General features: G+C 43.6%; 5 protein-coding genes across 11 annotated transcripts; 2 read left to right on the forward strand and 3 right to left on the reverse strand.

Moving 5' to 3' along the window:
- Positions 1-4,281: 4,281 nt before the first annotated feature.
- Positions 4,282-12,709, reverse strand: LOC147576213 (protein FAM24A-like). Its single transcript, XM_086681088.1, has 4 exons — positions 12,390-12,709; positions 6,422-6,456; positions 5,576-5,696; positions 4,282-4,593 (listed from the first exon to the last, which is right to left on the reverse strand). The coding sequence occupies exons 1-4, from the start codon at positions 12,416-12,418 to the stop codon at positions 4,446-4,448; spliced, it is 333 nt and encodes a 110-aa protein (XP_086537214.1). The 5' UTR covers positions 12,419-12,709; the 3' UTR covers positions 4,282-4,445.
- A 771-nt stretch (positions 12,710-13,480) lies between these two features.
- On the reverse strand, positions 13,481-31,112 carry LOC112854756 (ATPase PAAT). Its single transcript, XM_086681089.1, has 6 exons — positions 30,802-31,112; positions 30,004-30,210; positions 28,522-28,591; positions 26,658-26,864; positions 19,928-20,382; positions 13,481-14,589 (listed from the first exon to the last, which is right to left on the reverse strand). Exons 1-6 carry the CDS (start codon positions 30,963-30,965, stop codon positions 14,355-14,357), a joined length of 1,338 nt encoding a protein of 445 aa, XP_086537215.1. The 5' UTR covers positions 30,966-31,112; the 3' UTR covers positions 13,481-14,354.
- A 10,830-nt stretch (positions 31,113-41,942) lies between these two features.
- PSTK (phosphoseryl-tRNA kinase) lies at positions 41,943-51,030 on the forward strand. 3 transcript variants are annotated; one of them, XM_086681096.1, is made up of 6 exons: positions 41,943-42,295; positions 44,368-44,659; positions 44,893-45,091; positions 46,922-46,997; positions 47,493-47,586; positions 47,987-49,752. In XM_086681096.1, exons 1-6 carry the CDS (start codon positions 42,080-42,082, stop codon positions 48,001-48,003), a joined length of 894 nt encoding a protein of 297 aa, XP_086537222.1. In that variant the 5' UTR covers positions 41,943-42,079; the 3' UTR covers positions 48,004-49,752. The 3 variants fall into 3 exon arrangements, with proteins under 3 accessions (XP_086537222.1, XP_025773771.1, XP_086537221.1); XM_025917986.2 differs by lacking the exon at positions 47,987-49,752 and adding an exon at positions 50,762-51,030 and having other exon boundaries at positions 41,946-42,295; XM_086681095.1 differs by lacking the exons at positions 41,943-42,295; positions 47,987-49,752 and adding exons at positions 42,302-42,531; positions 50,762-51,030.
- Positions 51,031-53,113: 2,083 nt separating this feature from the next.
- On the reverse strand, positions 53,114-75,682 carry IKZF5 (IKAROS family zinc finger 5). 3 transcript variants are annotated; one of them, XM_086681092.1, is made up of 5 exons: positions 75,541-75,682; positions 73,924-74,072; positions 59,201-59,407; positions 56,992-57,174; positions 53,114-55,536 (listed from the first exon to the last, which is right to left on the reverse strand). In XM_086681092.1, the coding sequence occupies exons 3-5, from the start codon at positions 59,331-59,333 to the stop codon at positions 54,593-54,595; spliced, it is 1,260 nt and encodes a 419-aa protein (XP_086537218.1). In that variant the 5' UTR covers positions 59,334-59,407; positions 73,924-74,072; positions 75,541-75,682; the 3' UTR covers positions 53,114-54,592. The 3 variants fall into 3 exon arrangements, with proteins under 3 accessions (XP_086537218.1, XP_086537219.1, XP_025773770.2); XM_086681093.1 differs by having other exon boundaries at positions 75,278-75,668; XM_025917985.2 differs by lacking the exon at positions 73,924-74,072 and having other exon boundaries at positions 75,541-75,675.
- A 101-nt stretch (positions 75,683-75,783) lies between these two features.
- Positions 75,784-113,781, forward strand: ACADSB (acyl-CoA dehydrogenase short/branched chain). 3 transcript variants are annotated; one of them, XM_025917744.2, is made up of 11 exons: positions 75,784-75,942; positions 95,379-95,538; positions 95,753-95,853; positions 98,592-98,798; positions 99,566-99,736; positions 100,706-100,831; positions 102,517-102,609; positions 106,356-106,445; positions 110,627-110,764; positions 112,769-112,868; positions 113,614-113,781. In XM_025917744.2, the coding sequence occupies exons 1-11, from the start codon at positions 75,901-75,903 to the stop codon at positions 113,682-113,684; spliced, it is 1,299 nt and encodes a 432-aa protein (XP_025773529.2). In that variant the 5' UTR covers positions 75,784-75,900; the 3' UTR covers positions 113,685-113,781. The 3 variants fall into 3 exon arrangements, with proteins under 3 accessions (XP_025773529.2, XP_086537216.1, XP_086537217.1); XM_086681090.1 differs by lacking the exon at positions 75,784-75,942 and adding an exon at positions 87,857-88,107; XM_086681091.1 differs by lacking the exon at positions 75,784-75,942 and adding an exon at positions 87,867-88,047.
- Positions 113,782-142,316: the final 28,535 nt, after the last annotated feature.

Below are 142,316 nucleotides of genomic sequence, written 5' to 3' on the forward strand. Positions count from 1 at the left end.
CTCTCAGTATAATAAAGCAGGGCGAGGGGTTAGAGAGTGACTGCCTCAGTGGGGGTGGGGCGGGGCAATATTAGAGTGGCCAGGGAGTGCATGTTGAAGATGAAATCTGAGCAAACAGATAAGGGGGAGGCTGTCATGTGTGATCTGGGCTGGAGGGGTACATGAAGGCAAAAGAAAGGGCAAGTGCAGAGGCCCCGAGGAAGCAGCAAGTAGCTTACTTAACACGTCCACAAAATAAGGGCGGTCGGCCAGTGTGGTGGGTGTCACTGAAGGGAAGGCGATGGCAGGGGAGGTAAGGAGAGGCAGATAATGAGGAAAAGGTGAAGGACCTGTAGGTCAGATAAGGAGTTTGGATTTTATTCTCAGTTCAGTTGGAACTGGCTGAGCAGGAGAAAGATGTGACTAATTTTTACAGAATTTTCTGTGGAGGTAGGCAGAGACCGGATATTCTAGGTGGAAACCCTTTCTGGTTGCCCTCAACCCTCTGTGATATCCAGACTATCCTGCAGCCCAGAACCCATCACTGGGCTCTAGGATGTTGGGGTTCTTGGGGAGGGCACAAGCCTATACTGTGACTCAAGGGGAGCCATTCCTAGCGAGGTCCCTGGACTAAGCATTTGGCCTCACACCGGTGCCATAGTGGCAAGACCAGCACCTGTGACATGGGGAAGTGGTGCTCCCAAGGAGCTTGGACACTCAACCAGGTCCTGTCAGCTCAGAGACTTCTGGGGCCAGCCACATATCAGATGGGGAGTGGTGTCCTGGTGTGGGAGCGAGCAGGGGGCATGCCTATGTGGTGAGGACCCATCTGGTCACTAAGGGCTGCTTACCCTCAGCTGTGTCCACGGATCCTCACTCCTACCCCCACCCCTGGCCTTTCTTACCACACCGCTCTCTCTCTCTTACGGATGCGATCTCCTAGCTCCCTGAACTGCCATCATTGCGTGTGAGAGCCTTAGGGTCCCTCCTCCGGGAGGAGAGGGACACTGGCAGAGGGAAAACACACGAATTCCTTCCCCAGAAGAGGAGGCAGATATTTGAGTGATGTTGATTATTTTCCTGATATCCCGTAACTGAAATACTGTAATATAAAATTAAATACCACTTATGGAGCACCTGGGTGGCTCAGGCGGTTGAGAGCCCAACTCTTGATCTCGGCTCAGGTCATGATCCAGGGTCATGGGATCAAGCCCCGCGTCAGGCTCTGTCCTGATCATGGAGCCTGCTTCAGATTCTCTCTGCCCCTCTCCCCTGCTTGCGCTCTCTCGCTCGAAAATAAACAGTAATTAAGAAATAATAATAAAATAAAGTAGATTTTTAAAAAAGATTTTAACTACTACTTAAATACTGACTTGAAGACAATACATGTTATATGAAATGGGAATGAGAGAGGAAAGAAAACAAGGACATTTGCTCGATGTGTGTATATTATGTATATGTATACATACGTCCATAAGTGTACGTGTATACACACCAGTGTATTCATAACAGGTAAGGAGGAAATAATCATAATTACAGTCCCTGTTTCTATAATTGGTCCCAAGGTAGTAGCAGGTAGTTAGTTATAACTGCTCGTTCTGTATTACCTCTGCTTTCATCAAGAACCTCAGCTGGTTGTGATTCTTTACCCCGCAGAATGCCACAAACTTTCATTCCCGAAGGATCTAGGCCATGAGTCATCCTGGCTGGATTGGGTTGTTGTAGTTTGCCATTGGCCTTAATCACGGAGCCTCGTATTATGAAGAGGGGGCCCTGAAGGATCTCCCTCTTTTCACACATAGTCCTCACCTCCACTGTGGAGTCTGGTTTCTCCTTGGAAGTCTGGATCAGTCACCCCAGGCAGCCCCCCGTTGACTCCCTTCTTGGCCTGTTGACTCCAAGACACGAGGAGCCCGTGGTGGCAGTCCTGAGTTCCAGGTCAGGGGAATCACTGTCATGTGTCCCAGTAGAAGCACTCCTTCCTTGGAGCTAAGGCTTCCGGTTAGGCCAGCAGAGCAAAAAAGTTGTGGGAGCAGGAGACAAAATTTATTTTGCTAGGGGTAACTAACAGCGCTAGAGGGAATGGTGAGTGGCGCCACTCCCATTTCCGGCCCTTGATTCCTGAACTGGGCATCCTGACTCTACGAGAAATAGTACCACAGACTGGATGCCCAGATTCAGAGCATCCACAGCCTTCTGGAGAACCTTGCCCCAGATCTGCAAGGTACAGCCACCTGGCTGGTGCTGTAATTGAGACTTCAAAAGGCCACTCCACCAGCCCATGAAGCCAGCTGCTTCAGCGCGGCGGAAAAAATGCACCACGGAAGCCGCAGATGTGGCCTGCATGAGCGCTGTCCCTGGGAAGGAGCCAGGCCGAGGGCCTACTTCCTTTGGAACTGACCGCCTCATGTCCTGGGCCCCACAATGCCCAACGTGACTTGATTGCTCCATTTGATAAATCCTGGAGGGTGTGGTGCTCTGTGGGCTTTCTCTTTTCAGAGGTGCTTCTGAGCACCTGAGAGCGGGAGCTGTGTCTTATGTCCGGAGTAAGTGCCTAACGGAAAGGCTGGAATCTATTAGGTGTCATGGACAATGAGCCCTAGATGAATTTCGTCAATCTGGTCATAGCTTCGCTCGCCCAAACCTCTGAATTCAAACACAGCAGTAAACTCAAGACACAAGAACAAACCCTGTGTTAAATTCTTTCGATCCATTAAGAATATTTTGGGGCACCTGGGTGGCTCAGTTGGTCAGGCGACGGACTTCGGCTCAGGTCATGATCTTGCAGTTTGTGGGTTCGAGCCCCGCGTCGGGCTCTGTGTTGACAGCTCGGAGCCTGGAGCCTGCTTCGGATTCTGTGTCTCCCTCTCTCTCTGTCCCTCCCTGCTCGTGCTGTCTCAAAAACAAAGAATATTTTAACATGGCTCTTTCAATCACCCACATTCAGGTACTGACCTCACTACCATCGGTGTGTTTGGAAGTATCTTTCTGAGTTCCAGTGGAGATAGTGGCTCAAACCGCTTTGTAACTGAAGCGGAAACTACACTCAGGGAGCAGAAGTGACTTCCGTTCTCCACTGCAAGTCAGGGCAGATCAGAACCCAGGGCTTGGCTCTGTGACCTCGCTCACCTTCACCCAGACCCAAGTCCAGTTGTCTCCACCACCTAACCTCTGTGAGCCCTCAGAAAGGTTCTCATTTCCCATTCCGGTCCCTCTGGTTCTGTGAGCTAGAATGCTCTGGCTCTGTGCCGGAAAGCCTGCAAAGAAATTCAGTTGCAGGCAGTTTAGGGAGAGGCTGGGTTTTTTTGTTTTTCATTTTATGTCCTAAAAGTACCTTCCCGGCAATCCACGTTTAATGATACCTGGGAGCGTTGGCAGTGATGAAGTTTGGAGATGTAACAGAGGAACGGGGAGTGGCTTGGGTTCAGAATTAGCGAGTTGAACTTTCGTGCAGGCTACAGGGGCTTGTTTTCTCTGTAGCAAATTCTTTGTAAGGCATACCCACAAGGACTTTCACCCACATCACTTCTTTTGCCCAGTGTGCCCATCCTGTGACTAACCCCTGATGCCTGCAAGGTGGCAGAAAGCGGCCTGGAGCCCAGACTACCGGGAGTAAGCCTGTGAGCCCGCCTTGGCCCAGGTTCTATCCCTGTGCCTCATCCGTGGCTCCTGCTCTGCCCCCAGGCGTCTCACCCATCTTTACCTTCAGGGTCCTGCATTGCCGAGGACCTTGCTGTGGCCCTGGTACCTTCCAAGAGAAGCGTCTGCTGTCGCCTGTGGGAGAGAATCGCCCTACTGAAACCCTACGTCCTCGGAGCCAACATAGTGCCCAGGGGTCTGGAAGAAATCAGCGTCTGGACTGACGGCATGCCCTCAGATGTTAGCACCTGCCAGGGTTTGAAAACTGGTTCTGAGGCTTGGTTAAACCCAAAGGAGGATGTCCATTTTTTTCAGAGTCTCAAGGAGAGGGCTCCGTGTAATACGATCCAAGCAGAATTAAGCACCAGGAAAAAGTTTCTCTCATTCAGAGATGCCGTGTTTCCCGTTGAGCCTAGGGTGCTGGGAAGCTTAGTCTAAACCTAGTTTCCAGATGCTTTTATTTTTCCACCCCAAGCATCTGGCACAACATCCCTTCTTGTTCAACTGGCAACATGCCTTTTTCTCTATTACTCTTAACTCTCCTTCTTATACTGCAACAGAATATTACAAGTTTACTCGCCCCAAGTCCCCAGGTGACTACTACACAAATTTAAGTAATTTAAGTATACATGCCAACAACAAAAATGCCAGAGGCAGAGAGGATTATTTTTCTCTTGCATATTTATTCAAAAGTACATAAATATGTGGTACCTAACATGATGTAAACATGATTTGAACCTGACTTGAATAATGAATTCTACCAAGAAAGAAATACCGCGAATGAAGATTTTTGTGCCAAGTCCAGGTCTTTTGGTTACGTCACAGAATCACGGTGGCAGGGGGTTCGAGGTGGCATTCAAGTTACATTCTTCACAACACCGGATGCTGGGATAGGACCCATTGGTGGAGTCTGTGGTCATCGTGACTGTGGCCTCATTATTATTGATGGTCAGAGCCAAATATGCCTTTGAACATCTTAAGAAAAGACATACACAGAGCATGAGATTAGAATTTTTCTTCTCCATCCATTTGTCACAATTGTCAGGGGTACCTGGGAAGTTTAGGGCTGGAGCCAATCAAATGCATGCCACCAGCCCCAAACTAGAGTTCTCTGGCCCTGTCCCAAGTTCCTGTCTAACCCCCTCCTCTCTTAGGATTGTTAGAAATGTAAAATCAGGTTGCAGCAAATAAGGGAGAGTGAACTACAAGCGTGGGTCACCCAGCGGACCGCTGCAGGCCCATCAAGTGCAGAGCGTGATCGGGAAGGTGCCACAGAGGGCCACCCCCCAGGTTCTGGAATTTACCTTCTAGCTCACAGGCTTAACTTCCCTAGGATGGGAACAGCACTGCTTCTGAGGACCCATCTCTCCCCCATTGGAAGATTCCTCTCTCCCAAAGTTAGTTATCTTTAGTCTGATCTACACTCCCTTGAGTGGGTGTGCCCCAGAATCTTCATACAGCTCAGCTCCCCCACAATCCTACAGGCCCATCTCCTTGTCCCCTAGGCCAAGCACAGCGAATGAGACAACACAGTGAGAGCTCCCCCAACGCAGGTAAGAGTGAGAGAACACTGTGAGAGGTTCAGCCTATCCTCTGAGTGAGTCTAAGACCCAGACTTGTCAGAGCCTCCCCCACAGTCTGCAGTGTCTGGGACAGAGGGAGGGCCTGGCCAACGTGCTGAATAAACTGGCTGAGGGTCACACTGAGAGGGTAGGTGAAGCAAAGCAGCACCCAGCCACCCAGCCGAGAACATTCTACTTATGAGCTCACAGCCCTAAGCCAGAAGGGGAAAAAAACCAAGGTTCTACACTCACCTGCCTTTGCCTTTTCCAACCCACTTGCCCTTCCTGGCCTCACCCAGGGTGGGGCCACAGGGCAAGGAATGACCTTGCTCAAGCAGAGAGCCCCAGGTATCCTATTTGAGGGGGTATTTTTCACTCTTACCCACATCACTCACTTCAATGCGTTGGCTACTTTGTAGTAAAGACAGATGACAACAGCCATCAGCACAAATGTGACAATCAGTAAGCCGCCACCAAGGGCGATGATAATCTTGAGGTCAAGCATCTCACACACACCTGGGCAGAGAAGTGCGGGTGAGCAGCGAACGTGGCTTCCCTCCCCACACACCCACCTAGCACACACTTCCTTCGGCGGGGGAATCATGAGCCCCAAACCACAAAGCCTTACACGTGTAAAACATGCAGGAATCTTCCCGGGGAGGCCTAAGAGCACAGGCTGACCCAGAGGGGAAAGGGTTTATTTGTGGATGAAACGCAACTGAAATGCAAAGTCCAGAGAGAAGGGAATCGGGAGAGAAAATGGGAAGAATTTCTCCCTTTCACAGGCCCTCTCTTGAGCAAGTAGTTTTACTCCCAAACACCTGGGTCTCGTGAACTATATTCCCTGATAGAGTCAGGAGTGACCCCGTGCTGTTCATCAAGTTTAAAACTTGCCATTTTTGAGAATGACTAGGGAGATAGATGTCTGTTTTCTTTCTTCCCCAAATACCATGCTGTGCAATGCTGAGAATACGCAAACCCACACTGTAAATAATATGTTTTAAGGAGGAAAATGTCTTAATACTCCCACTCCGACGGTCATCTTACGGTTTAAGGAGATTCTAGGAGCCCTTGTCCCTCATTCTGTCTCTTGAGGACACCACAGGCCCTTTGGCCATTTTTTCTGCTAAATACTGCCAGGGAGAGGTGTCTGGGATCAGCAAGTTGCTTAACACTCTGAAATTGGGGAACAGGGAGGCAAGAAAGAAGCCTAAATAATATTAAGTGCTGAGCATACTTACGACAATTAACCTGTCCAGATCTGGATGAAGGCCAACTAGTAAAAAAAAAAAAAAAAAAAAAAATTTTTTTAATTTAGGGAAGACGCTATTTTATGAAACCTGTAATTTGAGAAAGAAGGATCGAATCATCCTTGCTAGGAGGAATTAAGATCCAAGGTTGAAGAACCCACTTTAGAAGCGCAGCCACCGTCCAGCCCCATGTCCTATGCCACAGGCATGTGACATCGACTCTCGGGATACCAGCTCTTCACGGAGTTCTGAATTCTGTTCCATGTGTGGGTACATGTTAGCACCCAGGAAATAGAAACACCATTTTGAGCCATTTGATTCTAAGTCTTTCCCTTTTCAGGTCTTACTTCCCTCACACTGATTTTCAGGATTTGACTGCTCCTCAAAAGTAGGTTTAAGATTTCAATTAAAAAAAAAAATAAAAAGATAGAAATAGAGAGGCTTGGGGCACCTGGGTGGTTCAGTCGGTTAGATGTCTCACTCTTGATCTTGGGTCATGATCTCACGGTTCATGGGATTGAGCCCCGAGTCAGGCTCTGTGCTGACAGTGAGGAGCCTGCTTAGGATTCTCTCTCTCCCCTCTTTCTGCCCCTCCCCTGCTCACACACAAGTGCACGTACACACAATCTCTCTCAAAATAAACAAATAAACATTTTTTAAAAAAGATATGGGGAGGCTACAAATCTTTTTACACTTCAAAGTCCAGTTACAGAAGACTGGTTGACTTTATGCTATAGCTACACAATGAAATAACATAATGCCATTTACTAGGATTCAAGTATATGCTCATTGACATTGGAAGATGTTCACACTTGATTGGTGAGATACAAGGGTCACAAAAATGAAAAGTTGAATAGGACACCTGTTTTAGTCAGCTGTGTATGACAGAGGCCCACAGCCAGCCAATCTAGTAACATTAAGAGGAGACTCTGGGTGCAGACGAGACGGCTTGGACTTGTTTCTCCCTGCCTCTCTATCTGAAGTATAACTGTAACCCCTGGAAAAAAAACAAGCGTCAAAGAAGAACTCTGCAAGTTGAAAAGAAGAAGGCCAACGGGGTAGGGACCCCGGGCCTGGAAGAGCAACACAACAGCGGAATAGAAACAGGTGATCCAGGCTGATGTCTTCCAACTCTGAATCTGGCGACAGAAGGTGGTGCCAGTGGGTGTGCTGCTGTGGGATTTAATGCAAGATAAGCGAACATCCTCAAGCTAGCGCCGCCACAGTGGTAAGGTGCGTGGTGTGGCAGCCCCAACTGACAGTAAAAGGTCAGGGGAAGTGACCTGCTTCCTCACTGGTCCCAAGGCTCCGCTCTTCTGGGGGGGACACTGGGATGGCCAGTTGACAGCCCAAAGGGGATCCACCATAAGAAGCATCTTTGTCCCTGTGGGCCAGATTTCCTTCTCCCACTTAGATCTACCAGATGGCGCTAGCCTGGGGAGTCTTCTGCCCCTTCTGGCAGCACTGTCAGGGACCTGAGGGCCCCAGTGACACTACAGAAACTGAACAGATCAAAACAGCACTGCAAAGCCTCTGGACATTAAATTGTCATTGGAACGTCGCCCCACAAAAGTAGACCAGGACCTGCATGCTAAATCTAAGCAGGGTGACTGCCTGATAAAATTAAAGATCTAAGTAGTACTTAGCCGAAACAGCCAGGATCAATGGAAAATCACCTGTAGGACCAAGAAACAGAGAAGTAACACCTGAATGAGAGAGGACCGTAAACTGATGCTATCAGCAAGATGAATCACATGTTGGAGTTATCCAAAAAGGATTTAAAGCAGATATCATAAAAAAGCTTCAACAATCAGTAACAAATCTTCTTGAAACAGTCAAAATATAGAAATCTCAGCAAAGAAATGGAAGTTATAACAAAAGAACTAGGTAGAAATTACAGAACTGAAATGTACATTAACAGAAATTAAAAAAAAAAGCAAAAAGCCTCACTGGATCGACTCACTAGCAGATGGAGATGCCAGGATCAAATCAGTGAACTTAGGACACAGCAAGAAATGTACCCGGTCTGAACAAAAATTTGACAAAACCTCAGGGACCTGTGGGGCCATGACAAAAGATCCAAAATTTATGTCATCAGGGTCTCGGAGAGGAGAAAGGATGGGGCTGGGTTTCCGAAGAAATAATAGCTAAACACTTGTCAAATCTGGCAAAAGACACAGATTCAAGAAGCTGAGAAAAGTCCAAACAGGATAAAGTCAAGAAAATCCATGGCAAGACACATTGTAATTAAACGTACAAAAACTAAAGACAGAGAAACAAACTTGAAAGCAGCGAGAGAGAAACAACACACTGCCTACAGGGGAACACACCAATTCAAACGATGGACTTCTCATCTGTAACCTCAGAAGCCAGACAGATGTAGCACATGACATTTCTCAAGCACTGAATGAGAAGAACTTCAAATTCTATACCCAGCAAAACTACCCTTAAGGAATGGACAGGGGGTAGGAGAGATGTTCTCAGATGAAGAAAAAGAATTTGTTCCAAACAGATCTACCCCTTAAAGAATGCTTAAGAGAAAAATAAAGTGAAAATCACTGAGCAAGTGATGGGGATGGAGAGGAGTAATTTAGGGAGGATCATCAAGAAAGGCCTTTCTGAGGAGGCGATATTTCAGGAGAGGCCTGGAAAAAGGGAGAGGGCAAGCTGAGGAAGTGCATTCCAGGCAAAGAAAATACTGAGGACAGACTCCTGAGACTGTAATGGGTTTGGTGTGCTCAAGGAACAAGACAAAGGCTGTTGGGGTAGAGTGGGATGCGTGCAGGGGAGTGGCAGGAGGAGACCAGTCAGAAAGATTAGCCAAGGATACAATTTGGTGGGGGTTTAAAGCCCTAGTGAAAAGCCTAGACTTTTTCTTTTGCTAGTTACAGAACATTTTTGCAGTGTGTCGGGGTTTTAGGAAAGAACATAGACCAATGGTTCTCAAAACGAGCGGGCTTCCACGCCAGCTGGAGGGCTTCAGGAAATGCAATGGGTAGCCTCACCCTCAGAGTCTCTGATTCAGTATGAAGTGGGGTCCAAGAATCTGCATTTTAGTAAGTTCCAAGGTAATGCTTGATGCTGTGGTTAGCTGAACTAGACTTGAGAACCACTGCTCAACATGATTGTGACTTCCCTTCTGCACTTAAGACATGATATAGAAGAGGGACTTCAAAATTGCTCGAATAGTAATGATTAAGAACCATATGTGTTGGGGCACCTGGGTGGTTCAGTAGGTTAAGCGTCCAACTTTGGCTTAGGTCAAGATCTCACAGTTCATGGGTTCGAGCCCCACGCTGGGCTCTGTGCTGACAGCTCAGAGCCTGGCGCCTGCTTCAGATTCTGTGTCCCCCTCTCTCTCTGCCCCTCCCCTGCTTGCACTCTCTCTTTCTCAAAATAAATAAACATTAACACACACATACACACACACACACACACACACACACACACACACACACACACGTCATTCTTACTGTTTAAGAAGACAAAAAGAGAACACGGTAGAGAAAGGGAAAGAAGAATTTAACATTTGCCATATAGCATCTTCTATATACCAGGGGCGTCATGTTCAGAATATTATAAACCTTATCCCATAGCATGAAGGAGGCTGTGAGATCTTCCCCTTTACGGAAGAGAAAACAGGTCCAAGAAAAAGGCAGAATCACTCATCCAATGTTACACAGCAGGTGAGGGACTACGGTGGAAGGAGACTTCAGATCTGCTCACCCTGGTGTATTTTCCTCTAAGCCATCTTGAAAATATGTCTTCCAAGGGCATTTGGAGAAACACTGTCAAAATGGTAGAAAACCACGTAAGAGATGCTACGTTTGCTTTACCTTGACAGAGGTGGCCATTAAAGAAGAGCTGTTCCTTTTCACAGCCTTGGATTTCAAATGTCAAAGGGAATCAACTCGAAGTAGGAAGATCCCACCCCACAATCCACATGGGCCTGGGGAACAGGAGAGGTGGATTCCAGGCCCACCTTCCTCCCATGACTTGTCAAAATTGTTGGCAAAGCCATTCAGCTCCCTGGACCCATTTCAAGACAGTGGGCGCTGTGTGGTTTGACAATGGTGGCGGTGGCGGCAGCTGCTAGTCTTTGAGACGTTTCAACGTAAACAGACACATCACACGTTGTAAATTGCAGTAACGTAAGCAGTCGGTCCCTCTGCTGGTGGCTCATCTCCAGCTACACGTGTACTCTCTTCACAGTTTTCATCCCCATGGAAAGTGTGAAAGTGAAAACATTAACATTTTTGATGGAAAGTCTACCAACAGGTCTCTGCTAGGGAAAGTCTGCAGGAAAAATAACTACGCTCCATTTGAGTCATTTCATGGTTCAGAAATTCTGACTCTCAAGAAGTCAAAGTTGCCTGAATCTTGCCCTCCTTCTCTTCTGGAACCCCTGGTTCTCATTTAAACATAAACTTTCAGGAGCATCTCCTAGACACACAAGGCTAACACAGACACCTGCCCTGGGTGTTTGAAATCATGAGTCTGTTTCTTCAGAGACAGCCATTCATTAAAGCAGGGGTTCTCTGACTCGTGTGCGTAAAAATCACCCGGAGAGCTTGTGAAATCTAATTCCTGGGCCCCACCACAGATTCTGATTCGCTGGTTCTGGCATGGAGCCCATGACTTTGCCTTTCTAACCAGCTCCCACGCGAGGCAGATGGACGGGGCTGACTGGATGGCTACGTGTTGAGGTGTACTGTGTGACAGACTGAAGCAGACTCTCCAGGTTCAGCCTGTTTCATAATAACCCTGAGACCCTTTGAAATGCCTACTCCTCCCTGCAATGCCATCTCAGCCCCTGAAATGTCTGCTCCTCCCTCCAGTCTCATTCATAAGATCTGCGTTGGGCCTGGAGAAACTTCAAGTTTGACAGCTTCCCCCAAGCGATTCTAATGAAGACTGGAGAGCAAATGATGAGAAATATGGACCTAATTTCTTTTTTTTCAACGTTTATTTATTTTTGGGACAGAGAGAGACAGAGCATGAACGGGGGAGGGGCAGAGAGAGAGGGAGACACAGAATCGGAAACAGGCTCCAGGCTCCGAGCCATCAGCCCAGAGCCCGACGCGGGGCTCGAACTCACGGACCGCGAGATCGTGACCTGGCTGAAGTCGGACGCTTAACCGACTGCGCCACCCAGGCGCCCCTGGACCTAATTTCTTAGGCAGTCAGATGTTACATGGTTCTGCATTCACAGCACCCAGATTCCACTGCAACCCAAAGCAGAATGCCAAGAAACTCTGCAAGTGGGTTCAAGAGCAAAGCTCCACTCTGGTTTGCTTTCCGAGGCCCAGAGTTGAGTATGCCACCCTCCTCTTAAACTGCTGAATCCTTGGTGTGGGCGGATCTCCAGTAGTGGAGCAGTCAAGGCTCTCCAAAGCCAGACCCGGGCCACCTTTTCGGGCCTTACCTCTAGCCACTACCTGACCTGCATCCTAGGCTTCAGCCGACCTACACCATTTTACACCCCCCTAGAAGGAACCTTCGGTGTTGGCTGTCTGTGTTTCACTTGTCTGGCTGCTTGCTTACTTACTGGGGAGGGGAGGGGAGGGACCGAGGGTGTCTTCACGAAGGCTGCATCCAAGCTGAGCTGTGAACCACAGTGTAGGGTAGGGAGAGGTGGGAAGCAGGGGAGGAGGGCTCCTGTCTGCTGGCACCAACAGTCTGAGGAGCCACGGGAGGGAAGGACAGTCGGGAACAGTAGGTCAGGCGGAGGTGGCTGATGAGGCTGGAAAGCTAGGCTGGGGCCAAATGAGGAGGGGCCTCAAACACTTGACTCTGCGGCCACACCTGAAGATGAGTGACAGGGCCGCAGCCCTGCACCGAAAAGACTGACAATCCAGTGATATGGGATGGAGACCTCAATGCACCCCCATGGGGAGGAGGGAGATAGAAAAACACTCCAAGTGGTAAAAATGTGCAAATGAAAAGACATAACCCTCACCTTGATTTAATTTCTTGATCACCACACATCCCCTGCAGCTACTTTAAACCGCAGCAGGCCTGTGAAGGTGCGTTTGCTCGTTCTGACTTCGCACATTTGGCTTTTACAGGTGGAGAAAAGTTACAAGGAGAAAAAGACTTCACAGAGACTTTGTAAATACTATGTATGGTCTCCTGCTTCTGTTGAGCAAATTCTGGCAGTAGTTTCTTAGGAAATAACAATAAAGCAATTATTACAGAAAAACATACTCATGTACAGCAATTTACAAATATAAGAAAATCAGTATCTGTGAATATCTAATATATATATATATACATACATATATATATGTATGTGTGTGTGTATATATATATATATATATATATATATATATATATATATAGTGTAGCTTAGGCCTTCATTAACATGGAAAAACTGAGAAATGGAAAATCAGGAATTAAAGCTCTTCCAAATTACTTCTAGTACCATAATCATGAATATTGTGTTATTGGAATCCTTTTATACGACATACTTGGTGTTCTAGTTGTAACTCTATTGAGATTTCCCAGCCAAAGAACAGACCGCAACTATCAGAAGCTGCCTAATTGTTAACGAAAGGGTTTGGCTTTAAGTGACACACCCTCCTCCTGAGAGCAGGAAGAAATGCTGTTTGGGGCGCCTGGGTGGCTTAGTTGGTTAAGCCTCTGACTTCAGCTCAGGTCATGATCTCGCGGTTCATGAGTTCGAGCCCCGCATTGGGCTCTGCTGACAGCTCAGAGCCTGGAGCCTGCTTCAGATTCTGTGTCTCCCTCTGTCTCTGCTCCTCCTCTGCTCTCTCTGTCTCTCAAAAATTAATAAACATTAGAAGAAATTTTTCTTCAAGAAATGCTGTTTAATGGCTATATATGTGGTGATTAAATTAGGAAAAGCTTGATAAAAGTGGTACAGAGACCTCCTGTCACTGAGGTCAGAGTGAGTCGTACATGAACACTGTATTGGTTCTCACTATTTAAACAACTAAATTCACCAAAACGTTAAACGAGTATAAAACATCTTTTTCACGTAGAACAAATATTAGATGAAATGAAACTATTTCTATTTACTCAAGACAGTTTCCAGAGTAGACGCATTTATTTTTTAGATGCAAATATACCACCCCTCAAGACATATGAGATCATTGTCATTTCTGAGAATTACGTCTGCCAGAGAGAACCGCGAGCTCCTTGATTCATAGGCCTTAATCCTTCTGTGAGAGCCTCAGTGCTTCACGCTGGAAACATATCAGAGAAGGGCTCTGGAAAGAAGAACCACTATCAGCTCAGAAAAGAAGAGTTCCTTATGCTTTCTGGGTTTAGTGAGATCCAACTCGTTTTCCACCAAACGCTAACCTGAAGTAATAATCTTAACAAAGGCCAGTTCTGATTTTTCTCTCCTACCCACATAGAGCTCCAACATGACAGAATGCAAAATTAATGGCCCCATGTAAACTAATGTTGCAGAAACATCACATCTAATTTTTTATCTGAAATAAACAATACAAAATGTAATTATGTGATTGACACTAAAGGTTGTGATTCTTAAGTACTCAGTTTTAGAAAAAGAAAAATATATCAAATACTGTATTTTTTTCACACCCTTAAAACATAAGGTTTTTGTATAAATTAAAACAGCACTTAAATCAAACACATATACAATACAGACTCATGAATTGCAATAGAAATCCTTGAAAAGTTTAAACACTTAAAAAAGTAAATAAAAGCAAACAATAAAAATACTGCAAATAATTTATAACCCTATCGTGTTGTTAAATCTTAGCGCACAGTACTGGATTCACAGTAACAAGTAGAGCTAAAACGAACACTGAGGTCACCGTACGTAAGATGGTGATCCTCAAATGCCATTAAATACTTGCCTTGAACTTGTGGGGTTTTGGCTTTCTAATAAATACATAATAAATATCTGTAGCGCACGGTCCGTGTCGAGCATTTATCTTTCTCCGTTTGAAAGTCTTTCCCCAGAGTCCCACTGTCGGAGGGCCATCCCGGCGGGTGGGGGGCAGGGACTCTGCAGCACGTCCATCAACAAAGCCATCTTTGTATCGATGTGCTTCTGCAGTTTATGTATCCGCTGATCAATGTAGTCCACAAGCTTCTTTTCCATCAGTTCCATATTTTTAGTAAGGACCTTTTCCAAGTAGGAGCACACAGGCTGCTCTTCCGTGCTACAAATAAATTAAAACACACACACACAATATAACAATGATTCCTGATGTCATCACAAAAGCAACCAAACTCTACTAAAACAAGCAGCCAACACACATTGCCGAAATCTGCCTCCATAGCTGTGCTGTCTTCGTACAACATTATTTCCAGGTTCCAAAAATACACATGGAACAGGCAACCACAACCCTGAGTGCCCAAAGTATTCTGAATCTTTAATTCTTTAACCATCTAAGCATACATTTGAAATGGGAATATAAAAATGAAGAGAATTTCTACCCTCAGAGAACAAGTCTTTACAAAGGCTCTGATTTTAAGCTCCAAATCAGAACAGATACCGTCCGATTTTTTAAGCTCTTCACATGTCTTCTAAGAACTTCCCTAAACAACCCTACAATTTAAAGTTTTGCCTTTTGTCACCATCTAAGCACCAGAAAGTTCTTTTCTAACCTAATGCGAAAACATGTAGAAATGAAATGTACTGGACTGGGCAAACAGAAATAAAAATAGTAAAAAGCACTCCAGTTCCTCGAGTTCACCACCAACCAACGAACACTTCAGAGTGTGGTCCACAAAACCCTGGGGTCGCCATGACTTCTTCAGCTTCCATGAAGTCGCAAGTATTTTTATCCTACTACTAAGATGTCATCTGAACTTTTCATCCTCAGATTCTCATGAAGGTACAGTGACATTTTCCAGAGGCCACATAAGGTGTAATGTCACTGCTCTGATAATCAGCACAAGTTGTGGTTGTGTATTCTTCTGTTTCGTAGACTTTCCTAAGGTAGTAAGCTTAGGGCATAAATATTTTTTTCAGAGATTAACTCAGTTTGCTCTTGGTACCTCTATGGTCTTACTAGCTATTGATGATATATACTATAATGCAACATACAGGAGAATGCGACCAAAAAAACTAACATTGATTTTATAAATTTAAAATAGTACCATCGTTATGAAACCTTTTTAGAAAATATATTTTTCATAAAAATTGTCATATTACTATAGAAGGGGCTTATTATTTTTAAAGAAATGAATTTTTTATATATTCTACACAAATAAAGGTTCTTCAGAGTCCTCAATATTTCAAAGCGTAAAGACCAAAAAGTTTGAGAACACCACTCTAGAATATAGGAGGGGTTTTTTTAAACTGTGTTTTGTTTTGTTTTGTTTTTTTCCAGATAACTATAGATATCACAGGAAGTTGTAAAGACACTGCCCTTCACCCACTGGTCCCAATGGTTACATCTCACCTAACAATGGCAGAAAACAAAACCAGAAAACTCATGCTGGCACAGTGCACGTGAATGCCGTTCTATCACGTGTGCACACATTCTTGTGAACACCAGCACAGTCAAGATGCACAACTATTTCTTGACTAATGATCACCGACCATCATGCTGCTCCCTATGGTCACCTCCACTCCCCTCAGCCCCTCCATCGCCGACACCTGACAACCACCAATGTGGTCTCCACGTCTAAAATCTTATTTCGGAAATGCCGTACAGATGTAATCATACAGCGTGTGGCCTCTTGAGATTCTCTTGTCACTCAGCGTAATGTCCCCAGGACCTAAGCTGTTACGTGTGTCAGTGGTTTGTTCCTTTTTATTGACTAGCAGCCTGTGATATGGATGTGTCACAGTTTAACTGTTCATCTATTTTAAGACATTTTGCTTGTTTCCAGTTTTTGGCTATTACCTAGAAATAAAGCTTCCATGAACTGTGCATAGGTTTTTGTGTGGACATAAGTTTCCATTTCTCTAGGAATAATGCTCAGGAGTAGGATTGCTGGGTCATGTAGTAACTGTTGTTTCCTTTTCAAGAAACTGCTACAGTATTTTTTATAGTGGCTGCGGCATTTTTACCCCCACTGGCAATGTAGAAGATCCAGTTTCTCCACATCCTCATCTGCATTTGGTATTGTTACCATTTACCGTGTTTATTTTAGCTTTGGATAACCGTGTAGTGGCATCTTGCTGTGGTTCTAATATTCATTTTCCTAGTAGCCACAAAGTCAATGATGATCATCTTTTCACCTGCTATTTGACATGTGTATCCTTTCTAGGAAAATGGCTCTACGTCTGTTGCCACCTTCTGATTGAAGTTTTTCTAATGTGAGTTTTGACAGCTATTTATTAAATATAAGTCATTTGTTAAACTTGTAATTTGCAAACATTTTCTCCCAGTCTGTAATTTGTATTTTATCCACTTACCTGGGTCTTTTATGGGCAGAATTTTTAAATTTTGATGGGATTCAAGAGATCAAAGTTTCCATGACTGTGATCTTGTGTCATCTAAGGAGTCTTTCCCTGGTCTTAGGTCCCCAGGCTTTTCTCTTATATATTAAGAAAGTTTTATACCTTTATGTTTAGCTGTTATGTCCACGGTAATTTTCGTATAAGGCATTTAGGTCATGGTTCACTTTTTGCCCTTTGGATATCCCATTGCTCTCGCACCACGTTAAAAAAAAAAAAAACAAAAACTATGCTTTTTCCACTGAATGGCTGTTGCACCTTTGTCAAAAAATCAGTCAGCCATAATTGTTTAGGGGTACTTCTGTGTGCTCTATTCATTTTTTTATTTGAAAGTAAGAGAGAGAGAGCGAGGGAGAGAGGGGCAGAAGGAATGAGGGAGAGGGAGAGAGAGGAGATAGGGGGTTGGGGGAGAGGGAGGGAGGGGGGAGGGAGGACGGAGAGGGGGAGGGGAGGGGGAGAGAGGGAGAGAGAGAGAATGAATCCCAAGCAGGTTCCATGCTCAGTGCAGGGTCTGACACAGGGCTCAGTCCCTCGAATGGTGAGTTCGTGACCTGAGCCAATATTAAGAGTTGGACAGGCATTTAACCAAATGAGCCGCCCAGGTGCCCTGTATTTTCACATTTTAGAATAATCTTGTCTACATTTATAAAAAACGTTTTTGAATTTTGGAAGGAATGCCATTAAACTTACAGATCAATTTGGGGAAAACGGACATTGTTACTATTTTGAGTCTTCAAATTCATGAACATGTATGTCTCTCCATTTATTCTGGTCTTCTCTCTTTCATCACCTATCTTATAATTTTCAGTCTATAGATCCTACACGTTTTGCTACATTTTTGTTTTTGCAATTATTTTTCATAGATTTATACATTTTACATTATTTACATGTATTTTTATGTATCTCATCTTCTCTGGAGCATCTAATTTTGTCTCAGAGCACACTGGCTTCATAAAATGAGTTGAGAGGTCTTCCCTTCTCTTTTTTTGGGAAGTGTTTAAATTGGGTTCTGTAAAGGTTTGGTAGAATTCTCCAGTGGAACCACTTGGGCCTAAATATTTCTTTTATGTTAGTTTTCAAACTGTGAATTCAGAACTTTCAGTGGTTATAGGACTATTCTGTTTATTTCATCTTAGTTGAGTTTGGTAGTGTGTGCTTTTTTGAGGAATTAATCCATTTCTTCCAAACTGTTAAAGTTATGAGCATTAAGTTACTTGCAATATTCCTTTCTTTAAGAAGTTTATTTATTTTGAGAGAAAGAGCGTGTGCACACACGTGTGAGGGGCAGAGGGGAGAGCGAGAATCCCATTGTGGTGCTCGACCTCATGAACTGCGAGATTACAACCTGAGCCAAGATCAAGAGTCAGATGCTCAACTGAGTCACCTAGGTGCCCCATTCCCTTTTTAAAATGGACTTAGAATGTGTAGTGACATCTCCAGTTACATTCTTTATATGGGTGATTTATATCTTCTATCTTTGCCTGTATTGCTAGCCAGTCTTACTAAAATTTTGTCAATTTCATTGAATTTCTTCATGGATTTTCTTTACTGTTTCCCTGTTTTCAATCTCATTGATTTCCATTCCTTGTCATTCATCTTCTTTCTATTTGCTTTAGGTTTATGTTGCTAGGCTTCTAAATTACAAATTCAACTTCTTGAATGGTTATGTAGGACAATTCTGATTATTTCGTGTTTGCTGAGTTGTACTTTTGTGTTATTAAGACCTCTCCTCTCTTCTAATGTAAGCATTAGTGCTATCAATATTCTACTCAACACTTCTTTAGTAGCTGCATTCCACGGTTTGATCTACTGTATTTTCATTCGTCTCCAAGTATTTTTAAAATTTCTAATGGGATTTCCTTTTTGAGCTGTAGAATATTTAGAAATGTGTTGTTGAATTTCTAAGTGTTTGGACCATTTTGCTGCTGTTGTTGTCTTTGTTATTGATTTCTAGTTGGTTTCATTTATGGTCAGAGAATATACTTTGTGTGATTTCAATGGTTTTAAAATTGGTTAGGCTTACTTTATAACTCAAGAAATAATCTTTGTGATTCTTCCATTGGTACTTGAAAAAAATGTGTATTCTGATACTGTTGGTGGAGCCTTCTATATGCCAATTAGATCTTGTTGGCTGGTATGTAATTCTTTAGTTCCAAACTATTCCAACTGCCTCACCATCAGATGAAAACTCTAAATTAAGGGAGATAAAACTGTGGCAAAGTGGGTAAGCCAAAACTATGACCTGAGTCCTGAATTCCTGAATGACAAACTACACTTATGTAAAGGATAGGGAACATACTAAATTCTTTTTTTTTTTTAATGTTTATTTTATTTTTGAGAGAGAGAGACAGAGTGTTGTGGGGGGGAGGGGAAGGGACAGAGAGAGAGGGAGACAGAATCTGAAGCAGGCTGGGCTCTGAGCTATCAGCACAGAGCCCAATGCAGGGCTTCAACTCACGGACTGTGAGATCATGACCTGAGCCAAAGTCAGATGCTTATTAACCAACTGAACCACCCACGTGCCCCAGGAACATACTAAATCCTTAACCATTGCTTAATCAAACCTGTGCTGCTAAAATATGAGACTATAAGATCAGGGGATAAGAGCCGGTATACTACAAATAATTATTATCCAAATATATATAGTTTTGATTATTCCAAGATTAGCCCAGGTCAAACATGATCTACAAAGAAAATCTATTATAATGACATGCTTAACATACCGAGCTCAAGAACAGAAAAAGCATAAATAAATAAAAACACAATGTAAAGCTTATGAGTCTACAACTCCTTGGTACTCATTCAAACAACTTTCTACTCCAACCTCTCTGAGGTTATAATCCTCCCACAAAATCCCCGAGAAGTGCTCAAAACCTCCACTTCCAGGCACTTCTTTCAAAGCAACCAATTCTACTTTGTATAATAGTTATTCCTTGTAAGTGTGTTAATGGTAAAATGTGGAAGCTCCTAAAATTATCTTTGGAAACACATTTTTAGGCAGTGTGCACGGAAAAAGTCTGTTTCCCTTCAGGCCATTCACACACCTACCTAATCTAAACCACATCTGTCTCAAAATAAATACTTACGCAACACCAGCAATGTCTCCACCAGCCTTAGGGACGGTTTCCTGCCACTTGGTGTTACGTCCCACGCGGAGATGGCTAACTTGACTACATAAACTCTGGAGAAAAGGCAGCAAGTCAGAGTTAGGTATATTCGAGTTGTCACTTGCTTTCTTTGGTAGGAGAGAAGAAACCGCATTTTTCAGGTCATTCTCAAGAAGAACATGGCTTGGTGACACAGTTTTATACTCGTGGAGGCTCGTAGCCTTTCCGCCACCGGGTGGCTGCAGACTTTGATCGGTGCAAGCTTTCAAGTCTTCAGTCACGTTTCCAGAGGTCAGGCCGGTTCTGAAAGGAAAAGGCGTGGACGGGGACTTGTCCAAGGCCCCCGAAGCAGATGATGACTGCAGGTCAATCCCACGTCTGTAGCCAGGATTTCCCAAAACCGACTGAAGCCGCTCGCCAATGGGAATATGATTCTGAGCAAGGTAAAGAAATACACGTCTCTGTTAACAGTCATGACAGCTAATTTTGGGGGTAATGACTGTGAGGCAGGCAACGTGCATTCTTTCATTTGACCCTCAAAACGTCCACACGAAGCAGGCTACGATTACTACCCCCATACTGAGTGGAGGAGACCCAGGCTAAAGGTCACTTGTCTACGGTAACACAACTAGTTAAGTGGCAGAACCGGGGCATGAACCTGGGCCACCTAACTCCACAGTCCAGGCTTTTAATGATTTCTCCGTAGTTTCTCCCTAAAGGAAATATTAAATATTACCATGCTTGGTAAAACTGCATTAACATTCACGTCTCCGCTACAAAGGCCTCCTTAATTTATGGTGATAAAATATCCTACTCAACTGAGTCACAATAATTGATAGTTTTCTTAGAATTGAGTATCATCCATCAAGTTTCACATATAATAAGCTAACCTAAGGAAATCTACTACTAGCTTATCACAAAAGACACGCCAGATAGCTTACATGCTCTAAGGTACTGATGATGTTCCATCGGTACATTTGTGACGTCTACAGTGACTAAAATGAGCAAACTTTTTGGCTATGTCTGCCTTAATGATTTGCGGCCTCAACTGAACTGGTGCTATGTTATTTCATGACAAGATCCTGGCTCACTTCTGTGATGAGGTTACATGATCTCCCATACAGGGCCTGTTTGTGCCGCACTCTTGGATTCTTCCTCAAGAGAAGAGCAGAACTACTTCTAGCGGACTTGACTCTTAAGTTTTAGGGCTCTATCCTAAATTCAAAATACAGAACTCTATTACACATTCTTATCGGGGGTATCATCTCATACTTACTGTTGCTCAATACCCAGTGAAAGAGAATGAGAAAAGTATTATTAAGGTTAGCTAAAGAAACTCAGGATATACATCTTCCAGATAATCTAAAAAAATGATTCCTGGATCATGCCAACCCCAAACTCAATTCAGTCAACAAATATTTACCAGAAATTGACTTTGTGTTTCAGGCATAGGAAATGAGACAGTGAACAAAACCAATGAAAATCACTGACATGTGGAACCTATAAGGGAGTAGGAAACAATGGAAGGAAGGAAGGGAGAAAGGAAGACAATATATCATGTGGACAGAGACAGTGATAAGTACTTAGGGATAAACAATGCAGGAAAGGGGAATAATGAAAGCCAGAGAAGATGGTGGTGTAGGAGTAGGGGAGTCTCCACAGAACTTCTGTTACTGAAGTGAAGAAATGCTCTAGAAAGAAATGTGTTCTTCTATTGAATCCAAGTTTTGAATAAGCCTTAAATTAAATTATTCCAAGAAGATGAACTGTATACAATTATGTTATATAACTACATGCATATTATATATACAAATTATGTGTAAGTTTTATATAAATTTGTATATAATTGCATGTAATTATATGCAATATAATTTTTCTATATTTTGTATAGAATTACATACATATTATATATATAGCATACAATTATACAAATGTATATATATAAATTACATATGTAATTCTATACAAAATTTTTAAAGTAAACAACTCTCCTCTGGTGGAAACGAGCTTTACTCAATCATGATGACAAAGCTAAATGATTTTTGGTAGCAGTATAACAGAGCAAAAATACCTTAATGACAGAAAATTGAAAAGTCTACATAAACAGCAGTGAAATCAACGTCAAAATTGCATATGACAATTACTTTGGCAGAAATGTTAATTATAAAAATCCAAATGTTAATAAGGTATTTGCTATGCAAGGTTTTCTTTTCTGATATATCAAATTTTGATTATAAGAAACTCACTGATTATAAAAGTTCATATTTTTTTCAAATAAAAGCTCTTTAGGTGATTTACCTTTCCTCTTTGTATTAACTATCAAGGAATTCAGAGGTAAGTCTATGTGGCAGTGCAATAAATAAACAAACTTTAAGTGCTAGTGGCTATTCTATTTCCTGTCGTTTGATTTCACTGAATTCTTAATTTTCTTGTACATTGGCCTTACAAGGTACAACGAGCCCTTTTAAAAGCAGGCAGAAGGGGGTACCTGGGTGGCTCAGTCGGTTAAGTGTCCCAACTTCAGCTCAGGTCACGATCTCATGGTTCATGAGCTTGAGCCCCGCATCGGGCTCTGTGCTGACAGCTCAGAGCCTGGAGCCTGCTTCGGATTCTGTGTCTCCCTCTCTCTCTGCCCCTCCCCTGCTCATACTCGCTCTCTCTCTCTCTCTCTCTCTCTCTCAGAAATAAACATTAAAAAAATTTTTTTAAAGCAGGCAGAGGGATATGTATGAAATAATTTCTAACAATGGATCCATGTCATGTTATATGGAAAACAATTACAGAGTAGCCTCAAAGAACATGAAAGCATTCATGTAGAATTATGTCTATACATATATATGAATATGTAAAAAACTATTGTGTATACATAACTTCATATATGCACATGTATATACCTCCAGGCTTGTGAAAAGTTGTTTATCTCTGAATATCCGGTCAGATATCTGAAAGGATTGACTAACTTTAGTTATCACCTTGAAAAAGCAAGAAAAAAAGATATTTGTATTTCAAAGGTGAAAAAAGTAAACCGTGTAAATCTTGCACACCTGAATTTGTTCTTCGAGAAAATGGGGCACACCCTTTCACTCAGATAACATTAAATGAAAACTACATGCGAGGGCACTTTGATATAGTATCCCATTCAATTTTTCCAAACGATAAAGCAAAAACAAATCAAAGCCAGCAAATTTAAACTTCAAATGTAATGAAATAAAATACGACTTTAATAAAACTTTCAAGAACACAAGCAACCCCATAGCCCAGGTGAAGCAGGGAGAGGCGTAGGACTCCTAACAAAGCTTCCCAGGTTGTTTCTTTCCCCTTCAGGACAGGCCCTGCCCAAATTAATGTAGGAAGGTGTGTGCGGTTATACAACTTCCATAGAAGGAATAGTTTTGGTCATGAAACATCCCTACTTCATTTATTTATTTTTTAAGATTTTATTTTTAAGTCATCTCTACACCTAACATGGGGCTTGAGCTTATAACCTGAGATCAAGAGTCGCATGGCTCTACCAGCTAAGCCAGCCAGGAGCCCCAAAATATCCCTACTTTATACTCAACAAATAGTTGATACATGACAATAGCTTACATGACATTTTCCCGGGAGACATTCCATAGACTCTGGTTTGTTAATAATATGCAATCCTAGAAATCCAGGTATATCATGTAAGAATCATCCCATAAATAGAGCCTCCTCACTTGGAAGAAGTCTTTTATTAGCATGTTTAAAAGAAGATTTAACTGGATCACTTTTTGTCTTCCCCAAACGTCCTCATATACAATGACTTAGTGGGGGGAGGGGGGAGGGCACAGCATGTGTGTTGGATGGAAGGACGTGCACGTATTTCTACAAGTACAGAAAACTCCAGGATACACACCAGGCAGGGAACAGAATGAGAGCTGGGAAAGCACTTTTATGATTTACTTAATGCACTTTTTGTTTAATAATATAAATTATTGTCCAATTGGCTAAAATACAGTGTGTAAAGTGTGCTGTTGGTTTTTGGGGTAGATTCACGTGGTTCATCGCTTACCTACAACACCCAGTGCTCATCCCAACAAGTGCCCTCCTCAATGCCCATCCCCCATTTTCCCCTTTCCCCCACTCCCATCCACTCTCAGTTTGTTCTCTGTATTTAAGAGTTTCTTATGGTTTGCCTTACTTAATTTACTTCTGAACAGATTGAAATTCAAGGCAAAGAAAACATGTATCTTTGGAATTAAAGAATACTTAAAAACATGGCCAAAAAAAATCTATTATCCATGTTATCCCTTTTTCCAAAGCTAAGTTTTTAAAACATAAAAATTGGTCCATGAGCTGACTTTAATTCCTTAACCCTCTCTGATGTTTCCAAAGTCTTGCACACACAAAAAAATTTCTTCTTGTTTTTACATTTTCAATCTCTGTCTCCATAGGATCCTTGTCCTCAATCATTTGTTTTTAAAATATACTATGCATAAGACTCACCAGAGGATGCCTGCTTGAAATACTGATTCCTGGAAACCACCTTCAGAGTTTCAGGTCACTGGCGACAGCCAGTAATCTGTATTTTATAAATATCACAAGGAATTCTGATACAGGCAAGTTCCTTATCTCTACCATTCTTGAAACAAACCCATATTACCCTGGGACCTCAACATTCCAACTACCCCCATTTAGTGCCTAATCCCTCAAAATCTGGTTTCCACTTCATGGTTATTCAAACTGACCCCGTGAAGATCTCTAAGGAGTACTCAGTTGATAATCCAAATCCTATATATCGTATACTTATCTGAAGCCTTAATCAAGACAGACCAGGTCCCTGTTCACATGAAGCTTACATTTTAATGAGATAGACCAATATATAAATAACAACAAAATGATCAAGAAGGCTCTGATGAAAATATGATACAGATTTGGAGGAAAAAGCTATTTTAATTATTTAGTTTTCAGTTTAATTTTTATTCATTTTGAAAGAGAGAGAGAGGGAGGGAGAGTGTACAGGCACGGGGAAGAAGTGGAGAGAGAGGGAGAGAATCCCAAGCAGGCTTCATGCTCTCAGCACGGAGCCCGATGTGGGGCTTGAACTCACGAACCATGAGGTCATGACCTGAGCCAAAATCAAGAGTCAGACGCTTAACTGACTGAGCCACCCAGGTGCCTGGAAAAGGCTATTTTATTTTATTTTTTTTATTTTTTTTTTAATTTTTTTTTTCAACGTTTATTTATTTTTGGGACAGAGAGAGACAGAGCATGAACGGGGGAGGGGCAGAGAGAGAGGGAGACACAGAATCGGAAACAGGCTCCAGGCTCTGAGCCATCAGCCCAGAGCCCGACGCGGGGCCCGAACTCACGGACCGCGAGATTGTGACGTGGCTGAAGTCGGACGCTTAACCGACTGCACCACCCAGGCGCCCCTGTACTATTTGCTTTAAACTTTCCCATGAATCCTATGATCTTAGCAGTATTATCACTTAGATTTTGAACCTGGGGAAATTTATGTCAAAAAGATGAAGCAACACCAATAGCACAAGTACAAATGTCAGCACCAGAACCTGCCATCAGGTCTCCTGACATCAGGTCTTTCCTGCTGCTACTCGGTCGCACCGCTGGTCTCCCGCTCTCCTATTCCTTTTCCCTCTCCCTGTGTCCTTCCCAAACACAGCTACTCCTCATGGACCCTTCTTCCTTGCTCTGGCTCTCCCTTCATTTCCTTCCCCACCCTCTGCTGGGGTGCCCCTCGCAAACCTCCCTTCTGCTTCCTGCCACAGGCACTGTTGGATTCACATCCATGACTCAATACTCCCCAAATCAAACTTCCTTTCTCCCAAGTAGCCTCCTCCCTTGGGTTCCATTTATACTGTTGGGAGCCCCGTCTTCAAAACCTCAATTTCACTTTTAACTCTTTTATCTTTCTCCAGCGACACCAATATCAAGTTAGCTGTCAAGCCCTGACGGCACCGTCACCTTAGCAACTCACAACCCAGCATCAGGTTATACGTCCAATTTCAGACCCTCCTTAACTCCCACCTGGATGAGGGCAGGAACAGGCAGCTGCTCCCCTTGGGGTCCCACATCCTACTGATTCACCGTACCCTCTCATTCCTCTTATGTATAACTCTGGGTTCGAATTTCCCAAAACATAGGCAAAACCACCTATGAACTTTTAAGACAGCATTCAAAGCCCCCTATGATCCGGCCCCAAGCCCAACTCCCCCTACCACTTCTTCACCCCAGAGAAGTGAACTTCTATCCATTTCCTAGCTATATCCCGTTCCTTCTAGCGCTGAAGAGTTAATCCATGTTATTTTCTCTCTCAAACTGCATCCCTCCAAATTTACTTGCCTGGTCCCCTCCTTCTTTTCTAAAGGCCTAGATAAAATGAGACTATAAAGATCCTTAAAGATAGGCTACAGACTAATCTTTGAACTTTCTAAAGTGCTCAAAACACTGCCTCATTCACTGAGAGGGTGCTTAATAAACATTTGCTGAATGAATGAGTAAATTCATGGAAAACTGTGAAGATATGTAACAAAAATATTTTGGAAGAGGGTAAGTCTATAAAATGTTATTTTACAAAAGTAAATAAAGGTACGCATTAAATCAATATCTTTTCAAAACATTAAATCAATCTTTTTCAAAGAAAAAAACCACATCAATACATGTCCTTAAAAAAGCCACCTTTTTGAAATTTTTAACGGTTATCTGGAGAGAATCCATTTCTACCTACCTGCTGCTGAAATCTAACCATATCCATCAGTTGCTGAGCTCCAGGTGACAACTTTGACCCCATGGACTCCATGATAGTTTGGACCCTCCGGAGGTCTATCCTTGATCCTACAGCAGGAGAGCTTGTTGAAGAACTGGCTGAAACCCGCCTCATGTGTACCACAACTTTACTGATGAACACACACTGCTTTTCACCAAAGGAGAGCAACTGTTACAAAACAAAGACGTTCCAGAAAATAATGATATTAAACAATAATCACTATTCAATCAATAATCACTATTCAATCACTATCCCCTCTCTCTCTCTCTTTCTGCCCCTCTCCCATTCTCTCTCTCAAAAATAAATAAACATTAAAAAAAAAAAGGTATCATTTCAAACTGAAAAAATATACAGAATAGCCAAAAGGGACTATAATAAAGTTCCATTCACTTAAATTAATGAATAAAAATAAACTATGCCAATCTGAGAATTTAACATAGCACAGCTAGCTATAATACTATTTAATACAAAAGCACTTCCAAAGTATTTACTGAAATCCTAAAAATAAGTCAGTCTCTTAGAATTTAGGATTATAAGGGAAAGTTAAAATGGTCTAACATAACCTGCTAGTTCACACACAAAAATGATGAGGTCAGGGGTGATTTTCTGACTTGTCAAAGGGCTACCCAAATTAGTAAGAGCAAGCTTGGAACACAGCCCTTCTGGCTTCTCTAGTAGTGTCCTGCTCAACACTTTATGCTGCCTCATTTCATCCATGTTTCTGAACCAAAAGACATTTTATGTGTGATATGGACAACACAGTAGCACGTGGAAAGGAAACAGAATCAGACAGAACTGGGTTCCATGATGACTCTACTAAGAGCCTGTGTGATCCTGGGAAAAGGCGAAAACCTGAATCAGGAATAAAATGAGGGAGGGTAATAACAATGATTTCACATGTTTGTTATGAAGATTAGGTGTTAAAGTTCCCAGTACCTACCACTGAGTAAGTGCTCAAAAATATGCATCAGGAACCATTAACTTTCATATGTTATTGCTCCAGAATAAGCTCTAGTAGGTGTAGGATCTCTCTAAATCAACCTAGCCTTTGCACTCCCACAGAGTTTCCAAAGAACAGTTACAAAAAGCACTTACCTTCAGAGACAAACACAAAACCACATGTAACATAAAAACACAAGTCAAACCAGACCCATGATCCAAGGGTTATCTCCTAAGGTATCCCTACTTATTTATTTTTGAGAGACAGAGAAAGAGAGAGAGAGAGAGAGGAAAGAGAGAGAGAGAGAGAACACACATGGGTGAGCAGGCAGAGGGGCAGACTGAGAAGAAGAGAAAGAATCCCAAGCAGGCTCTGTGCTGTCAGTGCAGAGTCCGGCTTGGGGCTCAATTCCACAAACCATGAGATCATGACATGAGTCAAAATCAAGTCAGACACTTAACCAACTGAGCCACCCAGGTGCCGTTTAGGTCCTCTAATTCATCCATGAGGTACTTCCAAAGAAAGAGATTTGCCGAGGGTCACTTAACTAGTCAACAAAGCAGAATTCATATCCTGGGCCTACGTACTCCGGTTTGGTACTTTTTCTAGGCTCTAGTTTTCACTTCTGTATTTTTCATACTTAAGACATCACTCCAAATCCCTGATTTTTGGATGCTCTTCTCTAAACTTCTCTAATTCCCTTCCACCTTTCTTGATATAATGAAACCAAAACTGCTTGCAGTTATCATGACACCATATTTTCATAGAAAGACAACCAGGAGCAAAGGTAGATGAAGCATATTATGAAACCAACCAGAAAAGAAGCACAAATTACACAAACCCATTTGCAGTTAGCAACTTAGCTAAAATTTAGTGATGACTTACCTTTATTTTACAAGCATGGCTGGAAGACTCCAATTTTAAATATTTTTTGTAGAAAACAATTTCGTGCTCACTAAAAATAAAATTGAAGTTACTTTTACTTTATGATTTTCAATAAACTTAAAAACAAATTGTTTCAAATGAATAAGCAAAAAAAAAAAAAAAATGAAAAAGCAGAATCAGACCTATAAACACAGAACACAAACTGATGGTTACCAGAGGAATGGGCAGAATGGATGCAAGGGCATGGGAGATACAGGATTCCAGTTACGGAATGAATCAATTATGGAAATAAAAGGTACAGCGTAGGGAATATAGTCAACGATACTGTACGGTAACAGATGGTAGTTACACTTGTGAGCACAGCATAATCTATAAAGATGACGAATCACTATGCTGTATACCTGAAACGAATGTAACATTGCACGTCAACTATACTCGAATTAAAAAAAAAATTTGTTTTAGTTGTTTCTAAGCCATTACTTAAATCCTGAGATTCAATTAGGGTAGAATCTTTGTAGAAGAACCTAGAGAAAAATCAGGGACCCTGGGGGCCAATGTTGCTTGAGCCACCAAACTTGATTTTGGCCCAGAGTCGTGGAATCAAGCCCCACATCAGGCTCCCTGCTGAGCATGAAGCCCACTTAAGATTCTCTCACTCTCTTCTCCTCTTTCTCTCCCTCTGCCCTTCTCCCCCACACACATGCTCTCTCTCTCTCACCAAACATAAAAATAAGTCTTTAAAAAAAAAAACCCTAGAGAAATAGCAAACTATAACAGGCTGAATTGTGGGTTACATAGGCTGGGGAGGCACTGTCTTGGGCCTGTCTGCTACTTACAATAGACTTCCTTCCAGAAAAATGTATGCAGTGTTCCAGACTAACTGCCCAACTATCTTTGGAAGAGACACCATTGTACATCCATGTAGAAAAAAGGCCAAGAAGAATAAGGACTACACTGTAGTCTGCACAGTTTATACAGTCTGACTACCTGCTATGACCCTCTATCTAGTCATCTCCCTCAATTAGCTCTAAATTTCCACATTTATAAAAATTGAGAAAGGTGACCTAGACTATCTATCTCCAAGATCTTTTATTTTTTTAATTTTTTTTTTAATATTTATTCACTTTTTGAGAGACAGAGACAGAGTGTGAGGACGGCAGGGGGCAGAGAGAGGAGACACAGAATCGGAAGCAGGCAGGCTCCACGCTCTGAGCTGTCAGCACAGAGCCCGAAGCGGGACTTGAACTCACGAACTGTGAGATCATGACCTGAGCTGAAATGGGACGCTCAACCGACTGAGCTACCCAGGCGTCCCAATCTCCAAGATCTCTTAAAAGGAGAAAGTTCTATTCCTGCTGGTATGTTTTTCTCTTCTCTCCCTTAGTGTCTGGCCTCAATGTCAGAGAATCAGTAAATACCACAAACGCTGGGGAAAAACAACACTGCTTGGGGGGAACACTTCTGCATGAACAAGTTACAAACCTGTTATCCAGATCACTACAAACATTCTTGCCCCTACTGGTTCCACAGTACTCCTCTCCTAAGTATACTTCCATATTTCTTGCGGAACTTAAAATGCCAATAGAAACGATCTCTTCACCTCCGTTAGGGTCACATCTCAGGTAAAGGAAGCAGGGGTTTTCATCTTGGTCACTGTTGAGGCTTCTTTTCAAAATCACCAGATCTTGGCTGAAAAGAATTGTTCAAACTCTCACACAGTGCACCTGTCTGAACGCTGCTCACGACCCTCCTATTGGGCCACCAGGACTTCTTCGAACTCCCTCCCATTTACCACGGCGGTCCCCGCACCCTCCCAAGCACCCAACAGACGCTCAAGACAGATTCACAAGGAGATGGGCACGCCACCCACCGGGGTTTTCCCCTCTACTTTCTCCTCGACTGTGGATTCAAGCCTCTGCAGTCCTTCTCCTTCAACATAAAAAGTTCCCTGGGCACCTACTGTGCGCACAAGAGGGGGAAGCAGAATGCAACAAAAGGCAAACGCGGCTCTTTCTCATAATTAAGCTGATGGGGATTCTCGACAGTTCGTTTTTCTAACGCCCCCTCGGGTCGACAACAGAGAGGCCTCCGTCGGGTCGCCTGGGGGAGGGAGGCGGACCCCGGGGGCGACCCGGCGGAGATGCTGAGCCCCCGCAGTCAGGTCCTTCCCGCACCCCGGGCCCCCCACCCTCTCTCCGCTCGGTCCCGCCTCCCTCCCGGCTCCCCCAGGAGCGCGACCATCCCGGCGCCGCGGCCCCAGTCCCCGCCGGCCCTGCTCACCCCGGGTCAGGCGGCGCCAGCAGCTGCTCCCAGTCCAAGTCCGGGGCGCCGACACCAGCCCGGGTGAGATGGAGACTCCGGGCCAGGGCTCCGCAGGCAGCATCCCAGGAAGAGGCCAGCATCGGGCGGCGAGTCACTCCCGCCTCCTCGGCCCGGGTGTCCATGCTGCAGCCGCCAGCCGAGGCCAACCCCGGAACCTCTCTTCCACCGCTTGCGTTTCCGCCAGAGCGACGGAGGTGAAAAAGCACAGTCCCTTCCGGCTCGGCAGGCTTCAATTCCAAGACCAGCCGCTCCTTGTCCAGTGGGGAAAGAACCAGGTACCGGGGACGCGCATGCGCGCGCCAGCCCGCCTCAGCAACGCGGTTCCAAACCTGCCCGGGAAGAGCTCAAGGACGGAGCATGCGCTCCGACGGCCCCTCGGCCTACGAAAGGAGCTGTGCGCAGGCGCGGGGCGAGACTGGCGGGAACGCAGGCGGATTTTTCGACGTTGGTCCGAGGAAGTAGCAGGTGGTGTGGACGACGGTTGTCTGGCCGCCCGGGAGGGTTGGTCCTTTGAGGAGAGCCCATCGTCAGGTAGGAGTGGTGCCGTCGCTGCCGGCGACCTGGAGGCCCTGCTGCCGAGCCTCGCTGTGCCTGCGGTGGACGCCGTGGCCTTCCCGCCGACCGCAGACCCTGGGCGGTGATTCGGGACGTGCAGTTGGGGTTTCTTTGACCCCCACGCGGTCCCCCAGCACGTCGTCCCCGCGGGCGGCGGGTGCGTGGATGCTGGCAGTTTGGCTTTAGCAGGCGGAGGTTTGCACGGTGTCACCGGGCTGCAGTGCAGCCGGGGTGCCGGCCGGACGTCGCCCTGTAGGTGAGCCGCTGGCGCCAGGGCGGGACGGCGGCGGGGTGACCTGGCGCCCTCCAGCCTCGGCGCTGGAGGGGAGGTGTGGAAAGCGGCCAGAGGGGCGGCGGTGGCTGTGAGCAGAAACCTGTCCCGAGCAGAAGTGGGACCCCAGTGCTGGTGGAGTGACATCTGAGCTGGGACTTGAAGGACCTTTAAGCTTTGATTCCGGGAAAAAGGAGTTGATAGAACTTTCTAGTTGCCCCATGGGATAGGAAGGTAACTAGTGCCTCCCCACCACCTCCACCCATCCTCTTCCTGGAAAGGCTTGTGCAGGTGAGTTTTTCATTTTTTGAAAGCAAAAAGGAAATTAGGTCATAGACAAATGGAGCATCAAGTTCAAAAGTGCTTAAATGTAAAGGTACTGGTTTGCAAAGATTTTTCAGTATTCCAGATTCATTCTAGGTGGTCTACATCAGTGTTTTGATTCTAAATATTTTGTTTCCTGTGGTCATACATTAACTTTCACTCATGTTAACATTTTGGGCAGTCCAAAGGAAAATACGCTTTTCTTCAAAAATCCCAATCTTGAATTTAAGGAGTGAAATGAATGTTATATACTGGATTTTGACTTCCTTAAAGAGGCTGAATGACCAGGAGCCAAAACCTGAAGACTCCCATACGTTCAGGAAATCACCAGATCTTGTTACAAAGCTGTAGTCATCCAGGCAGTAAAGTACTGTCACAAAAACAGACGCAGATCAAATGGAACAGAATAGAAAACCCAGAAATGTACCCATAATTGTATAGTCAACTAATCTTTGACAAAGGAGGAAAGAATATCCATGCAATGGAAAAAAGTCTTTTCAGCAAATGGTGTTGGGAAAACTGGACAGCAACATGCAGAAGAATGAAAATGGACTGTTTTCTTACACCATACACAAAAATGAATTCAAAATGGATGAAAGACCCTAGACGTGAGACAGAAAACCATCGGAATCCTAGAGGAAAACAATAGGCAGCACCTCTTTGACCTCAGCTGTAGCAACTTCTTACTAGGCACATCTCTAGAGGCAAGGGGAACAAAAGCAAAAGTGAACTTTTGGGACTTCATCAAGATGAAAAGCTTCTGCATAACAAAGGAAACAACGAAACTAAAAGGCAACCTATGGAATGTGAGAAGATTTGTGCAAATGACATATAAGGGGTTAGTACCCAAAATCTATAAAGAACTTATGAAACTCTACACCCCCAAAATAAATAATCCAGTTAAGAAATGGGCAGAAGGGGGCACCTGGGTGGCTCAGTTGGTTAAGCACCTGACTCTTGATCTCAGCTCAGGTCATGGTTTCGAGTTCCTGAGATCAAGCCCTGTGTGGGACTCTGCGCTGACAGCACAGAACCTGCTTGGGATTCTGTCTCTCTGTCTCTCTGTCTGTCTCTGTCTCTCTCTCTCTCTCTCTGTCTCTCTCTCTCTCTCTCTCTCTGCTCTTCCTGCACTCCAGCAAGCATGTGGGTGCTTTCTCTCTTTCTCAAAACAAATATTAAAAATAAATGAGAAGACATGAATAGATACTTTTCCAAAGAAGACATCCAGATGGCTAACAGACACATGAAAAGATGCTCAGCATCACTCATCATCAGGGAAATACAAATCAAAACCACAATGAGATACCACCTCATACCTGTCAGAATGGCTAAAATTAACACAGGAAAAAAACAGATGTTGGCAAGGATGTGGAGAAAGAGAAATCCTCTTACACTGTTGGTTGAAATGCAAACTGGTGGAGCCACTCTGGAAAACAGTATGGAAGTTCCTCAAAAAAGTAAAAATATAACTACCCTATGACCCAGCAATTGCATTACTAGGTATTTACCGAAAGGACACAAAAATACTGATTCAAAGAGGTACATGCTCCCTAGTGTTTATGGCAGCATTATCAAGAATAGCCAAAATATGGAAAGAGCCCAAATGTCCAATGTCCATCAACTGATGAATGGATAGAGATGTGTGGCGCGTACATACACACACACACACACACACACACACACACACACACACATATGTATGTGTGTGTGTGTGTGTGTGTGTGTGTGTGTGTGTATGTAATGGAATATTAACCATCAAAAAGAATGAAATCTTAACATTTGTGACAGTGGATGGAGCTAGAGTGTATTATGCTAAGTGAAATAAGTCAGAGAAAGACAAATACCATACGATTCCACTCATATATGGAATTTAAGAAACAAAACAGATGAATATAGGGGAAGGGGAAAAAAGAAAAGCAAACCATGAGACCCTTAACTATAGAGAACAAACAGGGTTGATGGAGGGAGCTGAGTATTACGGAGGACACTTGTGAGGAGCACAAGTGTTCTATGTAAGTGATGAATCACCAAATTCTACACCTGAAACTAATTTTACCATATATGTTAACTAGCTACAATTTAAATAAAAGCTTGAAATAGAAAATAAATCACCAGGTCTTGATTTTCTTAAAGGAAATCTTTCTCTCATCTTTCTTCATCTCTGCTTCTTATTTTCAAGCACTAGCTTTCATCTGAACAATTCCAGGAGTTTCTTTACTGTCATTAGTCTTCTCTGTCTTTTAAAAATGTTTTATATATTTTTGAGAGAGCACAAGCAGGGGAGGGGCAGAGGGGGGCGGGGGACAGAGTATCGGAAGTGGGCTCCACCACTGTTAGTGGTGAACTCAACTTGGGGCTTGACCTCATGAATCTCGAGATCATAACCTGAGCCAAAGTTAAGCACTCAACCAACTGAGCCACCCAGGCACCCCCTCTCTTTTTTTTTAAGTGAGCTCTATGCCCAATGTGGGACTTGAACTCGTGACCTCATGATCAAGGGTTGCATGCTCTACTGACTGACCCAGCTAGGTACCCCTAGCCATCATTCTCATACCCTCCATTTCATCCTCTACACTGCCCTCTGCCCCTTCTGATGCTTGATGTCACCATCACCTTTTCTGCTTAGCATGGCATAAAAAGCCCTTGGTACTGTGACTCTTGCCTGCCTCTTTCCACATACTGCCTCCTCCTTTTGCACATACTTTTCCCTCTACCTAGAATCCCCTTTCTTTGGGTAGTAGGGAATGTCCTCTTTATCATTCAAAACCAAGCAGATATCCACTTTGCTACAGAATTAAACTAATTTCTCTGTAGAATGCTTACCCCTTTTAAGTATGTGAAGAAAAACCACAGCTGGATGGTAAAAAACAGATTTTATTTAGAACTATTGCAGTAGGAGAAAGACCTCTATATACAACCAGGCTCAATTCTCTCTCTCTCTTTTTAAGTTTATTTATTCATTTTGAGAGAGAATGAGGGATGGGTAGAAAGAGGGAGAGAGAATCCCAAGCAGCCTTTGCACTGTCAGCACAGAGCCTGACACATAGCTCAAACGCACGAACCGTGAAATCATGACCTGAGCCAAAACCAAGAGTTGGGTGCTCAACCGACTGAGCCACCCAGGTGCCCCAAACCAGGCTCAATTCTGAATATATCATGGACAAGTGGGAATTTATAGGCAAGGAGCAGGGTGGGGAGTCTGTAGTGAAATTATGAAGAGGAAACATCAGGGGTCCGGGGAATTCTGGCTAAAACCAGCCTAATAGAACATTTGCCAATGAGAGGCCAGGATGGTCAGCACCTGGGGGATGGTGGAAGATGAGGAACCTGATTAAATATCAAGGGTGATCAGATCTGGAGGATGGGGGACTCTTGCTAAACTGACTTGGCAGCAGATCTCTTACTATAACTAGATTTTACAAGGAAGTGCACAGATGAGCCTAGGAGTAGATTTCAGGATCCTGAGTGATCAAGCAAAGAGTCTTTGTTAGATACGATAATTCTGCAGTTTCAGACTTTATCAGTTTACATAGTTGTGTTCTCTACTATCTGTAGGCTTGTCAAGATTAGCAATTATTTTATGCCTTCTAGAGGTGTTGAGCACATGTTTGTTGTATAGAATCGACAAATTGGCAAAGGTTGGGTGACAGCTTTATCACAAACTAAGACACCGAAAAAGGCAAAACTAGTAAATTCAGTCATCTGCTTTTTTCTTCAAAGCCAATGTGGTGGTTGTTCAGAACTGATCTCAATCTTAATATGAAAAATTACTTTTGTCATGAATTGCAACTAACTTTTTTCCCTGTTTTCCCCTTTGAAATAAATCATAAAATGTATGTCAGTACAATACAATTCCCACCAATATCACTAGGATGAACTATGCAATTTTTAACTCACCTATTTTAAAGTTTATTACAGCTTATTAAAATGTAAGAACTCAATGTGCTCTTTAGGAGCATTTTTCCAGTCTGTTTTCAGAATATAAGCCAAAGCATACTGAAAGGTACATTTTAGAAAAAAAAGTGAGTTGGAGTATTAATTTTCCTGAACCCATTCATTTAGTAATACAACAGTTTAAATGTTGACCATCTTAATTTTAAGTATTACTGTATATGTCCTGCCTTTTAGCCAGGAGTATACTCCCCATGAAGGTGGTTATAGGAACTTCTCTTCCTTCCCAACAAGTACCACTTGGATTGTGCCTCCTTCCATTTCTGGCTCTTGCAAGGTCCCACAATTGCCAGGAATTCCCTTCCTCTCACCCTGCCTCCATAGGGGCCTGTAGTTAAGGAAGGAGTTGGGAAAGAAACAATGACTTCCCTATCCTTACCCCCCAATTCTTGTTTATAGGTATTTCCCACCCCATCTCATTTATAACCTCTCTTCTGGTTAGCAACATTGCTGTACTCTATAAAGTTTTTAATACAGCCTGACCTCAACCTTTCTGAGGAAATGTGGAAATGATGGGGAAGCTCTTGATCTAGAGCTGAATCTGTGCTCACATCCATGATGTTGACTATGTAACATCTTCTTATACTAAAGTTGCTTTGTCCAGTAAAAGGGTTAACTTGTTCGAAACATGCACATTCCAAAAAAGACCTGGCTCTTACCCAGCTCCTGGAAATACCCTCTAAGCTGTTGGCATATCCTGCTTGATAAAATTGTCTTTTAACTAGGGGCCTTGGACCCCACCATCTTGAGGTTACGCTAACAATTGGATTTATGGTGAGGGGCCACGTTCTATCAGTTTGACCCTTGAAAGGGCTGAAGACTGAGTAACTAACGTCAGCACATGGGTGCTACATGCCTACCTGACTGACCCCCAATAAAAACCTTAGACACCAAGACTCGGAGGAGCTTCCTTGGTTGGCAACACCCTGCACATGATGTCGCACATCATTGCTGGGAGAATTAAGTGCTGTCGTTACAACTCCACTGGGAGAAGACAACTGGAAGCTTGCACCTGGTCTCACCTGGATTCTACCTTATGTGCCTTTGCTTTACTAGTTTTAATCTGCATCCTTTCATGTTTAAGAATCTGTTATAAGGCACACACAGGAACAAGACATGGTTATATCTCACAGCCATGTTAGATTCGTAACCATGGGTATAACAGCTTTTCTGAGTCCTAACAAATCATTGAGCCCGAGGATTGTCTTGGGGACTACAGCACAGTTGTGGTCATCAGTATATGTAAAGAATTGGACAGGGGCGCCTGGGTGGCTCAGTCGGTTGAGTGTCCGACTTCAGCTCAGGTCATGATCTCACAGTTCGTGAGTTCAAGCCCCGCGTCGGGCTCTGTGCTGACAGCTCAGAGCCTGGAGCCTGCTTCAGATTCTGTGTCTCCCTCTCTCTCTGCCCCATCCCCACTCATGCTCTGTCTCTCTCTGTCTTAAAAATAAATAAAATATTTTAAAAAAAAAAGAATTGGACATTCTTCCATTAGTAACAGCATTTAAATTCTAAATGGGGAAAATAGTAGTTTTATTAGGAGATAGTGTGTATGGTTTCTAAAAAGAACCCCAAACTACTGTTAAATGATATTCTTGCTTCCCTACCTCTACCCACGCATCACTATCCTAGAGTCTTAGTAAAGAGAATAATTTTAAAATAAAGTTAGGGGAAAATATTTGAAAATACAAATAGAGGTGTTAGGGGTGAGGTAGGTAGGAGTCACATAACTGTGTCTTGTTGCTGTGTGTGCCTTACAACAGATTCTTAGACACTTTGATTTAGGACCCCTTTATACCCTTAAATTATTGAAAACTGCAAAGAGGTTTTGTTTGCATGTTTTACTTTTGTAACTTAAAAAAATTAACAACTTGTTCTGCTTGTATCTACAGCCGTATACACTAATGTGAATGAATTCAGTAAAAAGAGTAGATTGAAAAGGTAACCAGCATGAGTAACATGGTATCTATGGAAAAATCTACTCCAGCTTCAGAATACCTGGCTTAAAATGAACTTTCGTAATGGACCCATTTCATGGGATTGTCTTATCCTGCATTCTTGGGAACTCGGCAGTGACCTAGGTTGTTCACCTAGAATTTTAAGATCTGGGTGAACCAACTCTTCTTTTGATAAGTTCATAATGCAGGAAAGTAGCATCCGAGCTAAATGAGTTGTAGGATGTATTTTGTGACTTTTTGTTGTGTTTTTGTGACACTTGCGCTTTCTGAAGAAGTAACCCATCAAATATTCTACGTGATATGCTCACAACCCACTTTGAATATTGTGTGCTTCCTAAAAAATTACCCATCTTTATGCATAATTACAGAATTTTGAAGTATGTTTATTAATGTCCCCCCCCCACAGGGATAAGTTATAATATTGGACTTCAGGAAAAAGGGAAACTATAAAATCCTTGTAGGATTTTTACCTTTGATAGCTGTATTTTTGTATACAATACATATGAACAGCCAAGGTACATTTTCTTAATTGGTAGTTATATTTATCTCTACATGCTGTGGACATTTTACTTTTCTCACTTTCCTCAAATATTAGCTTTTTTTTTTTTAACAGCAGGGGAGGTCTTTATTTATGTGCAGATATCTAATATTTAACACAGTATCTGATACACAAGTACCAAGTGAACATTGAGTGAATAACTTTCAGTGTTAAAATACATGGCTCACTAGACTGTTGAGTTCGTTTTAAACATCTTTGTAACTATTTTAAGCATAGAACAATGGTAGGAAGGAAACAGTAAGAAAGCCCATTAGAAATCTCTAGGAATTGTTTTCTTCCAAAAGAGTTGTTTAGAAAGTTTAAGAAACCAAGAAATTGAAATGTGTAGCATCACTGCTCCTATGAACTAGAGGTTGACAACATCCAGATCCTCCATTATCTTAGCAGAACTGCTTCTCGTACCTGTGATCTTTCCTCAGACACTTTGCTGGTTCTTAGGGTTGAGATTAATGATTTTTCTGGCACGGAGTACCCACTGTCAGCACAGTAGAATGATTGACTCTCTCACACTACCAGGGGCAGAGCAGTCTTTGAGAAATCAGAAAAACACTACATATTGTAAAATTACTTCAAGATCTGGTAACATTTCAGTATCTGGCTCACATTTTGAGATACCTTTGTTAGGATTTTTAAAAGTTCAATGAAGAGATAAGATTGGTGACTTGAAGATGATTCAACTGAAAACGATATTGATAGTGTCGGAGAGGAGCCAGTAAGCTTACAAAGTTTTGTGCCAGCCTGAAATTTACAGGAGTTTTTGAAACGGGTATGAACAAATACCTCACTGGAGAGCAAAGAAAGGGAAGTTCGTTTTCACAGGCCCATGAGGAGATGGCAGCTAACGGGACAAGCACTTACTAAATGTCTACCAGGCTACGGACTCGCTTGTCTTAATCTTCTCAGCAATGAGAAGTGAGAAATTGGAGAGGTTGTGAACAATGCCATGTTTGGGTTAAGGTAAAGATTGTAAAAAATCTGTAGGTTTAGCTCTGGGAATTAGTAAAGAAAAATGAGCAAAAGAGGTGAGGAGTGAGGTTTTATATTACTATTGCTGTGACTGAGGAAATCTGGGCTTTGGCAAGCTAGATTGTTAGCAATTTGTTAGCAGCTGAAGAACTTGAGTGCTGAGTTGGCAGAAAACAGTGTTAGTGACCAGAGGAGAAAACCTGCTTCTGAAGATACTGGGGATGTCAGAAGGTGGAATCTCGGGGCGTCTGGGTGGCTCAGTCAGTTGGGCGTCTGACTTCGGCCCAGGTCATGATCTCACAGTCCGTGAGCTCAAGCCCCGCATCGGGCTCTATGCTGACAGCTCAGAGCCTGGAGCCCATTTCAGATTCTGTGTCTCCCTCTCTCTCTGACCCTCCCCCGTTCATGCTCTGTCTCTGTCTCAAAAATAAATAAAAATGTAAAAAAAAAAAGTGGAATCTCTGATTTTGGAAGTGTCCTTTTGAGCCCTTCACTCACAATCAGGAAACTTAACCCCAGAGCTGTCACACACTGTTTTGTGTTCACTTGCTCTCAGGCGAATACAGCTTCCCCTTCAGGACAAATTAACATGTTTGCAACGGGCAGCTGAAGCAAAGTGAACTGGAAGCGCTCGTGAGAAGAATGAACAGCCTCCAACATGGAAGACTTAGCCGAGGCAAAAACCGGAATCCGGAGCTGGGCACCCCCCACGTGGTAGTCAGGAGACCTTGGCCAGGCAAGAGTCGGGGAGTGCCTGCAGCTCTGAGGGGCAGAACTGAGAGATCAGAACTAGCAAGGTTAGGTCTGTCAAGCATCCTCACTACAAGTTCAGAGCAGAGTGACTGCTCCAGCAGGAAGGGTTACTGACCCACCCCCTTGCTTCTGAGAGGATCAGAACGGACAGAAGGATGATAATTGGGGTGCACTTAGTGACAATGCCCGTGTGGCAATCAACTTAAGAGCGATTTAAGTCAATTTGAACAAATCCTAACCAAGAGTGACCTGTGCCCCTTCAGATTATGTGTTTGTATATGAGTCAAAAGGGCCACAAATGTCTCTCGAGGATGGGCTTGCTTTTTGGTCACTGTGATTACTGCAATGACACCAAAAATAGATCAGTCTGATTATGGGTACTAGAATCCAACACAGCAATGAAAGTTTGGGTCCTTTCCCTCCCCTAAGTTCTTAGCATACTCAGCTTTATCCTTTTTTTTTTTTTTTATGTTTTTTGTTTTGTTTTTAATGTTTTTACTTTTGAGAGCATGTGAGTGCGGAAAGGGAAGAGAAAGAGGGAGACACAGAATCGGAAGCAGGCTCCAGGCTCTGAGCTGTCAGCACAGACCCTGATGCAGGGCTTGAACTCACAAGCTCTCAGATCATGATCTGAGCTGAAGTCAGAGGCATAAAGGACTGAGCCACCCAGGCGCCCCTTAGCTTCATCCTTAAATCAACTGACATGGGAGGGAAGGGGAAAGGAGGTTCAAGGGGAGGGCACTAAAGGGCAGAGACACCCAATGTCACTAAGCAAGACTTTTTAAGTTCCAAGCAGCTACCTGCTTAGGCTGAATAAATGAACTTCTAAATTTCTGCTCAAAGTTCTGTATCTTCATTGCTGACAACATATATTTGAGTTTGGGGCAGTCTGCAACTCAGCAACCACTGCCATACTGCCTTTCGGTTGGGGAACTTGGGCTTGCTGCCCCACTGTCATAATATTCCTTCCTCATTCTTGCACTGGACCAATGGCAAAATGTCATGAAATTAAGAGTATGTTTAACTCGTGGCTCAGCTTCAAAAGAGAAAAGAAAATGTACATACACGTGCCGTGTCAATTTATACCAGATTTAACATTGGGTTACCGATTGTATTTTGCCCCTGTATGTGGATTCTAACCTCACTTGTTCACATTTTGAACATACCACTTTACGACTAAGAAGTAACCCCCTTTAAAATAAGGTGTAAGTTAGAATCCGAATTCAACTTCTCTACACTACATCTGCACACAGGGAGTTTGTCTTATACCTCTCCACAGCTTAGTATTTGAACACGACAATACCTACTGTCCTCTGCATGAAAGCATTGGAACTGAGGTCTAGGGATGTTCTATCCGCCCTCCACTTCCTCACACTTGCTGTAACTCAGGGCACAGTAACTATTTTGCCCTGCCACCTGTCACATTTAGGAGGGGCAGAGGAGCGCGGCCGTGGGACTGTCAGCTTCGCCTGCTATGCTGACCTCCAGCACTTGACCTTTCAAAGACCGCTGGAGAAAGACGCCGAAAGCTTCTTCCGGGATCTTCCAGGGCCGGGTACTTGGTCGTAGCAAGACCGAGTCGCAATTCCTAGTGGCTTGCAAGTTTCCAGCGGGGAGGACAAATCTAACTGAACACTGAGGCCACCTCTCTGACCCTTTGGAAAATGGCCGGAGGTTAGGAAACGCATCACCGCGGCCCGCCGAGCCCAGAGGACTCGCCTCACAAACGGGAGCCCTCGCAAACAGGCGGGCCGCGCACGGGGCCAGGATTGGAAGACCCGCCGGGTGCCCTCTCCCGGCCCCAGGCGGCGCGGCAGGGCTGTGGGAGACTGCGCGTGCGCGCTGCGCGGCCGGTTCCCGAGACGACGTCCCCAGCCGCCTCCCGTCTCCCGCGACAGCATGAAGACCGCCGAGGACGCCAGAGGAGTACATGGCGAGGGGCCGCGGAAGCTAGGCCTCTGCCTCCTCTGCGGCCTGCCCGCGGCAGGAAAATCGACCTTCGCGCGGGCCCTAAGCCCCCGGTTACGGCAGGAGCGGGGCTGGGCCGTCGCCGTGGTCGCCTATGATGACGTCATGCCGGACGCGTTCCTCGAGGAGGCGAGCGCGCGGCCGTTGGTGAGTACGGAGGGGGCGGGGCCTAGCCTGTGGTCGCAGAAGGACATAGAGGGGTTCCACCTAAATGCTGGACTGCCCCTTGTGTGGGAGGTGCGGCCCTGACGGAGCGGGGGAGACTGGAGTTCGAGAGAAGTGGAGTTGGTTTAACGTAGAATGTGTCGACTCCGTCTTAGAAGGATTCGTCGCAGAGATTTATGTGTATATTTGGGGCCTGTACGGTTTGTGTATTGCATACAGTGAGTCTTAAGACGGCGTTAGGTTTTGTCGGCGTGCAGGATGGTACCCTTCCGCTCCCCCACGCCCACCCCCATAGACAAGTATGCTTTTGAAAAGTCCTTTAGGAAGATCGTACTTAGGAGAGGGACAGAATCTCTTAAAAACCACAGCCAGTTTAACGTCCAGCCACCGGTGAATCCTTGTGGGTCTTCAAGTTTACACAGTTGGGGAGTTTTTTTTTTTTTTTTTTTAAGATAAAGGATACAAAATTATGAATAACAAAATTAGTAGGTTCCCTCCCATGACAATAGAAAGCTGTACAAATGAAGGGGCTGGTGTCTGAAGCTCTCTCTTCACTCATTTCCGGGTAAATCTGCCTCTGCCAGCATTAGGAAAAGACGGCTGTTTCTCAGGTGACCACCAGATGAAGTAATGGGCTTGTGTTTAGGCACCTACTTACATATAGGTACTTATAGATTCTCTTTAAGCCTTCAAATCACACTCTGTGCAGCGAGATGCATCCCCTTGGAGAAGCACAAGAAAAGCGCGACCTCTGGGGAAGAGTGGATTCATATCTCCCATCTCGTTCTCCCCCTAGACTAAATACTCTTTGACAGATTCTGAAAAATTGAGATAGATTTGTCGTTCAGTACCTGTGTGTAGGTGGAGGCATCTAAATAAAATACGAATATGATGTGATTCCACTCTCTCTATATATAAAATTATAGTACGTTCGGTGGCTGGCAACTGTATGTATTCTGTCCCGTTCTTGTTCTAATTGTGAGATGACTACAGTATCAAGTCCCTGGTAGCACTAGATTTAGTTGGATGATAGTATTTTCGCCACTTGAGTGAAAGCTGAAAGTTGGTGAGATGTATGGTTGTATTTACTGGGCCATTTCCTCACTTTTATTGTTACAGTTTTTCCACTCCTCCCTGTAGACGGAGACTGTGGGACTCAACTAGTCACCATGAGTAGGAAATCTCACCTTTTAGGAAGTGATCGTGTTTTCCTTCTCCGTAGGTTTAGCTGATGTATTTGTTGTATGTGCTATAATGTCAGTGATGTGGTAAGGCATGGACAGGCAGGAGAGGGACCCTTATCTCCTGTTCCTATGTTTTCTCTCCAGACTGGACCTGCTCGCCACAGTCCTTGAATGGCACAAGATTACCTATGTTCTCAAGTTACTTATTCTCTTCCCTTCAGTCTAGCTTTCCCCATCCCATTCCAACTCTGTTGTGAGCCTCAAGGCTTTTCACCCTGACCCAGGCGCCTTTCGGCAGATCTTTTCTGTCCACAGCTTTTCTCATCTCAAGGGCAAACCAGCGTTGCTTTGTCTAAGCCAATTTTATATTGTCAGGATATTGATTTTGGCTCATTTCTCTTGGATGGTAACAGCTTTTCATTCTTCCATTTATTTACTCATTCAGTCATTTTCTGTACTGGAGCACCTCTTACGTGCCTGACCGTCTGCTGGAGGCCAGTTAGACCATGGACTATTGATTGAGCAGAGAGTTAGAGATGTGCAAATGCCTAAATAGCGTAAGCCCCGTTAGGGTGGAGACCCCGTCTGTGCAAAGCAGGATGTCATGTAGGCAAGGGAGGGTCTGAGCTGCCTCCTGCGTGGATGTGTCCGTGGAGACTTCAGAGGACTATCCTCAGGGAGTAGGAGTTTCTGGGCAGAGGAAACAGGATATCGGAAGACATAGGAGGCAAGGTGAAGCAAGTTGTGCTCAGAGAATTCCACACGGTTTGGCTCTGTGAGCTGAGATGTTCACGTGGGGTGGAAGGCGATAAGCGGGAGCACCCTATTGAGCAAAGCCCAATATAAATTGTGATTTTCCCTCTTTTGTAGCCATCCCAATGGAAGTTGCTTCGACAGGAACTGTTGAAGTACCTAGAATACTTCTTGTTGGCTGTCATTAACGGGTGTCAGATGTCTACCCCACCCAACAGGACTGAAGCCATGTGGGAGGATTTTATAACCTGCTTAAAGGATCAAGATCTGATATCTTCTGCTGCACCGGAGGCCCGGTCTTGCTATCTCTTAACGAAGACTGCTGTTTCTAGACCTTTGTTTTTGATTTTAGATGACAACTTTTATTATCAAAGTATGAGATACGAAGTCTACCAACTGGCTCGGAAATGTAATTAAAACATTTTTTTTTCTTACACACAGACACTTGTTTGCATATTAAAATCACGACTGCTTTTAGTGAGAATTGAATTGGATCAGGAAGTTAGTATAGATTTACTTAATTTTCAAAGCTAGATGTTCAGTATTTTCCTGCCACAGCTGTGATAATTTGCCTGATTTGTTTATTTTGCATTTTGGAAAAAATAGTGCACCACTGATTTCATGGTTTCACATTGCTTTCAGATTCATTAGGCTTTTGCCAGCTTTTTTTAGATTGTTCTCTGGAGACCTGTTTACAGAGGAATGGCCAGAGACCCCAGGCGCTGCCTGCCGAGACCATCCACCTGATGGGAAGAAAGCTGGAAAAGCCCAACCCCGAGAAAAATGCTTGGGAACACAACAGCCTCACAATTGAGAGTTCAGAATGTTCTTCTGAAGCCAGGTATCCTACGCAAAGCTGACCTTAGCTGGGTGCCTCCCTGAGGGAGCACCGTGCCCTTGGCTTTACCCAGGTCCACTCGGTTAACCTTTACACAAACATGGAGATTGCCCTCTCTCCTCTCTAGAGAAGAGGCAACTGAGTGAGAAAGTTAGTTTGCCCAGAGTCCCCGAGCTCGTGGTAGCTCAGATGTGAACCCAAGTTTGCTGGCGCACATGTGCTCTTGTTAAGACTATGTTCTCCCAGGGGCGCCTGGGTGGCTCAGTCTGGTTAAGCATCTGACCCTTGGTTTCAGGATCTCACAGCTTGGGAGTTCCAGCCCCAACATCAGGCTCTGTGCTGACAGTGCAGAGCCTGCTTGAGATTCTCTCTCTCTCTCTCTCTCTCTCTCTCTCTCTCTCTCTCTCTCTCTCTCCCAAGATACATAAATAAACTTTAAAAAAAAAAAAAAACAAAACTATGTTCTCCCAGAGATCAGAGCAGGGAATGCAGAGTTGGACACATCTTTAAAACTCTTGCCACAGTAGCACAGTCTAAATAGGTTGCCCAGTAATTTTCTCACAGAAAGAAAGAGAGTGGAAGTGGTCTGGAGTCCTAATTTTGCCTCAGACCCCCCTGCAGTTACACCACCGCGTATATGTGATGCCTGTGGGCTGCGGTGCTAATGCTTTCGTTTGTGATAGATGTCTTGAGAGTTCTACAGCCGCACATTTCGAATGGAATTTTCGCAGATGATGGAAATGTACTACATTTGTACTGTCCAGTGTAGTAGCTGCTGGCCACATGTGACTCTTGAGCACTTGAAATATAGCCGGTGCATCTGGCGGCCTGAATTTTAAATTTTATTTTAATTACTGTAAACTTAAATAGCCTCATGTGGCTAGTGGCTATTTTCTCAGACAGCACAGTTCTAGGGCTATTTTGCCCTCATTTTCTTAGCTCCTGCCTAACTGTTGTCCACAGGGGACCAGCAGTTTTTAAATGGCTAATTTTTAAAATTCACTTTGTTTTCACTTATCCACTTGTCACTGTCTGAAATTATACATTTTTGCTGATTTAATTATCTGTCTCCTAATGGACATGATGTAACCACTGCTGGACTTAGAAAGTGTAGGGATCTTGCCGTACCCCAACTTATAGCACACAGTTTCACATACATAGTAGTAAATGAATGGATTCTACCTGAACCCTCCATGGCCCCTTGACCAGCGAGGAACTTTGCTAATCCCCATCCAGTAAATAAGAAGCCAGAAAGAAGTCCCTTCTTGAGGAAATAAAGTAGAGTTCTAGTAGCACTTAATGAGGGAAAAGAGAGAATTTCTTTTCAAAGCTTATTGAAATGAGTCTTAGAAAATTAGTATTTTTTTAAATAAGGGGATTCTTGGGGCGCCTGGGTGGCGCAGTCGGTTGAGCGTCCGACTTCAGCCAGGTCACGATCTCGCGGTCCGTGAGTTCGAGCCCCGCGTCAGGCTCTGGGCTGATGGCTCAGAGCCTGGAGCCTGTTTCCGATTCTGTGTCTCCCTCTCTCTCTGCCCCTCCCCCGTTCATGCTCTGTCTCTCTCTGTCCCAAAAATAAATAAATAAAAACGTTGAAAAAAAAAATTTAAATAAGGGGATTCTTTTGCCTTATAATTTGTTTTCAGCTTCTCCATTTGGATTTTGTAAGTAGAAGGTAGCTTCCAAATCTTTTCAATTTTTACCCCTTTGGCTTAGGATCCTTTGGATTATAGCATGTTTATTCCTCTAGAATTCAATTCAGTATTCATAAACACAGGTTCTTTTTAAAAAAGATGTTTGATAGAAGGATTCATTTTATCTCACCTTCTCTTCTAGCCTGAAGTTGACTGATTTATTGCTTACTGCTTTGGAAAATCCAGTAAAATATATTGAGGACAATGTGGAACAAAAGGTAAATCTTCCAATATAGATGTGGTATAAATGGCAAGGTACAACTGTTTGAAGGAAGGTCTTTCTGAGCTGAATGTAAAAAAAAATATGAGTAAAATGTGAAAAATGCCTTTGTCACCGCCTTGGCATCTCAGCAGCACTCTACTTATGACAACTGGCTGCAGTGGCATCCTGGTGGCCACGTGCAGCAGCTGGTCAAAGCCGACTGTCACATTTTCCGAAATATTAGAGCCTGTTAACATATGTTGGTGTTGGTAGCTTGAGACGGACAAGGACAGGAGCACTTGCACCGCACATAGTGACAAACGCTGTAGATGGAGAGCCCATTATTGGACAGATTGTCAGCCCCCGTCATCTAGATGGGATCTCGGGAGGGACAGCTGGAACAGAAAAGCCACCATAACTTTCCTTGTAGTCTCATCAGAAACACATCACAGTTTAGCCACCTCTTTTATAAAACTACCTAACTTCCAGTAACGATGTCTGTGTTGCATAGGAAGCAGACAGAATCATTTGTTCAACCAACCTTCTTCATCAAGCCGATCAGATGCTCCGAAGGATTGTCTCTCAGACGATGAAGGAAGCAAAAGGTATGTTGAGCAGTTGTGTGGGGTTTAGTTGATACAACTCTCCCGCTGTTCTTGTTCCCTTGGGTAGTTGGTTAGCTTTCTGTCACAACGTTGACATCGTTTTTAGTTTCACCATGCAACTGGATTATAGAAAACTAAAAATTCTACCCCCAGAACAGGGTATTCATCCATCCAATACATTTTTATTGAGTGGCTACTCTGTACTAGGCTTTATTCTAGATACTGGGGTGTCAGCAGGGAGCAGAACATTACTTTGACGAGACAGACAGATAAATACATGAGTCTCTGCTGGTGCCCTGAAGAAAAATAAAGTAGGGTAAGGCAGTGGAGGGTGATGGGAGAGCTTCTTTTAAAAACTGTTTTTTAATGTTTTTTTGTTTTGTTTTTATTTTTGAGACAGAGAGAGACAGAGCATGAGCTGGGGAGGGGGAGAGAGAGGGAGACACAGAATCCGAAGCAGGCTCCAGGCTCCGAGCTGTCAGCACAGAGCCCAACGCGGGGCTCGAACTCACAAACCGCGAGATCATGACCTGAGCTGAAGTTGGATGCTCAACCGACTGAGCCACCCAGGCACCCAGGAGAGCTTCTTTTAAAGGGTAATCAGGAAGGCTTCTCAGAGGTGATATTTAAGCAGAGATATGAATAACGGAAAGAGTCAGCATGCAGATATCTGGAGATAGATCATTCCACGCAGTGGACACAGGTGCAGAAACCCCGAGGTGAAGTTATTTGGTAGGTCTTAGAGCAGAAAAGAGGCCACTGAATCGGGTGAAATAAGGAATGGGGAGAGGTGGTCAGGGGCCACATGTCCAGTCAGCAAGCTCAGTGGATTGTCAGTCTGAACTTAGATGGCATGTGTGGTCGTTTTATAAAAGAACTCCTTTAGGGGTGCCTGGGTGGCTCGGTTGGTTAAGCGTCCAACTCTTGATTTTGGCTCGGGTCATGATCTCATGATTCATGGGATCAAGACGCGTGTCAGGCTCTGTGATGACGGTGCAAAGCCTGCTTGGGATTCTCTTTCCCTCTCTCTCTCTGTTCTTCCCCTCTCTCGTTCTGTGTCTCAAAATAAATGAATATTAAAAAAAATTACTCCTTTCGCTTTTAAATATTGAACTCTACACTATATTTAAAATCTGACTTAAATAATAGCCTACCGTTTCTTTAGCTTTTACATGCTAAGTGCCTTATACATACTGTTTCCAGTCTTGACAGCCTCATGAGGTAGGTGTAATTTTATAAATGGGGAAATGAAGGTTCTGAGAGGATCAAGTAACTTACCCAAGGCTGAACAGCTACTAGATACGTGGACAACCTGGGTTCAGAGTCAAGTCTGACTCTAGTTTATGTTTTCTGTTACGCTCCCTGCATCATCGGCATCTATTATTAACACCTTTACAACAGTTTCTTGGAAAAAGAAACAATACACTAACCATATGGTGTGTTTCATACTTTTTTTTTTTTTAACCACGATCCAGAAGCAGATTTTATCTTGTACCCGAGACTGTAGCTCAGTACACGAACACACACGTGCATAGCAACAAGTTTCACAGAACCCTCACGTTTGGTGAGCTCTTCTATGATCTTTTTGATTCCATTTTAGATAAACACAGCTTGCAACCTGCATCTCACTTGTAGGTTATAATCCAGAGTTTGAAAAACACGGGCCTGGAACAGAAACAGCAGCATAATTAGAATAAAAACAAAAATAGTTGGAAATAGTTGCAGGAGCTGGGGCTCAATCATTTGCCTGCCTTGTCTTCTGTATGAAATGAAGAGAAGGGGAGGAGATAGGATTACGCTCAAATCACTCTTGACTTATTTCCCACCCATTAAAAAAAAACTTTTTTTTTTTTTTGGTGAGGGAGGTGGTCATAGCATCTAGATCTATGCTTAAATGAAATTAGAAATTCATTTCTCCTACCACCAAGAAAATGAAAAGACAACCCACAGATCAGGAGAAGATCCTTGCAAATCATCTATCTCATAAGGGACTTGCATCCAAAACAGATAAAGGACTCTTACCACTCAATTAATAAAGATAACCCGGTTTTAAAAACGGGCAAAGGATCTGAATAGACATTTCCCCAGGGAAGATACACAAGTGGCCCACAACCACAAGAAGACACACTTGACATCATTAGTCATCAGGGAGACGCAAACCAAAACCACGAGCGGCCACTGCACCCACTCACTAGGCCAGCCAGAATCAGAAAGTCCAAGAGGCGGTGAGCACGTGGGGAAATCCGAACCCTCGTCCGCTGCTGGTGGGAATGGGAAGCAGTGCAGCTGCTTTGGCAAACCACCGAGCACTTTCTGCAGCGAGTAAGTGTAGTCACCACGGGACCCAGCGATTGCACTGCCAAGAAAGAGAAGTGAAAACGTATGTTCACATAAAAATGTGAACACAAATGTTTGCGTCAGCATTATTCATCGGAGCCAGGATGAGCCTTGAAAATGTTAGACTAAGTGAAAGAAGCCATCACAGAAGTCCGCATGTTGCTTGAGTTCAGTCATGTGAGAGATCCAGAAGGGAGAAATCTAGAGGCACAGAACCCAACGTGGGACTCTGTCTCCTGAACCTCGAGATCATGACCTGAGCTGAGACCAGGAGTCAGACACTCAACCGACTGAGCCACCCAGGTGCCCCCTGAGTTGGAGTCTAAATTAATAAAGGGTATATAGTATGCAAATTTATTTCAATAAAGCTGTTTAATATAAAAATCTAGTTCCTCAGTCACATTACCCACGTGGCTAGTGGCTGCTGTATTGAAGAGAGCAGATCCGGGACATTTCCATCATTGTAGGAAGTTCTATGTTGGACATCTGCTCTAGAGACTATTTACAACAGTTTCAACCACACTGTCATTTCCTATTCCTGCTTTTTTTGCCTTACTACCTGTTAGCTCAAGAACATTCTAAACCAACCATCTTGTCAACAACAACAAAAAAATCCCCTTCAGGCTTATCTTTTCTGCTCATGCATCTCATACCAAGTTATTTAAAAGATTTGTTATCACGTCAGTGTGACCTTTTGTCTACATAGTACACCAGCTCAACTGTGAGTAATAAAATCTGATCAGTTTGTCAGAAGTATTCAAATTAATTTCCTATGTTGTTAGACAGCCTGGCCTGATTTAGTTTATACAAATAATTTGAGAATGTCTTTTCATTTTAGAGGAACGAGTGCTTCCTTTCAACTTGAAGCTTCTAGCAGAAGAACTCAACAAGCTCAAAGCAGAGTTTTTGGAAGACCTAAGACAAGGAAACAAAAAGTACCTGTGCTTTCCAGAAACCACCAATGTATCAGATGCTATTGCTTTTTTTCATCATGAGAAAGATAATATTGTCCAGAAATATTTTTCAAAGCATTAAAACTTTTGAACTTACAATCAAATATCCGATTTTGGTTGAGTTTGCAAAATAAAACCATTTTGCATTACTGGATATTTTCTAGGCCAGTGGTGTGAATTGCCAGACTTGTTTAAAAAAAAAAAAAAAGTCCATTCTAAAGATCCATTTGTCATAACAGAAACTACTTCAGTTGGTGGCTTGTCAGATGTGACGTGGACAATTGAGTATCGGCAGCAGGCTTCCTCATTTACATGCCAGAACCCTTAGGGTAGGGCTGGTGGGGACAGGAGTCTTCGTCAATAAGGCAGAGAAGGAAGAAGACAAGACGTGGATACATGGAGCTGTTTTTGTTTTTAACTCGTGTGACAGATCTTCTCATGGGTAAGGCATTCTACAAATTCAAACCAATGTAGCCATAAACCCCCCCGCCCTTTTTTTTAATTAACAGTTTACATACGGGAAAATTACTAAAAACCTAACTGGACCCTAGTTTTCAAAGAAGAAAAATCGAGATCAATAGAAGTGTTATTTTTTTTATTCATGTATTACAAAAGCAAAGCTTAATTCACAATATGAACTACAGACTAGATATGGTTATTTCAGCATCAAACTGCTCTCTGGAATCCCTAAACAATGTAGTGTTTTGCAACCATACTCAGGTTTTATGTTTTGCATATAAAATATGTTCTTTACATCAAAGTACATATGAACAAAAACAAGTTGTAGAAATCATAATCCCTCTAATAAGATTATTTAATGAAAAAGTCCTTAGCAGGGAATTTCTTTAAAAATAATACATCCACTTGATAAATATCTTTGTAAAACTTAAAATGAAGTTTATCTCAACATTTTTAAAGGAATATCCCCTTTGTCAAACAATTCTGCAGATAAATGGCAAACACTTATTTCTAAAATGAAATAGCAGTGGCAAATATTCAAAGTAAAAGTCTAGCCTTTACTTGAATTTCAAGAAGTTGTAGCTACATACTAGATTAGTAAAATCTGAAACGAAATTATTCCCTGTTAATCTCTTCACAGTTTCTTAAAAAAATATTAGTGGAGATAAATTATCTATGAACTTTAAAAATCTAAACTTATGTTCACTGAACAAAAATAATTTTAGTTTCAGAGCACTGCCTGTTCACAGCAAAGTACTATAAATAGTTCACGTTCAACTTTTCCTAGCAGCTCATTTCTATAAAATATTTGATTAAAAATAAAATGGGAGAAACATATTCAACACTTAATGGAAGATAGTATCATCTTTCCATGTATAAAATTTAACTCACAGAAAATTTAAATAAAATCCTAAATCTTTTTAAAAAATACAATACTAAAAAAGTTTCTAAGGTAGATTTGATTCAAAAACTTTAGTGCATTTAGAATTAATTGTAGCGCTCAAGCACTGACGCCTTTGGAACACGGACTGTGCTCTTTTAAGTCCTAGGAAAATTAGATTTCTAATTCTAGTTTACAATTATGAAAAAAAAAGATATTCTCTGTTTAAATTAAAATGTACCTTCAAAACATCTATCTTTAGTTGTCAGAAAAAAGTGTTTGTCACTATTGGGCCCAGAATATAGAGTTAATAAACTGGTTTTAATGAGAGAGTCCTTCCTCTTTCTTTAATGAAATCTCTCATTTTCTATCTCAGAGTATTGCTTTCGTTTGAATTGCAAAAGCTTCCAAATGATGGCAACCTGTTTCTCCTGGCAATAAAAAAATACTAGAGCCAAGTCAGATTTGGAAATGGTTGCAGGAACGTGGATCTGAGCGGTGAGTGAGTGAAGCTACAAGAGAAATACAATCGTAGATGGCACAAGCCTCAGATCTGACAAGGAAGAGAGTTATTGACAGTTTGGACAGACTCCTTGCTGCTCTCTCAACAGTGCTGCTGAGATTAGTTTCAATTGGACATTAAACCACAAGAACGCCTTTTACTGGCTTTCTAGCATTTGGAAGGGAGGGCAGAAGATTCATTAAGTTGGCACTTGGGGGTTCTGGGGACATTCACTGTCTGTGTTTCCCTTTTAGTTACTATAGATGAGCTGAGGTCTTTTTTGCTTATTAAATGCTCAGTAGTTAGGATATTCTTAAGAAGCCAATTAGTAACACTTTGTAAGATCTGAACCAAATTAAAAAATCAAACTTTTGCAAAGTACACAGAAACCAGCAGTTAGTAACAATATATTTTATTGTTTGACCAAGCCCTCTTCAGAGTAAGCTAGTTATTACACAATATAAAAACAATAGCCTCCTATTCAAAATTATTCTAGATTTAGCAAGTCTTATTTTTGTAAACAAATCAAATACCACACTTAACTGCATCTTCTATTCTCCTACTTTTTGTACCCTTTCCTACTAAGGCGGCGATTCAGTCTCCGTATAGTTTTGTCACTGTACACGAAAAACTGGCAGGACCTGCAAGTAAGCATTACAACTTGAATTCACAGCAGATCTTTTAAATGGCCAATTCTGAAGGAAAAACCAGAATTTGCTCTGCACACACGTTCTCATTTTTTTTAAGTATTACTTCACCACCACATTTTCCCATGTGTTACTATACCACCTCTTCTCAGAAATTATGGACGATGAATGGACAGAGGGCAGGAAATGGACATTTCAGAGATTCTGTGTGTGTGTGTGCGCGCGCGCGTGTACATGTGTGTAAAGGACTGCATTTCCGAGGAGTGAGATGGATGAATTCCACTGTACCTCTTTGGTCATCAAAGGAATAGAAGGAATAACAGAGTCTCAGTATACTTATCAACCTCGCCTGACAATGATGTCAGAATGGAGAATTTAAATGAAAGGTTCAAATTAAAAGAAACAAAAAGGCATCTTTACAGATAATCCTCTTATATTTCTAGCACTCTCCTGTATTTACCTGTGGCTTTTACAATAAACCAGCATAAAAAGATAGGTGTTTAAACTGGAAATGGAATAAACAGGTATTTTAAATATTAAGCCCATTTTCAATTTAAGTTTCATTTCTTTTCAGAACTTTTACCTCATGTTTTTATAGCTTTAATTTGAAAGGAATGCACTATTACATTTCCCCTTATGGAAAACAAAATCTACACAAAGTAGTTCTGTGATTATCAGTTGAAACGAAAGCGCGGCTTCAACTTCAGCAATGTGAACTAAACAGCATGTCAGTTAAGAGTGTTGTTAAAGGCAATTCCTCTCTGAAAACACTGAATAAGCTGTTAATAGACTTTGGAAGAGGCGGTAATTTTACCATGCTGATTCATGGCAGAAATTACCTAGCTGCAATGTGTATGTTGAAATACCAAGAGTAGCAATAAGCTTTGAAGATTTTATGGACCATAAATATGGGAAATTTAAATGAATACCTGTTAGGATTATGACTGCACTCCAATTCTCAAATGTCTAAATGAAACGAGAAAATAGACCCCAATGTGTCTAACTGTTCTAATACATAAGTGACCCTCACCAGATTTTTATGGGGAGAAGAAAAAAAAAGAAAGTTTTGTTTCCACTGTCAAACTTACATTCTATAAATATGTAGATAGACTTTAAATTAGCAGACATCTTATTAGGAATGACCCCACCCCCAGAAAAACAAAAACAATAAACAAAACTGTAAAACACAAAGGTAAAACCAAGGAAAGCATAATGTGATTATTTTCAATCAGTGTTGGTTATGTTGTCCCCTTGCAAAATGACAGGCAAAATCATACTTGTTTTTACATTTGCAGCCACATATGTTACACTGGAAAGGATTTTCATACCCATGACATCCCATATGAATAGTGTAAAGGATGTTGTCGGCGAAGTACATATCACAGTGCTGGCAGTGGTGCAGGAGCTGAGGGTCCTGGACCGGCAGCGTGGGAGCCGGAGTGCTCGGCTGGCTGTTCCCTAGGCTGGGGGTACTAGTGTGGGCACTCGGTTCGCTGCTCGGACCTGCCACCGGACTGTAGTTCCTCTGGCTGTGGGGCGGCCGAGGCTCAGGGCTCGTGGGGGAGGAGCTCTGAGGAATACTCGCGGACACGGCGGCAACGACCGCTTGGGCAGAGGGCTGCTGCATCATGAAAGGCTTCTCATCCGGGCAGGGGACCACGTCGGGGGAGGCGGGGTTTTGGTTCTCCGGTGGTAAACTGGACAACTGTCCTGCCAGAGTCGAGAGCTGATTTAAAGGGTTGTCAACCATGAGGTCTTGTGGGTCCCTTGGCAGGCCACCCGTTGGTGCGGTTTTTGCCATACTTTCATACGAGTCGGTCTGGATATTTGGGATTTCATGGGTAAAGTCGTTAAGGTAGTCTGGCTTCTGAACCACCATGGAAGGTGGACTTAAGTTGATCAGTGCTCTTCTGCTATAGCCCAGATTGCTTGTTTTCTTCTGTAAAACTCCCCACATTTTCTTGCTGCTTAAGGAAGACCTAGTGCCTTTAATTGGTACCATTTTATGCTTGCGCCTTCGATGATGGGACAGGTTACTTCGATCACTGCAGCGGAAGGAACATAATTCACATTTGTATGGTTTTTCTCCTGTATGGGAACGCATGTGGGCTTCCAGATGGCGCTCGTAAGCAGATGCGAATGGACATAAGTGACACCTATGAGGTTTCTCACCTGTTTAAAAAGAAAAATGGGGGAGAAACTGCAAAGGTAGCTCATTTGTGGAGAGTTTCATGTTTTGTCCGTTCATTAGATTTAGAAATTGTTCACGTTTCTTTGCAAAGAAACCTGTACACTTAAATAAAGCTTAAGGACTCTTCAGCCACAATTGGAGACATAGAGATCCATTCTCTTAGTCAATATCATGTAAAAGTTGTTATGGCTTCAGCTGGCATTTTGGGAAAGAGCAAAACTGACAGTACCCTGTGTAACAGTGACTTTACCAAAAGTATGCCTCAGTTATATGTTTACGTACACACCTATACACGAGCACTTCTCCATACATATTCATACACACACACACACACACACATACCCCTTCCTCAGAAAAAAAATACAAAAAGCCTTTCTAAAAAGTCCTTCTATTAAATAGAAAGCTCAAAATGGAAATGAGTTTCCTAGTCCAAGTATGAGTTATGCCAAGTGTCCCTTCAAAATGGCCAGTGCTTTACCTCTACCTTCCTCCTCCTCCTCTTCAGCTGCCAGAGGGGACAATTTGAGTTAGTGCCCTTAGCTGGAAATAGTGTAAAGTAAGTATCTGGAATATGAGATTTGGAGTCATTAATTTAACAAACTAAGTACTGAGTACTTACTATGTGTCAGCTGCTCTTTTAGGCTCTGTGGGCACCAAGAGGGCCCTGCCACAAACCCTGTCCTCAGAAGGGGTCTAGGTCAGCACCACATAGCATGAGAAACCACAGGCACACAGCTGGGACACGTGACCAGGGCTTGCCCAGGGCAGGCACAGCTAGGAGGGTTTCTCAGGAAGTGGGGTGGCTACAGCAAGCCCTGCAGATTAACAATGTAGTCTGTGACTGTATAAATGCCTTGTCCCTGGTCGGCAACTGAAACATACTAAGGATGAAGATAAAAACATTTTGGGGCGCCTGGGTGGCGCAGTCGGTTAAGCGTCCGACTTCAGCCAGGTCACGATCTCGCGGTCCGTGAGTTCGAGCCCCGCGTCGGGCTCTGGGTTGATGGCTCAGAGCCTGGAGCCTGTTTCCGATTCTGTGTCTCCCTCTCTCTCTGCCCCTCCCCCGTTCATGCTCTGTCTCTCTCTGTCCCAAAAATAAATAAACTTTGAAAAAAAAAAATTTAAAAAAAAAAACATTTTATCACTTCACATACCATCAGCATTAACCTGCCCAGCCTGAGAAGCAGATAAATGTTGAGAGATTACTTGGAACACGAAGAAAGATGGCTAAGGAAGGGGAAGCTCTAGAAGGGGCCTTACTTCCTCTCATTATGCTATTGTTTTGAAAAAATAGAGTAACTTCTCCATTTATCCATACCTTGTTATCAGCCATCAATGTTAAACTATTAGAACTATTTATAGGACGCATCAACCTGCCTTCCTTGGCCCCTCTCCCACCCCCAAACAAACGCCTTCTCCAGCTGTTTCTCCGTTACCTGTGTGGATTCTAATGTGTTCAATAAGCCGGGCTGTTCCTTTGCTGGCATAGTTGCAGTACCGACACTTGAGCTTCCCATCAAAGGTCCTTTCAAACCCGTCTACTAACATTCCTGAGTTTTCATCCAGAGAAACTTCAACAGATGGGTGATCGAGTCCATTTTGATCACCATCTGTTCCAGCTATAAACAAAGTATAGCAGAAGAAATTATGCATCTCAGAATCAACTCAATTTAGCATTTTGGTTTTGAGTGGTAAAAAAATCATAAATTGATAGTTAATTTAGCACAAAAGCTAAACTCGTAAGCTACAGACTTTCACTTTCTGAACTGTGGTTAATTTCACACAAAAGTAGTATCCTGTTTTTGAGAACCTTTTATAGGGGGATCTCAAATTACTTACACATACATTTTATCAGTCCTCCACATGCTTCTGAAGAAGAGAGCTGGGTATTATCCTAATGTGACAGGTGAGGAGACAGAGGGGAGTAAGGAGTAATGGCAAAGTTACACACGTTTAAGATTCTAGCCACTTCTACAAATATTATAACTGGCAGTCACGGTAATCTCCCCAATCCTAACTCTATTTACTGTAGTCTAAAGCAATTAATGTTGAGTTTTGCACTGTTCCACTTGGTTTATGCACATGTTCTAGAGGCTGGGATGCATTTAGGATCTTAACATTCTAAATAAGCGCATAAAGGAAGCTAGTCTATCTGATACCTCTGAATGTTAGAACTGCAAGAATTTGAAAGCTAAAAGGTATCGGTCTGGCCCTTTGTTTTTAATGTGATCCGACTACTTCTTTGTATCTATACAGAAACTGAAGGGGCAAGTGCTCCTAATCAGGAAGACCAGAAAGCAGTGGGGACTACAAGCCTTTTCTCTTGGATCCCAGTCCAGGAACCTATAAACTCAAGTGTCAGAAGGGACATTTTTGGTGCTGCAACTTCATGGGCAAAGCACTTCTACTGCATCCCCAGGAAATAGCAGTACTATTTGTGTGAACACGTCAAGCCTCCTCTTCCACTGTTTCCTCCCTGCTTCACCAGGAGAAAAGTGATCTTGCTGGTCGGTGAAAACCCAATATCCAACAGTGCCACGGCATGGGAGGGACAAGGCTGTGTCCCCCTCTCTGATTTCTCTCTCGAGCCGGTGACTCCAAAGATTTAATGTGCATGTGTATGAATCACATGAGGAGCTTTTTAAAATACAGACTGATTCAGTAGATCTGCACTGGGAACTGACATTTTACACTTCTGACAAGCTCCCAGATGATGCCTGGCCACTGCTGTTGGCCCCTAGACTACAGGCCACAGACCATCTTCATCAGGGGTCAGCAAACCTCCCATAAGGATCAGAGAGTAAATACTTTGTGGCTTTATGGGCCACATGTTCTCTATCACAACTACTCAACTCTGCTGTTATAGCACAAAAACAGCTATAGAAAACATGTAAATAAGCAAATATAGCTCTGTTTCGATCAAATGTTACTTACGGATGCTGATGTCTGAATTTCATATAATTTGCACATTAGAGTATTGTTTTGGTTCCCCCCCCCCCCCCCCCACCATTTTAAAATCTAGAAATCTCTCTTAGTTTGCAGGTCATATAAAAACAGTTAGCAGTCCAGGTGGGGTCCGTGAGCTGTGGTTTGTTGACACCTGAGCTACGTTCAGAAATAAATTCCAGTGTGTTTGGTAAGCAAACAAGATAAAGTCTGTCTGTAACAGGCCCAAATGGGTTGCTTTCTCTATTCCAGTTTGCTATCTAAATGGGTAAACAGGTCAGCGCTTTCTTCATTTTAAGAGAGAAAAAACAGAAACCCCCATCATGTCTCTGGTCTAATCCAGATTTCCTAATGGCCAAATCCTTTGTGTAGTGAAGCTGATGTTCGACCCCCTTGGGTTCCTTGTGTCGACAGTTAGCTACTAGAACTTATAAGATGGGAAAGATATTTGGAACTCCTAACCTTCCAATGAGACCATAATGCCTCTCTAGACCATGTTAGGCCCTTGGGGAAGCCTCATTCTCCCTCAACAAAAATCTGACATGTGTAAAGAGGAAAACAAACTGTACTGTATGTTTCTAAGTAAAGATGGAATGATTCATTTTAGTTAATAGTGGTCTTCATCATATGCATAGCTATATACAAACATTAACGTATTTATGAAAAGTGAATTAATTAATAGTATTAAGATGAGTCTACCTCCCTGAAGAGCCTCTGCTTCTTTATCCCCACTAACTGATCCAGAAATCATATTCACATGATGAGTCTGTTGAGTCAGATATTCCTGGAAATCTTTCACGAAGTCCAAAGGCTCTGGTTTCTTTTCACCCATCTTTACTTTTTTCCTTTTTCTTTCTTTCTTTTTTTATTTATTTTTATTTTTTTGAAGTTTACAGTTCGTTATGCCTAGGGGGAAAAAAAGTGAAATAATTTCACACTATTTAGTGAGATCCAATATGTATTAAAACAACAGTGACAAAGATTACTATGTTCAAGGAACTAAACAAAGCTACAAAGAACACAGTACCTGCCTTTCAATATCTTACTATTTTCTTGGTGAACTAGATAAGACATACAGAAAATGTTGAATATTTAATATATTTAATATTTAAATAAACTAGGATTCAAACTTAGTCTTAAAGGATGGAATGAAATTACAAAGACAGAAAATAAGAGAAAATAAGTCCAGATGAAAGAAACAGGCACATCAGCAGGATTATCAATGGAGACAGTAAAAAAAACCAAGTGGCTCAATCAGGGCCAGAGAGAATTTTCTGGATGATGGACATATTACATATCTGCATTGCCCAATACAGTTGCTACCAGCCACACACAGCGATGAGTACTTAAAGTGTGGTGAATACAAATGACCTGAGTTTTTAATTTTATTTAATTTAAACTGAAATAGCTACATATGGCTAGTGACTATCATTTTGGACAGTAAAGGCTCTCAAATCATAGGGTTCACATGGATGAATACTCTAGAAATAAAGGTGATCTAGAACAAGGGGTGGTAAACCTTTTCCATAAAAAGGCAAGACAGTAAGTATTTTAGGCTTTGTAGGTCATAAGGTTTCTGTCGCAACTACTTAACTGTCGTCATAGCTGAAAGCGGCCATAAAAAACGTGAATAAATTGAGTATGGCTGTGTTCCAAAATAAAGCTTTATAGAGGCAGGCCTTAAGCCAGGTTTGGCCTACATGCCATAATTTCCCTGACCGCTGCCCTAGAAATCCAAATCACCACCTCTGCCGCTACCCATCATGCTATGAGAATGGAGGGAAAAAATTAAGAAAGAAAACAAAAAATCTGATGCTCACGTAAAGTATCATATAAGATTTTGTAACCACAAACTAAACCGATCCTCACATAGGTATAATTATGGCCCAAATTCAGAAATCAAATAATGAAAAAGTTTTCTAGTAAAAACAAGATAAGGAAGTCTAGCACCTAGGAGACAAAAGTCTTTTCTTCCAGTAAAAATATTTTTATGCAAATGTCTATGGTCTTGTTAAATATATCTTCTGCTAAATTTTTTTCCTCATTAAATATTCCAACTATTTAATGAGTTATTTCTATCTAAAAACACTCATCTTTGAAAGCCAGATGATTCATTCAGTAGAATCAATCTAAAGATTAGTCACTTCTCAATATGTACGTTTCACATTTTCTCAAAGCCCGGCATACACACAGAAGAGCACATAAATCCTAAGGGTAGAGCTCAATGAATTGTCATACGCTGAATGCATCCATGAAGTCAGCATCCACATGGAGAAACAGAAGGCCACCCACATCCTGGTAGCACCCCGGCACACCTTCCTGTGCTGGTCCCTGAGTCCCAGCAAGGACCCTGCGACCTCTGAAATTGCTATGGCACAGGGTTTGCATATATCAGCTTTAGATAGTGCAAAATGGTTTTTCAAAGTGCTTAAACCAGTTTACACTCTCACCAGCAGTGAACAAGAGCTCTCTTGCTCTACATCCCTGCCAACACACAGGTATTTATTGCTTGTTTCATTGTAGCCATTCCAGCGCATATATGGTGGTATCACACTGGTTTTAATTTCTATCCCTTGATGATTAATGAAGTTGTGTACTTTTTATGTTAATTAGCCATGAAGACACCCTCTATTTTCATACCCAGTGATAGCTTTCAAGTCTTTTGCTTATTTTTCTAATAGGTAAGAGTTCTTTGTAATATTCTGGATATGAGCTCTTTATTGGATATGTGGATTTCAAGCGTCTTCTCTCACTCTGTTTGCCTTTTCACTTTCCTAAAGATAACCTCATGAACACAAGTTCTTAATACAGTCCAACTTCCCCATTTCTTTCCTTCACATTTAGAGTTGTGTCCTTACCAATATCTTACTTGAGGATGTTCTTCTGTAGTTTCTTCTAAAAACTTTACTAGTTTTTTTTTTTTTTTTTACCTTTCATATTTCATCTGGAATTTGTGTATGTATAGTGTGAGGTGAAGAGTCAAAATATACTTTTTTCCCCAAAGAGATGTCCTAGCAACACGCATTTCATAGACTAGCCTTTCTCCACTAGATTCTATTATCACCTTTCTAAATCAGGTGATTATATATATATGTGGCTCTATTTCTGGATTCTCTATTCTGTTTCACTGGTCTATTTTTGTCTATGCTCACACACAACGTGGTCTTTTTTTTTTTTTTAACAATTTAATTTTTATTTTATTTTGAAAGTTAGTGATGCGTGGGCAGAGTCTACACATACATATTTGCATTTGGCTGATGAAAAGAAAAGTTTCAAGAAAGTGCACAAGAAATAAAGGGCGCCAAGCACAGATGGCAACCACATTAAGAACTAAACAAACAAACCTACTCCAGTGTGATTCAAACTGCAGTGGTGGACGGGACCGTCAAATCCACAGAATCTTAAGAGCTGGAAGAAAGTTTAGAAATCGAGTCCTCCCCCTCCTCCTTCATGATATAATCCCCCCTCTATGATCTTATGACCAGCTAGATCCTCTTCATTACATCCCTAGTCAGCAATTCTCTTCTCCCCCCTATAGCTAACATGTCTGCTGAACTCAGTCATCCCTTAAATGGCATGATAATTTTTTTTAGATTCCTTCTGAATTTTTTCTAGGAGGTGTCACAAATTATGATATCCGCTCCTGCATTAAATATCAGAGAATCTTCTAAGGATGGAAGGAGCAGGGGGCATGTAAACAACCTCCTTTGACTGCTATTTAGATGTTTCAAAGAGCTAAATATTTCAAAAGTTATTTCAACCAAATGGAGATTTACACAATACATGTATGTCTCCAGTTTTTTTTTTAACTAAATGGGATTTTTAGTAGATATTCTGATAGTTTTACTATATTAGGTATTTATACACACACACACACACACACACATATTTTTAGTGATTCATCACTTACATATAACACCCAGCACTCATCCCAACAAGTGTCCTCCTTAATACCCCTTGCCCCTTTAGCCCATCCCCTCACCCAACACTCCTCCAACAACACTGTTCTCTGTATTTAAAAGTCTCTTAAGGTTTGTCTCTGTTTTTATATTGTTTTTGTGTCCTTTCCCTTATGTTCATCTATTTTGTATCTTAAATTTCATGAGTGAAATTTGTCTGAATATTTGTCTTACTTCACTTAGCATAATATACTCTAGTTCTATCCACGTTGTTGCAAATTGGAAGATTTCATTCTTTTTGATTGCTGAGTGAGATTCCATTGTATATATACCACATCTTCTTTATCCATTCAGTCGATGGACATATGGGCTCTTTCCATACTTTGGCTATTGTTGATAGTGCTGCTATAAACATTGGAGTGCATGTGCCCCTCTGAATCAGCACTCCTGTATCCTTTGGATAAACACCTAGTAGTGCAATTGCTGGGTCGTGGGGTAGATCTATTTTTAATTTTTTGAGGAACTCCATACTGTCTTTTGGAGTGGCTGCACCCATCTGCATTCCCACCAGCAGTGCAAAAGGGTTCCTCTTTCTCCACATCCTCACCAACATGTTGTTGCCTGAGTTAATTTTAGCCATTCTGACAGGTGTGAGGTGGTAACTCGCCGTGGTTTTGATTTTGATTTTCCCGATGAGTGATGTTGAGCATCTTTTCACGTGTCTGTTAGCCATCTGGATGTCTTCTTTGGAAAAGTGTCTATTTATGCCTTTTGTCCATTTCTTCATTGGATTATTTGTCTTTGGGGTGTTGAGTTTGGTTAGGTTCTTTATAGATTTTGGATACTAACCCTTCATCTGACATGTCATTTGCAAATATCTTCTCCCATTCCGTAGTTACTTTTGCTGTTTCCTTCACTGTGCAGAAGCTTTTTATCTTGATGAGGTCCCAATAGTTCATGTTTGCTTTTGTTTCCCCTGCCTCCAAAGACATGTTGAGTGAGTTGCTACAGCTGAGGTTGAAAAGGTTGTTGCCTGTTTTCTCCTGTAGGATTTTGATGGATTCCTGTCTTATGTTTAGGTCTTTCATCTATTTTGAGTTTATTTTTGTGTATGGTGTGAGATAGTGGTCCAGGTTCATTCTTCTGCATGTCGCTGTCCAGTTTTCCCAGCACCATTTGCTGAAGAGACTTTTTTTTCCATTGGATATTCTTTCCTGCTTTGTCAAAGACTAGTTGGCCATACATTTGTGGGTCCATTTCTAGGTTCTCTATTCTGTTCCAGTGATCTATGTGTCTGTCTTTGTGCCAGTACCATACTGTCTTGATAATTACAGCTTTGTAATACAGCCTGAAGTCCAGAATTGTGATGCCTCCAGCTTTGGTTTCCTTTTTCAGGACCGCTTTGGCTAACTGGAGTCTTTTCTGGTTCCATACAAATTTTAGGACTGTATGTTCTAACTCTGTGAAATGCGGGTGTTATTTCAATGGGGACTGCATTGAATATGTAGATTGCTTTGGGTTGTATCAACATTTTAACAATATTTGTTCTTCTGATACATGAGCATGGAATGTTTTTCCATTTCTTTGTGTCCTTTTCCATTTCTTTCATAAGCTTTCTATAGTTTTCAGCATATACATTTTTCACCTCTTTGGTTAGGTTTATCCCTAGGTATTTTATGGTTTTTGGTGAAATTGTAAATGAGACCGATTCCTTGGTTTCTTTCTGCTGCTCCATTATTGGTGTATAGAAATGCAACCGATTTCTACACATTGATTTTATATCTTGCGACATTGATTTTATATCTTGCGACATTGCTGAACTCATGAATCAGTTCCAGCAGGCTTTTGGTGAGTCTTTTGGGTTATCCACATAGAGTGTCATGCCATCTATGAAGAGTTAGTTTAACTTCTGCCTTGCCAATTTGTATGCCTTTTATTTTTTTGTGTTTTCTGATTACTGAGGCTAGGACTTCCAAAACTATGTTGAATAACAGTGATGAGAGTGGATATCGACTTTAGATCGTGTTCTTGACTTTAGAGGGAAAGCTCTCAGTTTTTCCCCATTGAGAATCATATTCATGGTGGGTCTTTCATATAGGACTTTTATGATCTTGAAGTCTGATCCTTCCTTCTATCCCTACTTTCTGGAAGGTTTTATCAAGAAAGGATGCTGTATTTTGTCAGATGCTTTTTCAGCATCTATTGAGACAATCAAGTGGTTCTTATCCTTTCATCACAATGTGATGTATCACATTGATTGATTTGTGGATATTGAACCAACCCTGCATCCCAGGAATAAATTCCAGCCGATCATGGTGAATAATTCTTTTAATGTATTGTTGGATCATGTTTGCTAGTATTATTGAAAATTTTCCCATACATGTTCATCAGGGAAATTGGGTCTGTAGTTCTCCTTTTTAGTGGGGTCTTTGGTCTGGTTTGGTTTGAAATCAAGGTAATGCTGGCCTCATAGAATGAGTTTGGAAGTTTTCCCTCCATTTCTATTTTTTGGAACTGCTTCAAAAGAACAGATGTTAAGTCTTGTTTAAATGTTTGGTGGAATTCCCCTGGAAAGTCATCTAGCCCTGGACTCTTGTTTGTTGGGAGATTTTTGATTACTAATTCAATTTCTTTCCTAGTTATAGGTCTATTCAAATTTTCAACTCCTTTTTTCAGTTTTGGTAGTTTGGATGTTTCTAGGAATTTGTCCATTTCTTCCAGATTGCCCAATCTGGTGGCATATGATTGCTCATAATATTCTCTTATTATTGTTTGCATTTCTGCAGTATTAGTTGTGATCTCTCTTCTTTCATTTGTGATTTTATTTATTTGGGTCCTTTCCTTTTTCTTTTTGAACAATCTGGCCAGGGTTTATCAATTTTGTTAATTCTTTCAAAGAACCAGCTCCTGGTTTCATTGACCTGTTCTACTGGTTTTGTTTTTTTTTTTTTTTTTAATTTCAATATTATTGATTTATGCTCTATTCTTATTTCCCATCTTCTAGTTTTGGGCTTTATTTGCAGTTCTTTTTCCAGCTCTTGTAAGTGAAGGCTAGGTTGTATATTTGAGACCTTTCTTCCTTCCTTGAGAAGGCCTGGATTGCTATATACTTCCCTCTTATGACCACCTTTGCTGCATCCCAGACGTTTTGGGCTGTTATGTTTTCATCTCCACTGGCTTCCATGTACTTTTGAATTTCCTCATTAATTTCTTGGTTAACCCATTCATTCTTTAGTAGGGTGTTCTTTAATCTCCAAGTATTTATAGTCTTTCCAAATTTTTTCTTGTAGTTGACTTCAAGTTTCATAGCATTTTGGTTTAAAAATATGCACAGTATGACCTCTATCTTTTTGTACTTGTTGAGGGCTATTTGTGTCCCAGTATGTGATCTATTTTGGAGAATGTTCCAGGTGCACTCAAGAAAAATGTGTATTCTACTGCTTTAGGATGAAATTTCTGAATATATTTGTTAAGTCCATCCAGTCCAGTGTATCATTCAAAGCTAGTTTCCTTGTTGATTTTCTGCTTAGCTGATCTGTCCATTGTTGTAAGTGGGGTGCTGAAGTCCCCTACTATTATGGTATTATCACCAATGAGTTTCTTTATGTTTGTGGTTAATTGATTTATATATTTGGGTGCTTCCACATTGGGGGCATAAATATTTACAACTGTTAGATCTTTTTGGTGGCTAGACCCCCTTAATTGTGATATAATGCCCTTCTTCATCTCTTGTTACAGTCTCTATTTTATTTTAAAATCTAGTTTCTCTGATATAAGTATGGCTACTCCAGCTTTCTTTTGAACACCATTTGCATGATAGATGGTTCTCCATCCCCTTACTTTTAATCTGCAAGTGTCTTTAGTTCTAAAATGGGTCTCTTTTAAGCTGCATATAGATGGGACTTGTTTTCTTACCATTGTGATACCCTATGTCTTTTGATTGGAGTTTTTAATCCATTGACATTTAGAGTGAGTAGTAAATAAATTCAGTACCACCGTGTTGCTGTTTCTGGTGATGTTCTCTGGTCCTTTGTAGTCTTTGTTGTGTCCAATCTTTTTTGTTTCATTTCGTCTTTTATCCACTCAAAGACTCCCCCTTAAAATTTCTTCCAGGGCTGGTTTAGTGGTCATGAACTCCTTTAGTTTTTGTTTGTCTGGGAAACTCTTTCTCTCTCCTATTTTGAATGACAGCCTTTCAGGATAAAGAATTCTTGGCTGCATATTTTTCCAATTCAACACATTGAATATATCCTACCACTCCTTTCTGGCCTGCCAAGTGTCTGTGGATAACTCTGCTGCAAACCTGATTCGTCTTCCCTTATAGGTTAAGGCTAATTTTTTCCCTTGCTGCTTTCATAATTCTTTCCTCATCTGTGTATTTTGTGAATTTGACTATAATACGCCTTGGTGATGGTCGGTTTTTACTGAATCTAATGGGAGTTCTTTGTGCTTCTTGGATTCTGAACTCTGTGTCCTTCCCCAGATTATGAAAGTTTTCTGCTATGGTTTGCTCACATAAACCTGCCCCTTTTTCTCTCTCTTCATCTTCTGGAACCCCTGTGATTCAGATGTTATTCCTTTTTAATAAGCCACTGAGTTCTCTAAATCTTGTATCGTGTTCTTTTGCCTTTGTTTCCCTCTTTTTTCTCTGCTTCATTATTCTCCATAATTTTGTGGTCTACTTCCTCCATCCTTGCCATCGTGGCATCCATTTGAGACTGCATTTTGCTTGCAGCATTTTTAATTTCGTCCTGACTAGATTTTACTTCTTTTATCTCTGCAGAAAGGGATTCTATGTTTTTTTCAACCCAATCTAGTATTCTTATTATCATGGTTCTAAATTCTAGTTTAGACATTTTGCTTATATCTGTGTTGATTAAGCCCCTGCCTGTCATTTCTTCCTGTTCTTTCTTTTTGGGTGAATTCCTTCATTTGTCATTTTGGAGGAATAAGAAAGTTAATGAAATAAAAGTTAAAAATTAAAAACAAAACAAAAAAATGAAATAAAAGAAGTTTGATCCTAGGTGTGTTTTGGTCTGCTTGTTGAAAGGTTGATAAAATAGTGTAAAAAAAAAAAAGGGCAAGAAAAGAAAAAAAGGTTAAAAAATGTATTTTTTATAAGCCCTAAATATTTATTAGATTTTTTTTTAAACGTTTATTCATTTTGGAGAGACAGAGAGACAGAGCGTGAGTGGGGGAGGGGCAGAGATGGATGGAGACACAGAATCTGAAGCAGGCTCCAGGCTCTGAGCTGTCAGCACAGAGGCCGACACAGGTCTCAAGCTCATGAAGCATGAGTTCACGACCTGAGCTGAAGTTGGATGCTTAACCAACTGAGCTACCCAGGAACCCCTAAAAATTTTTAAACTTAAAAAAAAATTTTTATATAATAAAATAAAACGAAATAGAATGAAAAATTTTTAAAAATAAAAAATAAAGTAAAAAAACAAAAAAAAGAAAAATACATTTTTTTCTTTCTGTATCCATGCAAAATAAAATGAAAAAAAAAAAAAACCAATTTACACAAAACCAGAAGCAGAAAAACAAATAAATGAACCAGCAAACAGAATTAAATCCAAATGAAGTTACATCCAATTACCCCTAGAACTCAAACTATGAAGTACTCTATAGTCTGTACACTAAGCAGGTAGAGGGACTTGTTCTAGGAGATATGCTCGGAGGGAGCATTTGGGCAGGGCTTGGTGTAATGGCTCCATTCTCCACTAGGTAGCGCTGCTTAGCTTACTGAGGTGGATCCGTGTGGTGCCCGTGTGTGTGCAGGAGATAGAAATGGCTTTACCCAGCTCCCTAGTCTCTGGCACAGGAACTTCATGCTCTCACCAACCCATGATCAAGCACCCCTCCTTTGTCTTAGGCCTCTGTCCACTCCCCACCTCTACTCTGTCCATGTCCAAGCTGTCCGCCTACCAGGCGGCACCTACCTCCAGAGTTTTGATCCCAGGTGGGGTTGTGTTTCAAAACCCCACACTTTGGGGCGCCTGGGTGGCTCAGTCAGTTACATGTCCAACTTCGGCTCAGGTCATGATCTCGCGGTCTGTGAGTTCGAGCCCCGCGTCAGGCTCTGTGCTGACAGCTCAGAGCCTGGAGCCTGTTTCAGATTCTGTGTCTCCCTCTCTCTCTGACCCTCCCCCTGTTCATGCTGTGTCTCTCTCTGTCTCAAAAATAAATAGACGTTAAAAAAAATTTTTTTTCAAAACCCCACACTTTGAGAGAACCCTGTGGCTTGGACCCACTATGACTCTCTGGGGGAAGGTCTTGCTGCACAATGGCCAGGTGCCTGCTGGCCCCAGAAAACGTTTGTGTGATCGTGCAGCCACAGGGATTCAGAGATTGTGGCAAATCACAATACCCAGCTGGCATCAGGTTTCACTACACTCTGGCATATATGTCCCAATACCAGCAAACGTGTCTGCTCTCCAGAGTCCACTGGGACCTTTGTCTGTGGGAAGGCCGTATGGCCTCACCAAATGCTCTCCAAGCAGGGGAACCATTTCTCCCCATGTGGCATGCGGACCCCTCAGACCCTGCTGCCTGCTCCTGGGGATTCGCCCTATTTCCTCACCAGAGCACCACCAGCCACTGGGTTCCAGAACTTCAGACTCTGTGCTCCAATGTTTATAGAATCCTGGTGGTATTGAAACCCTCTCCTTTCTTCCTGTCAATGGTTTTGGGGAACAGATTTCTTGTTCAGTCCCCTGTGTTTTCACTCTTCCTCTCTCTTTCCTAGCTACTTTCGAGGGAGTGTTTTTCCTGCACTCTCCCAATGCACCACACTCTCCACCTTTCTCTGTCCTTTCTCCACAAAAACAGCTCCCTACCCTCCGCTGCTTTTGTCTTCCCCAGTTCACCTCTCTGCACTGCATACCTGCCGAGTTCTGTGGCTCAGGTTATGCAGACTGTTGTGTTAATCCTCAGATCAATTTCCTAGGTGTGCAAAATGGTTTGGTGCTAATCTAGCTGCACTTCAGGGATGAGACAAACTGAGGATCTCCATGCCGCTTGCCTAATAATAATTAGGCAGTCCTAATAATAAAAATCTTAATAACTCAGGTACTAAGGTCCACCAGTACGTTTTTCTTCTTCAAGAATGTCTGGACTAGTCTGGGTACTTTTCAATCTGTTTTCCAAAGCATGAACTGTGGAGTTGAGAAATGAGAAGGCTCCATGACAGCACATTTCCCAATTAACAGCAGCTTGATTGATATTTTAAGACCAAAACTTCTGTTTTAACTAAAGAGAACTCTAATAGATATAGACTAACCCTTAACTATGTCACTCCTGTAGCATGCTGTACTATACAATACTGCAGTGATATTTTAGGAACTAATGGAAGAACACAGGGCAGTTTTTGGTTTCCCTTATTTACTGGCCCCAGACTGATTTTTATTTAATATCTGTATTTCTTGTCTTTCTCTCTCCTCACATCTAACTTGTTCTTTATTCTGAACATATCTATCCAAGTAAGGATGTGCAAATGACCAAATTTTCACTGTTCTTAATGCAACATTTGTGAATAGTTCTTTTCCTCCCTTCTTAGAAGATGTTTAGGGGTTTTTAAAAGGTATTGTTATTACTACATCTTTTCATTGTTTTCTAGAAAGTTGAGGCCACTGAAAGTCTATCCTCTAGATAAACAGAGTATTACGGTATTAGGCCAAACGTACTAGCTTGAAGACTCTAAACAGAAACTTCTCTCAGCCACAGTTTCTTACTTTGTAAAATGGGATAGTACCAACTGGCAATGCTGTTTTAAGTTTTACAGGTATATATACGTAAAGTATCTCACAACCTGTGTAGCATACGGCATGTTCTCAGACAACAGTAGCTATTTTGCAGCAAAAAAAATGGTTATACCCGAGGTCAAAAAATTCTTCCTGTCCCAGATTTTTTTCCCCTTTTTCTCAGTTCATCATAAGCTATCATTTTCTATATATGTTCTTTAGTTACAATGAAACACACATGGTCTACCCTCGTCTCATTAATTCCCATAGCCCAAATTGCGATTTCCCAAACTCATATCTTATTTTACTCTCTTAGGCCACCTCTTTAAATCATTTGCTTTAGTCTGGCTCAACTTTCTCAGTCTTAAGGATCATTGTTGGTTTCTGAACAAGTTTGTTTCAGTTACTTTTTCCCATCTTACCATGCTTATCTAAACTGGTTCTCTCTGCTTCCTAATCAGTGTATTACTAATTGTTCCATGACTATTGTTGATTCTGCTCATTTGTCCTTTAAAATTTAACCTTTGAGGGGCGCCTGGGTGGTTCAGTCGGTTAAGCGTCCGACTTCGGCTCAGGTCATGATCTCGCAGTTCTTGGGTTCGAGCCGCGCATCGGGCTCTGTGCTGACAGCTCAGAGCCTGGAGCCTGCTTCCGATTCTGTGTCTCCTTCTCTGTTCCTCCCCTGCTCACGCTCTGTCTCTCTTTCTCAAAAATAAATAAAGATTAAAAAAAAATTTTAATTTAACCTTTGATCAGGGGCAAAAAAAAAAAAGTGAGCCAGTCAGCTCCAATGAAAAAGGTTATTAAGAATAAGATCAACAATAATTGGCAGTAAGATTATAACTCAATAAAAGGGAAAGGGAAAAAAGGACAACAAAACACACACGGGTGGGAAACAGTGTAAAGATATACATAAAAAGGTATGAAATACAGCAGACAGATTAATCAAATGAGTTCCAGAAAAATAAAAAGATAAGCCAAGAGAAATGTTTTTCAAAAAAATAACAATCAAGAAATTCCAAAATTAAAGATGTCTTTCAGACAGAAAGGGATCATAGAGTGCAAAACAGAACCTATGATAATAAAATAACAGACACATTTTGAAATTTTAAAAACTCAAAGAAGATAAAGAGAACATAAAACTACTCAGAGGAAAAAAAGGCAATCTACCCACGTAAAAAAAAACCCAATCAGACTGATATCTGAGTGTCAAACAGTAGGTGCAAGAAAACAGCAGAGTAATGATTCACTCAAATTTAGAATGTTTAAAATTCCTCAAGTTGATATAGGGTATCTTCCAAAAATCTACATCACAATTAACAGAAAATTTAGTTGCATTCCCTTTGGAATCAAGAACAAGACAAGGATGCTTGCTATTACTACTGCTACTCAATAAAGTACTAGAGGTAGAGGCCCCCCACAATAAGAGGAAAAAGAAATAAAAGGGATGAGGATTGGTAAGGCCCTACAGATTGTCTGTATCCTAATTATAAAAGTTGTAATTAAGAAAGAAATCCTGGTATTTACATTACAACTTAGCATCACTTCTTGCTAATCAGTTCATATGAAAACTGAGATGTGTCCACTGGAAAATATCTGGATATGCTTTGATAGTCTTCAAAAAGCAAGATAAATCTTACCAACTCCTGATTAGAAGGCCTAACATTGCTATGGTACAACATGTGACCATGCAGAAAAAAAAATGCGTGAGATTGCCAGTAAGCAAGCAGAAGAAAATGGTATTTTTATACATGCATCTCAAGTTTTAAGAACACAAATGAACCTAATTACAGAGGATGGCTGGCATATTTTGACAGTCTTGGCTATTATCACATTGTCACATTATAAATTTCACTGCGTTCTCTGCCATAAATTGTGTGATTTTCAATCATAATGCATGATGGACTTTAAAAAAAAAAGAATGCCTACAAAAAAAGGGAAGATCACAACACTGTAAATATGGGGAGAAAACTGTTCTTAAATTAGAGTTTTAAATATATTGATGAGTTTTAACCTCTGATATTTCTGCAATGGTTCAGAAATTACGTGTCATTCCATCCCTAAGCATTTTTTATGCTCCCTTGACCTATATCACATCTATCTCTCTCACACCCTCTTTTACTTTCTCTCTCTCTTTTGCGCACGCGCGTGTACACACACACACACACACACACACACACACACACACACACACACGCACACACACACCATGACAGGCCCTTGCCTAAATCTGAATGGAGTCTTTGGTTCAAAATCCAACTCTCTCCATCTCAAGCCACTATTTCTAATCAACAGTAAATAGAAAAAGAACAATAACTGAAACTACGGAACACTTCCTAATATCAAAAGAAAATAAAGGTTTCATATCCAAACCCTCTTCCTGTCTTTAATAATCATCAGTCTCTGAAAGTTTAATCTAAGAACTTCACAAATTAACTGAAATCTGGAGATGCCCCTAAGACACTGATAAATTTAAAAACCTCTCCAAACATACCATAAAAATCTACTTTAAGAAATCAGCAAACTATAATGTTTCTACTGGAGGTATCTTTTCCACAAGCCATGAATTTAACACCTTGGGACTTGTTAGCCAAAATATAACTTACACAAAATTTCAAAATGGAAGATCATGTCATCAGAAAAAGAAACATATTTGAATTCTCCAATTTTATTACAGATTTGGGTGGTGTATTCCTAACCTGACCTATTCTTTCTACTAAATGATATCAAATTATATCAACCATGGAAGAATTATTCCCGTTCCTTATGATACGGCAAAACTTTTGTGTCTCCCCTGTGATTACTCTGATAAAAGTTAAGTTGGGTCTAGTATGGTACCCCCCGGGGTGTAGGTACATGTCTGTATAAACTGGGTAGAATGTACCTTAACCATTTTTATGCCAATAGTTTCTCCCAAATTACCCATTCGAGGCTCAAAAATAAGGTTCTTACAAAACAGCCAGAGGCTACCCAGTGAAGGAAAGAAGCATTTAAGAAACAAACTTTGGGATCCCAAAAGAACATGAAAACCTCTTCACCTTTAAGCAGGTAACTTAAAACGATTCTCCAACCTTTCTTGGTTTCTGGTATTGGTGTATGAAGTTTTCCGATATTTGTTTTTCAGTCTCACACTATAAATGGGAAGCTGTTGATACACATACAAGTGCACACACATAAACCCTCTCTTAACCAGGAGCTAACAAAACAGGCATCATGATGTGAATTAGAAGACAGCCACAACCATGAAACAGCAGTGACATAAGAACCAGAAGAATTCTCTATGACCTACCTTCCCCCCAAAGTCTATCTTTTTTATTAGCTATGGGAAATTTTTGAAAACAACATGATACAGGAATAGAAATATCTATTTTATTCACCTACTCTTTGGGGGTTACTAACCATAAGGTAGAAAACTGAGCAACCAACTTACTTATACAACAGCTTAATTTGGTGGTTAGGTATGCCTCTACAAAAGTGACTGCAGCTTAATAGATGTGCTTATTTTTATGGCCTAATAATTACAGTCACTGAAAGATTTACTTTGCCATGGAATACACATCAATGGAGAAAGAAGCCTGACAAATGAGGACTGATTTGTAGAGAGAGTGACGTAGACTCTTCAAAGATAATTAGGACACATTTCCTTCGATTACAGAATCGTCCAAAACAAATTCTTTGAAAGCAAAAAGGGACATTATAAGGCTTTGAGAAATCAGAAAACATAACATAAAAGTAAAACATAAAGTTAGAAGATATCCAAAACAGAGCTACACACTCTAACCTTTTCACCCCAAATCAGTTCCTCCTTTTTCTTGCCACTCCAACATTGATGAAATGAAGAGTAATCGAAATTTACTCTGGAGACACACCAAGGGACTCCAAAAGGCCATGGAGGGAATTTCAACTAAAATTGAAAAGCCATACAGAGTTCTGCAAAGAAAAGCACACCACAAATCAAAACCTTTATGACAAAAAGTTAACTAGCATCTACAGGTTTAAGCTAAGAAAATAACCTGTGCCAATTTTAAAATTCCCAGAAAACTAAACTAGTAGATGATGAAAGAACAAAGCAACAAGTTTATTTCAACAAAAGCTACAAAGAACCACCAAAGACTAACAAGCACTAATTTGACTTTTTCCACCCACTGGTGGATTTCTTAAGATTTTGTTTTGGCAAATTCTCAATAATGTTTATTTTCTTAAACTCAAGTTATGAACTTCATTTGTGCACAGTATTGTACACTTACAGAGTCAGGCTTAGTACTGCTGAACAACTACAGTTGCATAAAAATAATGCACTAGTCCTAAGGAAACATTTGTGGGAAAGGGCTAAAAAGGAAACCTCCAAGCACACCCCACAACGAACGAACACTTGATTCCCCTCTTTATTATGCTCTCTTTCGCAATCCCAAACACGTAGGGTTTTCTAGGACGCGGTTTGAACCCCTAGGGGGCAAAAAAACACCAAACATCTCAATTCCCCATAACGATTTCCCAACAATATATTAATCAGTAGCTGTTGAAGGCATGTCATAAATTAAAATAAAATGCAATTTTAAAACTAACTGTCCAGATGTTTAAAATTTTGTTTTAAATAAGTTCTGTTTCTTCAAAACCGAATTTTCCTTAGATCTCACAATTTAAAGTAGCTTTATTTCTTCTCCCAATTGTCACTTCCCATTAGGGTTCCCAATAGCACATTAAGGGGACACTACACGGGCCACGTGGTCAGTGGTAGCTGGAACCGGTTTAACCTCAATTCAAATTCAGTTACAGAGCACTTAATAGTTGCACGGCTTGGTTACCCGCACTACAGACAGTTTATTAAGAGACTTAAGCCTGCCTGAACTGAATGGGTCTTCGCTGCAAAGCCCTCCCCAAACCTCACATCTCCCAAAATGAGAGTGCATAAACAGTAGAAACTAACCCAGGCAGGACCATTAGATAACAGAGGTTTTAAAAGTCCTCCCAAGGAGCAGCCCAGGACTGGCGTCGGGGCAGCATCCTCATAAGGATTCGGAACACTTAGGAGTCCCGCGCCTCGTCTAACCCCCAGGCCCTGGGACCCGGTGAAGACGCAAACCTCGGGGAGACCCCCGCACGACCACCTGTCAGAGCGAGAAGCAGCTCCCTACCCAGGAGTCTCCAGCCCCTGCCTACAGGCGCCGCTCCCTCGGGGCTCCCGGAACCGAGAAACAGCACATTGCGCACTCGGGCCAAGAACACCCTGGGTCGCGACCCTGCTGACCGACCGACCACGCCCAACCTTCCGCTGAGACTGAGTCCCGAGCGGGGTCAGCCGGCCCGCTGCGAACTCGACTCTCGTCTCCCGCCGCTCCTTCTTAACTGTCCTGTTCAGCTGTGTCGCCGCCTTCCGAGCCGGAAGCCTGCTACTTACCACCTGACCACCGCACCGAGTAACTCCCACCGCCTTGTTTAATGCCGCTACCGTCGCCGCCGCCGCCGTCTTCGTCACCGTCGCCGCCGCCGCCATGTTTGTTGTGTCTCCGACTCTCTTCCCGCCCCACAGCCTTGTCGAAGTCTCGCGTGAGCAGGGCTTATGGCAAAGGCGGAGAGGGAGCTGTGTGTCTCTCTTGAGGTTCCGTAGGCACTAGGGGGCGGGGCCAGGGAGGTGTGCTGGGGTGGGGGCGGGGCCTGACCCCGCCCTCAGGCCCCGCCCCTAAGCGCTGGCCCTGGGCCCGGAGGCGCTGAGAAAGGACTTCGCTGGATTGGCACAGTCGCAGCTCCTGCAACACTCATGGAGGGAGCGGCGGTTCGGCTGCTGCGCGGAAGCGCGCTGGTGAGTGCGCTGGTGGCGGCCGCCCTGGGGGTCGGAGACGACCTTGGCCTCGGCGGCGGGGCCTTCTAACGGGACCCAGGAGCCCTCTCCACGTCCCGGGTCCTAGCCTCCTTCTCTCCTCCGGGTCGGTCTCAGACCCTTCACCGAGGGCCGACCTCCCACCAGGCCTCTGGGCGAGCCGGCCTCCGCTTCTGTAAGGAGGGCCGGGAGTAGCAGCTGGTGAAAAGGGGGCCGGGAGATGTTCTCGAAGCTTCTTTGAGGGAGCAGGCATTCTGCCCTCAGTCGGAGTGCCATGACTCCCAGATGTCCTTTGCAAATCTTTGGGCCCTGAGCCTCGGATCCTTAGGGGCAGTTTGCAGAGGTGCCCCCTCTCCGAGGCCAACTTTACCCAATTATTACATTTCACCACCACCCCCAAAAAGATTGTGAAAAATAGTCTCTTTCTGAGCGGTGCGTTTCCCCGTCTTCCCTAACTCAGCCCTGCTCCAGAGTTAGGAAGGGACCTCAGAGTTGGTCAGACTTCGCAACCAGTTAGAGAATTCCCTCAGCCCCTTATCTCATGACCAGGGCCAGAGCATCTCCCATGGGTGAGCTCAGCACTGCTCAGGGGAGCCCATTTCCCTCCGGCTTCCTCAACTTGAGCTGAAACCTGCCTCCCAGGAATATCCACCTGTTGTACCTAATTCCGCTCTCTGGACGTATACAAACTGTGGATTCTTTAAAAGATACTGTGTGGGGTTTTTCTCATTACATTAAATGTTTCCATTATTCAGCTTTTCCTTGGGTAGGCTTTCTAGAACCCTCTCACACTTGGATACATTTCTGTTTGTGAGAACATTTCATTAGAGACTTGACCTCTGCTTGGCTGTAGACCTTTGCATTTGCTCTAAGGAGTTAAAGGCTGTTCAGCTGCCACTTCAGTGCCATGCCCGGAGGCAGAACTCTCCTTTTGTAATTAGAGATAATTAATTTTATTTGACTGTCTTACAGACTTGAGGTATTAAGAAGATTTCTAAAGTCGTCTTAGTGTATTGTTGCAAAGAAATTAAGTCTCTACGGTACTATTTAGTACTATTTTATAATTGTTGTTTAGTAGCTTAAGAAAGACAGTTCCCAGGATTTCACAATTTGACTCTTGTGTTAGAGCCAACACAGTTTTAGACCACACGGGGTGTGGCAGGCACATGTTCTTGGTGTTCTATTTGCATCACTTCATTTAATTCTTAAAACTATCTTCCAGAGTACTAGTTTCGTCAGTCTTTTGGCTGCAGAGGCTAATGCCGGAATAGATCAAGTGACTTGCTCAGAGTGACTTGCTAGAAAGTAAGTGACAGAGCTGGTGTTCAGATTCTAGTCTGATGGGACACTTGACCTTCGTGCTCTGCTACCTTCTTCTCTTCCTTAGCCATGCCAGAAATCTCTTTTGTTTGGATTTGTTGGTTTACTGTGACTGGTTGTCCTTGTTAGTTTCTGAAACTCTTTTGCATTAATCAGCTAATGTAATTGACGAGATGTTGACTATGTAGCATAGTGGTTGAGAATGTGGGGTTTGCAACCTGATTGCTTGGGTTTGAACACAGGCTCTGTCACTCCCTAGCAGTGTTGGACAGGTTATTGAATCTCTGTGGATCTTAGTTTCTTGATCTGTAATATGGGGAGAATAATGGTACCTATCTATAGGGGGATGTGAGGCACTTAAAATAGTGCCTGGCATAGAGTCAGCTGTCATTAAATGTCAGCTTTTATTGCCATGCGTTGAGACATTGGGTAGTATGGCAGATACAATAAAGACCATGAACACTGACCTTTAAGAAGTGTATCTTTTAGTGGGGAAGTTAGAACTATATCCAACTAATCTGATATGTAGGTAGCGTACAAATCCCAACGGGTCCACAGTCTGCCTGTGGACCTCCCTCAGAGGAGGGAGCGGTATACAGCATCATTAGGGGAGAGACAGCCTCTCCGGGAGCTGGGTTTAGATTTTAGGGGAAAAAGAGAATTGGGGAAGACACAGCAACGAAAGGGCCTGGGGAATTTTAAGGAATTTTGGAGTTTATCTTTTAGGTTGTTGAGGGGCCTTTGAAGGTTTTGAGCTTTGGAGGTACATAGTCAGCTATAATCTAGTTTTATTGCTGTCATAGCAAGTGGTACGGAGGGTAGAGAATTGCAAATTAGGGCTAATTTTGGTCCCTGATATCAAAGACAAATGGAAAGCCTGATTTTAGTGAGAATTTTCTATAGACCAGGGACAGCATCTTACATCCACCACCCTGTACACTGTTCCTATTAAGCAAGTCTTAGTGGCTTCATTTCACAGCTGAGGAACTGGGGGGTGGGAGGGGGAGGACGGTATTCAAGGTGCTGTTGTCACACAACAGTCAGGTCACAGCTTGGGCACTCAGCCATGCCTGCCTTCTCAGAAGGGCTCTCTTATCCCTGCACGTGCGTTAGAACTAACATGTCCATTTTGTTGGGGCAACCTGGTTTGTGGGGAATTGACCTAGTCTACCTGTGGTTCCAAAGCATTTTAGGCACCTTGATGTTTTTCAAGAGATCATTTTAAAAACGTATTTTTGAGGCGATTCCATGTTCAGTTAATCCTATAAAGGATTTCTAGACTTTCTAGGACTTCTAGAAACAGGCCTTGGAATCAGAGCACTGGAGTTTGAATCCTGCCTACCACCTCTTAGTGTGATGACCTGAACAAAATGAAAAGGATTCATTCTGCTTTAGACTTCAGACTTCTAAAAGTGTGAATTGAACTTCTAACTGGAAGCATTTTGGAAGCTGAGCAGGAAAGGGATCTGGCAACTAGCCAAAAAAAATCGGAGCAGAAACTAACAGAAAAATCAGATACAGGTCTGAGCCTTTCGAGTACATTACAGACCATGTGGGGTGAATGCTGAAGACAGGCAAAACCAAGACGAGAATTAATGTGGGATATCCCTTAGGGGAGGATTTGTGACAAATGCACTTTATTCAGAGTAAGAGCAAAAGCACAAGCACAGCTCGTGCTATGTAAAGAAAACAACCCAAAGGGAGCAGAGGCGAGATGGAACTCAGGGCCAGCTTATGGAGATGCTGGAATGCACGTTGAGGCAGGGTGTGAACTGGGTCTGTTTAAGGCTAGAGAACTGCCTTAGGTTCGTAGGCTCCCTTCCCTCCTCTTACTATCCACCTGTCCCTGCTGGCATTTTAAGCGTGCAACTCCTGGTCTGGAAGTCGGGTCTCTTGATTCTGGTTTAACTGTTCTTTCTGCTACCCAGCCTGGTTTCCCTGAAAAGGAGGGAAATTCCCAGTAGCTGATAAGGTGTCGGACCTGAGTTAATTGCACGATTAAAAATTTTTAAGTTCATTGATAATCCCACCCTGTAAGATTTTGGAAATAGAGGCCGTTTTGGAAAGAGAACTTGTTGGCCTGGCCAAGGCCATGTAAAGGTGAACAGGTCTCCTTTGTGCTGATTTCCCAGCACTGTGCCCTGTCTTGGTTTATTTCACCCACTCCTGAGACAGTCTCTGTCTATTCTTCTAGAAAGCAGTGGCATGGTTAGGAACCTTTAGATACTGGATGAGGCGGAGACCGATGGAAGGGAAAGGTTACCTTTTTAGTAGTTCTGGAGAACGTCTGGAACCGAAGCTGCTGTTTTTGGAGAAAGCAAGCAGAGGTTGAAGAGGTTCTGGTGTAGAAGCTTTGGCTCGGGGATAGGAAGGCAAAGGAAGGATCAATTTAAAGTCTAAAATGAGATATGTAGTACTTAAATCAGATCTTAAAATAAATATCCTAGAGTTAGTTGGAATTCTCTAAGAGGTCTGCGCAGAGGAAAACGGGAGTCCTTGAGTTGTTACAAAGTGGAGAAGAAACATTGCATCATCTGCTGTCCTGAAGAATTGTTTTATAACCATTACTGACACAGTGGCATTAATAAGCAAATCCTCTTATCTCCGTGTCTTCTCACGTTGGATGTAAAGGAAACTAGCTGTCTTGGAAGGATTCTCCCTCCGCCTACCACAGAGCCTGAGAAAAATGTGGCCAGCTGATTACATAATAGGGCCCTCTCTGTGTTAACTATTGTCCCATAAACCTGCAGAACTGTTTATATACCATGTTGCTCCCTCTACCCCAAGGAGCATCAAAACATCACAAAAATCACCGTTCTTGTTTTGATTAGGTTAATTAACAAGCAGTGAGCATCATTAAACACCTTGGCATTTAACCTTGAGCTCCTGTTTATTATACGAGACCTTGGCACGGAGGACCTGCCCCTCTTCACTCCTACTTCCTGCTGGGAAACTTCTTAAATTGACATGTTTTAGAAACAGGTACAAATGATAAGAGGTTCAATGTTCAAATGTCTATTCGTTAAATTCTTCTAGATTGTTGACATAATCTTCAAAAGCCATGTGAATTTCTGTCCTGGTAAAGCTATAACATTTGGTTTCTCTAATTTTAAAGTAATTTGCTTAATTTAATTTGGGGGGGAGGGCACTAGAATTTTTTAAAATGTTATTTTCACTAGATAATTGTAGGTTCTCATGCAGTTGTTAGAAGTAACACAAAGAGATCCTACATACTCCTTTTTTCTTTTTCTTTTTTTTTTTTTAGAGTGTGTGTGTGCAAGGGGAGGAAGGGCAGAGAGAGAGAGAGAGGGAGAGAGAGAGAGAATCTTAGGCAGGCTCCATGGCCCATCGAAGAGCCCAATGTAGGTCTCGATCTTTTTTTTTTTTTTTTTAATTTTTTTTTTTTCAACGTTTATTTATTTTTGGGATAGAGAGAGACAGAGCATGAACGGGGGAGGGGCAGAGAGAGAGGGAGACACAGAATCAGAAACAGGCTCCAGGCCCTGAGCCATCAGCCCAGAGCCTGACGCGGGGCTCGAACTCCAGGACCGCGAGATCGTGACCTGGCTGAAGTCGGACGCTTAACCGACTGCGCCACCCAGGCGCCCCTGTAGGGCTCGATCTTACAACCTTGAGATCATGACCTGAGCTGAAATCAAGAGTCAGACAGTAACTGACTGAGCCCCCAGGCACCCCCTGCATACTCTTCATCCAATTTGTCCTAGTGGTAACACCTTATAAAAACTACAGTATAGTATCACAACCAAGATGTTAACATTGAGACAATCCATCACACTTACTCAGATATCTCCAGTTTTACATGTAATGTATATATTTTGTCCTGTGCAGTTTTAATCACGCGTATGTTTGGGTATCCACAACCACAGCCAAGCTACGGGACACTTCCATCCTCACAGAGATCCTTTGTGTTACTTTTGTTTAACCACAGGACATCCCTTAAGGCCCTGTAACTTAGTGGCTCTGATTTCCATCTGTATACTTGTATCATTTCAAGAATGTTAGATAAATGAAATCATCGATTTGTAACCTTTGGGATTGGCTTTTTGCATTCAGCATAATAGTCCTGAGATTCGAACAGGTTATTGCCAAGCTGTTGCCGACATGGAGAGCTTGCTTCTTTTATTGCTGAGCGGTATTCCATTTTTCCAGACTGAAAAACTTTTCCTCTGCCCTCTTGGGTTCTGTAGCTGGAGTCTGAAAATTAAACTGACAGAAGACATTAACTCAAGGAAAAGGTTTATTTCGTATGAGTAGGGGAGCCAACAGAGGAACTAGCTGGCTCTTTCAAAGGTTAAAGGTTTCATATCTTAGGGAAAAGGAAAGGGGCAGAAACTGATCCTAAGAGAAAAACAAATAGGGTTCTTTTAGGAAAGACAGATGAGTTTTTAGGAGAACAGACAAGAGATAAGAAAGTTGGTGATAATATTTGTCTCTACAAGTATGGGTGGTCTTTCCATAAAACTCCCCCAAGAGAGGATTTCTGGCACCCTCCTTTCCCCAAAGTTACTGCTTTGAGCCAGATCAGGGAACCTCCAAGAAGACTTTTTCCTGCATTTGTTGAATCTCAGATATCTTCAGATTAAAACAATCTTTCTGCCAGCCCTGGGGTTCCAAGTGGGTCCCCATGCCACGAGCGGTATACCATTGGGTGCTTAACGAATCATCCAATGGAAGACAACGTGGTTGTTTCCAGTTGACTATTATGAATAAAGCTGCTGTATACGTTGGTGTGCAGGTTTTTGTTTGAACTTAAATGTTCATTTCTTTAAAAAATATTTTTTTTAAACATTTATTTATTTTTGAGAGACAGAGACAGAGTATGAGCAGGGGAGGGGCAGAGAGAGAGGGAGACACCAGAATTCAAAGCAGGCTCCAGGCTCCAAGCCGTCAGCACAGAGCCACAGGGCTCGAACTCACAAACTGAGAGATCATGACCTGGGCCGAAGTCCAGGAGCCCACCCAGGTGCCCCCTTAAATGTTCATCTCTTAAGTAAATAATGAAGAACACAGTTGTGGTAATTGCATGATCGGAAAAAACTTGCTGAACAGGTTTCCAGAGTGGCTGTGTCATTTCACGTTCCTAACAGCAGTGTATGGACATCCAGTTTATCCTCATCCTTACTGTTAGGATGTCCTTGGAACCACAGTAGAGGGGACGGCCATCTTGCCAGTGCAACCCAACGAAAAGCCCCTAGTAGCTTGCCAGAACGAGTTGGAGGTCAACCAATCATCGAGCGACAGCACGACCTGACGCGAAAAAGGCCCACCTGGACCTAAACCCGGACCGCTGCAGCTTAAAAACCCCACCCCACCACACCTGGGCGAGACTTCCCTGACTCCTCTCTCCCTCTCTCCCTCTCTCCCTCTCTCCCTCTCTCCCTCTCTCCCTCTCTCCCTCTCTCCCTCTCCCAGAGTCACGGAACCTCACCCGAGACCTTAGTTCCCAAATAAAGCCTTTGACTGCTAAAGTTTTTTAGCCTCTGACTCCTATCTTTACCCTGCCTTATGCCTGACCCTAACACTTACCATCAGCTGGTATTGTTGTTAGGGTTTTTATTTTAACCATTCTGATTATATCTCACTGTGCTGATGTACTTTTAAAATACTTTTTAGTTCCCAGCAGAATCGGAGAGTGGGATATTCTGGTTTGTTGACAGTTAAAAGATCCTTCTTTTAGTATTACACATATTTAATTATATCATAAAATAATCTTATTTTACCCTTTCTTGATCTGTGAAGTTGAGTCAATGCTGTTAGAAAACCAGAGGCTAAAAATGATGTCGCTTAGGTTAAGGGCCGCACAGCAGTAAGCCAAGACTTAATACCTAACTTAACTGTAGTTTTCGACACCCCCCCCCCCACTCCCCCGCCAGCCAACCAGGAATGTAGCCTTTAACAAGTCAACTTGGAATTTCTTGGTCCAACTAAGAAATTTACTGATAGACCCTTTCAGCTCCCCTTAGGAGGGAGGGCAACTTGTCTAAACAGTGCATTCCTTGTTAATAAAAACTTTCTTTTTTTTAAAATGCTTTCTCTGCTTTTAAAAGCCTTTCTTTTATTTATCCCAGTGACACTCCCCCTTGCTAGATGGGATGCTGCCTAATTCATGAATCATTGAATAAAGCCAGTCAGATCTTTAAATTTACTTGGTTAAATTTTTTTTTAACGCAAAAAGGAGAAGAAAGTTACCATCAAAATCTCCTTACTCAGGGTGAGCACCCTAATTATTTAGCTGTAGAATTACTACATGATTTTAATGGACTTGTATGTCAAAAAGGACTTAGTGGGTACCTGGCTGGCTCAGTCACTAGAGCGTGCCACTTTTTTTTTTTTTTTTTTTTGAATGATGCTTGGTTTGTTTTGAGAGGGAGAAAGACAGAGCATGAGTAGGGGAGGGGCAGAGAGAGAGGGAGACACAGGATCCAAAGCAGGCTCCAGGCTCTGAGCTGTGAGCACAGACCCTGATGCAGTGACCTGTGGGGGAGGTCGAGAAGTGGGCTGGATGAGGATGGGGCATCGTTCAAAAGCTTTTTTGAACCTTGTTATTGTTCAACACAAAAAACTGTTTAAAGCCAAACACATTGGGGGCAGACGTGACAGGGAGAGCAGGGATGCTCATTCGTGGATCATTACCATAGACAAGTGAGTGGTTAGGCTTTTGAAAGGTTGCATTAAGAGGAGTTGAGTTTTTACTTTCCAAGTCATGCGTGTTAAACCCGATTCCAGCCCAGGCTACACATGAGAATCATCTGGGGGAGCTTTCTAGAAATACAGAAGCCCAAGTTTCATCTTGAGCCCGTTGAATCAGTCTCATTGGTATGGCTCTCTCTTTTTTTTGCTATCTCAGGGGCAACTCGACCCTAGTGGAGTTGGTGAATGTTCCCAGAATTGACCAGTTTCTTTAGTTTAATTACGTGCAACTATATTTGACAGGTTCCTAAGAAAGCCATAAAGTTGTTCTGCAGTATGATTTATCTAAAACCGAACGTAGCATTTTAAAGGCAAGCCTACTTCAAAAATCCAGAGTGTACATGGATTACACATCACATACTTTAAAAAGTCATAACATTAACATTTCATCAGTAAATATTTCTTTTTTTTTTTTTTAATTTTTTTTTCAACGTTTTTATTTTTATTTTTGGGACAGAGAGAGACAGAGCATGAACGGGGGAGGAGCAGAGAGAGAGGGAGACACAGAATCGGAAACAGGCTCCAGGCTCTGAGCCGTCAGCACAGAGCCCGACGCGGGGCTCGAACTCACGGACCGCGAGATCGTGACCTGGCTGAAGTCGGACGCTCAACCGACTGTGCCACCCAGGCGCCCCAAGGTTTATTTATTTTTGAGACAGAGAGAGACAGAGCATGAACGGGGGAAGAGCAGAGAGAGAGAGGGAGACACAGAATCTGAAACAGGCTCCAGGCTCCGAGCCATCAGCCCAGAGCCTGACGCGGGGCTCGAACTCACGGACCGCGAGATCGTGACCTGGCTGAAGTCGGACGCTCAACCGACTGCGCCACCCAGGCGCCCCAAGGTTTATTTATTTTTGAGACAGAGAGAGACAGAGCATGAACGGGGGAGGGGCAGAGAGAGAGGGAGACACAGAATCGGAAACAGGCTCCAGGCTCTGAGCCATCAGCCCAGAGCCCGACGCGGGGCTCGAACTCACGGACCGCGAGATCGTGACCTGGCTGAAGTCGGACGCTTAACCGACTGCGCCCCCCAGGCGCCCCATCAGTAAATATTTCTAATACACAAGAAAGTGCAGGAAAACTGGCACCCATATGCCCACAACCCACTTTTCCTATAGTTTTCGAGGCTTGTTTATCTGTTTAAACGTTTATTTTGGGGGTGCCTGGGTGGCTCAGTCGGTTCAGCATCCTTCTTTGGCTCAGGTCATGATATCGCAGTTTGTGAGTTCGAGCCCCTCTCTGTGGTCACAGCTCGGAGCCCGGAGCCTGCTTCAGATTCTGTGTCTCCCTCTCTCTCTGCCCCTCCCCACTCACGCTCTATGTCTCTCAAAAAATAAACATTAAAAAAAATTTTTTTAATAAATGTTTATCTTTGAGGGGGAAGTATGGGGGGGGGCGGGGGGTGGAGAGGACAGAGGATCTGAAGCAGGCTCTATGCTGACAGCAGACGGCCCGACACAGGGCTCGAACTCACAAACTGAGATCATGACCTGAGCCAGTCAGCTGGTTAACCGACTGAGCCACCCATTTGTTTTTTCAAGAAGTGAAACAAACATTTGACAAAAACGGTGCCATTTCCACCTTCTCCACAGAGGGAACATAATCCTGACGCTGATGTGTATGCTTCTTGTTCACGTTTTTAAAACTTTTACTTCATCCGTGTGTTTCCATGAGAATATATACTATCATTTGGTGTGTTTTTAGAGTATACATAAATGCGATCATCCCAAACAAATCCTTTTTGCAAATCGCTTTTTTAACTCACTATGATATTTCCAAGATTTATCCATGTTGCTATATGTAGCTCCCTAGTTCATTTTAACTGCTGTAAGCTATCCCATTGAATTATAGAGGAGGAGAAAATATTTTTCACTCTACCCTTATAGGTTCTTGGCTGAGATCCCTGTGTAATAAAAGACAGGTTAACAGGGAAAGACAAGTAAAGAAACAAACAAATTTAATAACTTGGATACCTTCTGTATGAATGGGAGACACCCAGGGAGACTGAGTAACCCTGAAATGGCCCAAGCCACCATCCCTTTAAATACTGTTACCAGCTAAATACAAAAGTTGGAGGGAGGGACGTGCAGTTGTGGGAGGTTGCCAGAAAAAGCACCAGTCAACAAGAGCGGGGCAGTTATGCAGATTTAAGCCCTCCCCTTTTCCCTGCCTAAGTTTCTAGGGACTTAGTCATCCCACTCTTCCTGGTACAGAGAGGAAGACACCCTTTCACTTGAAGATCTCCCTTTTAATGTAGCCAAATGTCTCGTACAAAAGGGTTTTGTCTACTCAGCTTTGAGACATTCTCTTATGTCTGCTATTTCTGAAAAAGAGCCAGCTCAGGGGGGGCGCCTGGGTGGCTCAGCCGGTTGGGCGTCTGACTTCGGCTCAGGTCGTGATCTAGGGGTCTGTGAGTTGGAGCCCCGCCTCGGACTCTGTGCTGACAGCTTGCTCAGAGCCTGGATCCTGCTTCGGAATCTGTGTTTCCTCTCTCTCTGCCCCTCCCCTGCTCGTGCTCTGTCTGTCTCTGTTTCTCAATCATAAGTACACATTGAAAAAAAAAAAAAAATAGCCAGCTCAAGATAATCCTTAGGTCAGAGAGGCATATTTTGTGATGGCAAATTCTTTTCCACTTCAGAATCAGTACCCCACAACTCACGCATTCCTTTGTTGACAGATAATTGGATGTTTAATTCTTCACCTTTATAACTGTCACTGCGTTGCTTGCAAGCTTATCCTCATGTGTATGAGCTAACAGGGAATTGCCGGGCCTTAATGTGTGTCTTGATCTTTATTGTGATTTCTTATACCTGTTTTTACACTCGACCTACAGAGTTTAAGAGTTTCTTCGCACCCCTCCCCCCACTTTGTTAAAGAAAAATTATTCATGACCCTTGTTAAAGATGATGAAGAAGACTTTATCCAAGAAGGGACTACCGCAGGGGTGCCTGGGTGGCTCAGTTGGTTAAGCATTTGACTTCAGCTCTGGTCATGATCTCACAGTTTCCTGAATTCAGGCCCTGCCTCAGGCTGTCTGCTGTCAGCACAGAGCCCGCTTTGGATCCTGTCTCCCTCTCTCTCTTCCCCTCTCCGACTTTGTCTCTCTCTCAACAATAAATAAAAACATTAAGAAATAATTTCAGAATAAAAAAGGGCCTACATTGGATTTTGCGGTAGGGAGGGGAGATCAAGCCCAGTTCCAAATACAGCAAGGGCAAGTACAGTGGGAGTTAGCAGATGCAAAATCACTAAGAAACGTTACAGGCAAGTGGGATTCTTTTGTGGGGGCAAGGGGGCAGACCACCCAAGGTAGGCCACTTTGGCATGAACGTTCGTGTGAGTTAAAAGCAACCAAAACCTGGCGGGTTCAGGTAAAGCTCTATACTTCCCCTTACCTGCCTGCTTATACCAAGAAGAAAGCTATTAACGGAGATTCCTCTTTACCTACGAAACTCACCTGCATGATTGGGTGACCTCCAGACATCTTTCCCCTTCCTGCTTATGGCCTTGTCCCTTCTGTACGCTCAGATGTCTACCCCGTCCTTAGCTCATAAAAGCATCACGTCGCCTGACTGTCTTTGGAATTTCCAGGTCTGTGTGGATTCAATTGGACTTTCTCCTGTTAATCCTTCCCATCTCAGTTTGGTGCTTAGTCCAGCTAGAAGGACCATGAAGGTTAGAAGAAATGCTCCCTCCCTGACACTTGGTAGAGTCACACTCACCAGCCAGCGAGGATTCTTGCTGGAGGCATGCTGTAGTGATCAGATACCGAGGGTGGGTGTTTTCACTAAACTGACCCGGCAGGATTCTTGCTAAAACTGGACTCAGCGGACCAAGGACAGCGCCCAAGGTCAGGGCCTAGTTGGAATGGACTCAGAGGAGCTGACTCATGTTTGGTTAAGGAGAGAGCCTTTGTCAGACTTCCCCAACAAAGTGAGAGAGAAGCTAAAACAGGAGACTGAGGAAAAACTGACCAGAAGGAACGGGAAGACAATGAGAGGGGAGCATTTGGAAGGAGGAGGGTGTGCTCACCTGAACTGAATCTGCTGACAGCAAGTAAGTTGAAGCCTGGAGAGCATAGAGATGTTGGTGGAGGCCCTCCAGGGAGAGGTGCCGGTGAGCGGTGGGGGCACTGAGGAGGCAAGGGCAAGTAGGTTGGGGAAGGGGGGGGGGGGATGGTACTCCAGGTGGATTCGAGCAGGGAGAAATGGAAAAATGTGAGAAGACAAACGTGATGGCTAAGGATCCCGTGAAGGTGGGGAGGGGTGGGATCCAGAGAGAGGTAGGGGGACAGGCCTTTCTTAAGAGGAGGGACAGCATTTACATTGTAAGAGGAAGAAAGGACAGGAGGGGTGGCCCATGCAGGGCCCCGAGTGGATTGGGTGGTAGGAAGTTGAGGTGTTTACTGTTTGTTGGCATTAATTTTTCTGGTAGAAGGTGAGATCGTTGGCTGACGGTGAGGGGCAGAGCTTGTGCGTGTCGGTGGGGGGGAGGCTGGTGGTGGTGAGAGAATGTCATCATTTCAGAGAATGGGAAAGGGCCTAAGTGGAGGTAGGTGACTATGAATTTAGTTTTGGATGAGGCCACACGTGTGTCTGTGTCCTCTGTGCCCTGGAAGCCAGTGCAGAGAGGTAGCCCGCTGGAGCCATTCTTGGCTCGAGTTGTGATGGGAAGTGCAGTGCAGTAGATTGGGGAAGAAGTGGATGAGAGAAGTGGGGATTTTGGGGGTGATGCAACCACTGTATGACTAGCGGCAGGGTGAGCGCAGAGCTCTGTGCATCTGGCCAAACCCAGTGAACTGTATACTACAAAAAGTACATTTTAGGGGTGCCTGGGTGGCGCAGTCGGTTGAGCGTCCGACTTCAGCCCGGGTCACGATCTCGCGGTCCGTGGGTTCAAGCCTCGCGTCGCGCTCTGGGCTGATGGCTCAGAGCCTGGAGCCTGCTTCCGATTCTGTGTCTCCCTCTCTCTCTGCCCCTCCCCCGTTCATGCTCTGTCTCTCTCTGTCTCAAAAATAAATAAACGTTAAAAAAAAAAAAAAAAAGTACATTTTACCAGGGGCACCTGGGTGGCTCAGTTGGTTAAGCGTTCGACTTTGGCTCAGGTCCTGATCTCGCGGTCTAGGCGTTTGAGCCCTACATCGAGCTCAGAGCCTGGGGCCTGCTTCAGATTCTGTGTCTCCCTCTCTGCCCCTCCCCTGCTCACACTCTGTCTCTCAAAAATGAATAAATGTTAGAAAAAAAATTTTTAAGTACATTTTACCTTATGTATAAAAGAAAAGTTGAACCGGGCTCCTGGGAGACTCAGCCGGTTGAATGTCCGACTCTTGGTATCAGCTCAGGTCATGCTCCCAGGCTCGTGGGATCGAGCCCCCTATTGGGCTCCACGCTGAACATGTTGCCTGCTTGAGATTCTCCCTCTCTGCCCTCTCTTTCTCTCCCCCCCCCCCAATAAAAAATAAAATTGAACTGGGTATAAGGGGAAGATGGAATGTTGCTGTGGCAAATGAATCTAACGATATTACAAGTTGTGATACTGAGGCTTATAATAAACACATGCCGGGTCTTCCTTCAGGGTTCCTGGCTCATAGCTCCCCAAACGCTGGGAATTTCCTAGGCGAGAAGAGCAAAGAGCATCTTTCATGAAAATAATTGGGATCCTGTTTGCAATTCCTGAAATAGTTTGAGAGCCTTAAAGGTGAAATGGGTGCCTTGTTACTCATACTGGACCCCTTCCACGGCACTTGAGTTTCTGTCAATGAGATGACTTCTAGACTGCAGCAAAGGGTGGGGGCTGGGTTCCCCGGGAGCCACTCTCGTGATGAGATGGTTGGGCCTTTCAGTTTCACACCCCCCACCCCCTCCACCAGGCTCCTGGGAGGGAAGAGGGGCTGGAGGTTGAGTTAGTGGCCAATGGCCAGTGATTGAATCAATCTGGTCTACATAATGAAGCTTCCGTACAAACCCACTGGAACAGGGCTCGGAGAGCTTTCCGGTCCATGAGCGCAGGGAGGTGCTAGGAGAAGGGTGCCCGAGTAGAGAACACAGAAAGGTGTGCTCTTTCCCCACACCGTGCCCTGTGCATCTCTCTGTGTGGCTGCTCGGGAGTTACGTTCTTTGATAATAAATCAGTAATCCAGTAAGAAAAATGTTCCTCTGAGTTCTGTGAGCTGCTCTAGAAACCTTAATGAACCCAAGGTACTAGGAACCTGCAATCTGTAGCCGGTGAGTCTGAAGCACAGGGGATGGCCCGGGCTTGCCAACTGCTGCGTGAAGTGGGACAGGAGCCATCTTGTGGGACTTGAGCCCTTGACCTGTGGGGCCTGACAGCGTCTCTGGGTTGGGAGAATTGCTTATTTGTGTGGAGAACACCCCCACGTGTTGGAATTGGTCCCAGAATTATTACAGGACAGTCACATCACCCCACACAGGGGGCGGGGAAGAAAGAAGCCGCAGAAACCATGTTTCGATTGCCAAAGACAAAAAGGCCTGTGCACGAGCACAGATTTGTGTCTCGCAGTGGTCTGGGTTAGCAGTTCTGAAACTGTTGTAAACGTGTACTAGGTTTAAGCAAGTAAATCATCCTAGATCTCGAGAGCCAAGTTTCTCACTGTCGGAAAGAAGTTACCACTAAGAAAAGAAAACCGGAATGTGAATTCCGTGGTGCTGGAATGGAATCCAAGCAGGAAAGGGCATGTCTTCTTGCACACATGTGGGAAAAAGAGCTGGGGGCACATTTGGTGGGAACCTCTTAATATAGACATTTAAGGTGCAAAGCCCTCCACGTTGCATTGGAACACTTCCTCGGGAAGAGCCTAAGCGGGGCTTCGCAGGTTCACAAACTTCTCTCATGTGTCCTCCTTTTTACCTTTCACGAATTGTAAAAGCCCGTAGAACTGAAGCACTCTAAAAATGTTGGGAACGATATTTCATTATGCTGGAACACGATGGATATGTTCCATATATGACAGATGTAATGGATTTAGCAAAAAAAAAAAAAAAAAAAAAAACCTACCAGAACATTCCACAGTCAAGGGTTCTTCACCTTTTTGTGTGCCATAGATGAAAGGTACACAGCAGTATAGTGAAATTTAATAGACCTTTACTCAAAATGTTTTAAAATACGTAAAATATACAAGACACAAAGGAAGCCAGTTATGAGAAAAGTTATAAAGATATTTTTAATTGTGATATAGTAATACGTATTTCTTAAGATCTGCAGGGCACCTGGGTGGCTCAGTCGGTTAAGCGTCCGACTTCGTCTCAGGTCACGATCTCACAGTTTGTGAGTTCGAGCCCCGCATCGGGCTCTGTGCTGACAGCTCGGAGCCTGGAGCCTGCTTCACGTTCTGTGTCTCCCTCTTCTTTCTGCCCCTTCCCTGCTCATACTGTGTCTCTCTCTGTCTCAAAAATAAATACACATTAAAAAAAAATTTTAAAAAAAAGATCTGGAAGCAGCTCTGTAGTTTTGAAGTAGTAAGGAGCATCAAGGTGTTTGCACCAATTTATTTGACATGAAAATATCTGTAATTTCTTTTGGTGACAGAGCCACAGATAACTTGTAACTTGTTGCCTCCGTTTCATAACTGAAGGAAATGCTTTATTTCCATTAGAGGTTAGTGAGATAAAGATATAATTTCCCCCATGCAAGTTCATGGACTTTATTGTTCCGTCCACAGGAGTCTACAGACCCCAGGTCTGATCATCACTACTTCTAAGGGCAACAGAACTCTGGTCAGCCGAGTAGGAAACAGATCAGACTCCTGTTACGGAAAGTATTTGGCAAGGCATAAATAACTATTATTCCATTCAAGGAGCAATTGCTGCCCTGTACAAAAAAATGTGATGATGTGGTACAATGGGTTATAACTGTGGAAAATCATTTTGATGGAGTGGACACCAAAGCCGCACAGGCTGAGGTCAACACTGAAGGGCAGGGGACAATCGAAAATCATCATCGAAACCTTGGGCTGTGCAGTTTAAAGGCGAGGCAAGGAAACGTTTCCTTTATTAAAGACTGTCATATTAAAAGGAACTTTTTTTTCTGCCAAAAAGGAGAGGTAATAACGTTCAATGCTTTGGTTCCTAAGGGATTCCAATCCCTTAGCACACAGCCACTATATTTTATTATCGCATCTTCCTACGTTTGTATGCCTACTTTGTAAAGGACCTTTGCCTCTGTTGTCTTGTGATTCTAAAATAATTGCTATGTGTCGAACACTTTGTCGGTAGCAATTTTGAGACTAAAGCGGGTCACGGTTATGTCAGCAGGAAAAAATGGGTATTATTGTCATACCTGCTGGCTTCTTAAGTTTCTCAGTGGTGGGCTTTCTGTTCAACTCCAGTACAAAGGTGATACATTGACTCAGAGACACAAAGAACTCTGTAGGGGGTCTGGTGAAGTAAATAATCTCTTCCAGAAAGGAGAGAGGTGGGCAATGTGTTGGGGTTTTAAAATGTAACAGGCGAGTTTCATGATCATTTTGTGGAGGAGATTAGTCAGCTCATTCATTCATTCCAACATCTCTGGACGGTCCCATTACAGGACTCGTCCCCCCCCCCCCCCCCGCCGCCCACCCAACCACTGAGCAAAACATACCCTTCCACCTCCATAATTCCATTCCTTCTCCCAGTCCGTCCCTGGTGCCTGCTGTCACCGATCACGCTCTCTCCTGCTCCTACTTAGCACTCTGCTGCCCTCCTCAAGCCCCTGTGCACCTCCCTTTCTCAACCCCCCTCTCCTTACCCGTGATTCTTCATCTGTGTCATCAGGAAGAAGACACCACCTCATGTATCCCCCCTCTTTCTTTCTAGTCCAAAGTTTTCCTCTCCCAACTGTGTCTTTTAACAGGAAGAAAACGTTCCGCGCAACTTCGCCCTAAACTATCTGCCTCCTGATTCTGAAAACAAAACAAATGAACTACAAAACTGAACCACATTTTTCTTCCATCTGGCCAACGTGTGTTTCCCCCCTGAATCTAGAGCAGAGCACATCTGTACTTGGGCACATAATTGCAAAGATTGACCCGTATGTGGGAAAGATTAACAGTGGCTTCAAACACAGTGACTCTTGCTCCTTTTCTCTCTCACTCACTCTCCCGTTTTTTACTACCCTTCTTTTTAATCCTGCAAAACTGGATTTTTTTTTTTTTTTTTTTTTTGGCCTGTTCCATGAGCCACATCATGTTCTCCCTTATGCCCTACACTCTCAGGCAATTGGCAGGTGCTCAGAAAGTTCATTTTTAAATCTCATTGAGTAAAAGGAACACACTAATTCTTTTTTTATTTTTTATTTTTTTTTAACGTTTATTTATTTTTGAGACAGAGACAGACAGAGCATGAACAGGGGAGGGGCAGAGAGCGAGGGAGAAACCGGAAGCAGGCTCCAGACTGTGAGCCATCAGCCCAGAGCCTGACGCGGGGCTCGAACTCACGGACCGTGAGATCGTGACCTGAGCTGGAGTCGGACGCTTAACCGACTGAGCCACCCAGGCGCCCCAACTAATTCTTTTTTTAAAGCAGCTTAATTGAAGTATAACTTACATACCATAACATTCACTCCTTTAAAGTGTGTAGAGCAACGGGGTGTCTGGCTGGTGCAGTTGGAAGAGCATCTGATGCTGGATCTCGAGGTCATGGGTTCGAACCCCACGTTGGGTATAGAGATTACTAAAAAATAATAAACTTTAAAAAAATAGGAAAAATTGGGGCGCCTGGGTGGCGCAGTCGGTTGAGCGTCGGACTTCAGCCAGGTCACGATCTCGCGGTCCGTGAGTTCGAGCCCCGCGTCAGGCTCTGGGCTGATGGTTCGGAGCCTGGAGCCTGTTTCCGATTCTGTGTCTCCCTCTCTCTCTGCCCCTCCCCCGTTCATGCTCTGTCTCTCTCTGTCCCAAAAATAAAATAAAATGTTGAAAAAAAAATAATAAATAAATAAAAATAAATAAAAAAATAGGAAAAATAAAGTGTACAACGCAATGACTATCAGTAAATTTACAGTTACAGAATCATCACCACAATCCAATTTAGAACATTCCCATCACCCGCCAAAAGATCATTGTGCCCTTTCTTATTTTGGTTTTTAAGTAGGCTCTACACCCAGCTTGAACTCATGACCCTGAGATAAAGAGTCACGCGCTCTACCAGATAAACCAGCCAGGAGCCCATCATTGTGCCCTTTGTAACCACTGCTCTTTCTCACCCCCCAGCCCTAGGCAGCCACTGCTCTACTTTCTGTCTCTGTGGATTTGCCTTTTCTGGAAATTTCATGTAGATAGAGTCCTACGATCTGTGATCTTTTGTGGCTGGCTTCTTTCACTTAGTATGTTTTTACGTTCAGGAAAAGACTGATACATCATCTGTTTCCCTTGCAATAGAATTCTACAAAATAAAATTGGAAAGGTATGGCAAGTATTTAAAATTAGATGACTTCTTTTTTGTACAAAATTGGAGCAAATCCATTGTTTAAGCAGAATTGGCACGTTTGAAGGATTTGGGCCACTGCGGCAGGGAGATACACGAATGGCAAGAAAAGCCAGCCTTGCGGGTTAACTCTGTTACTACTGCCACAACTACCTCTGGTAGGACCCCCACTGCTGTGTTCTTAGGGGCCCGAGTAGAAATAGTCATCACTGTTTATTGAGCTCTTACTATATGGCAGGTGCTATGCTAAACCCTTCATGCAGATTGTCTCATGAATCCTTACAAAACTCAAGGGACTATTATCTACATTTTGCAGGGAAGGAAACAGCCTCAGAGGTTTTAACTGAGGCTGAAATCACTTGCCCAAGACCACATAGCTGGTAAATACCAGATGCTAAGTTTGAAACTAGTCCAGTCCTTGCAGACTATAGAGCCCATTTTCTTAATCCTTATGCCACATCGTCTCTTACTAATGAGAAGCTGACAAAACAAAAGTAGCCTCAGGAATCAAGAGGCTGGCTTCTGCAGCCAGCAGGGCAGGGGACTCTCCTCCCCCACCCCTGCTCAGTTGCCCTGTGCAACCCACCCCACTCGAGAATGCTCTTTGCGCTGGTCACCCAGTAGTGCTTTTGTTTTCAGGTTTCCCCTTTAGCGAAGTCCGTGGAATGCAACATTTTAAGAATGAGTTCCACCTAGAAAGTTCTGTTTTCTTGAAGGTAAAAGGTAATCATCCGGGAAATTGCTTTAGTTAGAAGAGCTCATCGCTGGTAAAGGACACACACGTTAAACCAACTTGGGTTTTGGGTCCCAAGACTGTGAATTTTAAAATGCGCCAGCTCACGTTCCCCTTCTTTGGTGACGCAAGGGAGAGTGGGTTATAAAGTCATTCCCGAAGAAACTGATGTTCAGATACTTTTCTTTACCTTGTGTGTGTGTGTTCCCTGTTCCGCGGGGGGACCGTTCCTACAGCTAAGAAGACATGTCCCAACTTGCCTGTCTTCTTGGAAAACTCCTCCCCGTGTCCTGAAATCTTCCCAGTCAGCAGCTCTGCTCGGTGTAACGGATCATGGGCCATCCTGCGCCCCTCTGCAGATGTTTACAGAGGAGGAGATGATGATTAAGAACACGGGTGAGTAGACGGCTCACTTTCACCTCCGGACCCCTCTGGTCACCAGTTGGGTCCCTGGTGTGAAATTCCGTGATGTGCCTGGGGGATGTGTGCACCTCAATTTGTGAATGCAACTTTTTTCCCATGAATTTAAAACATGTTTTTGAAAACAGTAAAACCTGCTATGTTAAATAGAATAAAGACGTTATCAGTATTGTTTTTTTTTCCCCTACAGTTAAAAAATTTGCCCAGGAACAGATTGCTCCTCTGGTTTCAACGATGGATGAAAATTCAAAAATGGAGGAATCAGTAATACAAGGATTATTTCAGCAAGGGGTACATACTTTGTAATTCTTCCCATTTCAAACTTTAAAAATACTGTACTTTCCGGCATTCAAATGTAGGCATGCTTTTCAATTTAGGGACTTTAATGATGGCATAACGAAGTCTTCATTTCCTAGTCAGGATTATCTGTGTTCTCATTCATTCATGCATTTATTTTTAAATGTTTATTTATTAGAGAGCATGATTGGAGAAGGAGAGGAGAGAGAGGGAGAGAGAGAATCCCAAGCAGGCCGCACACTGTCAGCACACAGAGAGCCTGACGCGGGGCCCGATCTCATGACCGTGACACAATCGTGACCTGAGCCGAAATCCAGAGTCGGATGCTTAACCGACTGAGCCATCTGGGCGCCCCTGTATGTTCTCTTTTAGATTGAGGTCCTAGTTAAAGATTTTCTTTTAATTGATTTAACATTTGGAATTGGAAATCCTGTACTTCTTAAGTAAAGGGCTTAGAAGCAAGTGAGAGTGATTTCTTTGGACCTGTGGTATTCAACTAGAGGCCGTTTTGTCCCTCAAGAGATATTTGGCAGTGTCTGGAGACGTTTTTGGTTGCCACAGCTAGGGGTGCCACTGACAACTGGTGGGATGGAGGCCAGGGATGCTGCTAAACATCGTACTGTGTACAGGACAGCTGCGTGACAAAGAATCCTCCAGCTCGGTAATGCCCAAGATTAAGAAGCCAACTTTAGTTAGTGAAACTTCATAGTCAAGTGTATATTCTACCTGAATCCCTCTGTCTGTACATGGTAAACTTAGAAGTTCAGGTGACATCTGAATTCCACATTAACCAGGGAAACCGATTTCCAGATTTCAAGTCACGTAGTCCTTTGATGGAAGCCCAGGATACAGAGCAGATAAAAGTAGAATTGTTTTGGGGCGCCTGGGTGGCTCAGTCAATTGAGCTTCCGACTTCAGCTCAGGTCACGATCTCGCAGTTTGTGAGTTCAAGCCCTGCGTCGGGCTCTGTGCTGACAGCTCGGAGCCTGGAACCTGCTCGGGTTCTGTGTCTCCCTCTTGCTCTCTGCCTCTCCCCCACTCACACTCCATCTCGTCTCTCTCAAAAATGAATAAACTTGGGGGGAAAAAAAAGGTAGAATTGTTTAGGCTGTGGGTTTATCAGCATGGAGGCTCCAAGGAGAACATTTTCACAATCACTGCACTCACTCGTCATCTCTCCCTCTCCGTAGGCGTGAAGCAATAATTCATTTTTCATTTTAATACTAGGGATATCCCAGAACTAGTAGCTCCTATTCAGAGCCATTGGCTAAAATCTGGTGTGTTGATCCTGTTTGAAAAATAGCCTTTCTCGCCGAACCTAAATAGTTTTGCTTCTTCCCGGTTTTAAAGAGACCAGCTTTTTAATATCATACATAGTAGTGATTTTTCCACCTTTCTATAAAGCAGTGAAACGTCTGGGAAAATGGAATCTTCTCTGGGGTCCCAGCGGGTCAGATAGCATCCGTGAATCCAGTTTTTTGGGCAGGCTTCGTCTCCACTGTCTGCAGAACCTCTAGGCTGCTCCGAGGAGTCTTACTTAGTGTTTGCTCCACACTTTGGACTCCGCTCTCCCCACCAGAGAGTTCTCGCTGGCTGGGTTCGCTGCGGCCCCACGGCCTGCTCTTCCTTAGGTGGAGCGCCACCTGGAGGCTCTGCTTGGCTGCACACATCCTGCACCGGCTATCCTCAGCCTCCTCTCGTCCCCGTGCTGTGGTCACCTGCCGTAGTAGCTGACAAGTACGGTATTTCCAGTACTTGTAGGGAAATACTTTAGGGAAAATCGGTGCCTTTTTTGGAGAAGCAGTGTCTCTGACAGCTCTAAGGTATTACAATCAGATGAGTTATCACGCCCTCCTCAGACTTCAGGCGCGCCCGAATCCTTCAGTTTTCCCTGGTAGAACATCATTTGAGTTCTCACCGTCTCAGTCTCCCCGCTTTGTGCTTCTACCTGCCCATCCGCTAAGCTTCCCGTCAGCTTAAACATAGCAGCCGGAACCCAGACTGCAGCATGCTGCAGCATTCCAGAAGTGTCTGCGCGGAATGGAAAGGAGCAGTATTATCCTTTTACCTGTGAACAGCTCTGGGTCTTGACTTACACGTACACACATTCTCTTTCTGAAATGAGAATACTTAGAAGTAGGGGACTGGGGACATTTCATGTTCCAGACTTAGGAGTAGCTGCTGAACAGTCAGATGGTCACTGGAAAGCCTTGGCCAGAATCTGGTCATGTTCACCAGGCTCCTCTGCCTTGTCTGTTGTGGTTCAGGAAGAGACCACCAGATGTCCACTAACCGTCCGGACTTGCCACAGTGCCCCCAGGAGGAATGGTCATTCAGTCATTATCTTGGCTGAATGAGTCAAGGTGGAGGCGACTGACCAGAAGAGATCAGTGACCCACTGCCTTCCTCCGTTAGTGTGCGAGACTTTCTCATTATTCCATTCCATTATCCTTCAGAGCATTTCACCAATTTTTGTGTTTTAGATTCCATAAGGAAGCAAATGATAGTTCTAGTGTATAACTACATCCTTTTCAAATTTATATAGTTACATATAGTTTTACAGTTTTTGTAACTTACAACGTAGTGAAGTAGCCATACCAAAGTAAAATGAAATATGCGATTTTAAAATTAGGAACTTATATAGTTAAACTTTGGTTTTGAACTTGTTCTTGCAAGAAACTTTCCCATATAGAAACTGACTTTCTTAATCTGTTTCTTTGTTCTTCCTTTAGTTGATGGGTATTGAAATTGAAACAAAATATGGAGGAACAGGAGCTTCCTTTTTTTCCTCTATCCTAGCGATAGAGGAATTAGCCAAAGTTGATGCATCTGTGGCTTTGGTGTGTGACCTCCAGAACACCATCATTAACAATCTGATTAGAAAACATGGAACAGAAGAACAAAAGGCTACCTATTTGACCGAGCTTGCGACAGAGAAAGTGAGTTGATAGTTGTTGAAATGAATCTGATCTCTTCCAAACTTAGGACATCTTCAGCTGCAATGTTGACTCCTATCCAAGACCACAGCGCAGCACCATTCGTCAGTCAAGCAGTGCTCCATAAATTAATGCTATTAGAAAAATCTATTCTACCTCTCATTTCTGCTCAGCAATTCAGAGAATAATCATCACAGAAAAAAAAATTTTTTTTTTTGGCCCCAATTATATTTTCGTAATACTTTTGTTGGTAGTTTCATTTATGGTGAGATGTCTAGAAAACTGCAGTTATTAGAACCAATTTCATTCAATTTAACATTGAATATACGTGCTTAAGTCTTTAAATCTGTCTTCGACAAATAGTAGGGTATATTTTATGTTTAAAAAAATTTTTTTAGTGTTCATTTACTTCTGAGAGAGAGAGGGACAGAGCATGAGTGGGGGAGGGGCAGAGAGAGGGAGACACAGAATCGGAAGCAGGCTCCAGGCTCTGAGCTGTCAGCACAGAGCCCGACACAGGGCTCAAACCCGGAGCCATGAGATCATGACCTGAGCTGCAGTCCCAACGCTCAACTGACTGAGCCACCTAGGCACCCCAGTAAGGTGTATTTTAGAAAATAATAACGTGAAGATACCATTATTATTTTGATAAGTACAGGCTTTTAAAAGTGGCTAAAGCTTTCGTTGACAAATGTTTGCTTTACCGTATTTGTTATACTGAATACGTATACGGTTATTAACTTGGAATTTTTTTTTGCTTGCATATGTAGATAGGAAGTTTCTGCCTTTCAGAGGCTGGAGCAGGTAGCGATGCATTTGCTTTGAAGACCAGAGCTGATAAAAAGGGAAATTATTATGTCATCAATGGGTCAAAGATGTGGATCACCAATGCTGAGTATGCGGGGCTCTTCCTGGTGATGGCAAACATAAATTCTGACCTTGTAAGTTTGGAAGCAAAATTGCTTCCCTCCCCCGCCCCACCTTTTCTCTTTCTATCTCTTGCCTGCGTGCATTTCCTTTTTACAGCTTTGTCTGAAATCCTTCCTTCTCCTCAGGACTAAAATGTTAGGACAATTGATTTCTTTTCATCCTCTTATTTACTGATCTTCCTGAATAAATACAGTTGATGTGATTATTACTTACATGGAGGACTATTTATTAATTGCCACCTAGTATGTTATATAGGAAGCTAATCTTCCATTCTGTAGGATTCCAGAGTTTCTATTTAATGATGAATGTAAGTACTGACTTAGTACATTTGTTTTTAAGAATATTTTGTGTAGTTAGAAAATAGATACAGGGCAAAAAAGTCAACACATTTTATCTTTTGTTCTTTCTCTGACCTAACAATCGAATTAAATTTTGAAACTTTAAAGTATTTAATAAAATTAAATTTAAAACATGGAAATTCTCGTTATCACACAATACCTTAGCATATCTTAATTTTACTAGCCATAATGGCTTTTGAAAAAGTCAAAGAACCTGTAGCATTCTTAACTCTGAATCTAGTGCTTTCCAGAACTTCTTGTGTCCTAATGCACATGTTGTAATTCTGAGTCCATTAATATTTTTAAAAAAATTTGTACTGATAATTTATTTTGAGAGAGAGAGCCAGAAAGAGAGAGAGAGAGAGAGAACACAAGTGGAGGAAGGGCAGAGAGAGAGGGAAAGAGGCATTCCCAAGTAGGCTCTGTGCAGTCAGGCCAACGAACCATGAGATCATGACCTGAGCCAAAACCAAGAGTCAGATGCATAACCAGCTGAGCCACCCAGCTGCCCCTGAGCCCATTACTATTTAATGCTAAAGTTCAGTTTTAATTTTCTGGTAACTTTCAACTGTTGGAAACAAGGGATCTTCCCAGTTCGAGTGTGGCAATAACATTTTTTATTTGCATTTTAAATCTTTTTAGGGGTATAAAGGAATTACCTGCTTCTTAGTAGATCGCGATACTGAAGGCCTTCACGTAGGGAAAGCAGAAAACAAAATGGGGTTGAGAGCTTCTTCCACCTGCCCATTAACGTTTGAAAACGTCAAGGTGGGTGTCTTAGAATTTCCAGTGAAAGACTGGTGTGAAATAATAAGCTTTGCACGGAATTATCGATGTGCAAGAAAAGTGTCACAATGTTGAGTGTGCATAGGAGAGTATTTTGTAAGACTGGGATGATGTTCTTAGGTGAGACTGTGACTAAATGTACTTATTTTTTAAATAAGTATTTTTATTTTTTTTAAGTTTATTTATTTATTTTGAGGGAGAGAGTGTGCATGCAAGCGAGTGGGGGAGGGGCGGAGAGAGAGGGAGAGAGAGAATCCCCAGCAGGCTCCACACTGGCAGTGCAGAGCCTGACGTGGGGCTGGAACCCGTGAACCATGAGATAATGACCTGAGCCGAAACAGGAGCTGGACGCTTAACCAACTGAGCCACTTGGGGCGCCCCCTAAATGTACTTTTCACAAGAGTTTAGGCAAAGGATGGAAGCTTCTTCCCAGCAGCTGGCCTCAGAGCCAATGCTGAAGATTAATCCCATTTATCCTTAAACAAACTTTTGTTGTTGTTGTTTAATTATTTTTGAGAGCGAGAGTACGCGTGCACACAGAAGAGGGGCAGAGAGGGAGAGAGAGAATCCAAAGCAGGCTCCTCGCTGCTTATACTCATGAACTGTGAGATCATGACCTGAGCTGAGGTCAGATACTTAACCGCCTGAGCCCCCAGGTGTCCCCCCACCCACCCATTTATACTTTTTAATTTATATGCTTGTGAGCCATTTATACTTTATAAACTTGCATTCCGAGACAGGTGTGTGGTGTTGGATATACTAAAGGCCACAAGGTGGGGATGTTACTCAGCGAGCCTGGGAACCCACCTGGCGTCGCCCCACCATTGAGTGGAATCTGTTCGAACCGAGGAAGAGAAGATGGCCAGAATGCTTAGTTAGAACTTGACTCAGGTGGAACAGGTTGTGACGGGTTTTTTACCACTCCTATAGCAACTCGGTTTTTCTGTTCATGAGTGAGCATGTGTTGTGTGTGCCCACGGGGTGACTGTACAGATAGATGTTTCAGCCTCACTAATTCCCCCGGACTGGCTTCTTTCCCGCTTGCCCTTTCTTCCTCTGTTCTGCCCACTTCCTCCCCCAGGGTTATAAAGCTAAGTGTCTTGTTTTATTGTTCCTAGTCTAGATTTTTTTTTTTTTTTAATGATGAATAAACACTTTATTTCTTCTCTCCTTTTCGCCCTCCCTGGGATACACATGTATCTGTGTGCACACAACCTCAGTTGATTTTTATGGGAATAATAGTCTTGGCAGAAGAAAGGTTTCACACCCTTGATTTAGGAAACCACTTGCCTATTTTCTGTAATCTCTAAAATGTTGTATCTCATCCTATAGCATACAGATAAAAATCCCAAATCTCATTTGGGATTGAGGAATCGTATGAGATTACCCTTTCTCTAGACCCATTCATTTGTTTCACACACGCCTGGGCTAGACGCTAGAGGACACAGTAGCAAACAGCACAGACCTGAGTCCTGTGTCTCCCAGAGCCCGTGTGTGGGAAGCGGTGCAGAGGGAGAGACGTGTGTAGCTGACAATTTCCTTGGAATTTGCTAAGTCCTGGGCTGGAGTCCTATGATGCAAATTGGGAGTATTGTGCATGTAAAACTATATAATCAAAATGAACTCTGTAAAATTAAATGGAGAAATAACTACATTTTTCCCTTCAGGTTCCAGAAACCAACATCCTGGGACAAATTGGACACGGCTATAAGTATGCCATAGGGAGTCTTAATGAAGGCAGAATAGGAATTGCTGCACAGGTTAGTCACATTGTGGCCATTTCGTTTGACTCTTGCACAGTGTGGGTCAATTAAAACGTAGAAAGAAAAAAATGCAGTAAAACTGATGAATATTTGGAAGCATGTGAACACAAGATGGCGCCCTTCCCTTCCGTGAGGTGGGAGAATGGCGTCTGACCACCAGCTTGAAAATCCCACTTTTGGTCAATTATGTAATGCCCTGAGAGCCAAACAATGGCTTAGTGGTGACACTTTTTCTGCTTTGAGAATGTTAAGTATTATCTGATACCTGTATCAATCACTTCTCAAATATATTGTAAATTAAATGTGCATTTTTAAAAAAATCTTTTCAATTTTTGAGGTTCATGCTAGAAGAAATTTTTTAAATTAAGAATACATAACAGTCTGTGTAGTATACATCTCTAATCTATAATATCTTTTTTTTAATGTTTATTTTTGAGAGAAGTAGACAGAGTGTGAGTGGGGGAGGGGCAGAGAGAGAGGGACACACAGAATCTGAAGCAGGCTCCAGGCTCTGAGCTGTCAGCCCAGAGCCTGATGTGGGGCTTGAACCCTCAAACCGTGAGACATGACCTGAGCTAAAGTCAGACGTTCAACCAACCAAGCCACCCAGGTGCCCCTCTAATCTATAAATAATGAAAAATTTGTTGCCTAGTGTTGTGCATGTGAAAATCTGGCAATTTTTTGTGTGTAGTGCTTGAAATAAAATAACTACAATAAAATAGGATATATAAGATGAGGACTATTCCATTTTTTTTATCAAATTTGCCCTTTGTAATGCATATTACATTTTTCTGTGAAGTGATACTAGTTATTTTCTTTTTATTATTTTTTTTAACCTTTATTTATTTTTGAGACAGAAAGAGACAGAGCATGAACGGGGGAGGGTCAGAGAGAGGGAGACACAGAATCAGAAGCAGGCTCCAGGCTCTGAGCTGTCAGCACAGAGCCCGACGCAGGACCCGAACTCACGGACTGCAAGATCACGACCTGAGCTGAAGTCGGACGCTTAACCGACTGAGCCACCCAGGCACCCCTCAGTTATTTTCTTGATTAGCAACATGAATAAAGTCTTGGGTTTTATTATAAATGTCGTTTGGGGGACACGTGGCTGGCTCAGTTGGTAGAGCATGTGACTCTTGATCTCGGGGTCGTGAGTTTAAGCCCCATGCTGGGTGTAGAAATTACTTAAAAATAGGGGCGCCTGGGTGGCGCAGTCGGTTAAGCGTCCGACTTCAGCCAGGTCACGATCTCGCGGTCCGTGAGTTCGAGCCCCGCGTCGGGCTCTGGGCTGATGGCTCAGAGCCTGGAGCCTGTTTCTGATTCTGTGTCTCCCTCTCTCTCTGCCCCTCCCCCGTTCATGCTCTGTCTCTCTCTGTCCCAAAAATAAATAAACCTTGGAAAAAAAAAAATTAAAAAAAAAAAAGAAAAAAAGAAAAAAAAAAAAAAAAGAAATTACTTAAAAATAAAACCTTTTTAAAAAATATATCATTTTGTAGAATATATTTATAGAATTTGTAGAATTCATTTAGTCAGTGAATATCCAAAATGTACAAACTGACAGCTTTTAGGTTTTGAAGATGTTACATGTATTAGCTATTAGAATAGTAAATGTCATGCTACTACCCTAGGGGTTTTTGTGTTGCTGTTAATTTGCTGACAAAATATTCTTAGATCAAAACTTAACCCGTGTTTCCCACAAAGCTAGATAATGAGAGAATTGGCATATCTGTTTTTCTTAATGTTTTTCTGTGATTCAGCATCATCAGATATGGTGTTAAAAACCATAGTCTGAATCTCCTTGTTCTCAGACATATAAATAATATAGATGTTCTGGCATTAAAATACACAGCCTGGGCTTTAGTCTAATTACTCTGAGTTATCTTATAACCTAATTAAAAGTTAAGGTCAGGTAGTTACTATTTCTTGGTTAGCATTGTGAATGCCTTTTAGAGCAAGAGTCACATCTGACAGAGACCTGAAGGCATCAGTCCTCAAAACTGCAGCCGAGGACTATTTAGTTTTTCAGTAATGATAGTGAAAACATTGTACAGAGATGAAAAGCCTATTGTGATTGACAGCCAGTGATTTTAATTTTCACGTCAATGTAGGATATTATTAACATGCTGTGAATTTTAGTCCTAAGAGTTTGGTGACAGTTGGCTAAATCAAATTTAAAAAAAAAAAAAAAAAAAAAAGTTTGATGACATCATCTTGACTCAGCCAAAAATGCATTGGGTCGCTGCCTCACTAAAATTTGGGAGGTTTTTTTTGGCAGGGGGGGAGATCCTTTAATTTTTAGCACAATATTCTGTTCTCCAGAAAATTCAAAATAAAAGGCTAAAGGAAAATGTGAACACTAATGAAATATTAATAAGTCTATGGGCATTTCCCACAAAGCTTTTGCTATTGATATTTGTTTCCTTTTTCTATTTTTTTTTTAAATGTTTATTTTTGAGAGAGAGAGACAGAGTGCGAGCAGGGTGGGGCAGAGAGAAAGAGAGAGAGAGACACAGAATCCAGAGGAAGCTCCAGGCTCTGAGCTGTCAGCACAGAACCTGACATGGGGCTTGAACCCATGAACCGTGAGATCATGACCTAAAGCTGAAGTCGGACACTTAAACCAACTGAGCCACGCAGGCACCCCTGTTTCCTTTTTCTAAAACCCACATAGTTTGGCATAAGTAGATGGTGGCTTAAGTGGCTACCTGATGTTGAAATTTGGAAACCATTTCTAAGCTTGAATAGTTCAATACAGAGCTTAGTTAGCAATGGGACAGTTCAGCTAAGATTGTCACCACGTCCTGATTTGTTCAAGTGCCTAAATCCATGTTTTCACCAGGTGCTCTTGCTTTAGCCCTGCAGTGAACCATTAAGGTTTTAAAACAGCTGATGCCGGGGCACCTGCGTGGCTCAGTCGGTTAAACGGCCGACTTCGGCTCAGGTCATGATCTCACAGTTCGTGATTTCAAGCCCCGCACCGGGCTCTGTGCTGACAGCCTGGAGCCTGCTTCGGATTCTGTGGGTGTCTCTCTTCCCTGCCCTTCCCCCACTCGTGCTCTGTCTCTCTCTCTCTCTCAAAAATAAATAAACATTAAAAAAAATTTTTTTAAACGCTGATGCCTAGGCCACTCACCCCCTCCATTCTCAAGATTTAGATTCAGTTGTTAGACCCTCATGTCGCTTTTTTCTTTTTTAATCAAGTCCCCACAAATGATCTTGATATGCCTCCAGGGTTGGAAAACACTGCTCTTTTATGTTCTAGTGCCCTTTCCCCTGAAGCCCTTATTAATCCTGATCGTATGCAGAACAGACAGGAAGATAGAAGGTTAGGAAGTGACCTTCCATGCTTGCCTTCTAGAAGGACCAGAGGGAGCTGCTCTAGTCTTTGAGGCCAGTTCCGAGCAAAATTTCTGTGGCTTGCTTTATGCCTGGAGAATCAGAGCTTAGAGGAGAAGCTTCCTTAGAAGTAACCTGGTTGTACAAGCACAGCCAAGCCGTAGGATTTAGCCTGCAAGAATTCAGTAGACTCATGTGTATGTGAAATCTCTCGAATCTTCTCCCAGTTACTGGAAATTAACTTCTACAAATGCGGTGGGTGAAGGTATTAACACACACCTCGCCAGTCCGTCCCCTACCCCAGCTATTCAATTTGCCTGTAAAAGGGATTTATACCCTAAATAATTAAAAGTGTTAAACTTACAACAAAATAAGAAATTCTGCTCTTTTTTTTTTTTTTTAAACAGATGCTGGGATTGGCTCAAGGCTGCTTTGACCACACTATCCCATATATGAAGGAAAGGATACAATTTGGCAAAAGGATATTCGATTTTCAGGTACGTAATTCTCAGTCTCTTTCTAGCCAGCTGTACTGTCGTGGCTTCCTATTAATGAAGAGCTGTGTCATAAAGCTGTGGAGGACATCCCCTCGGGGGGATTTTAATGGGAGAGGTGGAGAGGAGGAAGGAATAGGTCTCAGGGAGCATACCTGTGAATGCCTTGACCTTCTCCAAGGGCAGAACAACCGTCCTTGAGGCCCGCCTGTGGCATGACTCCTCTCTAAAGATGATACTAGGGTGACTTCAGGGTGACTTCGCATCCTCTAGATGTGTAGAGTATTCAGCACATTGCCTGAGTCTAACGAGCGCTCAGTAAACGGTAACACTTGTTAGGAATCCCCTGCGCAGGTCAGAGCCATGCGGTAATCCTCAAAAGATGACACTTTGACCCTTCTTTCTTGTAGAAGGTACAGTGTGCTGCAGTGGGTACAAACGAGATGTTCTCAGCCAAGCGTATTGGGAAATAGGGGCCTGGTCTAATGATGTAGCTTCTCGGAGCTCCCCAGATAAGGGGACCGTTGGTGACGGTGGCATCTTCCGGTCCATGTTGAGGCCTTGCCGGGTTCGGGAAAGCCTGGAGTGACAGCTTACCAAGCTCGCTTAAGCACTTGACCTAAAAATCCCGAAAAATTGCTTTACATGTTCACAAAACCTTCTTGTAAGCAGGCCCCAAGGACAATTTCTTATTCCATTACCAGTTCTGTTGTGATGTGTTGTCTTCAGGTGCTGTAGTAATTATTTGTCGTTACGTGGGCACACACAGATTGCACGTGCATGGAAATACGAGGCACAGTCAGTTCTGGCCTGGAAAGTCTGAGTGAGCATGTCAGTCCTGGCCAGGGCCCCCCACAGCCTGTGCTGTCGTGACGTCTTATACGTGGGAAGCTGAAGCATCTGGAGGTTGAGTTCCCAAGGACATACAGCTAGTAATGTGTCAGATGATCAGATTATGTCCCAAGGACATATCCGCTAGTAATGTGTCAGATTCTGTCTTGGCTTCTGGTCTGACTTTCATGTTATTGTACTAGCGAACTCTCTCAGACCAGCTACCACACAGATTGCAAGGAAAGGGACAGAATACGAGACAATTTGAGGGAGATCTCAGTACGCCAGAAACTATTTTTGTGTCTGTGGAGTTGGTAAGGGAGGGATACGGGGTCAGGTGTACTAATTGGCATAATCGTGGCACTTCCAGAGATGCCTCTTGTGGCATTAGAAAACACTTAGAAACACTTTTGGAAAACACTTTTGGAAATTTGATCTTGAAAACAACATTATTTATTATATATATTTATTTTATAATATATTTTTATACATACAGCCACATATATCTGATGCTTTGGTTAAAGGTAGAGTTTTCTCTAACTGCTTTAATCTCATTAGAATGGTTTGTGTCTTGCTTTGCATGTGATCATTCACATCTTTGTCTTGTCCAGACTACAAGCTCCTTGGGTAAAGATGAGGCCTCTTCATCCTCACTTCTCTCAGTTGTGTGTTCAGGATAGATTCATTGAATATGTTCTCCATGTCAGGCCCTGTGTTCACAGTGTAGTCAGGGAACCGGTATTCAGCAATCGTTAGTTCTTGTAGGGCAAGAGACATTGCCAGCATCAGCTTTGTGCCTCTCCTGGCACCTGATGTGGTCATTGGAGTGGATAACCTAGATGGCAACTGTTGGTTTAATTGAACCGAATGTGCTTTTCAAAAATAATTAGAATCTGCATTCCACATAACAAGCCATAAACTATTTCTAGAATAGTGATATTGGCATAGAAATAGACAAATTGACTGATGGAACAAAAAAGAAAGGCCAGAAATAGACTTAGGCACGTATGGAAACCTGATGTAGGATGGTAGTGGTATTGCAGATCACTGGGTGGGGCTATTCTTTCCTTGTGGAAAAAAAATGAGACTGGATCCCTACCTCACACCATACATAGAAAATAGATTTCTGATATACTAAAGATGTAACATAAAAAATAAAATTTTAGGGGCGCCTGGGTGGCTCAGTCAGTTAAGTTTCTGACTTTGGCTCAGGTCGTGATCTCACAGTTCGTGGGTTCAAGCCCCATGTCATGCTCTGTGCTGACAGCTCAGAGCTTGGAGCCTGCTTCAGAATCTGTATCTCCCTCTCTCTCTGTTCCTCCCCTGCTTGCACTCTCTCTTAAAAATAAATAAACGTTAAAAAAATTTTTTTTTAAGTTTTAGGAGAAAATAGAGAATATCTTTATGATCTCATGGTAGGGAAATTATTTTGTAAACAAGGCCCCAAAAGACTAATTGTAAAAGATAATAATAATGGTGAATTTGGCTACCAAATTTCTTTTCCTCAAAAGACACCATAAAGTAAAAAGATAAATTAGAAGGAGGATGATATTTGCTGTACACATAGGTTAGTGAGTGTTCAATTTATTATGATGCTTTATAAGCTACACACATGTAATGGATTTTTTTTGTGCATACCAAATATTACAGAAAGAGAAGGAGAATCTATCGGGTATTTTCGAACTGTTTTTAACTGTTCTGCTTGCTGGGCTATATAAGTCATAAGCACAAGGAACTCTGACTGTCATGTTCAGTGCAACATCTTTAGTGCTCAGCACAGTGCCTGGCATATAGTAGGTGCTTAGTACATATCTGGGCGGACAGAGATACTGGGCATGAGAAATTTCTGTTCGTAATAGACATACCCATGTCCATATTTCCAGGATATAGTTTACAACTATAAACTGCTAATACTCATATTCTCACTCACTGACTCACTCCTTTTCTTGATTAACATTGAGTGTGTGCCCCTCCATCCTCTAAAATTTGAAGTGGTAGTGATTTCTTCAGGGTGTTTTATTTTGTTTTGTTTTTTTAATTAGTCTTCTGTTGTCTATAACCCTAAAGAAACTGGTACCTGCTCATGAATATTGCCGTAGAGGTACTTTAATAAAGATACTTAGAGGGGCGCCTGGGTGGCGCAGTCGGTTAAGCGTCTGACTTCAGCCAGGTCACGGTCTCGCGGTCCGTGAGTTCGAGCCCCGCGTCAGGCTCTGGGCTGATGGCTCGGAGCCTGGAGCCTGTTTCCGATTCTCTGTCTCCCTCTCTCTCTGACCCTCCCCCGTTCATGCTCTGTCTCTCCCTGTCCCAAAAAATAAATAAAAAACGTTGAAAAAAAATAAATAAATAAAATAAATAAATAAATAAAAATAAATAAATAAAGATACTTAGAGAAAATGGGAGCTTCAACTGTTCTTTCACTGCTTTGCAACTAACAGCATCTATTTATTTATGTATTTATTTACTGATTTACTGATTTATTAAAAAAAATTTAAGTATTTATTTATTGTTGGAAGAGCGCAAGCAGGAGAGGGCAGAGAGAGGGCGACAGAGGATCTGAAGCGGGCTCTGCACTGACAGGCTAACAGCAGCAAGCCCCACTCAGGCTCAAACTCACAAACCATGACCTGAGCCGAAGTAGGATGCTCAAGCCACTGAGCCACCCAGGTCCCCTCTAACAGCATCTTTTTAATGCACCGAGGCTATATGCAGAATCAAAATTTTATGAATTCAAGCAGATGAAAAATATGTTCACACTTTTGCTTTGCTGGGATTTAGTTTAAGCTTAATTTTGATCATGCAGTGGGCTTAAATTATTAAATGTGACAGTCAAATTTTGTTTTGTTTTTAATTTTTTTTAACATTGATTTATTTTTGAGAGAACAAAGACAGAGCATGAGTGGGGGAGAGGCAGAGAGAGAGGGAGACACAGAATCTGGAGCAGGCTCCAGGCTGTGAGCTGTCAGCACAGAACCTGATGCGGGGCTCGAACCCACGAACTGCGAGATCATGACCTGAGCCGACGTCAGACGCTCAACCGACTGAGCCACCCAGGCGCCCTAACAGTCAAATTTTTAAGCCTCATTTTGTGATGATTTCTTAAGTCTTGACATTTATAATTACATGAATTTTGAAAGTTGTCTGAGAAATAATGTATTTCATTTTAGATTGCATATTTTAATTATTATTTTTTAGATTGGAGATTTTAAAGTATTTCTACAAAATGAATGTAAATTCCTTTGCGGGGGGGTGCATATTTTCAGTGTGTCAGCATTCCATGTCCAGGCAAGACTTTGAGGATAAGCGGTGTTTTCGGGAGTCCTAATTCTCTAACTTGGGCCTAAATATTACAGGGGCTCCAACACCAAGTGGCTCAGGTGGCCACCCAGCTGGAGGCTGCAAGATTGCTAATATACAACACTGCTAGGCTTTTAGAAGGTGGAAAGTCATTCATAAAAGAAGCATCCATGGCCAAATACTATGCATCAGAGGTAAGACAAACAAAACGTAATTCACCTTCCCCTCCCCGTCACTTAAAAGTATTAACCTTTCCACTTAGGAGTGTTGATAATTGGTTTGTTTTTCAAGTAAAATAACATAGACTTTCCGGTTCCTGCAACAGAAAAGCACACTTGCAAACCTTGCATAGGAAAGTGCTCAATTCTACGAGGTCTTGATGTCTTTACAGGCTCTTCTGTGGAAACCGAGTGGCCCAGTTCAGGTAGAACACCCACCATAAATCCCTGGGTGAGCCTCAGTCTGAACGATGGCATCACACCCGTGGCTTCCAGTTGGGGCCAGGTGAATGCCATGGGAGCTCATGTGAAATAAAAACACAAGAAGAGATTGTTTCTGCTTTAATTTAATGCTTTCTGTTGATACTTCTGCCTTCTCTGTTTAACCCATTGGACACTGGCTGGAGAACTTTGCCCGGTCACTGGCTGCTACGGCCCATCCTCAGCAGTATGCCTTATTCATTCCATAGCTTCCGGTAGCCATTTAACATCTCAGCCCCCAAATTTAATCTCCTGCCTCAGCCTCCCTTCTGGGTTCCAGACTAATAGATCCAATTTCCACTTCACCTGCCCAACCCATCGCACCAGTCAGATGCCTGAGCGTCATCTCACCACCCCCTTCCCCGTCGTCTCCACCTTGAGCCCATCATCCAGGTGCTGAGGATTCTGCCCCGAGTATTTCTTGCATTTGTATATTTCCCTCCCTTTCTGCTGCCCCCTATTGAACAAGCCGGGTGATTTCTTCACCAGACGCCTCCACTCATCTTCCGACTGCTCCATTGGTCCTTGTTGCTTCCTCCAGTCCCCTCTTCCCTTTTCTTAGTGTTCACGAGGCCATGCCATTCCAGCTTAACCTTCGTGGCTTCTCACGGCAAATGGAACAGTGCTTGTATTCATTTCCTATTGCCGCTTTTAACAAATGACCAAAAATGTAGTGGCCTAAAACACTGCAGTTTTATTATGTCATGGCTTTGGAGGTCACAAGTCTAAAGTGAGTATCACTGGGATAAAATCAAAGTGTCAGCAAAACTGCCTTTCGGAAGCTCTGGGAGAATCCATTTCCTCACTCTTCCCGCTTCTAGAGGCTGCTCACATTCCGTGACCTGTGGCCCCGTCCTCCGTCTTCAAAGCCAGCGGTAGCGTGTTCAAATCTGGCTTGAGCCGTCCAGCCTCTGTCTTTCCCTTATGAGGACCCTTGTGATGCCATTGGGCCCACCCAGGCAGTCCGGAACCATCTCCCTCTCAAAGCCCTTAACTTAACCACATCTGTGGGTCCCAGTGGTCATGTAAGGTAACAAACAAATTAGTTTGTGGGGATTAGCATGCAGACAGATTGGGGGGCCATTACAGTATTAAACATGCTTGCCCTCAGGAGGCCCGCCTGCCTCTCCATTCTCTTCGCAGCTTGCCCTGACCCCAGCCCACTTCCCCTCAGGTCCTTGAGGTCGATAAACCCGTTCGCCCCTTGAAACCCTCCCACACGTTCCTCAACTTGACATGTCCCCTCACTCGTCCTTTGGGCCTCAGCGAAGCTGTAATTTCTTCACACTGTTCTCCTTCTACATCACATCAGCTTCCCTAGCCAGTTCTCCTTGCCTCGTAGAGTTGATCACTTTCTGTAATTGTTGGTTTGATGTGGGAACCAAAAGAGCCCCCAACCATCGTTTTACCCAGTGGCTGGCAGAGTGCGTGATGCAAAGAAGACCCTTTGTGTATATATTTGCTGAGTAACGATACCTGTCGGTGTGCATAGGTGTCTGAACAATACCCTAATGTTCTTAAGAAAATAGGAATTTTGTGAATAAATACGAGTTGCCAAAAATGGCGTAGAGAATGGGGCTGAAGAGACAATGCGATCCTACAAAGTAACTCCGATCGGCGGACAGCAGTGGCTCCACGTTACTAAAATATTCCGCAGGAGTGTTTATGGTGCATGAGTTATGCGGTTTCAGCATATTATTTGCTGCTTGGTTTTGGCAGATTGCAGGCCTCACAACCAGTAAGTGTATCGAGTGGATGGGAGGAGTCGGCTACACCAAAGATTTCCCTGTGGAAAAATACTTCCGAGATGCAAAAGTTGGTAGGCAGATTTTTTTACGTTTTATTTTGTTTTCTTTTATTTGCCTCTGTAGCTGTGTGGCCTGCTGTCTATGTTTGGTTTTATATTACCGTACTTAGGCAAAGGCAATTGTAATCTCTTCACTATTGTGTTTATTGGCTCTCTTCTTTTCTGGGGCTGGGCTTTTCTCCCCCACCTCTTCCTTCAAGAAGAAGGATGGATTTATATTTTTTAAGACATCAAGTTGCCTTTATAAACGCCTCAACAGAGCCTTTTCGCAAAACTGCAACCAAACTGACTTGTCATTTTTCTCTTACCAAAAATGTTACTACGTTTGATTCGTTCAATGCCGTTCTTTGAAGCTAAGTTCTGATTTCAGAAGCCTAGCGCCCCATCAAGCCTGAGCCGTCTGACGCTCCACTACCAGGCGGGAAGACCAAAACAAGGAGCTTTGAAAGCTGCCTGTTTCAGAGTGACAATCCAGGCTCATGCGTTGATAGATCAGGAACAATGAACTTCAACCGTTTACTACTGATTCTGGAATCAGAATCCAATTTCCAAATGGAATATTTTCATCTCTTAGGCAAAATGACTTTGTCATATAGTACCATATTCAGGGGATATTGAATGATATCACTAGTGACAGTTTTATAGCAAATATACAGAGGTAATGTGTAGAAGCTATGTCTTAATGTAGACACGTAGTTATGGGTGCCCTCCTAATTTTTTTTTTTTTTTTTTTTTTTTTGCTCCCTTTTTATTTAAGGCACAATATACGAAGGAGCTTCAAATATCCAGCTCAACACCATCGCAAAGTGCATTGACACAGAATACTGACGTCCACAGGGACGGGCCTCTCCCCCTTGTCTTGTCGCTGGCATAAAAGTCTAAACTATCGTGCCTTTTTGTGGAAGTAAACCTCCATGGCATTGAAGTATTCTGTTCAAGGCCTTAGTCATGATTCTTGGGATTGATCTTTTGTGTTTTATCTTTCCAGTCTGCATAAATTAGGCACCGGGAAATCATTTTTCAAATTTGGGAAGAAGGGCATCTGTGTTTTCTCCAAAACTGTTGTTAAAGTTGTACACGTGTAAATCACTTCAGCTTCAGGACAGACAGACGTTTCACTCTGTCAGCATTTGGAGAAATGCATGTGAAGTATTACGTACAGACATGACTGCTTTATATTCCTGTTAAATCTTTATTTTTTGGATCAGAGAAACATTTGTTATAGTTGGCAATTCTATTGATCGATTCAATTCTAAGTTACTAGCCTAGGTAGGAACTGAAAATGTATTTAGAAAAATCTAAAAAAAAAGTTTTAAAAAAATGTTTATTTTGAAGGAAAAAGAGAGAGAGAGAGAGGGCAGGGGAGGGGCAGAGAGAGGGAGAGAGAGAATCCCAAGCTGGCTTCTCACTGTCAGCACAGAGCCCAATGCAGGACTCTTATCTCAAGAACCGTGAGACTATGACTGACCAGGAGTTGGAAGCTTAACTGAACGAGCCACCCAGGTGCCCCTAAAAAAGAAAGTTACTTTTAAAAAAGAAAAATCTGGGGCGCCTGGGTGGCTTAGTTAAGCGTCCAACTTCAGCTCAGGTCATGAGTTCGAACCCCGTATCGGGCTCTGCATTGACAGCCCAGAGCCTGCTTCGGATCCTCTGTCTCCCTCTCTCTCTGTTCCTCCCCAGCTCGTGCTCTCTCTCTCAAAAATAAACATTAAATAAATAGATAGAAAAATCTGAAAGTTCTAGTTCTAAATGGAAGTGGGTGGAAAATAAGGGTATAATTCTGTAGGTCATATGATTGAAGGCATTATTTTAACAAAAGAAAGCAATACGATTTGTTCCTATAATTGAGCTGCGTAAAAGATGCATTTCATGATGTTTTCAGCAGATCATTTTAAAAACAAGTTCTTCTCGGGGCTCCTGGGTGGCTCAGCCGATTGGCCGTCCGACTTTGGCTCAGGTCATGATCTCGCGGTTCGTGAGTTCAAGCCTCGCGTCGGTCGGGCGTGTGCTGACAGCTCGGAGCCTGGAGCCTGCTTCAGATTCTGTGTCTCCCTCTCTCTTTATCCCTCCCCTGCTCACACTCTGTCTCTCTCAAAAATAAATAAACGTTAAAAAAAAAAAAAAAGAACAAGTCCTTCTATTAGTTTTCAAGCATAAAGTTTAAATAGTTTGATTTAATAATCAGAATATATTCAGTATTATAATATTCATTTATCACACACTGTTTTTCAGCAACATCATTTCTTTCTGTATTTGAACTGAATAGTATTTCCTCAAACTTAAAGTTACTGGGCTTGACCATGAATAGTAATGCAGATGCTGTGTTTTGGTTCAGTGGTTCTCAAGAGGGAGAAGTCTTGTCCCTGTAAAGAAGTATATCAAAATCTTATAAGGAATGAGTTAGAAGGGGCCTGTAGAGTTTGAAAAAGCATATTCAGTGATATGGAAAATAATATAAAAATAATTTTATATCTTAGAAGGCAAAAATCTATTTGTTTCACAATACAAATTACAGAAAAGCAAAGCTCTACAAAATATAGAGCTGGTGATGCCATCTCTTCAGTATTGGGATTCTCAATCAGGAGAAAAGGACTCTCCTCCCCCTCCCCCAGGCCAGAATACATATCCTGAGTCCCCTCAGGGAAGTAGACGACAGACTGATTAGAGTTTTGTCTCTTCTGAAAAGGTGGGATGGGTCAGAGATGTTGAAAAATGCTTCCAGGTTCATACTGCTGCTGCATGGGAAGCATTTTAGTCCATAAATGAGAGGATCATGCTTATTAAGAAAACCTGACATTTTTAAAGTAATTTTGCTTTTGCACCTTCATGTTTCTTGAATTGGATTAATTTCTGTGATGCAAATCATAGTTAAATACTCAGAATTGGTAAATACAATTGAGATAGGAATTACTTTAAAATATCAGAAAGAAATAAAGACAAATACAGATCTTGGATCAAAAGAGATTACGTCTACGTGACTTTCAAATAGGAAGATGATAGAAATTCATTCAGTCTTTTGGAACAAAAAGGCAGTGTAATCTGATAAAAAAAAAAAAAAAATAGGGGAATGGATGAAATGCCCTAAAACAAGGCTAGACGTCTAGTCTTTAATTTCTGTGATTATGTAAAAGGTGGACTTCACAAATAATGCAGAAGCCAACATTAGTACAAAAAAAAAAAAATCCCACTGGTTCCTGTGGAATTGTAAAGACGTGAAACTTCAAGAAACCTCATGTTGGAATTAGCAGCATTGGAGAAACTCCTGTGTACGTCCAGACCTTGAATGTATATTGAGTGTTGACAAAGTTCTAATGATGTGTACCTTTGTCCATGTTCACAAAAATCAGTTGCAAGTTAGTTCTGTAATCTAGTTAATGTATCTACCTTCTTGTATTAGGGAATTATTGTGTTATTTTGCTTTTTACCAAAAAGGATGTCGTGGGTTTTCCCTGTAGTTCTTCCCTTACACCTTTTCTTAATAACCGTGACTTTAGGGGCTTTAAAACGGTCTATCCCGAGTTTGTGTCTAATGGAGAATGAGCTTGTTCACCTCCTGAAGGCTGTCATTATTCTTCGTGAGTTTGAGGATTGGGCCTCCGTGGCTCTCAGGAGTTTCAGACTTGAACCCAAACACCAAATACGTCTTGGCTGTATTTGTGTGGAAGGAGCTGGGCTCAACCCAACTGCCAAGTCAGTATTGTTAGAGATTTCATTTTACAACACGAAAATGAATCAGCGTCAAAAGATTTTAGAACCACAGAAAGATAAACCTGGAAAGACCTTAGAGAACTATCCGGCCAACTCTTCATTTTAAACGCAAAAGATTCATGACCCAGAATGTTTGCCCAAGGTCATCCGCCAAGGACAAAACAAGACAAGAATCCAAGTGTACGGCTCCCGATACAGTGTTCTTCCTCCTACCTGACATCATCTCTGTTCAGCAGATTTTGGATTTCATTCTTATTATATTTCAGTATGATTGTTGATTTATTTCTTTTAACTGACCAAGAGCGTTTCAGAAGTGGTGTGATTGATCCGTGTCATGACTTACATACATTAATCTCCTGCCAAAGACACCAGCTGCCATCAGTTGAAGCTGGCATGTCACATGTGAAGATCATTGTGTATGATTTGGTTTAATGTTTGTGACATATGTTAGCAAATGTGCTAGTTCTATCCTCACTGTTGTATTTTGCTGATCCTTCATGAAGGGAACGGTGTATGTCAATCAGACTACTCAGTGTCACAAAGTCCGTATTCTATGGAGAATGAAAAACTGCAGCACTAAGTTAACTGGAGATTTTTGCCGCTCTGACAAAGCAAAATCGTTCATTCCACATACAGATGAAGTAACAAAATGGTGTAATCTTCCTGCAAAATACATAACACTTTTGTTTGCCAGCCTGATAGCTTGCCTTTCCTGTAAGCCAATTTCGTTTTCAGAGAAGAGGTCCTACGATGTAGACCAAGTTTAAATTCTGATGCTAAAGAAAATTTTACTGGAGGACCCTTTTTTCTTTTTTTTTTTCTTTTTGCCTTTTTTTTCAGCAAAATAAGGAACTCTTCAGTTTGAGAGGTCACCTGTTTTGAGCACACCTTCACAGGATAGATCGCGTCTACTGATATTTATACCTGTGCTTTCTAGTACTACTTCTGGAAATTTTATATCGTTGTGCCTTTTACTCAGTGATCTTCTATAGCCCGACACCGCAGGTTTCAGCCTATCTGTTCCCCGTTCCCTCCTATGCTACTTTAGAAATCCAGGTATCGGTCGTTCAGCGACCTGTGCCGAGCATTCACTGTGTCCAAGGGTCGAAAGTGCCCCACGGGGATGAGAAAGTAGATACTTAGTGAAACGTGTGCTGATCTCAGGGGTCATTTTTCTGTCCTCGTTGGTGCCTCCTCATACAGAGATTGGGTGGGAAACTACCAAGCCCAACCCTATGCAAAAGTGTTAACTAAGCGCTAACGTCTCTTGAGCTCTTCCCATGTGCCACCTGCTATTCTGTGCTCTTGATACATATTAACTCATAACAACCCTTTACAGTAGGTGCTCCTGTTAGCCCATTTTACGAGCAAGGAGACTGAGGCATGGAGAGGTTCAATAAGATGCTTATTGATACATGACAGAAATGATTCAAACTCAGGCAGTCTGGCTGATGAAGGCCACCCCAGATGCGTTCCTCCGGTCTTACGGGTTTGCTCATCTTCAGGAGGCTTCCAGTAAAATGCCAGGATGATCTTTTCAAACAGGGAAGGGTAGCTAGCAGGCCTGCAAAAGAAATCATTAGGGGTGGTGGGAGCCTGTGTGTTTTGGGAGAAAGACTGGGGAGTGGGGTGGATAGGGTGATGGAGAGATGTGGCTGGAAGGAGAGCAAAGTACTAAAAAGGGCACTAAGGCAATACCAGAAAATGTCCTGCCCTCCAGAGTGATCTGGAAGTTTCCCTGAGACAGGAAGAATGAGAGAGCAGGATAAAAAGCTGAGTGGTGGTATAGGATGTTTGATGTGCAGTTATCTGTATGGATAGCTACAATATAAAGGGGAAAAGCTAACTTTGCAAGTTACTTGTTTTTTTGTTTGTTTGTTTGTTTTATTTATATATGAAATTTATTGTCAAATTGGTTTCCATACAACACCCAGTGCTCATCCCAAAAGGCGCCCTCCTCAACACCCATCACTCACCCTCTCCTCCCTCCCACCCCCCATCAACCCCCAGTTTGCTCTCAGTTCTCAACAGTCCCTTATGCTTTGGCTCTCTCCCACTCTAACCTCTTTTTTTTTTTTTTTTCCTTCCCCTCCCCCATGGGTTCCTGCTAAGTTTCTCCAGATCCACATAAGAGTGAAACCATATGGTATCTTTCTCTGTATGGCTTATTTCACTTAGCATCACACTCTCCAGTTCCATCCACGTTGCTACAGCAAGTTACTTGTTTTTAAAGAAAGCGTGGTAAGTAGGAAAGAAAATAAGGTAGGGGTACAGCCAAACATAATAGGTATACGTGGGTTAAACTCACCCATGAAAAAGAAAGGATGTTAAGATGGGACAAAAGGAAAATACAACTCCCAGCTACCTACAGTTAGAAACGCCAAAAAACAGGAAAGTTGAAGGGAAAAGACCGCACAACTGCTTCAAGAAGTACCAGCACCGAATTAAAGGCACAAATAGTCGTAAAGAATATCCATGAGAAAATAGGAAGATTTCACCAAGAAGGCCCAATAGTCGTGAACTTTATGTCTCTAACAACATAACTGGGAACTATATAGAGCAAAACAAATGGAAATACAATGAAAACCATCGACAAAACCATCATCCTGGGCGCTGACTCAGAAATCAACCAGCCTAGTAGAAAAAGGTAAGAACAGATAACAGAGGATTGGGGTAGCAGAAGTTACAATTGGTGTCAACGGGGGCAGGACTGTCCTTTTGAAATGCAAAAGAACAGCCCTTCTCCAGGAAATTGCTACAAATTCTGGGGAAAAAAAAAAAAACCCAAATTTTACAGGCAACCTTCACCATACACGATGGTAAGTAAATAAATAACAAAAAGAATACAAAAAAGGGAACCATAGCTTTAAATAACTTTGGTTAATTACAACATAAAAATACAGGTTACGATTGTGGACAGAGGCGTGGGAAGCCCAGCTGTCTTGGTCAGGTGCCTAAGGGAGGACGGCCAAGAAGGCGGGTCCCAGACTATTAGGACAGCAGAGTTTGTAGTAGTGAGAAAGTAGAAACGTAGCGAGAGAATAAATAAACGATGGAATTACACATTGTACATCCCATGTGGCAGTTTAAGAGCCACATAACCTCGAATATTTGCCCAGAATGGTACAGATCTATTTCGGTAAGTCCAAGCAGGCATAGAAGTTTTTAGAATGAGCTCGGGAAGTGTGGTGGCCACGCTGATAACTGCACCGAGGGCCTGTGCTGGCACGTGAGAAGGTAGCCCTGGGGGTCATTGGCATCGTCTATACTGTTGGAAGTTTTATAACGGGGTGTAATGGTACTTGTAATTAAATAAATGTAAGAGTAATTGTGATTCGGAAATAAAGCTACCTGTAGGGTTGCTGAGAATTTTCACTTTGGTGCATCATTTTACCTTTCACGGACTTTTCTGCTTTTCTCAACGAGCCACAGCCAAGTAGGCAGCTCCGTCCAGCCACACAGGACACTAGGCTGACAGGACCGAAAGGGATCTGAAACCTAGTCCCTTGAAGGGTTGGCCTCTGTGGGTAAGTCGCACTGGCCCAGTGTAAACAGCTGTCCCGCACAAAGCCTTGTACGTCTTGCTTTGCTGAGCAGGACTTTCCCAGGGAGGTTTCTCGCACTCAGCTGCATACTGGGCCACCTGCACTGGCCTTGATGTTAGCATCTTGCCTCTTGTAGTTTGATTTTATGTGATCAGACCTGAGATCTCCAAACCTAGTATTTATGACCTGCGAAGGAAAACTTTTTTTTACATTTTAGATGGCATATAAATATGTTCATAATATCCTCAGTTTTGCCTCTTGCCCACAAAATATTTACCGTCTGGCCCTTAGGGAAAAGTTTGCCAACCCCTGATTAAATTATTGCCTCTTAAATCAGATTCTACGGAAAAGGTCAAAGCTAGTCTGTTTGGAAAACACCAAAAAATAATAATAATAAAGGAAGACACGATGTTCCCTGAGACCTTGGGTCATTATTCCCTTAATTTTATTTGTAGCCTATCTGGCCCCATTGGCTCCCTCCTTCAATCTCTAACAACGTCCAAGTCTCCCATCTTTAAAAAAATAAAACTTCCCTGTGGGGCACTGCCCCATAGCACTGACAGGTGGTCACATGGCCACAGGCCTCGGCTCAGGGCCTGCTCCTTTAATCTCAGCTGACATTCACTTTTGTCAGTGGGCTTAAACAATACTCTCAAAAATTATCTTTTTACCGTTAATTGGTGACCTATTATATCCATTGCAAACTATACTTTTGGCCACCCTCTTCTTCCTAAGGCTCTCTGCTTCCTTCGTTTTTTGTTTTGTTTTTGACAAAACACCCAACTGTTGGCTGACGCTACTGGTTTCTTTTCTTTTAAATGGAAATTCTACCATTTATCAAGATTCTACCATTGTACCTCTTACCGTCCTCTGTTCAAAGCCTTCACTGAGCTCTAGAATAACTGAGTCTAAAAAAGGCAGACTGTGGAATGCCATCCCCAGAATTTGCTGGTCATTAGGTCCGATGCTTATTTTCAGATCTGCCCTGGCAGGATGTCCAGCAGGGTCTTGGAAATTTATGTCTAAAATGCCTGGAAGGATTAGGGTGGGAGGGAGAGACTTGGCAGTCTTACGTAATTACTGATGGTGTAAAGACTGACGAAGTCCTCAGGAGAGTGGAACAGCCCTGTCACAGACCTTCTGCCCCTAACTTACCTGAGATCCTGCTCTACCGGTCAAATCACTGGGCCTGGAATCCGTTTCAGAATCCCTCGGGGGATTTTTCATTGCACACTAAGAATTGAGTGTTCCAGGGATTCCAGCCCCAGAGTCCACGTTCCTTTTCAACTTTCCAGCACCCCAATATAGCAGGGCCAGCTAACAAAACCCCAGACCTTCCTTAAATACCCACCTGTTTAGAGGGCCAGAGAGGCAGCAGGTGGAAGGGGCAGGACACCTTCCCCTTCATCCTACTGAGTTCAGAGGTGACTAGCTCATTACAGATTACCCTGCTTCTCTCCTCATGTGGTATTGAGAAGCTATGCACCAGCTGTTTTCCTAGTTCTGTGGAACCAAAAGCAATTTAGGGCAATGAATGTGTTCATTGCATTTCTCCCACACCAAAATAGGAGGCTCGGTGGGGCTTGTTTAATGAAAACTTACCTTTATTAGCAAGAGAGTTAATGAAGAAACTACGGATAAATTACCTTAGATGCAGTGTTTTAAACCTAATAATTTTTCTTAGAGAGAAATGGATTTTTTTTTTTTCTCTCTGTCTCTCTTGGCGATGTAAGCTAACAAGTAATTCCAGAGTCTTAAGGTTTTGTACCTTTGGAGGGTCAGGGAGGCTGGAGGGAATACATCTGGTTGAGTGGCTTTATTTTGCACGTGGTCATATGACAGAAACCTATCACTGTGTAACGTATGCGCAGTTCCTTTGCACATTAATACTCCGTCTTATCAACCCAATTGATTTTTCCAAGTAGACAAAGGCTAAGGATATGCTTATTGATTGCTGCTAAGCTCATTTTAAGCGTATTTTAATAAAGAGCATTTTGCAACTAAGACAGCCCTGTACTTATCCAGTGGGCAAGTCTTGGGAATTACTCAGATTGAAATGTACTAACGTGAAAACAGTTGCCAGATACAGAAAGGTGTGTTTTGTTTTGGTTTTGGTTTAAGATTCAAAAAAAAAAAAAAAAAAAAAAAAAGCAATTAGGCTCTGTCAACCGGTCATGTTCTCACAAACCAGGTCATCATTTGGTGCTGGCATTTGCGCGGTCTTTGAGTTAACGCACTTCTCGACCTCAGGGGACCCCGAGTTTGTATAGATGTTCGACACAGGCCAGCTGATGTTTTTGGCCTGGAATTCGTTCTGGGCCTCAGCACGTAAGGGCAGTTTTCCAGAAGAATCAAAATTTCAAAAAAAAAAGTTGCTTCATCACCTCTGACTAATAGATGGTGAAGAACCTGAATCCGACTCAAAGACTGCAACATTCACCACTGGCCCCTTGGGGGAAAGGGTTGCACATGATGATGCAAAAGCCAGCATGTTCCACAGGCATCTGAAGGAGTATCTCTTGAGAGAAAACCCTCATAGTTGTTAACAACCAGCAGAAGAGCGTGCTCTCAGGGTGGGTTCTTTGGTTGGTTGGTTAGTTTTGAGTCTCTTGTGGGACTTCTCTCAAGACTCATTTCTCTTGTAGTCCTGTTATTGTCCTAGGGCCTTAACTCCTAACGGTTTTTCGGCCCCTAATTCCTCTATCATTTTTGCTACTATTTCAGTCAGTGGGTTTCCTCTGAGACCTGTGGCAATGTCCGCACGTCCTGTGGAAAGAACACAGGATCCCCCAGCATCTCTGCAAATGCCCTCTGAGGGTTGAACAGGCTGGTCCTGCGTGTTCGTGAGCCTGGAGCTAGCCTTCAACTGGGGGCCGACCCGAGTCTTATTGTTTTGTCAGTGATAACATCTTTAATGAAAAGGGGTACAATTGCAGGGATGTTAATTTGATGTGGATCCACTGAAAACGTTTTCACATACATTTTCATTGTTCTGATTGGTAAGGAAATCTTCATTCAGTAAAGAATGCATAGGGGCACTTACTTGACTGGCTCAGTCCATAGAGTGTGCAACTCTTGATTTCAGAGTTGTGAGTTGGAGCCCCACGTTGGGTGGAAACGTTACTTAAAGTTAGATCTGAAAACAACAAAAAAGAATGTGTAATGTCCTGTTTGTGATCACTTGATTATTATGAGTTTTAAAAATGTGAGTGGATCACCTCTATGAGGATTTTTTTTTTTTTTTTTTTTTTTTTTTTTGAGGGAGAGAGTGCAAGCAGGGGAGGGGCTGAGAGAGAGAGGGAGAGAATATCCTAAGCAGGCTCTGAGGCAACAGTGCAGAGCCTGACTTGGGACTTGATCCCATGAACCGTGAGATCATGATCTGAGCCAAAGTCAAGACTCAAACACTAAACTGACTGAGCCACCCAGGCGCCCCTCTATGAAGCTTTTCTATTTCTTATTTAGTTCGAGTTTTTGTGTTTTCTAACTTTTATATTTGTGTGTTCTATTTCTGTTAAGATCATATACATGCTCCTGAGCCACGGGAGTTTTAAAAATAATTTTATTCATAATGTACAAAACTGGAATGTATTTTCATTAAAAATGCAAATTAAAGTTAATGAAAAATTTGAAAATTATTTTTACCCATTTTCCAAAGTTATTTTTAAAGTACTTAAAATCATTGATGTAAAAAAGCAAAATAACACTCTAGCTATAAGACATTTTCATTTTGGAAATTTGAACTATTTATTAAATACTTTTTATAAAAAAGACCATTCACAAATCTAGCATCCAGTTACCATCGAGTGGGTATCATGTGACGTGCACGTTACATGTAGGTCACATAAATAATCCAAGTTCAAAGTCATGTGAATTATGAATATTGCATCATGTCAGCCACCACATAAAACTGTTGGGAAACCATACCAATTCATGGAAAGTTCTGGTAGTGCCCACTGGAACACAGAGGAGCCAGAAAGAGGAAGCTCATCGCTTTGGGAAATGACCATCGACTCTGCAAGAATGTACTGCATTCTTGTTCTCTGAGAGGAAGGATTTAACAAGTCAGTGAATTTGTCTGTTTCCTGAGCAAATCCTCCTTCCCCCCAGAGCAGTATCTGAGAAGAGGCTGGGAGCCAGGGGTCATCAGGTCCTGGCTTTCAGGGTCAGGGTGAAAGGGTGCCTGTATCTTAAGAACAGCAAGGAGGCAGCCTGGGGAACCCCCCGGGGGTGCTGATGGGGGTGGCAGGGAGAAGCCCATGCAGAGGGAAGGCCTCCAGCAATCCTGACTCTGGGGAGGTACCATGGCCCCAGGGGTGGGGGTGGGGGGTGGGGGGTTCTGAGGGAGAGTCCAGGCAAGGATCTGAAGGTTTGCAGCTGAGCCCGAGTTCATGAGGATGCTGAGCACAGGTAGACCCAAGGATGACCGAGGGCCTTTTTTTTTTTTTTTTTAACGTTTATTTATTTTTGAGAGAGTACTAGCTGGGGAGAGGCAGTGAGAGAGGGAGACAGAGGATCCAACGTGGGCTCTGTGCTGACAGCAGAGAGCCTGAGGCGGGGCTCGAACCCACGAACTGAGAGATCATGACCTGAGCCCAAGTGGGGCGCTTAGCCAACTGAGCCCCCCTGGCGCTCTGGGTGCCTCTTATTAGTAAGGAAAGAAAGATGGAGAAATACATCAAACTAAGTTGGAGGGATTAAAAGGTGGTTTGTGAGGTCTTCTGAAATTAGGGGATGCATTTTCTTTTCTGGATGAGGGAAACTTTTGGGATAGCCAGGGACAGAAGGGAGACGCCGGCCAGAACCATGAAAAGCTTTGGTGGAATCGCCCAATTTGGGGGACGAGTGAAAGAATCTTGCCCGTCTGATATTGGTCCTCTAAATTCGCACGTTGAAATCCTACCCCACAAGGTGACAGCGTCGGAGGTGTGGCCTTTGGGTGGGGTGGGGAAGAATGAGATCAGTGCCCTTATAAGCGGGACCCCAGAGGGAGCCCTGACCCCAGAGGGAGCCCATGTGAGGACACACCAATAAGACGAACCTCATCTGACACCGAATCTGTGCCATGATCTGGGGCTTCCCAGCCTCTATGAGAAATAAATTTGCTTATAAGACACTGCTCCCTGGGGCACCTGGGTGGCTCAGTCGGTGAAGCGTCTGACTTTGGCTCAGGTCATGATCTCACAGTTCGTGGGTTCGAGCCCCGCGTCGGGCTCTGTGCTGACAGCTCAGAACCTGGAGCCTGATTTGGATTCTGTGTCTCCTGCTCTCTGCCCCTCCCCTGCTGCACCCTGTCTCTCTCTCTCTCTCTCTCTCAAATATAAATAAAAACATTTTAAAAATTAAAAAAAAAAAAAAAAAAAGATACTGCTCCTGCCCCAGCCTCCAAAAGAGCTGAGACCAGGTGTTGAGAAACCATCCATGGGATGGATGGCCAGGTAGGAAGCGCGAATTGGTCAGAGTAGCATCTTAATAAGTGTTTCCCCTTTCTTTTACTCATCATTTCTAATCAAGCAGGAGTTGCCACAGGAGCTGAAATATCATTTGGAAAAGCAGCCGGACGGGGCCAATGGTGTTTGCCAACACGGCTCTCTTTGGGTTTGTACTTCGTTAAGCCACTTGGATGGAGGAGGAATGAGCCTTGTCTCTGTTACGTCACATAGCTTGGAAAGCCCAGAGGCCCGAGGCCCCAGAGCCAGTTGAAACAGCAGCTTACCAAGGCCAACAGGCTTAGGCTCCTTCCATCTCTGTGCTCCGCCGTCCTTCCCGGACATCATCCTGAGCCCGGGGCCTAGGCGGCTGCAGCCGCTGGAGGTGTTACCCACCGACACAATCATGTCCAAGGAGAGAAGAACATTGTAGAAGCTGTGCAAACAGATGGCCTCCACAGACTACTCTTCGGACCCTCCTGGCCAATTTCGGGTCACGTACGCACTCCAAAATCCTCCCTTGGAAGGAAGGTAGGATTGTCTCCAGATCAACAGCACCCACCCAGGAAAGATTGGCTCCCTGACATCCACGGCTACCGGGGAAGGGGTAGTTACCAAAACAAAATCTAGATCTGCTAGGAAGGCAACAGGGAGTGGATGCTGGCCCCGTGCATCTATGTTCCAGAGCTGGGGGAACAAAATACCGCAAATGAGGTGGCTGAAAACGACAGAAAGGCATTGTCTCACAGTTCTGGAGGCCGGGAGTCTGAAATCAAGGTGTTGGTGGGCTCATATACCCTCTGGAGACTCTAGGAGAGGATCCTTCCTTGCCTCTTCTAGCTTCCGGGGGCTGCCAGTCACCCTTGGGGTCCTTGGCTCATGGCAGCACGGGCCCCAACTCAACCTCATCATCACATGGCCGTCTTCCTTCCGTGTGAAGTATCCATGTTTCCCGTGTCTTCTAAGGACACCAGCCCTATTGGATTTGGGGCCCACCCTAATGCGGTGTGACCTCATCTTCACTTGATGACACCTGCAAAGGTCTTATTTCCTAGTAAGGTCACGCTCATAGTGTGGGTATGAATTGTGGGAGACACCGTTCGAAACTGTACATATGGTAACCAGCTGTGCCCACCACCGAAAGAAGACATGTCCCGGGTCAGGGGTCTCTGTGAAGCACAATGAATGATTCAGAATGGGTTCCTACAGAGGGTGGATCTGTTTAGAGGCCAGTGTGGTCTTGGTAGTGGCACATGGAAAGCCCAGTCGCCAGTGGGCCGCCTTCGCTGGTTCTGCCTCCAAAATAATTCTTCATCTGTACATCTTTCCATCTCTACTGGCACTTTAGTCCAATACAAGGTGTGATCTCAGTCTGGGGACAGTACCCCCTAATTAGCTCCCAGCTTCCTCTCTTCCCAGGATCCAACCCATTTGCCACCTATCCGCTGATGACAGTCTTTTAAACGTCAGTTGGATTCTATCTCTCCTCTTCAATGATTTTTCTAGACCCTTGCTGTCCTCTATGATAGCTACTGACTAGCCCCGTGTGACCATTTCAATTTAAGTTAGTTAAAAATAAATAAAACGTGACATTCGATTCCTTAGGAGCACTAGCCATGTTCCAGAGCGCTCACTGGCCACGTTTGGCTGGTGGCCACCGTATTGGGCAGCACAGCTATAGAGCATTTCTGTTATCGTGCAAAGTTCTGTAGGTCTGGGCTGCTCTACAGGACACAGCAGCTGCTTCCTCCAAAGAACAAACGATGCCCAGAGTGCCTGACTAAGCAAACATCATCCTTCTCCAAGAACTTTTGGCTTTGAAGCAGTGTGGCAAGATTAATTTTCAGAGATTGTTTTGGTGTTCTTTTGGTATTTTCTCCTTTCCCTTCTCCCCATGCAAGGAGGTTCCGTGATCCTTGCCTCACACAAGGCTGGCAGCAGCCCTTCCTGACTTCTGTTCCTATTTTCGGTGGAAACAGGGTTTGAAGGAGAGGAGACACCTAAGTCCAATGTGGAAGATAAGGCTTGAGGAGAGATGAATGTCTCCCAAATTAAAGAGGGGTTTCCCAGGTCAGGAGAGGAGAGAGAGGCCTTCATGCCTTACGTGTAGCCTAGACTAGCATCCTGGGAATGTGAACCAGAGGGAACGGTGTCCCAGACATGTCCCAGACGAAACAGAGAAGCCAAGCAAGGAGGTGCCCAGACAGTCCCAGTTTATGCCTGTTGCCTCAGAATAATTGTCAACAGGGCCATCTTTCACTTTCAGAAGGGCTTCCCAGTTTGGGCAATAAATGATAAGGTCGGCCTACCTAAGTGCCTCATGTTGTAAGTTCAGAAAGCCACCAGGGGTAGGACCACCTACCTCCTCACAGGACTCAGAGAGGTGCCACGAGCCATGGTCCACGTGAGAGGAGCATAGGCTGAGAGGGAGGAGAGGGTGCTTTACTTCCCCGAAGTCAAGGTGGTTGAGGGTCCTACAAGGAAGGCAGCCTGGCATTTTGTTCACAGGTGGATGCCTTACTTGGCCCATAGATTGATGCTTTGCATAAGAGCAGGAGAGGAAAGGCCCGGGAAGCAATGACATGATGAAAGGACCCCCAGAGAGAGGCCCAGACCACCCTAATTTGAGTTCCTGGTTCCAAAAAGTGAAAGCACGTGGGTTCTGCACATACCGGCAGGCCTGAGAGTTGGCTCAGGAGGTAAATGAGATCGTGTTATCCGATGTTTCTGGAATCCTTTATGTTGAGGACAAAGAGGTATGCACAGAAGAGGATGGAGCCAGCAGTAGAATGTAGCCACTCTTGCTAGAAGAGACCCCCAGGGCCCAGAGAGCAAGTCCTTGATAGCAGGACTTGGTGTAGCCAACACTCCGGCATCCTGTGCATAGAGAAGGAGCCAGCACAACGAGGTCCGTGAGGGACCGCACCCCGCCTGGCCATAGGAGGAGGCAGAGTTCTCTTTGCTCTCCCTCCTCGCTCCCCGACTCCACAACCAACCCCAGCCCCAGATGAGGAAAGGAAAAAGTCAAGAGAGACCCTGCACTCTCCCCACCCCGCCACACACACACACACACACACACACACACACAAGCTGCTAGAGCCCCAGACAGGCATGGCCAGTGCTGACATTCAGGGCACAGCTTCAAAATAGACACGAGACTGCAGTAACTAAGCTATTGTAGTGAGCTGAGATCGACTGTTGTCAAGGGACTTGTCCCCCTAGCAGGAGCCAGGGACTGGGTCCAGGGTAATTGGGGATGATTATTAGCAGAGATCCTCAACGCTCTGACTCAATAAGCTTGTACAATCAAACCTAAAGGAACACGTGATTTCCTTCTTGCTCACCTGTGTTGGGGCACAGAGATCCACACCAACCACCCTCTGTCACTGGACCACTTCCTAAGATCTTCAGCTGCTGTGATCCCTGGGTCCCTGGCCTCATCCTCTCTCTGCAATGGAGACTACATAGGAGACCCCCCAGAGCAAACTAGCTGGTGGGACAAGATAACCTGAAAAGTCTTCTGAAAAATCTCAGAGTTGTAAGCTGTTGCTTGGGACGCTAGGGACTTGTCAGCTACCCTCTTATTCACCTTGAGAGAACCAGAGCCTGGGAGGGTGAGGGCCTTTGCTCCCATGATGGTGCAGTGGATGACCAAGGGCTTGGACCCGGATATCAGACTGCTGGGGTGTGGCTGTCTGCTCCCCAACTTAATTGTACAGCTTGGGTGGCTCAGTTGACCTCTCTGGTGTTTTATTTTCTGAACTGTAAGATGGAAATTGTGCTTGACAGCTTACCATTATGAAGAAGGTATACAATGCCTGTATTCCAAGCCCCTTAGCAGAGAACCTGGTATCCAGTAAGCCCCTCTGTAGATGTTAGCTCTTACTCTACTGCCTAGTTTCCTGGCTCCTCCTGACTCATAAAGTCAAACCAACTGCTAACGAACAGGTCGGAAAGTAACGTTGAAAACTTCTGAAGTCCCATTTTTTTTTCCCTCAAATTATAGCAAGTCCCTTAGCCAAGGGTGAAATACCCTGACCCGCTTGGTTAGAGCGGGCATCAAGGCCACTGCCGCATCTGGCGGTGCAGCCAGCAGAAAATGCGGAGCCTGTTCAAGCACTTTGGCTTCCGCTCCAAGATGATCTGCATGACATTTGGGTCAATCAATTTAGAGATAATGATTCTTGCCGCTGAGCTGTGCGTGTCCAATCACAAGAAATAGGGGTCCCCAATTGATTTTTGTGGACTGGTTTCATTTTCTCGGAAAGCTTTTCAGGTCAAACATTGGCCAGAGCTAGGGTGCTGATAGGAGGTGGCATATTTCCATCTACTTTTGCCCAGAAATGTCTGGCTATCATTGTGCTCTGTTGAATAAAATTGAAATCATCAAAGCCCTTTGAGGCATTGCAAGGACATTTTTCAAGCAGGACTTTTAATCGGGAATGGGGGCGGGGCGGGGGAGGGGGGGAAGGACACAGAACATCTGTGGAGACACACACACATACACACACTCACACACACACACACACACACACATATATATATATATATTTTTTTTTTTTTTTTGGTCTTTTCCAGAATAAATTTCTCACAGCAACACAGTGAGATTCAGGAACCTGGGGAGGGGGCTCTCTTCCTGTGCTATGTTTCCCCCACACACAAACACAATGTGTGGACTTCATTTACAGCAATCTTTAAAAAGTAAAGTACAAGGAAGCCTAAATGAATAGTTAATTAAAAATAGGCAAATGGCCTTATTTCTTTCCTAAACTGGTTGATGTGTGCCCTGTTGTGGGTTTTTTGAGAACACAAAACTATTAATTTATGGGTGCAAAGAACAGGGAATTAATCCTAAAGAGCCCTGCAGCCTTTGAAGACCTGAATCATATGTTGAGCTCGTTTAAAACTTGCATAGGAAATTAAGGTAGAATAAAGCCCTTTAATTTGAAAAGTGCATCTATAGTTGCCATCCCTAGGATATCTGCAGGGTCATTATTCAGAAAGGTTAAGGAGGACTTTATTTTTTTATATTCACTATGTATTCCTCAGTCCCAGCTCACCATGGTGCATTTCAACTTATAAAGAGAAGAAGATAACAAAAGGGGGAGGGGAGCTTTTTATTCACTTTCCACTTAATTTCCTTGCCGCCACGCCAGTCCCAGCTTAATGAATGTAATTGCTACCTTTGATGAAAATACTATTATCAAGATCACACATTACATTGGAAAACAGTTTTTCTTTAAACACAGCTACTGCAGTCTCTAATTATGCATGTAACAAGTGTCTCCCGAACAAAAGAGCATGTTGTCTACAATTGCTAGGAATTGGAGCAAGGCAAATTCGAACAAAGGACAGATTAGATTTGCTCCCGCTCCACAAAGCCCATCCCTCTGATTAATTTCCTGCAAAAACTAAAACAATTCTCTTAAAAGGAGCTCACCCTTCTCCAGAATGATCCATATGCCATTTGGGTCTTTCTATAGGGTGATAATGGCCCCTGATTTGAACTCGTGTTAGAAAATAAGAAAGGGCTTTTATGAACTTCCTCTTTCATATGCAAATGAGCAGCACGAGATCTTGAGGGATAATGAGCCCCCCAAAAAGTGACTTTTCAGTGGCTGTGAAAGAGCTCGCTGGTAGGGGAAAGTCTGCATTGAGCATGTTCAACCTAATTATTTTATTAGTTCCAAGAAATGAGGCATCTTTGAGAAAATATTTCCCATGCCTGCTGAGACTGGGCGACAACAGCTTTTCTGGGGTCAGCTTTCCTAACAGACAGACCGTTTCTCGACTTGTGCATAGACTTTTCTAAACGGATTCACGACTACACATAATGTACACTTACTAGTTTAGGAGGCTCTGGGTTTTTATGGCACTTTGCTATGGATGCTGGAGGCCACATTTATCAAATGTGGGCGAGGGGCTGGACAATCCCATAACACCTCAGTTCTGCCCCCCAGCATTTTTCAGACCCAGAAGAAAAAAGGCGAGTTACTTTCCAACACGATGTTAGCCAGGAGTATGAGTTCTAGAGTCGGATCGTCTGGGTTCAAACCTCCATTCGCCATTTACCACTCGTGTGACGTGGAAAAAAAAATCATCTGTGTCTTTATTTCCTCAACTGTCAAACAGGGGTAAGACTGAAAGTGCAGTTAGCGTTAACTAAGGTAATACTTGTGACACGCTTAGTGCAGTTCCTGGCACATAGTATGCACTCAATAAATTTTACTTGTTGATATTCTTACAACCTGGAAGATCACTGGTGTTTAATGAAACATTCGGTTCGTGTTTGGGTTTCCCAAAGTACTGTCCATCACCTCCTTGAGTCCTTAAATCCGGCTGCCTGCTGCCCCTGGGAAAATGGTACAGGATGTGTCATCTCAGATGGGAATCCTGTGCCCTGTCCAGGGAAGACAAGACTGCCAGAAGCAGTTCGAGGCCATCCCAGTTAGGTGTGGAGCTCTCTTTTGCCGCAGCTCTGCTGTCTAGAACTGGCCTGACCCTTTTCAGAGGCATGGTCAGGAGCCCTTATCAGGATGAGTCTCAGACACGGTCCATAAAGGACCCGCAGGGACAACACAGGATGAAGCCACGTCTTGTCCGGAGAAGGATCTGGATACATAAAAGGAGAACCACCATGCACGGATCATCACTATCCTAGGATCCGGTACCTGAGTCCTTGGGTCACGTGGCTTCCTTAGGGCAGTGAAAGGGATCATCACTCTGTTCACCAAGGAACTCACCATCCGTAAAAGTCGTGCCCACCAGCACCGCATGTCCCTTCCTGCGGAGCTCCAGCGGCCATCTTTGCTCACCTGTGCAAACCCTCATCTATCCATTGCAAGGAATAAATCGATTACAAAGGGAAACTGCAAATTGTGCCAACCTTGCAGATTTCATGGTGTCGTGAAAATGGTGCCGGGGAAGCGTTCGTGTGCAAAGCTCTTGGCGAAGGAGGATCTAGCCATTCTTAATTTGAAGAGAAGCACGGAAAGGGCGTGGGCACAGCAGACACCCCGGAGAGAACAATCTGAGTGCCGGGGATTAAGACGTGCGCTCATGAAGATGTACGGCGCCTCCGGATAATTTCACAAAAATGACCCTCTGTAAGACTGTGCTGTGAGAATCACCCACCCAGAGTGGCCCACAGAGTGAGCCATCACACAGTTTTGTGCTGAAAAGCATACTTCCCCAAATCAACATTCGCTTCATTCTTCTCTCAGGCCAAGATTATAGATGCAGTTATATCCTTAATTTCAAAAAAAAAAAGCAAGATACGTTTGTTTGAATAAGTCATAATACAAATTTTAAGTGGTAAGACAAAGGTAAGTTTTAAGGCTAATTCCACATCAAGCCTCTTTTCTCATCACCATTTGCTAAGAAAGGAGTCCCCGGTTTTATTACATTACCTCTGTCGAGCACCAATGTTCCTAGAATGACGTGGACCTTGTGTGGCCCAGGTGATACCTCGGGATCCCTAGGACAAACGGCACACGTTCCAATATTAGGAGCTCAGAGCTGTGCAGCTCCTGTCTTTACCTACCTCTGCCCGGAGTGATGGGGAAACACTCTCACACAGAGGAACTGGTACCCCTGAGATTTCACTCCGGGGCCGGTGGGGCGGGCTCTCCAGGTCTGTGCTATCCCGGCAGGGAAGGCTTCCCCAGTCTGGATGGCCTGCCATGGCGCCTGTCAGCACAAATCTCTGTGACTGTGGTCAGAGGGGAAGGAGCCCAGCCGGACTGGACTCAAGTGCACAGCACTGGGGCTGCAAGGCATGGACTTAAGAGGGATTGAAGGGTAGCCACAGAGGCTCGGCCTTGGCCTCAGGCGCCTTACACAATCTGAAAACCGCTCTGCAAACAACAGGCAGCCTTCTGGCCCCCCCCTCCCCTGCCACCCCAGGAGCAATGGAGAAGGGCCAGCACCGGGCTGAGAGCAGGCAGACGGTGCAGAGATGGCCCTTACTTCACCACAACAGCAATTCTGTTCTTTTCCAGGAGACTGATGGCCCTGGGGGCAGCCCGCCGGAATCCTGGTCCCGGCCACAGCCCTGGGAGGGGGACCCAGTGAGCACAGGGGCAGAGGTGGAGGTGCCGGGCGCAGGGCAGCCTGAGAGCAGGAAGGGTCCCCTCGAAGGTCCATACATCGGTCACCTGTCCCGTCCCTCCTGCTGCCCGCACCCCTGGAGACAGGCTGGAACAACTGTTTCTGAGGACCCTCAACAGGGGGACAGCGTTAAAGACAAGGGAGCTTTGAGGCAGCATCTCTGAGTCTTGATGGCGGTGCAAATGACCAGCCATTTCCTGGTCCACTGGTTAGCGGAATTAGCATACTGTGAGTGGGAACAGCCTCCATCTGTCTTCTGTGCTCTTCATCACCCGCGGCAAGGTGGAACCGGCACCTGACCTTTGAGTCCATGAAGGGTAATGCCCCACACTCCTGAGAAGACGTGCTCGTCTCCACTGGCCACATCATGGGACTCCAGAGCATCCTCAGCCTGCCGTGTAGGTCACATCTACCTCTGGGGGTGCTGGTGTTTACTGAGGGCTCCGGGCTCACCCAGCCGAGAAAGGGGCGAGCGAGGAGCTCTGGCTTTGGAGTTGGGACGCCTGGCCTCTCTGCTGTGTGCCGTCTGCGGGTTGCTGGTCGTCTCTGGCCTCATCAGTCAATCAGGGGTTGTCAGAGCAGGTCTTTCGAGGTCTTCTAAACCCCGATTTTCTGGCTTCCCTCCCAGAAAATCTTTTCCAACCTTGCCCTCACCTTTCCCCCTAACCCAGGGACCCAGCCCCAAACCTGCCCACCCCCCACTCCCATAGTCTGCCATTGTTCCCATGGCAATCCCATGGCAACTGAATACTCTATCCCTAGGAGACTGCAATCCCAAATTCGCTCCCTCTAGGCAGCCTCCCCCTTAACTCAGCAGGAGATCTGGCCCTGGCTCCCTCCTTGTGTTTGCCTCTGCTCAAAGCCACGAGCTGGGTTGGAGGACAGAGTCCCTGGGGGAAGAAAAGGAAGATAAGGCTGGGAGAGGCCTCCCCCCGTGCCCCCCAAAGCGGGGTCTCCAGGATGCCCCCACTGTCTGCCAGGGGCTTCTCCTAAGGTCAGCCAGCTCCTGGAGCCACAATGCGCATCCTATAAGGTGGCTGGTGCTTCTGGGTAGCCGCCACGCTGAGGGAGGGCTGGCTGTGTGTCAGGGGATTTGACCATCGATGGGGTGCCCCAAACAGTTGGTTGCAAGGTGTTATTTATAACTCTCACTGGGTGTAATTTCTGTCATCGACTGCACAGGAAGGACCTGTGTGGGCCAAGACGACAGGGAAACTGGGCTCCAGCAGAGCTGAGCTGGGTGTGACCTTGGGAAAATTTTTTTTTTTCCCTCTTTGCAGTTTGGTTTATTCATCAGTTAAATAGATGGTTGAACCAGATCATGGCTAACCATGGTTGAACCAGCCTTGACCTGGAAGGCTTCAAAAATGGCAGAGGGGACTGGAGAATGTGTACTTTAAAAAAATTTTTTAATGTTTATTATTTTTGAGAGTGACAGAGACAGAGAGAGACAGAGGGCGAGCAGAGGAGGGGCAGAGAAAGAGGGAGACACAGAGTCCAAAGCAGGCTCCAGGCTCTGAGCTGTCAGCACAGAACCCGATGTGGGGCTCAAACCCATGAACCGGGAGGTGGTGACCCGAGCCAAAGTCGGAGGCTTAACTGACTGAGCCACCCAGGCGCCCCCTCATTTTGCAAAGTATTAAGTTATGGCCGAGGACACTGAACCATGTGACTCACACGCCCAAGTTCGGGCGTCTGCCCAAGTAGGTTTGGGATGTGACTGCGGTGTAACCAGAGGCAGAAAGAAGCCATCTGGCTCCCTTACAGGGATCTGTCAGCCCTGGAGGGACCTGGAAATCTCCCTGGATCTGGCCTGCTCCCCGTGGGGAGAAAAGGAGGGGCCTTGGCTGGGGCCAGTCACAGGGTGGGGGCTGTCTCATCTGCTTGGTTGACGGTTGACGTCATGCACTTTCCCTTCCATTCACAGCTGCAATCACATGGCACTTGCTTGGCGAGCTTTTATGTGTTCCTCCAAACCCCAGGCTATTGTGGGCTTGCCTTCTCCTCCGTTCCCTGTGCCTGTACCGCCATCATCACAGTCCTGCCTCCGCGCTGGCAGGAAGACTTTGGCGATGGGCAGTCAGGCTGTAAGCCCCTGGAGGGCAGGGCCTTCTGTGCCCTGGGATGTGGCCCAGCATGTGCTTAACCGGGGTTTGCGGAATGAAGGAATGAATGGAAAAAGCGAAAGGAGCAGATGTACGGGATGAGAACATCCCAGGATGAGGGGCAGAAGCCAGAGGCGGGAAACAAACCAGTGTTCAGGGACCTGGGAGTGATGGGCTTGGATGAGTATGGGGGTGCAGAGAACCTACTCTTGCTTTTTATTGTTCGTCTCACTGGTACCTGGATTAATTTCTGTATCACGCACTGCACTGTGAACCTCATGGACACATTTGACAGTGTCCACATAGGCTTTTGCCCGAGACCTGGCACATCTTAGGTGCTTAAACAGAGCTCATTAAATGAATTACTTAGATATGGGGGGAGGGCAAGAAGGTAGACAGTGCTTTGCAGGCCTACAGGCACCAAGAATCCAAGTCCATTGCACGGTAGCTATACAAAATGCAGAACGCCCACTTAGATTTGAATCTCAGATAAATAATGAATCATTTTTGGGGCGCCTGGGTGGCTCAGTCGGTTGAGCGGCCGACTTCGGCTCAGGTCACGATCTCGCGGTCCGTGAGTTCGAGCCCCGCGTCGGGCTCTGTGCTGACCGCTCAGAGCCTGGAGCCTGTTTCCGATTCTGTGTCTCCCTCTCTCTCTGCCCCTCCCCCGTTCATGCTCTGTCTCTCTCTGTCTCAAAAATAAAGAAACGTTAAAAAAAATTTAAAAACAAATAATGAATCATTTTTAAATATAAGGATGCCCCAAATATGGCATGAGACATACTAAACTATTTACGGTTTATCTGAAATGCAATTAAACCGGTGTTGTGTGGGTTTTTGCTTGTGGACCTGCTTGCTTGTTTTTGTTGTTTCGTTTCAGTTTTGCTAATCTGGCAGCCCACCCTTCCCTCTTTCCTCCCTACTGTACTTCTCTCTGGTTTTGTCCTCCAGTTGACCTCAGAGTCACAAGATGGTTGCTGGAGCACCAGCCTCCATGTTTGCGATTTAGAAAAGCAGAAGGATAAAGGGAGAAAGATCTAAAGAACACCTGTCTCCCATCAGAGTCAGCCTCTTTTTTTTTTTTTTAATGTTTATTTATTTTTGAGAGACAGAGTGAGCAGGGGAGGGGCAAAGAGGGAAGGGAGACATAGAATCTGAAGCAGGCGCCAGGCTCCCAGCTGTGAGCACAGAGCCCGAAGCAGGGCTTGAACCCACAAACTGTGAGATCGTGACCTGAGCCAAAGTCACATGCTTAACAGACTGAGCCACCCAGGCGCCCCTGGAGTCAGCCACTTTTAAATGGATATCCTAACTTAAATATGGGCTGATTCTTTGACGATTACAAGGAGTCATTGTTTATTTTACTAGGTATGAAGGGTATTGTGGATATATAAGAAAATGTCCTTCTTTTCTGGAGCTGCATCCTAAAATATTTACATGTAAAGTGTCATGTAAATAAGCAAATAAGCAAACTGTTAACAACTGTTGAATCTGGGTGATGAGTATGTATGGGTGCCCATTATCCTAGTCCCTCTACCTTTCTTTTCTCTTTTTTTTTTGGGTCATAGATTTTAAGATATTTTTCTAAGTGATCCCTATACCCAGCGTGGGGCTCGAACTCACCATCCCAAGATCAAGAGTTGCACGCTCCACTGACTGAGCCAGCCAGGCACCCCCCTCTACCTTTCTTTATGCTGGAAAATTTTCATAATGAAAATGTATTTTTGGTGGTCCTTGCCTAACTTTTATGTTTTCTCACTGTCCAAGCCTCGCAAAGAGAAGGCTGGGAAAAGTAGTCTTTGAGCTGCCATACTGATGCCTGGATCTAATCAGGCTCTTTGTCATTGAGGACAAAGGGGAGAATGGACATCGGGCGGGAATGCACAGTGTCTGCCCAGGGCACAATTTCTCAGCTCCCCCTGTAGGGCACATGGAGAAGCGAGGACCACAGTACCCAAATCTCTGCTTTGGCTTCCTTGTTGGAACCAGCCCTTTCTGGTCTTACTCGGCCTCCCGATGTGATTTCTACCCTTAGAAGGGTAACTAAGTCACAGCCAACCCCTCATCCATGGTTGGGTATTCACAGGAGCCCTGCTGAACCCCAAATCTGTGCATTCTGCAGCTTTTTCACCCTGCATTATCTTTTCAGGGACCCCTGAGGCTGCCTTCCTGAAGAAAATGGAGCCCAGCTCCTTCCCTCCTGCACCAAGAGGAGTTGACATTTCCCGGGGCACTGGGCTGCCCCCACGGGGGATGTACCAATCATGTGCGGAAGAAAGATCCTTGAACAGAAGGCCACATTCAGGGCTATGCCCCAGGTAAGATGATTAGGCGGTTTGTTTGGCTTTCTGCCTCTGTGTCTCCATCTGTCAACAAACCAGGAGCTAATGGCTCTGGGTGTAGTGCTCGCTTATATCTCAAGAACTCAAAGCCATGATAAATACAGGCTGTGCTGCGTTCTACATATTTGGCACATAGTAAGCCTGCTATGAGGACTTGAGGGGGGAAGCTTGGGGGGCATTCTGGTCCATCAGCTAATGAATGGGTGAACACGATGTGGTCTATTGGTGTGATGGAATATTATTCAGCCATGAAAAGGAACAAACTACTGATAAACGCTACAACATTAGGTGAACCTTGAGAAGATTATGCTAAGTGAAAGAAGCCAGTCACAAAGGACCACATATTGTTTGATTCCGTTTAATTTATGTGAAGTATCTGGAACCCGCAAATCTTCAGAGACAAAAAGTAGATTCATGGCTTCCTAGGGCTGAGGGTTAAGGGGAACTGGGAAGTGACAGCCCGTGTGTTTTGGGGGGGGGGGTGATAAAATGTTTTAAAATGGACTGTGGGGATGGCTGTGCATATCTGCAGTTGTATTCAAACCCATTGAATTGGGGGCGCCTGGGTGGCTCAGTTGGTTGAGCATCCAGCTTCAGCTCAGGTCGTGATCTCACGGTTTGTGAGTTCGAGCCCTGCGTCGGGCGCTGTGCTGATGGCTCGGAGCCTGGAGCCTGCTTCCGATTCTGTGTCTCCCTCTCTCTCTGCTCCTCCCCCACTCGTGCTCTGTCTCTGTCTCTCTCTCTCTCTCTCTCTCTCTCTCTCTCAAAAATAAACATTAAAAAAAATTTAAAACCCATTGAATTGTACACTTTAAATGGGTGAATTGTATGCTATGTGAATTATATCTCAATAAAGCTGTTTTTAAAACAAAAAAATAAAAAGACCTTCTGAAAAACAGCAATAATATCAAATGTTGACGCTGGGGGTGCCTGGGTGGCTCAGTCGGTTGAGCGTCCAACTTCAGCTCAGGTCATCATCTCACAGTTTGTGAGTTCCAGCCCTGCGTCGGGCTCTGCGCTGACAGCTTGGAGCCTGGAGCCTGCTTCCGATTCTGTGTCTCCCTCTCCCTCTGCCTCTCCCCTATTCACGCTCTGTCTCTCTCTCTCTCTCAAAAATGAATAAATGTTAAAAAAAATTTTTTTTTTTAAATGTTGACGCTGGCCAGGACTCAGTGCATTGTGGACGCCCAGGATGCCATCCTGTCTGGAAGATTCCCAGCATCGATTTGAATTCTAGAAGCCAAGTGGCACTGGATATGGCGGGGTGGGGGGGCAGGAGCCCTGGCTGCCCAGGCCGAGCCGCGAACGGTCGAGTTAACGTGCCTCCACTTACATATACTGATTGTGTACCTCCCTCTGTTCCCGGCGCTAGATCTATGAGCAAGAGGAAAGGAAAAAGGAGTTCAGGTTTAAACTCTTATCACTAAAGTGAGTCTCCCTCTACATTAAAAAACTATCCAGACCCCGTGACAGGAATGGGCTCTGTTCTTGGGGCATAAATTCGTGTGTGTGGAAAAAAGACTTATTGGGGAATTTAGCAGTATTTTTCGTTCAACTGGCAGTTGCTAACCATTACACCAGTATTTATTTGATTCTTAAAGAGTACAAAACCATGGACCACAAATAAAGAAGATGGAGTAATAGTTTGTGGCTGGGCCACTAGCTTTAAACTTGAAATGAAGTGTCCAGTTTTGAGTTACTGTGTCCAACCACCATTTGTACAGTTTGAAAAGTGGGGGCATTTTTCCAGGCTGTCAGTGCGACTGTAGTTCATTCCCGTGAATGATATCGCTGAAGGGGCAGTTGTTCTGCTACGAGCACTTCACTCATGACCAGAATATATTAAATGTATTAATCTGTGCCTCCCGGCGTAATTTAGGAAGGTCCTCTATTTGACACATTCCTGTACATCCTTGTTTTATTGCTTGCTCTCGCAGGTAACAATGTCTCAAAAGTCTTGCTCCTGAATGAAGTTAAAATTACATGTCACCCAATAGCATATGCAGTTTGGTGGCTTATTTTGCTGTCAGAATTACCACCCTGCAACAACATGAGACGTTAATGGGGACGTGGCATGATTTACCTCGGCCGCTCCGGGCCCGCTGGCCGGGGAGGACTCCCCACGTCCCAGCGGCCATGTGCTTGGGGAAGCCTTGGCCGCCTCAGCCCTCCGGCTCTGTCTTTAACACCCAAACCGTGTCACCGAGCGGGGCCGGCCCCTCCTAAGAGGAAAGTAAGTGCTGTGTGAGGCAACTCCACCAAGTCATGGTTAAGTTGCCTTAAATGGCTGGGGGGAAATGTGTATTTCAAGCAGAGAGGACTTAGCCCGTTTCGCATGCAGCCAGGCTGGTGGCTGGCCTGTTGAGAACGTGCCCCAGACTTCGCGTTAGACACGTCTGTCTAATTTTTAGGCTAAAGGGAGCAGCCTGGATTTGCAGCTTGATGCCGTCTTTTTCCACCCTCCCAAGCCAGCATCTTTGGAACGTTTATCTCAGGTAACAAGACAAGGCACGAAGCCAGGGTATATATGCCTTTTAACGAGATTATGGGTTGCCCACACGGGAAGAGTATCGGATGTAGTTTGAAAACTCCCGGGGCTTGGACCAGTGGCTGCATTTGGACTTCCGTGGGTCCTACGGGCTTGTTGCCTTTGTGGAATGCTTGCCCCATTTTCCTATATATACACTTTCAAATATATAAAAATATATAAATATGTATGATATATTTTGAAATTATATTTTATGGCTGCATTGGTATCGAGAACAAAATCTAGGCTGGACCCATTATTATATAGTCTCAACTGCTATATTAACGTTTTTGTTTCTGCTTCTGATGTGAAATGAGACCTTTCCAGTGGCCCTAGGCGCTGTGCCTGATGGGTACGTGAGCCCTGACCTAGGCTACAGGACCCAAGCCTCCAATCTTCCTCTAGGAGTTTCTTTCTTTTAAAGCCAGAACAGCCTGGCTGTGGCAGCTCACAGGAGAAGGCTTAGGTGACCGGTATCTCACGTCCCCAAGCCTGGCCCGGATTGTTCCCCCTGCTTCCTACGGCTCCCCACCTCGGGTGATGACATCAGATGCATTCTTCTTCGCTGGCTGCCTCCCCCTCCTGCTTATCCGTCTGTATTTTAAACAAATAAGCCAGGGCCACTGCTGTGGATTTTCCGATGCATTCGAGCGCTGGGGACAGCTCCTGAGTGTGGGATCAGAAAGCTCCACCTGCAGGCATGGTTGACGCACTGATGGGAAGGGCACTGGTTAATGATGGGCCACCTTGGCTGACCCCGACCCCATCGACCGCGGCCTTCTCCCCAGACGAGCCTCTGCGGTCCGGTCAGCTGCAGAGAGTTTAAAGGGCAGCTGTCGTCCTCGGTCACCAAGCCCGCCATTAATAATGTTTTCATCCATGACAGTGACAAACCCGTGGTACTCGAAGAGAGTTTATTAAGGTCAGTCTATAAATAAGAATTAAAAATTTTAAAAAAGGGGTTGACACCAATCAACAGACAGATGAAGAAAATGATTGGGAGAAACAGCAGATACAGGACAAGGAGCGGGAAGGCGAGGCCCAGCCCGCTGTCTGTCTCTGGCCTCGCCTGCCGTTCAGATTCCAAGAAGCGGCCTTAGGACTTGGAGGCTTCGTGAATCCAGGCCCTGGCTGATATTTTGTCATTTAGTGCCTGTTCTCTGGGCTGATAAAAAGGATTGCAGCCATTTCTCTATGTCAAGCCCGTAACTGAGAGCTGGTAAAATTTAAATGTCTCATCCGTCCTCGGGCTTGCATGCAAACAGCCTCACCCGAGGGCTCGGATCCAGGCCCGCAGGTGAGTGACGGTCAGTCCCTGCTTGCCTGGCCCAGCCCTTGTCTTGGGATGGACAGAGCAAGTGGCCACAGAGAGCTGTGAGCCTGAAATGTGTCTTCCTGCAGCCTGGTCCCCGGGCTCAGAGGGCAGGATTCTCTGCGGCAGCCTGCGTGTGCATGGGGTGTGGGCACAGACTATGTCGGGCTTTCTCACAACCAAGACGATTTAAAAAAAAAATTTTTTTTTAACATTGATTCATTTTTGAGAGAGAGAGAGAGAGAGAGAGAGCGTGAGCAGGGGAGGGGCAGAGAGAGAGAGAGAGAGAGGGAGACCCAAAGCAGGCTCCAGGCTCTGAGCCATCAGCACAGAGCCCGACGCAGGGCTCGAACCCTGAGATCGTGACCTGAGTCGAAGTCGGA

Source organism: Puma concolor, chromosome D2, assembly GCF_028749965.1.
Source record: "Puma concolor isolate L17-30 chromosome D2, mPumCon1.1.hap2, whole genome shotgun sequence".
NCBI lineage: Eukaryota > Metazoa > Chordata > Mammalia > Carnivora > Felidae > Puma > Puma concolor.

Bases quoted from the DNA above. Each gene is read 5' to 3' on its own strand.
- LOC147576213 (XM_086681088.1), bottom strand. From the start codon at position 12,418: ATGTGTGGTGATCAAGAAATTAAATCAAG. The intron at 6,457-12,389 runs GTGAGGGTTATG...TTTTTTTACTAG, and splicing joins GATCAAGAAATTAAATCAAG to TTGGCCTTCATCCAGATCTG. The intron at 5,697-6,421 runs GTAAGTATGCTC...TTCTCTGCCCAG, and splicing joins ATCTGGACAGGTTAATTGTC to GTGTGTGTGAGATGCTTGAC.
- LOC112854756 (XM_086681089.1), bottom strand. From the start codon at position 30,965: ATGGACACCCGGGCCGAGGAGGCGGGAGTGACTCGCCGCCCGATGCTG. The intron at 30,211-30,801 runs GTGAGCAGGGCC...AATTCTTTTCAG, and splicing joins CTGGCGCCGCCTGACCCGGG to CCAAGATCTGGTGATTTTGA. The intron at 26,865-28,521 runs GTAAGTCATCAC...GTTTTGTAACAG, and splicing joins GCCATGCTTGTAAAATAAAG to TTGCTCTCCTTTGGTGAAAA.
- PSTK (XM_025917986.2), top strand. From the start codon at position 42,080: ATGAAGACCGCCGAGGACGCCAGAGGAGTACATGGCGAGGGGCCGCGG. The intron at 44,660-44,892 runs GTAATTAAAACA...CATTGCTTTCAG, and splicing joins CTACCAACTGGCTCGGAAAT to ATTCATTAGGCTTTTGCCAG. The intron at 47,587-50,761 runs GTATGTTGAGCA...TTTTCATTTTAG, and splicing joins GACGATGAAGGAAGCAAAAG to AGGAACGAGTGCTTCCTTTC.
- IKZF5 (XM_086681092.1), bottom strand. From the start codon at position 59,333: ATGGGTGAAAAGAAACCAGAGCCTTTGGACTTCGTGAAAGATTTCCAG. The intron at 57,175-59,200 runs GTAGACTCATCT...CTTTGTTTATAG, and splicing joins AGCAGAGGCTCTTCAGGGAG to CTGGAACAGATGGTGATCAA. The intron at 55,537-56,991 runs GTAACGGAGAAA...CTTTTTAAACAG, and splicing joins ACACATTAGAATCCACACAG to GTGAGAAACCTCATAGGTGT.
- ACADSB (XM_025917744.2), top strand. From the start codon at position 75,901: ATGGAGGGAGCGGCGGTTCGGCTGCTGCGCGGAAGCGCGCTG. The intron at 95,539-95,752 runs GTGAGTAGACGG...TTTCCCCTACAG, and splicing joins GATGATGATTAAGAACACGG to TTAAAAAATTTGCCCAGGAA. The intron at 112,869-113,613 runs GTAGGCAGATTT...TTTTTATTTAAG, and splicing joins CTTCCGAGATGCAAAAGTTG to GCACAATATACGAAGGAGCT.